Genomic DNA, 121,896 nt, shown 5'->3' with positions numbered 1-121,896 from the left:
CAGCACCCGGCCTATATTCCTCCAAACCCTTCCTACTCATATACCCATCCAGATGTCTTCTAAATGTTGTAATTGTACCAGCCTCCACCACTTTCTCTGGCAGCTCATACACCTACTATCCTCTGTGTGAAAAACGTGCCTCTTAGGTCTCTTTTATATCTTTCCCTTCTCACCCTAAGCCTATGCCTTCTAGTTCTGGACTCCCTGACCCCAGAGAAGAAAACCTTGTCTCTTAACTCTGTCCGTGCCCCTTATGATTTTATGAACCTCTATAAGGTCACTCCGCAGCCTCTGATGCTCCTGGGAAAACAGCCCTAGCCTATTCAACCTTTCCCTATAGCTCAAATCCCCCAAACCTGGCAACATCCTTATATGTGTAATCATTCACGAAAAAAAACAAGCAAAGAACAGTCAGATTAACATAGACATATAGGTCAAAACTCTAGGCTGGAAAAATATATTATGAAGACCAAAAGTCCAGATCACAAGAGGGAGTTAAATTGCTTTTCACAATTCTTTTGATTTTAGCAATGATGACATGCTCTTGTCTCTAAAACAATGGTTGATTTTCAGTTTGATCATTATCAGGTGGACTTAGATCTTTTCATGTATTTGAATTTTCTTCTGTTAAATTTCTTGTTTTTTTAATCTTTCTGCTCAGACAGAGATAAGGGAGAAAGATGTTTCCTGCTTGCTGGTTCCACTGCTCCCACAGGTCTGCAGCAACCTACAGTTGAAACAGGGCTGTCACCAGGCAGTTTTCCTTAACTCAAAATCTTCTGGTGTCACACTGACTTGATAATTTTATAATTTCACTGCTCCAAAAGCAACTTTGTTTTGTACAATTAATCATAACATGACAAACCGATCAATTAAATAATAACTTGACATTATCGAATAGATAGACATAGTTAGTGAGTTCTGAGAAGATTTGTAGCTCAGGTTGAGGTTCTGAGTGTAAGTTTTCTGGCTGAGCTGGAAGGTTTGTTTTCAGATGTTTCGTCTCCATACTAGGTAACATCATTAGTAAGCCTTCGGTGAAGCACTGGTGGTATGGCCCGCTGTTTATTTATGTGTTTAGGTTTCCTTGGGTTGGTGACGTCATTTCCTTTGGTGGTATCATTTCCTGTTGTGATATCATTTCCTGTTCTTTTTCTCAGGGATTGGTAAATGGGATCCAAGTCAATGTGTTTGTTTATAGAGTTCCAGTTGGGACGCTATGTTTCTAGGAATTCGTGTGTATGTCTCTGTTTGGCTTGTCCTAGGATGAATGTGTTGTTCTAGTCAAAATGGTGTCCTTCCTTATCTGTATGTAAGGATACTAGTGAGATTGAGTCATACCTTTTTGTGGCTAGTTGATGTTGATGTATCCTGGTGACGAGTTTTCTACCTGTTTGTCCAATGTAGTGTTTGTTACAATTCTTGCAAGGTATTTTGTAAATGACATTAGTTTTGCTTGTTGTCTGCAGGGTATTTCAAGTTCATTAGCTGCTGTTTTAGTGTGTTGGTGGGTTTGTGGGCTACCATGATGCCAAAAGGTCTGAGTAGCATGTCAGTCATTTCCAAGATGTCTTTGATGTAGGGGAGAATGGCTAGGATTTCTGGATGCATTTTGTCTGCTTGTTTGGGTTTGTTGCTGCAAAATCTGCGGACTGTGTTCATTGGGTAATCGTTCTTTTTGAATACACCGTATAGGTGATTTCCCTCTGCTCTTCGTAGTACCACTGTGCTGCAATGTGTGGTGGCTCGTTGAAATAATGTTCTAATGCGGCTTTGTTTGTGAATGTTGGGATGATTGCTTCTGTAGTTCAGTATGTGTTGTTTTCCTGTAGATGCTAGTTTGAAGGTCCCCATTGGCTGTTCACTCTACTGCGACATCTAGGAATGGCAGTTTGTTATTGTTTTCCTCCTCTTTAGTGAATTTTATGCCTGTAAGAGTATTATTAATGACCTTGAAGGTTGCCTGTAATTTATTTTGTTTAGTGATGTCTAGGTGTCATCCACTTAGCGGACCCAAAGTCTGGGTTGGATGGTTGGCAGAGCTGTTTGTTCGAGTCTCTGCATTACTGCCTTTGCTAAGAACCCTGATATCAGAGATCCCATGGACATTCTGTTGGTTTGCCTGTAGGTTTTGTTGCTGAAGGTGAAGTGGGTGGTAAGGCATAGGTCCACTAGCTTGACGACATTGTCCCTGCTGATGAAGTTGGTGGTGTTTGGTGTAAGTGTAAGATAAACACAGTTTTTTTACCGCAGATACTGTTAGGTCTGCTTAGATTTTGGCGGCATACATTAAAAAGGAAGTGAGTTTATATTAAAGGTAAAGTTGGCATTGTCCTGCCAAACCATAGGGCTGCTCTCTTATTAGAAAGAAACAACTGGTGGTAAGGTAACCTAAGGATGACCACTCCTCAGGTGGTGAGAGCTGGACAGTCCATCCAGCTAACTACTTCCCTTTCAGTAATTGAATTCACACTGTTGGTATCATTCTGCATTGCAAAACAGCTGTTCAATCAACTGAACTAACCAACTCCATCTAGATTAAAGGATAGATCAGAAGGGATACAGACGAAGACTTTAACGAGCTCTTTTTTAACACTTTCTACTGACAAAAAGTACTCCAGGGAAAAGACAAACCATCTAGAGGTTACAAAGAAAATTAAAGCTCGTAACAAGTTAAAAGAAACTGCATACAATTCTTGAAGATTTTGGACAGGTTAGAAGATTGGACAGAATATTAAAACAACGAATGGTTAATACAGAAATAAGGAGGGAGAGAATGAGTATGAGAGGAAGCTAGCTATAGCTATAAACATAAACAGAGCGAAGCAATCTCACAACCAACAGATCAGATCGAAGTTCTGTAGTCCTGCCGTGAATGGTAGCAAATAATAAAATAATTCATGGGAGGAGAAGGTTCGACAAATGTCCCAATCCTCAATGATGGAGCATCAGAACACATCAATGCAAAAGACAACGATGAAATATTTGAACCAATCTTCAGCTCGAAGTATAAAATAGCTGTTCCACTGCAGCATCCTCTATGGATCAGCATTATCACAGATGCCGGTCAATTAGATTAACTTTTTATGATAGTAAGAAACACCTAAAGGAACTGGATACTGCAAGGACAGTAACATCTCACCAAGAGTCCTTTGGCAGTACCTTCAAACCTGCATCCTTCCCATCTCGAAGGCTAAGGGCAATAAAGGATGTGAAAGCACCACCACCTGCTAATTTCCCTCCTACAGCGTACAATCTTGATGTGGAACTAATCTGCCATTCCTTCACTGCTGCTGGGTTCAAATTCTGGAATTTCCTTTCAGCAGCACTGGAGTGTGCACTGACCCTCCATGGACAGCAGCATTTTTAGAAGGAGCTCACTACCAACTTCTCAAGGGATGTTAGGGATTAGCAATAAACACTGGCCTACCCAATAGTGCTGCATGAATATAAAAAAATAAGAGTTTCTAAAAGTGCTTAAAAAGAGAAGTTATTATTAAAGTATGTTTTGGTCCTCTAGGGTGGTAGTTTTTGGAATTAATAATGGAAAATAAGGAAGTGGTAAATGAATGAAACTGATATCTTGCATTTGTCTTCGCTAAAGAAATCATTATAAATAAAAGATGTAAGGAACCATATTTTTTTCCTTTTTGAACTATAGACTGAAATTGAAATGGAACGTTGTTATAATGCTGAAATAGCAAGTTAGATGTGCAACTTGTATGAAAATCAGGTCATGTGTTTTTTAACTGTACAAAACAAAGTTGCTTTTGGAGCAGCAAGATCATAATATTATCAAGTCAGAGTGACACCAGGAAATTTTGCCTGGAGAGGAAAAACTGCCTAGCGACAGCCCTCAGGTTGTTTGAATTGTAAATGTTTCTGATATCAAGAAACAGCTTAAGGAACTGGATACTGTGAGGGCAGTATCAATAGACCAGTGGGAGCAGTGGAGCCTGCACCATACAGAACCAGCAAGCAGAAAACATCTTTCTCCCTTTTCTCTGTCTGAGTAGAAAGACAAAAGAAAACAAGAAACTTAATAGAAATAATTCTGATACAAAAGACCTAAGTCCACCTGATCAACTATCAAATTGAAAACTGACCACTGCTTTAGAGACAGAAGTATGACATCGTTGCTAAAATCAAAAGAATTGTGAAAAGAAATTTAACTCCCTCTTGCGCATCTGGACTTCTGGTCTTCAGAATTTTTTATTTCCAGCCTGTATTTTTCACCCATAATATCTATGTTAATCTAAGTGCTCTTTGCTTACCTTATTTGTGAGTGACTACACATCTATCTCAATGCTACTGAAAGGAAGTTCCAAAATTTGGACTCAGTATCAGGGAATGAATCACAAAATAGTTCCACATCAAGATTTCATGCTGTAGAAGGAGAAGTAGCTGATGGTGGTGCTTTCAGACATCAGCTGCCCTGAGCTTTCCAGGTGGTAAAGATGCAGATTTGAAAGTACTGTCAAAGGAATCTTAGTGAGTCATTACAATGCATCTTGTAGATGGTACAAACTGCTGCATTGTGCATCAGGGGTGAGGGAATAAATTTTGAAGAATGAGGGTTGGGTGCCAAAGCAGTGAATTGCTTTATCCTGGTTGGTATTGTACTCTCAAGTGTTGTTGGAGCTGCACTTATCCAAATAATTAGAGAGTTTTCAATTATGCTCCTAACTTGTGCTTTTAAATGGTGACTTTGGGGAGTTAGGAGATTTGTTTTGTATTGATTTGATTTATTATTGTCACATGTGCTGAGATGCAGTGAAAGGCATTGTTTGCAGTCCAGACAAACTATACCTTACCTAAGGACATCAGGGTAATAGAACAGAATATAGAATATAGTGTTACAGTGATAGAGAAGGTGCAGGGAATGATCAACTCTAATATATGAGAGGTGATTATAAACAAGATATTAGAGAGCAAGGAGCTGTTCTTGAATCTGTTAGTACATGTTTTCAAACTTTTGTGATTTACTTGTCACAAAATTCCTAGTCTCTGACCTGCTCCTGTGGCCACTTTATCCATATAGCTGGTTCCTTTCAGTTTCTGGTCAATAGTAACCCCCTGGATGTTGACATTGGAGAATTCAGTGATGGTGATGCCACAATGAAGTTGGTCAGATTCCCTCTTGTTTGAGATGGGTTTTGTTTTGCACTTGTGTGCTGTGAGGTCAGGAGCTTAGGGGCTCTGTCAGAACCCAAACCGAGCATCAGTGAGCAAACCGCACTGATAATGTTTAAGACAACTTCTTTCATTACTTTCTGATAATTGAGAGTAGACTGATAGTGCTTTCATGAACAGACATTCCTGGGCAATTTTCTACATTATCAGAAAGATGCCAGTGTTGTAAGTGAGCTTGGTTAAGGGCACAGCCTGTTCTGGAAGACATGTCATCGGTAATATTGCTGGAATGTTGTCAGGGCTCATGGCACTTGCAGTGTCCAGTACCTTCAGCTGTTTCTTGATATCAAGGGAAGTTAATCTAATTGAATGATACTGGCATCTGTGATGCTGTGGATTTCGAGAAGAAGCTGCAGTGGATCATCCATTTTATACTGTGAGCTGAAAATCGTTTCAAATGCTTCAGCCTCGTCTTTTGCATTTATGTATTGTAATGTCCCATCATTGAGGATTGGAATATTTGTAGGAACTCCTCCTCCAGTGAATTGTTTTATTGTCTGTTACCATTCACAGCAGAATTGCAGAGCTTATGAGATTGCTGTGAGATTGCTTCACTCTATCAGTCTTTATAGTTGTAGCTAGCTTTCTCTCATATTCTAATTTCTCCCTCCTTATTTCCATGCTTGCTTGATTTATATTTACCCAATTTACTGACCCATCAAAAATCTTCAAGAACTGTATACATTTTCTTTTAATTTGGTACTAACTTTAATTTTCTTTGTTAGCCACAGATGGTTTATCCTTCCCCTAGAGTATTTTTTGTCACTAGAAAGTGTCTTTGCTGGGCGTTAAGAAAGAGGTCCTTAAATGTCTTTGCCTGCATTATGATTGACCTATTCCACACCCTCTCCAACACAGCCCATTCCAATTCCCCGCCTACACCCTCTCTGACATGTCCATCCTTGGCCTCTTTCATTACCACAGTGAATCAGACTGCAAATTGAAGGAACAACACCTTACCTTCTGCCTGAACAGTCTACAGCCCGAAGGACTTCACACTGAATTCTCAAATTTCAAATAAACTTCCCATCCATCCCCTGGCTCCCTTTCCAGCCCCTCCTCCTTCTTTCCATTCCACCTACTGACTCTTCCTTCCAGTTACCAACTGGATTCATCCCTCCCATCAACCAACCAGGTCATACCCACTACCTGTGTCCATCATTCTCCTACTCTCCGAACACCAATTCCCCCCTCTTTATCTGTACCTCCCACTACCCCCACATCTATGCCTGAAGAACGGCTATACCTGAAATGTTGACTTCTCCACCTCCTGATGCTGCCTGATTTGCTGTGTTCTTCCAGCCTCCTGTTTGTCTACTTTGGATTCCAGCATCTGCAGTTTTTTTTGTTTTTATCCTTTAATCTAGCAGGAGTTGGTTAGCTCAGTTGGTTGGACAGCTGTTTTGCAATGCCAAATGACACCAACAGTGTGGGTTCAATTTCTGAACGGGCAGCCGTTACTAGGATGGACTGTCCTTCTTAATTTCTCTCCTCACCTGAGGAGTAGTGACCCTTAGGTTAAACCGTCACCTGTCATCTCTCTCTAATAAGATCAGCCCTATGGTCTAGTAGGACTATGACAACATTACCTTAAATATAAACACACTTTCTTTTTAATGTGAATGTACATTGCCAAAATCTCAGCACACTAAACAGTGCCTGTAGTCAATGACTGTGTCTATCTCTTCTACAATGTCAAGTTATTATTAAATTGATCTGTTTATCATGTCATGATTTAAGTTTATTTGATCTCTTAACAATCAGCAGTAGAAGAATTGAATTAATAAAACATTGCCTATTTAAATGTCAAGTATTATCTGTTTCTCGTGACTGTTTTTGCATTTAGATGATGTAATTGATAAATTTATCTTTACAATGTTATCACATGAGTGCCACCTACTGGACTTTCATGAGTTGGGAATGGGTTTTTCTGTTTAATGATTATTTGAGGGCATTTAATCTTGTGTTAATCAAATCATTTACAATATACCCTCTTTGGTTTCACAATCAAGCTGGTCTCCATTTATTTTCATTTTATCTATCAGTTAATCACTCCAATAATATTAATATTCTAATATAGTAGAAGCAAACACTGCAGAAGCTGGAGATCTGAAATAAAGACAGTAAGTGGTGGAGAAACTCAGTAGGCCAAGCAGCATCTGGGGAGAGAGAATCAGGGTTAACATTTCAAGCCCAATATTTCTCCAGGATGTTTATTCCAGATGTTCCACATTGTCCTAAAAGCTGATATTCACGGAGATATTGTAGTTTCCATATGCAGGGTCAAATCTTTACTTCCCAAAATGTTTGAGAATAAATTATTAAGGTAAATTTCTTATTTAGAAAATACATTATGTGTCCATCACGTTCTTGTATTAATTCAGAAAGTGGAAAAATACTCTGATTTCTCCTACAAGCGAGAAGCTACTCCCACAGAGTGATACAGAGATAAAGTAGCACAACAGTAATAATATAGACAAGACACTGATAACAGTACAATAATCTAACTGATATAAAGTTGGTTGAATATTTAAAACAGATGGATATTTACAACAAAGGAAAAACACCCCAGGAAGTTCTTGTAGACACAAATCTCGATTTTCTCACCCAATACATTGCATGTAATTTATATTGGGGAGGGAGTGAGTGCAGTAACCACATTCCTAATGGATTTCTCTTGGTCCATCACACTTGTTGCCCTTGCCTAGCACTGCCTGGGAAAGTGGTACTTGGCCTCAGGAAAGTAGCCAAAATGACCCTGATGTTTCTTCTTCTGGAAGGTGCTCAGCAGCCTGAAGGAAGAAGATAGCTCGGTAACTTCATCTCAGGCTGACATCATGAGGATCAGCAAATCCTTCTATGCCAGTCTGTATGACTCGAAGCCAACTGACAGCGCGGTTTCTCAGTCGTTCCTGTCCTCTATCATGGAGGTCTTAGACGACAGAACACGCGAGAGGCTGGACCAGCCACTATCTCTGAATGAGCTGAACAAGGCCCTCGAGTCCTTCGAAAAGAATAAAACTCCTGGAAGTGATGGCTTACCAGTCGAGCTCTATTCTGCTGTGTGGGACTTGATTGGTCAGGACCTGCTGGAGGTGTATGTCAGTAGGTTTCTGGCAAGTACCATGAGCGAATCTATGAGGAAAGACATCATTACCCTAATCTACTAGCTGAAGGGGGAAAGGGAGGAAATCAGAAATTGGAGACCACTCTCACTATTAAACATAGACTACAAAATCTTGTCAAAGGTCATCGTCAACCAGGTCAGGTCTGCTCTGGGATCGGTGATTCACCCAGAACAAATCTGTGCTGTACCGGGCAGGAGGATCGCTGAGAGTCTCACACTCCTCAGGGATATGATTGCCTATGTGTAGGACAGGGGGGTGGACACCTGCCTCATCAGCCTGGACTAGGAGAAAGTCTTTGACAGGACATCACATATGTATATGAGAGATGTTCTCTCCAAAATGGGCTTCGGGGAGGGAATCTGCAATTGGATCTGACTGCTCCACACCAACATTGTCAGTGCAGACTCAATCAATGGATGGGAATCAGAAAGCTTCCCAGTCAGATCTCTCCTGGCCTCTCTCTCCTGCCTTGTTTGTGTGTTGCATAGAGCCATTTGCCGAGTCCATCAGGAAGGACGTGAGTCTGAGAGGGGTGACTATTCATGGCAGCGGAGGCCTACAGGTTAAGGCCTCCCTGTACATGGATGGCATCGCCGTTTTCTGCTCGGATCCGCTGTCTGTGCACAGACTCGTGTGCACCTGTGACCAGTTCAAACGAGCCTCGGGGGCTAAAGTAAACCGAGGCAAGAGCGAGGCCATGCTCTTCGGGAACTGGGCCGACCAATCCTCTATCCCCTTCACTGTCAGGACAGACCAGCTGAAGGTGCTGGGTATTTGGTTCGGAGGGGCTGGGACGTGCGCCGAGTCTTGGGAAGAGCATATCAGTAAAGTGAGGCAGAAACTGGGCAGATAGGAGCAACGGTCACTCTCCATCGCAGGTAAAAACCTGGTCATCAGTTGTTATATGTGGCACAGGTCTGGCCTATTCCCAGAACCTGTGCTGCCGTAGTCACCTGGATCATTTTCCACTTTATGTGGAGATCAAAGATGGACCGGGTCCGAATAAAGATCTGGGCAACAGGGAAAAAAACACACCTAATGCCACCCTCACCCTGATGGCCATCTTTGTGTGTGGCTGCATCAAGCTGTGCGTGGATCCTCGGTACGCAAACACCAAGTGTCACTACGTACTGAGGTTCTACCTGTCCCCGGTTTGCGAAGGATGGGCCTGGCCTTGCTGCCGTGAAACGATCCAAGTAGTTGCTCTGTTCCGTATCACCTGTCCTTTGTGGAGAAGTTTATGAAGAAAACAAACCTTTGATCACAAGTCCATCAGGAAGTGGTCAGCACGTAGTGTCCTTGAGACTCTTCGGGAAAAGGAGAGGGCGGATCCTGTTGAGCAGTTCCCTGGGCAGACTGTCAAAGTCATTTGGAAGAATGCCTCATCGCCAGAACTTTCAAACTAGCACCAAGACATGGCTTGGCTGGTGGTGAGAAGAGCTCTGCCGGTGAGATCCTTCATGCACGCCCGGACTCTCTGCCCCACTGCATGCTGCCCTCGAAGCAGCTGTGGAGGGAACGAGACTGTCACACACCTCCTTCTGGAATGTGCCTATGCAAAGGAAGTCTGGAGAGGAATGCAGAGGTGTTTGTCGAGGTTCGTCCTGAGCAGCTCTTGACACAGGACTCCATGCTCTACAGTCTGTTCCCCGGGACGCACACCAAGACGAACATCAACTGTGCCTGGAGGATCATCAATTCAGTAAAAGACGCTCTTTGGTCTACCTGAAACCTGTTGGTCTTCCAGTTGAAGGAGTTGACCCCGACTGAGTGTTGCAGACTGGCACATTCCAAGGTCCAGGACTACATGTTGAGGGACGCGCTGAAGCTTGGGGGAGCTGCTGCCAAGGCACGGTGGAGAAAGACCACCGTTTATGGTCTGCCTGCTTAAGAAGAACAGGGGCCCACTCAATAATCGGGTTCCGCTGATACCTCAGCTAAACATCTGCATGGTTAACATACAGACTTGTATATACAAACAATTAAGTCCGATCTCTATATGTAAAGAAATGCAATGTATACATATGAATGGCATCACCAATTATATAGATATCAAAATATGTTTATGAATAAAGTATATTTTTGAAATTAAAAAAGAATGACCCTGACATTCCTTTCTTGATAGAGAGGATCATGCTGTGACCACTTCCTTAAGCTGCTATTTACCTTCTTTTGTAGTCTTTGACTTCTGTGCTGAGCATTATTGAGCTTTCAATCTCCAAATATTTGAAACATCTCTATTCCCTTCACTGCTCAGCCATCTCCTTTGGTTTTGCACAATTACTGTCGCAAAATGTTGGGATTTTAAAGCTGGGTAAATAACAGGCTTTCTCATGATGTGGACATGCCATTGGATGCTCACCAAGCATCTTTGGTGAATGCCTACTCGGGAAACTAGGTTGTGTTTTCAGTTCATGCCAGACAGTTAAAACAGTGAATACAAAAGTTGGAGATCCAGAGGAAATCCTTTGGTTATAAAGTCAGCTCTTCCATTGAAGATGTTTCTTAATAAATAAAGTTCAAAGAGACATGTGGCTATAAAAGCAGGTCAAAGGTTTGGAATTTTGCGGTTAATAACTCACTCACCTCCAGATTCATGTCCATATCTAATAGAGTACATTTAACTTGCCTGGACCAGAACAGTTCCAGAAACATTCAAGAAGTTTGACACCATCCAGAACAAGAAGAAAGTGAGGACTGCAGAGATCAGAGTTGAAAATGTGCTGCTGGAAAAGCGCAGCAGTCAGGCAATATCCAAGGTGCAGGAGAGGATCCTGAAGAAGGGCTCATGCCCGAAATGTCGATTCTCCTGCTCCTTGGATGCTGCCTGACCTGCTGTGCTTTTCCAGCAACACATTTTCAGCTCACCATCCAGAACAAAGCAGTCCACATGATTGACATACTATCGCGCACCTTAAAACATTCACTTCCTCCACCACTGATGTACCTTGGCACAGTGCAGTGTGTACCATATGGAGGATAAGCACTGCAGCAATACACGAAAATTCCTTTGACAGAAATGTCAAAAGCCTGCAATCTCTACCACTTAGAAACACAAGGGTAGCAGATGAATAGAAACACCACCATCTGCAAGTTCCAAGCAACGCATCATCCTGACTTGGAAATATGTCACTGCTCCTTTGCTGTCATTTGGTCAAAATCCTAGAACTCCCTCACTAACAGCATATTGGGTGTACCTCCTCCATATGGACTGCAACGGTTCAAGAAGGCAGCTAAAGAACAAGTAGCAATGGGCAATAAATGTGGGTCTAGCCTACATTTCATGAACCAATAAGTAAATATATATCACAGTAAACAATGACGTTGTATTGGAAAGTGACTCTTTTTGGTGATATTTCCATTGTTTGACTTGATATTAAAGGAAATCATATTTTGAGCCCACCAGTGCCAAAATGTACTCATACAACATGATGTTACTATGGAATCCTGTTAAGTCAAGCATTCTAGGCAGCTCAACATAGTTTGCAACCCAATAATGAAAATCTAAAGACATCCCCATTGAATTTAATTACAATCGAGCCAACAATGTAAATGAACTATCTGTATATTAACCAAGGCACAGAACAAAACAAAAACAAAGCACTCCTGGAGGTAGCCTCATGCTCACTATTCTCTTGAAAATGTCTTTATGAGCCTAATTTCTAAGTAAATAATAGCTAGGTGTAGAAATTGAGAAAAGAACACATTCCACTATACAGTAGCTTATTGGAATGCATCATCCATGATTAATTCTCTACTGAAAAAGCTTCAAATTATATACAACTTAACTTTGTTTCCATAGAATGAATAAATGAACAACAGAGCAAATTGACAAGCTTTTCTAGTCCTTATGATATAGAAAAGGAATACATATAGTTCTCTGAAACATTTTTCAACATAACTGGATGTATCAGAACAATAAGGAGCTAATTTCTTCCAAGGCAAAAAACTGCTTATGGTGTAGATATGCTTGTGAAGGGTGATTTACTGTATTATTTTGGGTTATAGTTGTATTGTGTTTGTCATTTCTGGATTAGTCTCACTATTTTATCATTGTCTCACAGGCAGCATTTTTTAAACTTGAGAGCAGTTCAACTCCTATGTGAATTTTTTAATATAGTGATATATGTATCCACATTCATGATCAAAGACTGCCACTATAAAAATTACACAAGTACAATTGGATGCAAATCTCTTAATACATAATCTGCATTCAATCTCTTATGACATTGCACAACGTGAATTAATAACATCTTCGGGTGTTGAAAGGGAAGAGTTAGATCGACCACAGCACACAGTTGAAAGTTATTCCAATTTAAAGTCAAACATATTGTAATGTTTATATTCCAATTACAAATTTGAATAAAATAGCCTATGCCTGTTAAGCCCTCTTGCTGAATAGGGTGACATAGAATAGGTTCACTAATGTTGTTCAGGGTGGGAAACTGCCATCCCTAACCAGTCTGGCCTACATGTGACTCTAGACCCACAACAATGTGGTTGACTCTTAACTGACCTCTGGGCAGTTAGGGATGGGTAATAAATGCTCGTTTAGCCAGTGACACCATCATCCCCTGAATGAGTAGTAAAATATACATAGGAGATAGGAGCAGGAGGAGGTCATTCAACCTCTTGATCCTTCTCGGCCATTCAGTAGGATCATATCTGACCTTATACCTCAATGCCATTTTCCCACACTATTCCCATATTCCTTTGCATCTTTAATATCTAGAAATATTTGAACATGTGTCTTGCACGTAATATGAGCCTTCAAAGCTCTCTGGAGTGGAGTTCCAAAGATTCACCACTCACTGAGTAAATAAATTACTCATCATCTTCGTCTTAATTAGGCTATTCCTTTTTTTCTGAAATCATGCCTAGAGCCTTCAGCAAAGTGATATATCCTTCCTGTAACCACCCTGTCAAGGCCTATTTGAATATTGTATGTTCCATTGATATATATCAGCTCTATTGTCTTCTAAACTCGAAGGAATAGATGCTCCTCTTAGGAAAATCCTACCATTTTAAGAATCAGTTTAGTGAGTGTTTATTGCACTCCCTCCGTGACAAACATACCCTGCTTTAGCCTGCATGACCAAAACTGCACACAATGCGCTCTCTGTGTGTTCTCACCAATCCTGGGTACAACTTCAGCAAGACATCTTTACTCCTGCAATATTTCCTCTATGGGAGTCCTTAATTACAAAACGAAAAGATTAATTAGTCAGTTTTCATGATAATTGAAACAATTGCCATCAGTTGATGCAGATGTCAGATTTTTAATACATTAACTGAATTATTAACATCATAGAATAAAGCAGTGCATACTTCTGCAAGTCTGTGCCAATAGATACATTGATGAATCTGTTTATGACAGAATCTTTAGGATGTGTTTGATAAATATTTTGGAGCATATGAAGAGATTGCAATGTAACTGGAGCTGTAGAGGGGCTCTTTGGAGCAGTGGTAGTGTTACCTTCTCTGAGCAAGAAGGCCCAGGGTCACGTCTCAATGCTCCAGAGATTAATCCTAACACAATAATGAAAAATCATAATACAAGATATTACACATAAAAAACATCTATCAGTGGAGTAGTGATCCAGTCAATCAGCAAGCCAGAAAAGAGTTCTGAAGAAGGGTCACCGAACCCGAAATATTAACTCTGAATTCTTTACAGATACTGCCAGACCTGCTGAGATTTTCCAGGGATGGCATGGTGGCTCAGCAGTTAGCACTGCTGCCTCACAACACCAGGATCCCTGGTTCAATTCCCACCTTGGGCAACTGTGTGAGTGGAATTTGCACATTCTCCCCGTGTCTGTGTGGGTTTCCTCCGAGTGCTCCAGTTTCCTCCTACAGTAGGTTGGGTGAATTGGCCATGCTAAGTTGCCTGGAGTGTTAGGTGCATTAGTTAGAGGGAAATGGGTCTGGGTGGGTTACGCTTCGGAGGGTTGGTGTGGACTTGTTGGGCCGAAGGGCCTGTTTCCCCACTGTAGGGAATCTAATCTAAATCAATTTCTGTAAAAGACTATACACACCTCGAGACTGGACTACAATTCCCATAGGGCTTTGCGCGGCGGGTCACTCTCCGAGGGCAGAGGAGAAACTCTCGCGAGATATGTCCGCACTCCCTGCTCTTTAGCCCGGGCGACCCCGTGCGCAGCCTCTTTTTCTAAGATGGCTCCGAAGGTGAAGAAGGAAGGTGAGGGGTTCAGGGGCCTGGCGCTGGAGTGGGTCCCTTCAAGCCTCGGCAAACAGCCTTTGGGGGGGGAAGATAGACTCGCGTTTTCCTCACGGGCCGCCGATTAACTCCGTGTTAATTCTAAATCGCGGAGATGTTTGCCCATGGGCCGCCCGCCAACGTGGTTGCTGCAGGGCCTGAGGCCCCGGGGTTTCAGGCTGGCGAGGGGGGAGGAGGGGGGGAGTCTGAGGGCATCGAGCGAGGGCCGTGGTAGATTGACCTGCCCTGAATAGAGGGGAAATGTCACGGGGATTCCGGCCTAGACTGTCCAAGGGCTCTGTCTCGGCTGGTCCAGATTGATCCCGAGTGTGGTAATTAATCTAACAGTTTGAAAACTCTGATTAGAATATAGCTTTATTTTGGCCCGCATTGTCCGATGGAGACAAAACAAAACCCTTGCGGATGTTAGGCCAGCTGGAAGAACACACAGCAAAGTCAGTCAGGTCGGAACATCGACTTTTCCACCTCCTGGTGCTGGCTTCCTGTGTTCTTACAGCCAGATGCCAATGTTTCTGTGTCGATTACTACTACTCTGCAGTTCAGATGCTTCTAGTTGGTGAGCCATAAATGTAATAATTGATAAAACTGGATCTGTGAGTGTCCTGAGCCTAGTGGATAAGGCACTGGCCTCCTAAGCCAGGGATTGTGGGTTCAAGTCAAATTTTAGGGTGGTACAGCGGCTCAGTGGTTGGCGCTGCTGCCTCACAGCGTCAGGGACCCGGGTTCGATTCCAGTCTCAGGCGACTGTCTGTGTGGAGTTTGCACATTTTCCTTGTGTCTGTGTGGGTTTCCTCTGGGTGCTCCAGTTTTCTCCCACTGTCCAAAGATGTGCAGGTCAGGTGAATTGGTCATGCTCAAGTTGCCCATAGAGTCAGGTGCATTAGTCAGGGGCAAATAGGAGTTCTGGGTGGGTTACTCTTTGGTGGGTCAGTGTGTACTAGTTGGGTTGAAGGGCCTGTTTAGGGAATCTAAATCTCTACATTAATTCATTGCAATGTTGATCTAATAGTAAATGGAAAGCACAATTCGCCTTTAAGCGGAAATTGGATAGGTACATGAATAGGTGCTTAATCCAGGATAAATGTTCGGCACAACATTGTGGGCCGAAGGGCCTATTCTGTGCTGTAATGTTCTGTGTTCAGTCTGGTCATTTTTACCTTGGTGTAAAATTTACAAAAGTTAATGACAACCTGAGATGGACCTTTTTGTTCTCCAAGATCATATCAGATTTTCTATCTCAAAAACGCTTTTTCCCAATTCTGTTTGTTTGTTTCATTGGGGTTTGGTGAGCTTAGTTGGTTCAATTGCTGGTTTGTTATATAGTTTTAACAGCAGTCCGGTTCCAAAGCCTGCACCACCTGATGTTATCATGAAGGACTCTTCTCAGCCTCTTCCTATCATGGTCCACCTATCCTTTAGCTGGGATGGTTAGCTCGGTTGGCTGCAGTGTAGAGTGATGCCAACAGTTTGGGTTCGATTACAGCCCTGGTAGAGGTTACCATGAAGGACACTCCTTCTCAACCTTTTGCTTTGCCTGAGGTGTGGTGACCTCTGGATTAAACCACAGCCAGTTGTCTCTAATGAGAGAGCAGCCGTATGGCCCTATAGGCCAATGATGACTTTAGCTTTGTCTTACATGTGGCTTAATAACAACTATCTAGAAATCCAGTGATCTATCTTCAAAATACTTGTCTCCATTGTCCTCTGGGATGAGGAATTCAAAAGATTCAGCTCACTGAGTGAATCTTCCTAACCTCTGCTTAAATGGTATGCTCCTCATCCCAAGAAACTGTTCCGTGATTGAGGTGTTGAGCTCTGTAATAATTTTGCATACTCCATGTTAACCCAGTCGTATTTCGTGGTGTACAGTGTTCTAAATTTGCTAAGATATTTTAAGTCATGTGTAACAGTTATTAGAAATGAATATTTGTTCTTATTGCAAGTAATAAAGACTGCTTATCATCTTTAGCTGTCCCTGCCAAAACGGAGGCTAAATCCAAGGCCTTGAAAGCAAAGAAGGCCATTTTGAAGGGAGTTCATAGTCACAGGCAGAAGAAAATTAGGACAACACCTACCTTCAGGAGACCAAAGACACTCCGACTGAGAAGGCAACCCAAGTATCCCAGAAAGAGTGCACCCAGGAGGAACAAGTAAGTCTTCAAATCATTCATTTTCTTTTCATTAAACTTTATTTCACTTAATAGTAGTGCGGCCTTGTATTGGAAATCCTCATTCTCTAGAGGGGAGAGGAAACATCTCACTTGCTTTTATTGATGCTGAAAACATTAGGTTAACATTTCATATTAATGAACTTACACTTTTTTTACCAATCCGAGTGCAATTTGGCCTGTACTGTCCAATTGGAATCCAGAGTAGCCAAGCAGTAAGCTGCTTGTCAAAGTATGAGGTCCTCGCAGCCAAATGTTGAGTAGAATTCAATTTTCACTGTGTGCTTGCAGTGGAGGTTTTCACTGATCTACGATCTACCGATATCAATCAATTTTGTTGGTCCAGTTAAGGTTCCCTAATCCAATTCGGATGCTGAGTCAAGAGTTCTTTGTGGATACTTAGTATTCAGAGCAGTAGAATATAGTTAAACCCGATTTATCCACTTGGACGAGTCTTCCGCTTTAGGTTTTGGAATAGGAAGGTGTTTCCACATTTAGATACTTTGCTTTTATACCTTTCCATTTCTATCTGCATATTACATGTAAATTGTTTTTTGACTGGAAGGAAAAACAATAGCTTGAGCTCGGATATTTGTTTGTTCATCTGTGATAAGAATTTACGGGAGCATATCTGGTGCAAATGATGTCTTTTAGCGATCAAAGCATGAGAGAGTATGATTATCACACTTTTATACTGATGCACCTTTTACTCTGCGGATAACAGGCAGTGTAGTTTTAGGTTGATGCTTTGCAATACCTTTTGAAATGTTGCGTTCCGGTTTTCTAATAGAGCTTTTATATAGCTTTACATGATCCAGAGTTTAACAAATCAAATTTTTCTGCATACTATCTTTAGATTGGACCATTATGCTATTGTTAAGTTCCCTCTGACAACTGAGTCCGCTATGAAGAAAATAGAGGACAACAATACTTTGGTTTTCATTGTTGACATCAAGGCCAACAAACACCAGATCAAACAGGCTGTCAAGAAATTATATGATATTGATGTAGCTAAAGTCAACACTCTTATCAGGTGAGCAATAGAATATTAAATGTGAATGCTGAAAATTTAAGTATTGATGTTCTTTTCAAAATAGAATATATTCAAACTGGAGATACATTCAGAGGACCAGTGTCTTGAATTTGGAAGTTTGCTTTAAATTGGATTCCTGAATTAACTAGGTTAACGGATGCTTTAGTATACTCACTGCATTTTGTAGATTTTCTGTTAAATGTTCTCTAGCTTCATTCAGGGCTTGTCTGATCTTTTGTTTTGCAGCATTATCACTAGGATTTTAGTAAAATTGGCTGGTTATTTTTAAGCTTTATTCACTGGACTTTACTTTCATCTGCACCATTTCAGAGAATAGGTTCGGCTGTAATGTTTAGCATCCATCAGTGTGGTGATAATGCTACAGTCAGTATCCTAAAATGCCTCATTTGTATTGGGTATCCTATTAGTTTACAGTAAAATATCTGGTTGTGCATTCACCTTTTGGTGAGATGAGTCACTGGTTGACCATCAGGACTGATATTACAAGTTCTCTGAAGTGGTTTAAGTGGATCTTGATTGTTAGGAAGTTTATATAGCCATTTTAGAGATTGTAACCCAAAAAGTAGTAAAGATTGGAGTCACTGCCTAAGGTTATGTGAAGAGTTTTTTTTAAAAAATGCTTTGTGCAGATTAAGATCAGGTTTAATCTGGATCTTGATATTTATAGATGTAAATTCCATTCTTACTGTGCTGTGGAGATGGTAAATTTTTATGTAAACTTTTTTTGTGGTGCCAAATTTGGAGAGTTCATTTTAACAATTGGAAATACTGACAACTTTTGCTTAGTAAAACTTGTATAGTACAAGTAACAGTAAACTCTCTAGGAACCATACCACCTAGTTTAAACTCTGCATGGTCTCAAATAGCAAAGGCTTATTTTATAATAACCCATGGTAAAGTTATGGCAGCTATGATCATCATAAAGATTGCTTCTGATGATCTCTGGTATGGACTTCTCCTATGCCACATGATTTGTGAATTTGCTACCGAGTTGATGAAATCTCTAGATGTCCGATAGGTTATCAAGCTTGTTCGTTGGCTAATTTTGGTGAAATATTCTCACTCAATAAAAATGCACTGAGTCTTCATACTCTAAATGCTAGTGTGGAATATCAATTGGAGCACAATCATAGTGATATATAGTTTTTAATTTGAGTTTATATTATAAACTACATATTGAAATGCCTTGTTGTCGATTTCTAGCTTATTTAGAAAAATCTAATCTATTAACAAGAGGTGTTGTAAAAGAGAAATTATTCAGTTTTATTATTTCTGAAAAATTGTCATCTGTAGGGTTTATATTTTAGTTATATTGGCTGAGTCATAAATATGGACGAACTCTGCTCTCATTCTCAGTAATGACATGGGCATATTACAGGTCTCCAAGCAGGAAGTTGAAACTCTTAACTGGAAGCATATGCTTTGCAGAAACTTTAACCTGGGGCTCTGAATTGAAGAGACAGGATGATTTTTGCAGATGTTTGCAAAATAAAGAGGCTAGAATTGGTGATCTGAAAGACTGAAATATACTGTGTAACCTTGAGTCTTTATCCAAACCTTACTTATTATTTGTTAGAACCATAAAGTTGTGTAGAATTCCTTGTGCAAAATGATGGAAACTGTTTCACCTGATCAATGTGAAGAATTTGATTCAAAGGAACCACTGATGCACAATGATAAAGTTTGGTTATGTATTTATCTGTTGTTTTTGTCTCTGGTTTGTAATGATTGGTCTCTCGCCAGGCCTGATGGTGAAAAGAAAGCATATGTGCGACTGGCCCCAGACTACGATGCATTGGATGTTGCTAATAAGGTAAAGGTCTCTCTCTGTTTTGCTGTTTTCCTGCATAGAATGCAGAGAAGTCATTTGGCCCATCAGGTCTGCACCTTTTTTCTGAGGAGGATCAGACCCAGTCATGGCCCTCCACCCTCTCCCTGTAACTTTGTATTTACTGCAGTCAATCCAACTAACCTGCACATCTTTGGACTGTGTGAGCGAACCGAAGCACCCGGTGGAAATTCAGACACGGAACAAGCAAACTTTATTCCTGTCTGTCAGCAGCAGCTTCTGTTCAGAGAGATTCTGCAGAATGTCATCTGACCCCTCTGTTTGTTTGTGTTCTTCCCATGGTAGCTTATGATCAGATGACACTTAGAGCTGAGGTGATGCCACTGTTTACTCAACTAATTGAAAATGCCCCTACTAGTTTTATGTACATGATAAAAAGTTGTTGTGTGATTGTACTGTGTATACAAAAGTGCAATGTTTTGGTATGGTAACTAACAATATGTGCAAGAGATTTGGTATATGCACTTTCCCAGTACTGGAAAGGTTATGTTTGTCTTCTATGGCTATTATAGAATGTTATACTGTATACTCTTAGCTTAGATAAGCTCCTGCTCACTGATTTTTTTGTTTTGTTTTTCAGATTGGCATCATCTAAACTGGCTTCACAAAGAACTGTAAAATATTTCAATAAAATTTTTAAAAGTTCTTTTGGCAGTGTACATTGAGTTTTTCCTTGGTCATTTGGAGCAATCTTATTAACTCATATAGACGGCTTATTTTAACATTACTAGTATTAAGAATTTATGTACTGTTGCATGTGTTGATCCTATATCTGCTGATATACTACTGCTTTGTTTGTCTGCTGTGGAACCTTTCGCTTGTGCTGCTGTAGCTTTGAAGATAAACACTTTCTTTCCTCCTATTTTCTGGCCTCTCTGTTTCTGTCTTAACCGAACTAGCGCCTGTATTCTGGTGTTAATGCTGTAATTTAAAGATTACAATTGAATTTTGAAGAGCACCTTTTAGGGGAAAAGTTGGCAAGGTTTAGGGAGGAAATATAATAGATTAGTGGATGGTATTTGGACAGCCAAAAGAATTGCATATTAATTCATGTGTTCCTGCTGAATAGCAGTTTCAGTGGCTATAAAGTCCTAATGCTAGTTTAAATTTTGGGTCATACAAATTCTACAGTTTCCCCTTAATTGCTGAGATTTTCTGCCATTGTACTCCTGTAATTTTCAAGTAAAAGACTTTTGGACTGAGTTCGTGGTAGTTTCCAGGGAAGCTAACTAGCCTACTTGTCATTACCTTGGCAGACTGTTTCACTATAGATGTGCCTCTGGTAGCATTTTAGATTCAGCTCACTTAGCTGAAGAATGTTTGGCATAAGAAATCTGGCTGTAGTCACAAGCTTTTAATGTTCTACCGCATAGCAGTAACAGGATAGGTCAGAGTCAGCATGGATTTATGAAGGGAAATCCTGCTTGACTAATCTTCTGGAATTTTTTGATGTAACTCAGGATGGACAAGGGAGATCCAGTGGATGTAGTGTACCTGGACTTTCAGAAAGACTTTTGATAAAGTCCCACATAGGAGGTTAGTGAGCAACGTTAGGGCAAAATACTGACTTGCATTGAAAATTGGTTGGCTGACAGGAAACAAAGTAGTGATAATGCCTTTCGGAATGGCAGGCGGTGACCAGTGGGATGCCACCGGGATCAGTGCTGGGGCTGCAGCTTTTTACAATGTACACTAATGATATAGATGGTATTAAAAGTAATATTAGCAAATTTGCTGATGATACAAAGCTGGGTGGCAGGGTGAAATGTGAGGAGGATGTTAGGAGATTACAGGGTGACTTGGACATGCTGGGTGAGTGGACAGATGCATGGCAGATAAATGTGTGGTTATCCACTTTGGTGGCAAGAACAGGAAGGCAGATTACTACCTAAATGGGGCAGTACAACGAGATCTGATGTTCTTGTACATCAGGAGAAAGTGAGGTCTGCAGGTGCTGGAGATCAGAGCTGAAAATGTGTTGCTGGAAAAGGGCTTATGCCCGAAACATCGAATCTCCTGTTCCTTGGATGCTGCCTGACCTGCGCTTTTCCAGCAACACATTTTCAGTTCTTGTACATCAGACAATGAAAGCAAGCATGCAGGTACAGCAGGCAGTGAAGAAAGCTAATAGCATGCTGGCCTTCATAACAAGAGGAATTGAGTATAGAAGCAAAGACGTTCTTCTGCAGCTGTATGGGGCCCTGGTGAGACCGCACCTGGAATATCGTGTGCAGTCTTGGTCTCCAAATTTGAGGAAGGACATTCTGCCTATTGAGGGAGTGCAGCATAGATTCACGAGGTCAATTTCTGGAATGGCGGGACTATCTTATGCTGGAAGATTGGAGGAACTGGGCTTGTATACGCTTGAGTTTAGAAGGCTGAGGGGGGATCTGATTGAGATGTACAAGATTATTAAAGGATTGGACACTCTGGAGGCAGGAAGCATGTTTCTGCTGATGGGTGAATCCTGAATCAGAGGACACAGTTTAAAAATAAGGGTAGACCGTTTAGAACAGAGTTGAGGAGAAACTTCTTCACCCAGAGTGGTGTGTGTGTGGAATGCTCTGTCCCAGAAGGCTGTGGAGGCCAAATCTCTGGACTCTTTCTTGAAAGAATTGGATAGAGCTCTTAAGGATAGTGGAATCAAGGATTATGGGGATAAGACAGGAACCGGATATGATTGAGGATGATCAGCCATGATCATGAATGGCCTACTCCTGTACCTATTGTCTGTCTATAGATTAGGTGTCTAGTGTACAATTAAACTCAGGCTCACTTTGGGAGTCTTGGTGGTTGAGAGTCGAGCTTAGCAGCTCTAAACATCCAGATCAATAATTGATCAAATGGACCAGAGCTAGCTCACTGTTGGTCTACCATTCTAGGTTATTAATCACCAGAAACATTCCTCTGAGTGAGCGGGTAATGCATAATATGCAGCATCCTATTTGGCATAAAGAAAATGGGAACCTTGATGGTGTTAATGAAGAAGTAGAGTCTAGAGAAAGCAGATAAAAAACAGCTCACATTAGAGAAGAGGAAATTTGGAAGGTCTTAGATGATATAAAGATAGATCAAGTCGCAGAGATTTATCCAACGTATCCCAGTTGTGGGAAGAGAGAGAGGAAATTACGAGAGCTCCTTGCAGAAATATTTGCATCATCTATAATTGTGCGGTGCCTGATGGCTGGAGGGTGGCTAATGTACCTTTTCTTTAAGAAGGGTTGTAAGGAGAAACCGGGGAATTATAGACTTGTCAGACTTTCTTTGGTTGTGGGTAAATTGTTGGAGGTGATTATAAAAAGATAGGATTTATGGACATTGAGAGGCAAAAAATGATTAAGATAGTCAGTATGGTTTTGTGCAAGGAAAATAGTGTCTCTCAAACTTAACTTTTGTGAGGAAGTTACCAAAAATTGGCCGAGCAGGAGACATTTATTTGGATTTTAGTAGAGCCTTTGACAAGATTCTGCATGGTAGACTAGCTAGAAAAGTTAGGACACATGGGATTTGGGGTGAGCTTGCCAATTGGCTATGTAATTGGTTTAATGGCAGGAGACGAGTAATGGTGAGGGGTTGCTTTTCAGACTGGAAGCTTGTGACCAACACTGTTGCACAGGGATCAGTTCTGGGACCTCTTGTTTGTCATTTATATAAATGATTTTGGATGAATATTGAAAGCGTGGTTAAGTTTATGGAGGACACAAATTGTCACTGTAGACAGTGAAGGGGTTTTCTAAGATTTACAAAGGGATCTTGATCAAGTGGTCACAGGGCTAGAAAATGGCAAATGGAGTTCAAGGTATTGCATTTTGGTATAACGAACAAGGGTGGGGCTTAGCACTACCCAAAGTGTGGTGCTGGAAAAGCACAGCTGGTCAGGCAGCATCCAAGGAGCAGGAGATGAAGAGCTTATGCTAGAAACATTGACTCTCCTGCTCCTCGGACACTGCCTAACAGGCTGTGCTTTTCTAATGCCACATGTTTTGACTGATCTCCAGCATCTGCAGTCCTCACTTTCTCCTTTTGGGTAGTGGTATAGAACACTGTTGGGGCGGCATGGTGGGGCAGTGGTTAGCCTCACAGCACCAGGGTCCCAGGTTCGATTCCAACCTTGGGTGACTGTGTGTGGAGTTTGCACATGCTTCCCATGTCTGCGTGGGATTCCTCCTACAGTCCAAAAATGTGCAGGTCAGGTGAATTGGCAATGCTAAATTGCCCAAAGTGCATTAGTCAGAGAGAAATGGGTCTGGGTGGGTTACTAATCGGAGGGTTGGTGTGGACTAGATGGGCCAAAAGGCCTGTTTCCACATTGTAGGGAATCGAATAAAGCTATCTAATCTAACATAGGGACCTAAGGGTTCAGGTATATAATTCTTTAAAGTTTGTCTCATAGACAGGCTGGTTGAAAAGGTGTTTGGCACACTTGCCTTTGTTGCTTAGTCCTTTTGAGTATAGGAGTAAGGAAATTATGTTTAGGTTGTGCAAGACATTGGCAAGGCCTCCTTTGGATTACTGTCTGGTTCTGGCTATCCAGTTAATAGGAAGGATATTGTCATGCTGGAGAAGGTTCAGAACAGATTTACCAAGATGTTGCTGGGTATGGAAGGTTTGAGTTTTAAAGGCTGGATAGGCCCTAACCTCACCATCAAACCAGTGGATAAAAGGGGTGCAGTGGTAGTTTAGCACACTTACCTCTACACTGCTGAAGTCAGGTGCCAACTCGAAGACACCTCCTCCTCCCACTCCCCATCACCAAACCATCAGCTCCCAGACCATACACAACCTCATTACCTCAGGAGATCTTCCAACCTCGTAGTCCGGGAACCCCGCACCACCCATTCTACCTCCTTCCCAAGATCCACAAGCCTGACCACCCCAGCTGACCCATTGTCTCAGCATGCTCCTGCACCACCAAACTCATCTCCACCTACCTCGATACTGTCCTATTCCCCCCCTAGTCCAGGAACTCCCCACATATGTTCGAGACACCGCCCTTCCAATTACAAGACTTCAGTTTCCCTGACCTCCAACACCTCATCTTCACCCTGGACAATCAATCCCCCTACACCTCCCTCCGCCATGAGCAGGGCCTCCAAGTCCTCAGTTTCTTCCTCTCCCGAACATTCCCACCAGTACCCTTCCACTGACACTCATTTGTTTGGCTGAATTGGTCCTCACCCTCAACAATTTCTCCTTTCGAATCCTCCCACTTCATCCAGACGAACGTGGTAGCCATGGGCCCCAGCTGTGCCTGTCTCTTTGGCTATGTAGAACAGTCAGTCTTGCGTAGTTACACCAGCACCTCTTTCCTCTTCCCCCCCCCCCCACACACACGCTTCCTCACTACACTAATGACTGCATCAATGCCACTTTGTGCTCCTGCAAGGTGGTTGAGCAGTTCATCAACTTCAACACATTCCACCCCAACCTTAACTTCACCTGGACCATCTCTGACACCTGCCTCACCTTCCTGGACCTCTCCATCATTGACGACTGACTCAACACTGACGACTGTTTTTTACAAACCCACTGACTCCCACAGCTACCTGGATTACACCTCTTCCCACTCTACCTCCTGCAAAAATTCTATCCCGTATTCCCAATTCCTCTGCCTCTGTCGTATCTGCTCCCAGGAGGACCAGTTCCACCAGAGAACACACCAGATGGCCTCCTTATTTAAAGACTGTAATTTCCCCTCCCACATGGTTGACGATGCCCTCCAATGCATCTCATCCACATCCCATACCTCTGCCCTCAAACCCCACCTCTGCCCTCAAACCCCACCTCTCCAACGGCAACAAGAACAGAACCCCTTGGTCCTCATCTTTCACCCCACCAACCTTGGCATAAACCGCATCATCCACTGACAATTTTGTCACCTACAAACGGACCCCACCACCAGAGAGATATTTCTCTTCCCACCCCTATCCGCTTTCAGCAAAGACCGTTCCCTCTGTGACTACCTGGTCAGATCCATGACCCCCAACAACCCACCTTCCCCTGCCACTGCAGGAATTGCAACACCTCTCACCGCCCCCCCCCCCCCCCCCCCCACCTCCATCCAAGGCCCCAAAGGAGCCTTCCACATCCACAAAGTTTCACCTGCACATTCACAAATGTAATTTATTGTATCTTGCAGGACACCCGCACCAATTAACCCCACCGAACATTTCAACTCCCCCTCCCACTCTGCTGAGAACATGCAGGTCCTGGGCCTCCTCCACCACCACACTCTCACTGCCTGATGCCTGGAAGAAGAACGCCTCATCTTCCACCTTGGAACACTTCAACCCCAGGGCATCAATGTGGACTTCACCAGTTTCCTCATTTCAACTCCCCCCTCCCCCTCCCCCTCCCCAACCTTACCCCAGTTCCAACCTGCCAGCTCAGCACCATCCTCGTGACTTGTCCTACCGGCCAATCTTCCTTCCCACCTATCCGCTCCACCCTCCTCTCCAACCTATCACCTTCATCCCCACCTCCATCCCACCTATTGTACTCTTAGCTACCTTTCCCCAGCCCCACCCACCTCCCATTTCTCTGCACCCTGGAGGCGCTCAGCTTTGTTCCTGATGAAGGGTTTTTGCCTGAAATGTCGATTTTCCTGCTCCTTGAATGCTGCCTGACCTGCTATGCTTTTCCAGACCCACTCTAATTTTGACTCTGATGTCCAGCATCTGCTGTCCTTACTTTCGCCTGAGATGTTTTTCATTGGAGAATAGGAGGTTGAGAGATGATCTGATAATTTATAAAATGAGATGTAGATATTGGAAGCAGATTTGCTCACTGAGCTGCCAAGGTTCATTTCCAGACGTTTCGTCACCTTACTAGTAACAGCATCAGTGGGTAAAAAATGAGGTCTGCAGATGCTGGAGATCACAGCTGAAAATGTGTTGCTGGTCAAAGCACAGCAGGCCAGGCAGCATCTCAGGAATAGAGAATTCGACGTTTCGAGCATAAGCCCTTCATCAGGAATGAAGGGCTTATGCTCGAAACGTCGAATTCTCTATTCCTGAGATGCTGCCTGGCCTGCTGTGCTTTGACCAGCAACACATTTTCAGCAGACATCATCAGTGGCCCCTGGGCAAAGCTTTGCCTGGAGGCCCACTGAAGATGTTACCTAGTAGGGTGATGAAACGTCTGGAAATGAACCTTCTAGCTCAGCGAGCAAACCTCAACCTGAACCTCCAACCTGAGCTACGAATCTTCTCAAACCTTGTCATGAGGTGTAGGTAGTTAATGGTAGTTGTCTTTTTCGTAGGACGGGGAATTTCAAGACTTAAGGGTCAGATTTCTAAGGTGAGGCGAGAGATTTAAAGACATGAGGCTTTTTTTTAACACAGGATGATTTGTGCGGAATGAACATCCTGAGAAAACAGTGGGTGTGGGTACAATTGCAATGTTTAAAAGACATTTTGGATAGGTAGTGCCAGGAGCAGGCAGGTGGGATTGGTTTAGTTTGGGATCATGTTCGGCATGGACTGGTTGGGCCGAAGGGCCTTTCTCCGTGCTGTATGTCTTTTGATTCTAATGGGTTGAAAAGGGAGTACCATTATAATCCATAATGCCTGGATACAAACTGTGGGGAAAGCACTGAATCCTTTTCTGAGGGGCACTTGGGTCCCAGTTGTCAGAGGATGTCTGAACAGGTCGATTTTTAAAAAAAATCTACCTTTTGGTTTGGTGCAGTGCTTAAACTGGATATAGCTAAGTGGGATGTGTCACTGTAGGGACGTATATGCAGGGCCAACATTTCAGTACCTTCAATGAGGAAAATATCAAATCAAAAGATTTGGAGATGCTGGTGTTGGATTGGGGTGTACAAAGTTAAAAATCACATACAATACCAGGTTAATTGGAAACACTAGCATTTGGAGTGCTGCTTCTTCATCAGGTGGTTGTGGGAGGACACAATTGTAAGACAGACTTTATAGCAAAAGTTTACAGTGTGATGTAACTGAAATTATACATTGAAAAATACCTTGTTTGTTACGTTTTTCATCCGTTGGAATACCATGATAGTTTCACTTTCATGTGTAAATCACAAAACTTTTTTTTAAAAAAGTTTTTTTTTCCTCGGGTAAACTAACAAGTGGTGTTAGCTAAGAAGTGAAAGTATCATGGTATTTGAACAGATGAAAGATTCAACAGACAATCAAGGTATAATTTCAATGTATAATTTCAGTTACATTACACTAAACTTCTGCTATAAATTCTGAGTCTTAGAATTGTGTCCTCCACAACCACCTGATGAAGGAGCGGCACTCCGAAAGCTAGTGCTTCCAATTAAACTTGTTGGACTATAACCTGCTGTTGTGATTTTTAATTTTGTACAAACCAAAAAAAGTGTAGAAAATTTCAAATCTTCAGCGATGGGCCCAGCTCAACATCTGAACCGAACCGAAGTGGAGTGGGGAACATTCCAGCCACATGGAAGGCGCTGAGAGTAGCAGGGTGTTAAGAAGGTGATTTCCGGGTTGCGCGGTGTCAGTAGCGGAATTTCCGGTTCCGGTCGCGGTCCGGGATGGTTGCTAGGTAACTAGGGCCGAGGGGAGTAATGGTGGAGAATGTCACGTGGCTGCAGAGAGTGAGGGCCGTGTGCATCCCCGGAGCTGGCTCTAAGTTATGGCGCTGGAGGGCGGGCGGTTTCTCCGAGAGAGCGGGAGTCGGCCAACGGCCGGAGGAGCAGCTTGATCAATCCTCGTGGACTGGGTGGCGGAACTAAAGTGTTCCCTAACCCCCACAAACATTTAAATAGTAAGTTCAGGCCTTTGCATTTTACTGCAGCTGCTGACTTCACCGGATGTATAATTTATTAATTAATTAATGTCTTTATCGCCTACGAACACCGTTACCTTGCTGTCCTGTTCTGGATAATTAACCAGATTTTCAATAGTCAACATTGAGGGATGTTGCAGCGCAGTGGTAGTGTACCTGCCTCTGAGCCAGGAATCCTAGGTTCAAGCCCCACCTGTTCCTGGGTTCATGAGAAAATATCTCCAAGGTCAGAGTCTGGGTTGATTAACGTGTTATGATTTGGAGATGCCAGTCTTGGACTAGGGTGCACAAAGCTTAAACATCACACAACACCAGGTTATAGTCCAACAGGTTTATTTGGAAGCACTAGTTTTCGGAGCGACGCTCCTTTATCAGGTGCCGAACATCCGGTGAAGGAGCAGCACTCCGAAAACTAGTGCTTCCAAATAAACCTGTTGGACTGTAACCTGATGTTGTGTGATTTTTAACGATCAACATGTTGTTTGAGTAATAGCAGGAGTCTGTGGGACAGGCAGTGGAAAGCCATGTGTTGACATCGCTAGGATTTACCCAGCAAAAGTTGGCACTCCTATTACAGTGAATGTTTTAAGAGGCATCGTCCACAATCAAACTGTGGGCAACGAAAAACTTGCGGTGGCTCCTCTTGAAAAGCTCAGGAGGTTGATAAAGGTCTGCCACACACAATGTGATCAGTGGTTATGGGAAGAAGGACAGAGTTTGACATAGATTTCTGTCTCCCATGCCCAGTTTATATTGAGAAAAAGGCGGAAAGCCAGGACATGTGATCTATTTTGACAAAGTTATCGGGATGCCTCACGAAAAACCAGTGTTGCCCTGGTTCTTTGGGTTTTCTGCAGTTGGCAGATGCTGTCTTCATGTCATGTGTAAACAAGATGATATGTAAAGTATCCCATTTCCCAACTTCTCCAATCTCCTGTTTCTTTCGAGATCAGTAATTTTGCAGATGATGCAAAAACTGGTGGGTTGCTTAATAATGAGGTTATAGGAAAATATAGGCTAATCAGTGGAAAACGGGGTAAATGTGAGGTAATGCACTTGGACAGAACAACCAAAGCAAAGGGATACACAATGAATGTTTGAACTCTAGGAAGTACCAATGATTAAGTGACTTTGGGGTTTGTGTGTATACACCGGTCCCTTTAATGTGTTAAGATAGGTGGATAAAGTGGTTAAGAAGGCAGTTAGTATACTTGCCTTTATTAGCCAAGGCATAAGAGTTTAAGAGCTGGGAGGTTATGCTGGAATTCTAGAAAACTAGAGCTAGAGTGTTATGTGCAGTTCTGGAATGAACATTATTGGAGGAACGTGAGGAGAGGAAGGCACTGGACTAAAGGAGATTTAACAAAATGTTGGGCTGGAGAGTTTCAGTTATGAAGAGATTGGACAGACTGGGGTTGGTTTCTTTGCAGAGGTGATTGAGGAGGATATCATTGAAATGTGTAAAATTTTGAAGGATTTAGATAGGATATACAGAAAGAAACTTTTCTCTTTGGTGGAGGAGTCATTAACCAGGGTGTAGTTTAAAGGTAAGGGAATCAAGGGAGAAAGTAGGAGTGTGGGGTTGAGAAACATATCAACCATGATTGAATAGTGGAGCAGACTCGATGGGCTGAATGGCCTAACTTCTGTTCCTGTTTGTTATCGTCTTAAAAGGTTTAGAGGAGATGTGAGGAATTTTTTTTCACCTAGTGGGTGGTGGGAATCTGGAATTTACAGCCTGTAAGTATGATAGAGGCAAAACCGTCAATGTTTAATAAGTACTTAGATGTGCGTTTGTGATGCCAAAGCATACAAGGCTTTGGGTCGAGTGCTGGAAAATGGGATAGAATTGTTCGGTAGTTGTTTTTGACTGGCACGGACACAAAGGATTAAAGGGCCTTTTTCTGAGCTGTAGATCATTATGACTTAAGGATGCAGTTTTTAGCACCTCCCAAACCTGCACCTGCCTTTCTTTACAGCACTAAAATGACCCCGAACAAAATCAAAAGTTATCATCTGGTTGTTACTGTGCTACGTGCACTGTCTCCTCCTATTCTTCTTCACCTCTGTTCAGCCTTTGAAATGGTTGAGAGCACAGTGCATCATCTATTGGACAGCTCAGTTCCACTGCCTTTCCTTTCTTTACCGTTTTGGCCATCTAATTATATGTGGAGAATTTCCTGTGTTAGCTCCTTTTCCCACACCCACACTTTCTCTGGAGTTTGCCATGAATCTAGCTCTCCCTTTTCCTCCTCTACATTCCTACATTATGCAAATACATCAGGTTAATTTACAACTATATACTGGTGACACACAATTAGGGGCGGCACGGTGGCACAGTGGTTAGCACTGCTGCCTCACAGCGCCAGAGACCCGGGTTCAATTCCCGACTCAGGTGACTGACTGTGTGGAGTTTGCACATTCTCCCCGTGTCTGCGTGGGTTTCCGCCGGGTGCTCCGGTTTCCTCCCACAGTCCAAAGATGTGTGGGTCAGGTGAATTGGCCATGCTAAATTGCCTGTAGTGTTAGGTAAGGGGTAAATGTAGGGGTATGGGTGGGTTGCGCTTTGGCGGGTCGATGTGGACTTGTTAGGCCGAAGGGCCTGTTTCCACACTGTAAGTAATCTAATCTAAAAAAAATTCTACCTAACCTCCACCAAGTGCAAACCCCCTCCACTCCCTCTTTGTTTTCAGACTGGTTATCCACTGCCAAGACTTGAATAGGCCAGAATTTTCTCCAACACCTGAAAAAAATCAAAACCATTGTTTTAAACTTCCCTCTTTTCCTGAATGACATTCTGTCAATGCTAATTCAATCATTCTTTGAGCCTTTTTGGGCTAAGCCAGACTGTTCCATTTCTGATGTGCATGGCCCCAGATCTGCACATCAGGTGAATTGGCCATGCTAAATTGCCCGTAGTGTTAGGTAAGGGGTAATGTAGGGGTCTGGGTGGGTTTCGCTTCGGCGGGTCGGTGTGGACTTGTTGGGCCGAAGGGCCTGTTTCCACACTGTAAGTCTAATCTAATCTAATCTCCTCCATTGTCAAGGAAACTTTTGTCAAATTTCAGGATCATCACCAGCCACTGTCACCACTGCCTCTGCCAACCCATTTTGCAGTTGACAGCAAAACCTCCTTAGAGTTTGTCTCATTTTAACTGCATCTGTTCTTGAGCCACCAATCAGTTGTTTGAATTCTCAGCCCTTTTAAAATATAAAATAAAAACAGTCTGCCCATGTCAGTAACCAAAATACTAATTAAATTAATTTTTAAAAAGCCTTGGCATCTAAATAAAAACAAATGCTGCCTGTATCAATGAGAGTTGGAAAAACAAGTTGTTCTAGCTGTTTGTTGACCGTACTCTTGAAGGTATCATTCTTCCATTATTGATCCTATATTGTGGAAAGCAATCATTATCTGAAATAGAATGGGGTGCAAAATGGCCTGGTGTTGGTTAGAATATTAAATTGACAGATTATCAGGTTAGGATGGGAAATGGGTGGAGGGATTAATGAGAGCTAAAGGACTTAATATTTAAGAGAAACACACTTTCAGACTTAGTTGTCTTTGTGACCACCTGGGTCAGGGGGCTTAAATCTGTTGCATTCTTGCACTACCCCTCAATCCCTAGACTTAAAATCAGATCTGTCAGGAAAATTGCCCTACTTGACCAGCCTTGGGAATGACAGTCCTACACAAAGTGTTTGAAAGGGCTTATGGACAGATATTGTGTATGGGCAAGAGGTAGTAAGTGGAGATGAATGTGGGCAATGTGAGATTATTGACTTTGGTATGATGAATGAGCCAACATTCTCAGTTTGGAAGATTGTGAGGTGACCTCAGTCAAATATACAAAGAATCGAGAGCTGTTTTTGATGTTAAAGTGTCTGGAAACAGAGTGCATAGTTTCAGAATAAAGAGTTTCCTATTTAGGGTTAGCCATTATTTACTCAGATGGTTGTGAATTTTCGAAATGTCCTATCCCAATGGTCTATGAATGCTCACTTATTGAGTATATTTATTGTTGAAAGCAATAGATTTTTGGATACAAGCGAACAGATGGATATGTGGATCAGGTGGGAAAGTAGCATTGTGATAGAAGATCAACAGTGATTTTATTGAATGGCAGGACAGACTCAAGTGGCTGATGGTTGCTCTTGGTCCTGTTTTGTATTTTCTTATGGTATATTGTCATTCTTATTTGGAATCTAAACTCTCTTCTTTCTTTCTCTGCTTCCCCCTGAGAAAAACAACTCTGTTGCAATGTTAATCTGCCCTGATTGACATTGGAGGGCAATCCCTGAGTACCAATTGCTTTCTTGGTTGCTACTTTATGTGGCAGACTAGTAACTATTTTGAGGGTATTTTACTTTTTTAGGCATTGTATGCAAAGCAAGACTTCATTCCCACCTAAAATTCTCTCTCTGTGTACTTTGGGTAGCACCAAGCACTAAATTGTCATTGGAATGGTAACTAGCCACTTTACCCTTCCCAGCTAATAGCATGAGTCAGCTTGCTACATCCAAATTACTGGTTGAAATGAATTGTCTGCACAGACAAGAAATCAAACCTTGGGCCTTCTAGATAATATGATTTGGGTACTACATTTAGTGATGCATTTACTTACTGGGCTGTCACTGTTCTTTCAGCAAAGAGTATCTGTATATATAGTGGCTTGACAGAAACAATTTGCTTTTGACAGGTGGAGTTTTTAAAACAGGCAGCAATGTTATCTGTTATGTCAAACGAAGCTGCCAGGCGCCTGAGGAGGAGTCTCAGGCAGTTTTCATGGTTACGGTTTGTTCGTCGTCGTAGCTGCAAAAGGGAAATAACCAACGACAGTACATCAGTCAAACAGAAGCCCACAGTTAAATCTGAGAAGGCATTAAAGTCAAGTAAGAGTCATGAACACGACTTCAATAAGGCAGACTTGGATGTTAAAGGTAATGCAGAGAGATTAACTGAGTTCCCAAAGAACTTCCACAGGTCTGCTACATTGAAAATGATAAAAAGACCAGCAATGAATCTTTCCACTGGAACTTCAAGAAAACGAAATAATGCTAGTTTTATTTTGCCACCTCAAAACCCTTCTAAAGTCATACGTACACAATTGAACTTGAAACCTAGTCATGTCCGCAACTTGGAATTTCTCAACCTTAGAAATGATGATTTTACAAAAAGAAAAATGTCAAAGATTTCTCCATTCATTGAAAGAGAGCCAAATTCAGAGATATTGTTTGGCATTGCACCTTGTAACTTGGCCCTTGCCCAATTGCGTAGAAAGATTTTCAGACTGTTTGTGAAAGAAAATCGAAGTCAGCGAGCTGAAATGCAGCAAATCTATCAGCGAGTAAGGGAAATCGGAGTGCCAGTACATCAGGTGATGAGAAAGGTTCTTGACAGGTTATGTGAGAACCATGTTCACCAAGGTATTTGTCTTGAGGTGACACCTCTGGACTATGTGAAATATGATCAATGCTCTTCAACAGATAATGATGGTTCTGAGTTTGAACACAGTGACAAACCGATTTTGTGGCTGGCATTGGAAGGAATCCAGGATCCCATGAACTTGGGAGCTGTGCTTCGTTCAGCTTACTTTCTTGGAGTGGATCTTGTTCTTGTAAGTCAGCACAACAGGTAACTATGAGCCCTTGTATTTGAAGTTAACCATTGATTAGCCTTGGGTGTATTACGTTTTAAATCGCTGTTTAACACAATCTGTGAAATGTAATTGGCATTTAAAGATTGTCACAAAATAAATGATACCAAGCATTAATAAATCAAATTCTTGTTTAATTGGGCGACCGAAGATGGAAGCATAAAGCTTTAGTGCCAGGAGGAATGATGATCTTTTAAATGGATCCTTCGGTTTTGACATCTCTGCGATTCATTCAACTGTTGTGAATAAATGTTAAATCAAGAGTAATCTTGGGATAGGGTATTTTAAATTAGTTATTTACTCAGAGTATCTATAGTACTTTTATCACAAGAATAGCTTTTTGAAAGAAAACAGATGTTTAGATCTTTTATAAATTATACCAATAAGCATCTCATTAGTTTTTGATGTATATGTTGTAAATGCTGTGTCTGCTTTCACAAAAATTGTCCAGCAGGTGGCACTCAAACCCTGTTTATTAAGTAAAAAAGGCTTCTTCTCCAACCTCCTTTGCCGACTAGACTGGTTCAAAAGTTATTTAAGGAATATAGATCATAAAACAGAACAATACAGTGCAGAACAGGCCCTTCGGCCCTCGATGTTGTACCGACCTGTGAACTATTCTCAGCTCGTCCCCCTACACTATCCCATTATCATCCATGTGCTTATCTAAGGATTGTTTACATCTCCCTAATATGGCTGAGTTGACCACATTAGCAGGTAGCACATTCCATGCCCTTACCACTCTCTGCGTAGATAACCTGCCTCTGACATCTGTCTTAAATCTATCACCCCTCAATTTGTAGTTACGCTCCCTCGTACAAGCTGACGTCGTCATCCTAGGAAAAAGACTTTTGCTGTCCACCCTATCTAATCCACTGATCATCTTGTATGTCTCTATCAAATCCCCTCTGAGTGTTCTTATTTCCAATGAGAACAGACCCAGTTTCTCAGCCTTTCCTCGTAAGACCTTCCCTTCAGACCAGGCAACATCCTAGTAAATCTCCTCTGCACCTTTTCCAATGCTTCCACATCCTTCCCGAAATATGGAGACCAGAACTGTACACAATATTCCAAGTGTGGCCGCACTGGCGTTTTGTTCCACCAATTCCTTTACGGATATAAATTTGTAATAACAATGGACTATAACTGGGAAGACTTGTTGTCAAGGTGGCATTGTCCCATTTTGGGGGTGTCCATGTATACTTTGTAACAGTGAGGTCAGGTAAACAATTTTCTTTGTCATTGAAAATCTACAAATGAATTAGGAGCAAAATTGTTTTTGAATTTGAGTTCTCAGGGCTGGTCTGGTATCCATCTGCATGAATGTCATTTTTTTGTGTTGAGTGAGTGTTAGTGAAAAAAATTAAATTGGTGGAGATATTTTGAAATGATTGACCTGCGATGAATCACAGTGATGTCAGCAACTGATACCGTTTTATTTAAACCATGTCCACGTGTTATTGGTATTATAGAAGTCATTAATTGAAAATATTTTCAGGAAATTATTATACTCATTCTAAAACATATTTATTTTGGTATGTTGCATTGTTATAATATAATTTGCATTGTGATATGACCAGGACTGGTCTCAACAGGAGACGGATTTATGGCCATAAACTGAATAAAATCTGTTCCCCTGAAGTGTTTGGCTGGTAATTTTGAACATGTTGTATTGATCCATTTACTGCTAACAAAGTGGCAACTATTCTCACTGAAAATACTCTTGCCTCTAGATTTGAAAGATGTAGACTCAAGTCCCATTGCAGGACTTAACCATGTCATCTGGAAAACCACTTGAGTGTAATATGGAGGGAATACCACAGTATCAGAAATGTTATATCTGCGATGAAGTGTAAAACTGAGGCATCACAGATATGGAAAATGTCATACAGCCTTTTAAGGAATAGAATCACACAGTACGCAAAGAGACCCTTCGGTCCAACTCGTCCGTGCTGACCAGACCTTATCCCATTTGCCAGCATTTGGCCAGCATTCCCTGTAAACCCTTCCTGTTCGTATACCCATCCAGGTGCCTTTTAAATGTTGTAATTGTACCCGTCTCAACATGAAACAGTTACCCTTCTGGTCCTTTTTAAATCTTCCCCCTCTCACCTCAAACCTATGCCCTCTAGTATTGGACTCCCCCACCATAGGAAAAAGACCTTGGCTAGTCACCCTACCCATGCACCTCATGATTTTATAAAGCTCTGTGGTCACATCTCTGACTCTCCAGGGAAAAAAAGCCCCAGCCAATTGAGCCTCTCCCAATAATTCAAATCCTTCGGTCCTGGCAATATCCTTGTAAATGTTTTCAGCACCCTCTCAAGCTTAACAACATTTTTCCTATAGAAGGGTGACCAGAATTGTATGCAGAATTCCAAAAGTGGCCTTACCAATGTCCTGTACAGCTGTAACATGACATCCCAACTCCTATACTCAGTGTTCTAACCAATGAAGGCAAGTGTGCCAAACACTTTCTTCACTATCCTGTCTACCTATGACTCCACTTTCAGGGAACTATGCACCTGCATCCCTAGGTCTTTTTGTTCAGCAACACTGCCCAGGGCCCGACCATTAACTGTATAAGTCCTGCCCTGGTTTGCCTTGCCAAAACGCATCTCCTCACATTGATCAAAATTAAACTCGAACTTCCATTCTTCGATCTACTGGCCCATCTGGTCAAGGTCTCATTGTACTTTGACTTAATGTTCTTCACTGTCCACTATACCAGCTATTTTGGTGTCATCTGCAAACTTACTAACCATATCTCCTGCATTCACATCCAAATCATTTATATAAATAATGAAAAGCAGTGGACCCAGAATGATCTGTACAGCACGCTGCTAGTCACAAGCCTCTAGTCAGAAAAGCAATCCTCTATCACTACTCTCTGTTTCTTACCTTCAAGCCAATTTTATATCCAACTAGCTAGGTCCCCCAGATCCCATGTGATCTATCATTACTAACCAGTCTACTGTGTGGAACCTTGACAGACACTTTGCTGAAGAATGTATAGACAATGTTGACTGCACTGCCTTCATCGATAATCTTTGTCACTTCTTCAAAAAATTCAACCAAGTTAGTGAGACACAGTTTCCCATGTGTAAAGCCATGTTGAGTATCCCTAATTAGTCCTTGCTTTTCCAAATCTCCCAGATTTCCAAATAATATAATGTCCCACAACTGTTGTCATGAAAACAGATTAACTCATAATTTCATCCATCTCAATGTGGTTTGTGGGATCTTGCTGTGCACACATACCAACTTCAGTATACACGAGCACGAATTAGAAACAGAGGTAAGCCATTCAGCCTCTCTTGCTTGCTCCAACATTCAGTCAGTTGAAGGCTGGTCTGATTGTGAATTCAAATCAACATTCCTGCCTAAAGCCAATAACCTTTGACTCCCATGTTCAGGAAGAACCTGTTCACCTCTGCCTTAAAGGTATTAAGTCGCATTGCATCCAGCGCTCTCTGGGGAAGAGAATTCCAAACAGTCACATCCCTCAGAGAAAGAAATCTCCCTTAACTATACCTGAAATGGTAGACCATTTGCTTTTAAAGTATGTCTTTTATTTCTTATCTTTCTCACAATGGGAAGCATCTTTTCTGCATTGACCCTGTCAAGTCCCTACCCGATCCTGTGTGTTTCGATAAGATCACCACTTGATCTTCAAAACTGTAATGGATGCAGGCACAGCTTGAAAATGTGTTGCTGGTTAAAGCACAGCAGGTTAGGCAGCATCTCAGGAATAGGGAATTCGACGTTTCGAGCATAAGCCCTTCATCAGGAATGAGAGAGAGTAGCCAAGCAGGCTAAGATAAAAGGTAGGGAGGAGGGACTTGGGGGAGGGGCGATGGAGGTGGGATAGGTAGAAGGAGGTCAAGGTGAGGGTGATAGGCCGGAGTGGGGTGGGGGCGGAGAGGTCAGTAAGGAGATTGCAGGTTAGGAGGGCGGTGCTGAGTTGAGGGAACCGACTGAGACAAGGTGGGGGGAGGGGAAATGAGGAAACTGGAGAAATCTGAATTCATACCTTGTGGTTGGAGGGTTCCCAGGCGGAAGATGAGGCGCTCCTCCTCCAGTCGTCGTGTTGTTATGTTCTGCCGGTGGAGGAATCCAAGGACCTGCATGTCCTCGGTGGAGTGGGAGGGAGAGTTAAAGTGTTGAGCCACGGGGTGGTTGGGTTGGTTGGTCCGGGCGGCCCAGAGGTGTTCTCTGAAGCGTTCCGCAAGTAAGCGGCCTGTCTCCCCAATATAGAGGAGGCCACATCGGGTGCAGCGGATGCAATAGATGATGTGTGTGGAGGTACAGGTGAACTTGTGGCGGATATGGAAGGATCCCTTGGGGCCTTGGAGGGAAGTGAGTGTGGAGGTGTGGGCGCAAGTTTTACATTTCCTGCGGTTGCAGGGGAAGGTACCGGGGGTGGAGGTTGGTTGGTGGGGGGTGTGGGAGGGAGTCACAAAGGGAGTGGTCCTTGCGGAACGCTGATAGGGGAGGGGAGGGAAATATATCCTTGGTGGTGGGGTCCGTTTGGAGGTGGCGGAAATGATGGCGGATGATACGTTGTATGCGGAGGTTGGTGGGGTGGTAGGTGAGAACCAGTGGGGTTCTGTCTTGGTGGCGGGCGGAGGAGCGGGAAGTGGAGGAGATGCGGTGGAGGGCATCATCGATCACGTCTGGGGGGAATCTGCGGTCCTTGAAGAAGGAGGCCATCTGGGCTGTGTGGTGTTGGAACTGGTCCTCCTGGGAGCAGATGCGGCGGAGACGAAGGAATTGGGAATATGGGATGGAGTTTTTGCAGGGGGCAGGGTGGGAGGAGGTGTAGTCCAGGTAGCTGTGGGAGTCAGTCGGTTTATAGTCGATATCTGTGTTGAGTCGGTCGCCCGAGATAGAGATGGAAAGGTCTAGGAAGGGGAGGGAGGAGTCTGAGACAGTCCAGGTGAATTTCAGGTCGGGATGGAAGGTGTTAGTAAAGTTGATGAACTGTTCAACCTCCTCGTGGGAGCACGAGGCAGCGCCGATACAGTCATCGATGTAGCGGAGGAAAAGGTGGGGGGTGGTGCCAGTGTAGTTGCGGAAGATGGACTGTTCCACATATCCTACGAAGAGGCAGGCATAGCTGGGGCCCATGCGGGTGCCCATGGCAACTCCTTTAGTTTGGAGGAAGTGGGAGGATTGAAAAGAGAAGTTATTCAGGGTGTGGACCAGTTCAGTCAGTCGAAGGAGGGTGTCAGTGGTAGGGTCCTTCCCTCATAAGGCAACCCAACCACACCTCTGCTTCCAATTTCAAGAATCAGTGAACTAGCTGGATGAAGCTTCTCTGAACTGCTTTTAATGCATTTACTGACCTCCATAAATAAGGAAATCAAAACTCTGCAAATATTGCCGATGTCTCACCAATGCCATAGACAACTGTAGTAAAACTTTGAGATTACTTTCCCCTTGCAATAAATAACAATGTGCCATTTGCTTTCTGGATCACTTGCATAGCAACTTTGTTATGATTAATTTACCTAGACACACACAGTTCTTTGTACCTCAGAGTACTGCAATCTCTCTATGTATATAATTTGTTGCTTCTAAATTTCCTGACAGAATGGACCTTTTCCCACATTATAAACCACCTTCAGAGTTTTGCTTAGTCACTAACTATATCCCTTAGCAATGTACTCGTCCCAACTCTCTCTCCTATCCTTGTTTATGTCATTAGCAAGTTTAGTTATTGTACATTTGCTCCCTTCATCCAACTCTTAAGAATAGCGGCACGGTGGCACAGTGGTTAGCACTGCTACCTCACAGCACTTGAGAGCCGGGTTCAATTCCCGACTCAGACGACAGAGTGTGTGGAGTTTGCACGTTCTCCCCGTGTCTGCGTGGGTTTCCTCCCACAGTCCAAAGATGCCTGTAGTGTTAGGTTAGGGGTGTGGGTGGCGGGTCGGTGTGGACTTGTTGGGCCGAAGTGCCTGTTGTGGGCGGCACGGTGGCACAGTGGTTAGCACTGCTGCCTCACAGTGCCTGAGACCCGGGTTCATATCCTGACTCAGGCGACAGACTGTGTGGAGTTTGCACGTTCTCCCCGTGTCTGCGTGGGTTTCCTCCCACAGTCCAAAGATGCCTGTAGTGTTAGGTTAGGGGTGTGGGTGGCGGGTCGGTGTGGACTTGTTGGGCCGAAGTGCCTGTTGTGGGCGGCACGGTGGCACAGTGGTTAGCACTGCTGCCTCACAGTGCCTGAGACCCGGGTTCATATCCCGACTCAGGCGACAGACTGTGTGGAGTTTGCACGTTCTCCCCGTGTCTGCGTGGGTTTCCTCCGGGTGCTCCGGTTTCCTCCCACAGTCCAAAGATGTGCGGGTCAGGTGAATTGGCCATGCTAAATTGCCCATAGTGTTAGGTAAGGAGTAAAGGTAGGGGTATGGGTGGGTTTCGCTTCGGCGGGTCGGTGTGGACTTGTTGGGCCGAAGGGCCTGTTTCCACACTGTAAGTCTAATCTAATCTAATTTAAATCTAATCTTTGATAAAGACTGTAAATAGTTGAGACCCCAGCAATGATCATTGTGGCATTCCATTCGTTGCATCTTGCCAACTTGAAAATGACCCATTTTTGCCCATACGCTGCTTTCTATTAGCCAAGCATTCCTCTATTCTTGCCAATACTTTACTCCATACACAATGAGCGCTTAGTTTGTGTAGGAACCTTTGATGTTGCACCTTGTCACATACTTCATAGAAAGCTAAGCACAGTTGATTCACTTTTATCTGTATTGCTTGTAGCTTTCTCAAAAAACTCAAAAAGAATTAGTGAAGCGGGATTTCCCTTTCACAGCATTGTGTTAACTCTACCTGACTGCATTAAGATTTTCTAAGTATGCTGCTATCACCTTTTTTTAACCGATTCCAACATTTTCTCTGTCAGATGTTAAGTTAGCGAGCCTACAGTTTCTTGATTTCTGTCACCCTTCTTTCTTGAACAGTTGAGTCACATTTGCTCTTTTCCAATCTGACGGGACATTTTCTAGAATTCAGAAAAATTAAAACTAACGCATCTACTACCTCAGCAGCCTTGTCTGATAAAACCCTAAGATGAAATCTATCAGGGCCAGGGCACATGTCAGATTTTAGCTGTAAGAATTTTTTCAGCACCCTTTCTCTACTAATTGTAATTGTTTAAGTTCCTCATTCCCTTTTACATTTTGAGTCACAATCATTTTTGGAATGTCATTCATATGGTCCACAGTGAAGACAGGCAGAAGGTAAAGGTTCAGTTCAACTGCTCGTTCTATATTTTCCATTGTTCTTGAGAGGACCAGTTCTCACGTTCCTTCCTATTTCGCCTCTCGAATCTCTGACTACCCATTGTTATATTTGTAGCTAGTTTCCTTCTATGCTCTAATTTCTCTTTCCTTATTAAGCTTATAGTCATGCTTTGTCTGCTGTGTTCTGTTCAATATTCTGAACTGCCACACCTCTGCAGAATTTATTTTCAATTTGTTATTACCTTTAACTTCCTTAGTTCACCAAAGCTAGTGCACTCTTCCTTTAGAATCCTTTTTTTTTGAAAAACTGTATATTTTCTCCATATTCTGAAATAGCTTATTGAGTGTCCACCACTAAATCTTTTTCCTGATGAAGGGCTTATGCCCAAAACATCAACACTCCTGCTCCTCGGATGCTGCCTGACCTGCTGTGCTTTTTCCAGGGCCACTTTTTTTTTTGACACTATATCTCTTCTGGCCTATAACTTAATTTAGTTTCCATTTACTTTAGACACTTTTGTCTTCATTTCCTCAATTCCCCTGTATAAGTAACTAATCTTGGATCTAATCTGGGTCTGGTTACTGATCTCTAGTTGGCTCTAAAACATGTTGCTGTCAGAAACTGTCCCAAAAGCACTGTGCATGACATTCAGGCTGCTAATGGCAATTTGTTTAACCCATCTAGATGTGAATTAAAATTTCCCATAATTGGTGCTATACCTTTCTCACAATCCCCTAATATTTCTTCCTATGTCCTGTCCCATAGGGCGATGGGTGGGCAGGATGGAGGCATGTACCATTCGTTCAAGAGTGATTTCTTAAAGTTATTATTTCTCACCTTTACGCAAACTGACTTTACATCCTGATCTGTTCAAACAAGGTAATCTCTCTCAAATGTTCCAATGGCATCTGTAATGAACAGATCCCTTCACATTTACATAGCTTCCTGTCATTTCTACATGTCATGTGCCGTTGAATATTTGGGTCCCAGTCTTTGTGATAGTAATAGATAAAGCTCAAACACACATTATTGTGTATTTACTATACATTTATGATATAAATAATACTATTTATTATACCTACCTCAGCAGAATCTCTTTCCTCCAATTATGCCATCGGCATCAGTGTCCAGTCCCAATCAGATATCCCAAACCCTGACAGTGAGCAGGGAACACAACTGCCTGGACTCTCACTTACAGCTACAGGAAACATAACCTTTCTCCATAACTATGCTGTTGCCTACTACCACTACACTCCTTTCTGACTACCCCTGCTAGAAAGGCTTCCCGTGCCATCATCCATTTGCTCATTCAGACAAGCTGCAAGGTCGTTAAACCCACTAGACAACTTCAAAAACTCCTTACTCCCAACAGACATTAGTAATTTTAGGGCTTTAGCAGTATTAGCCAAATTATTGTTGAGCCTTACATATGCAACATATTCACGCATCAATAACGTAGTTGTTATCTGTGATGTCATGCTTTAACTCGTATCGCCCCCCCCTCCCCTCCTCAAAGTGAGGTAGTTATCAGACTGAGACTCAGTTAGAGAGCCCCCAGCCTCTGCCCATCAGCTCAGCCTCAAAGATGCTGCCCCATCCCCCAGCTCAAGCATAATTAATGGACACTCTCCTGCTCTCATGCTGCTTTTCAAAAAGCAAATCATTAGCTCTGAAGCACATTTTTTTTGGTATTCTGAAGTTGTGAACAACACCGTTTCTTAATGTCACCTTTAACACAGCATTCAAGAAGGTGTTGAGCTTATATGAACATTATTCATTGAGTTCAGGCAAGATATTGTGCAGACTATACACAGGGCTATCAACTCTTGCAAATCAAAAGAAAAGAAAGGTTTTTTTAGATAGAGCCCTTCATGACCACAGGAAATCCCCAAGCATTTTATGGATAATGAAATAGTTTAGAAACGTAGTCACTGCTGTAGCAAAGGAAATGCAGCAGCCAATTTGCGCACAGCAAGCTCTCCGACAAACAGCATGTTGTTCATGACTAAACCTATTGCTTTGATGTCAGTGGGAGGATAAAAATTACCAGAATTACTTGGATAACCACACTTTTTTCAAAAATAGTGCCATGAAATCTTATTTGCCCTTCAGAATTTGGCATGAATTTAATGTCTCATCTGAACTGTAGACTGTAAGACAATAGGATGTAGGAGCAGATCTAGGCCATTCAGCCCATTGAGTCTGCTGTGCCATTCAAAGAGATCGTGGCTGATTTGAAAATCTTCAACTCCATTTCCCTGCCTTTTCCCTATAACCCTTGATTCCCTTACTGTTTGAGAAGCTGTGTGGCCCAGCATTGATCTACTTAATGATCCAGTCTCGTTAGCCCTCTGCAGTAAAGAATTCTACAAAGTCACTACTCTCAGAGAAGAAATTTCTCCTCATTCCTATCTCAAATGCCCAGCCCAGTACTAGACTGATATATCAGTTTTGATTTTTGTACTCCAGTCCTGGAGTGGGACTTGAATTCACAACCTTCTGAATCAGCGGTAAGAGTACAACCAGTAGCACCACAGCTGACAATAGCTGTATATTTTAAGTGTGAATCATATATCTGGTAAATGAAAAAATGTACAAAATGGAGATTCATTGTCCAGAGAAACTTTGCATATTTTTTGCTTATTTTGCTAATGTTTACTTTGTGTTATCTTCCAGTTGTTCTCTAACACCAACTGTGAGCAAAGCTAGTGCTGGAGTTCTTGAAGTTATGACGATATATTGCACTTCTTGTTTACCTCGAGTACTAACGGTAACAGAAATCTACACTTTGAACATTATGACGTTACCTTCAGAGTGTTTCTAAATAATTTTACAATAGCACTGTTGTCTTCTTTAACTTATACACAGGCAAAAGCAGCCCAAGGCTGGCAAATAGTGGGAACCATTGGAAAGTCTACAGAGGCTACCTTTGCACCAGTCATTCCTTGTACAGAATTCCAGTGGAGGCAACGGACTATCCTGGTTCTGGGTAGCGTAAAATGGCTGCTTAATTTGCAAGTGTTGGACAGAAATTGTAGTTAAAATTGTATGGCAATAAATTGAATGTTTAGACTTTACATTCAAACCTGATGAAATGATACCTACTGCGGAGGATTACTCTGTGTGAAAATGTGTACATAAAATATTTCTTTGTTCAATTTTTATGAACAATTTATGTCTTTTTAAAAGTGATGCAACTACAAAAAAATGCCATTTGTGAGTGACAAAGGATGTGGCGGACACGCAGGGAAGTGGAGTTAATACAATAGTCAGAAACCCATGATCTTGTGAAGGGTGGTGCAGGCTGGTGGAGTCAAGTGGATTACTCCTATACCTAAGTCTCATGTTCCCATTTGCTTTCTGTGTACACTGATTCGATGTACAGTTTTATGAAACTGACTTGTCACAGCTGTATGTACTTTGATATAATTGTTTTCCTCAAACCACTTGAGCACAAAATCTAGGCTGACAGGATTGAAGGAGTGTTAAATACTTAGAGCTGCTGTATTTTGGATTAGATGTTAAACCAAGTAATTATTTGCTTCGTCAGGTAAACTTATAAGATCCCATTATACTATTCGGGGAAAAGCAGGGGAGTTCTCCATATGGCTTGGCCAATTTCTATACTTTAACCAACACCACCAGGAAAGAGTACCTGGATCTTTTTCTCCAACTTTTCTGGGATCTTAGTTTACAGTGTAACTGCTGCTGTTGTCTGCATTACAACTGTTAGTATATTACAAATGTAATTAAGTGACTTATGAGGTGTTTTGAATTATTGCGGATATGGAAAGCAATGTGGAAATGTAAATAATTTTGGATTTCTTTTATGTTTGTCCTTGTGCTGATATGAAATATTACAGGGAAAAGATCGGAGCTGACTGCAGCAATTTGCTTCTGATGTATAAACAAATGGAGATGAGTAAAGGGAGCCTTACTCTGCAGCTGGCTGTGGTATTCCTGACCTGAGTTGTTTGATGTGCGCAAATTGTTCTGCTCTTCAGCTGTCTGAGCACAATACTCCCTAGAATGTTTGAGCCAACATTATGATAATTGCACATCAACCAAAAAGCAGCATTTTAGGTTGTGATTTGGGTTCCAATTTGATATCCAAATGCATGGATGTAACACTGGTTGCAGCAAAACTACAGTTAAAATGTCAAAGCCATTTACTGGCCCTTGTTGAAGCCTTCAAAATTGTACACACACTCTTGCCTACACTCACTTAACATTTTGAAATGAGCTGCAAGAGAACAGAGTGCATGTCAAAGCACAGAGTGCTTTTGTCACTGGACGTCAGTGTTGACCAGATTAAATTCAGTTTTCAATATGATTGGGATTTGCAAACTGCTTTACACATTGCAGACAATGATTTCAGAAAGGCAGGAGCAGTAAGCAACCACATTGTTTTTACATGTCCAAATCACTAGCTTTTGCTTTGCGTTTAACATTGAGTTTGTTGCAGTTAATTTTACACATGGAAACCGTTTTTATCTCCTGAACTACAGGAAATGAAGGTTTTGGCCTTTCTGATGATGTAAGCAGCTTGTGTCATGCGATGCTGACGATACCAGCAGGAAGAGGCTTGCAACCTGGGATTGAATCTTTGAATGTGTCTGTCGCTGCAGGTAATTGTTAGCGAAAGAATTCCACACCAGTTTAGACAGTTGATGTTTTTTTCCTAATCAGAAACAATAATTGTGCACAATAAGGACCAAATATTATAAAGAATAAATAGAAAGCCTTTGAGCATAACCTTTGCATTGAATAATTTTTGGGAGGATTCTGAACGTTGCCAAATGTACATTGTGAAAGGTGTAAATTGCAGTTCAATTCAGAGTTGATACGAAACACTTTTTGCCGATGTGCATTTTATATCAGAGACACACACATTAGTTAATTAACGTGAATGTTTGCCTAGTAACTTACGTCCTATGTTAATGTAGGCATTACAATTTATTTGCAGCATTCCTGGAATTAAATATTTTATGTATGGACTTTTGTAGTTTGAGTGGTGGAAATTAATTAACAACTTCTGTTCACAAAAATTGCCACAGCTAGTATTTATGAATGATATAGAACAGGTTAGTGTAAGTAGAGATGTATAGCTTGCTTGTGTAACCTCATGCTCAGGATTAGAGCTAGCAGCTATCTCAATGGTTGTACAAGTGGGCCTCTAGGTCACTGATTCACTAGATCCAATCCAATTTGACACCACTTTGAAACTCAGTATTTTTCAATAAAGGTAATTGGGTTCTTGTTCTCCCAGTTATGTTTTGTTGTCCTGACTTGATTTTCCTTAATTTTTTCTTTCAGGAATTCTCTTACATGGTATAGCCAGCAAGAGAATGAAAACATGACAAAGGCATGTCTCCTTATGCTGGTCTCCCTACACTGTTGTACACTTGCTTTAAATCTGGAAATAGTTTGGTGGCTGTCTGTAATATAGCTTCCTGACTGGACAAATTGAAGTGCTGTGAACATTGGTGCTGTGTAATTTGTAGTTCACTCTTATCATGTGAACCCAACAGTTACAGAATAAATAATGCTGCTTTATAGACTGACCTTTGTCGAAATGGTGTTTGAATGTAAATGATTATTTGTATAATTGTGACCATCTGCTTGGTTTAAGTTTTGACTTCTATCTTCCCTACTCTGTGGGGAATTTACCTGCAAATTCCTTTGTGTGATATTGTATATTGCAATCAGTTGGGCATTAACTGTGGGAATAATGCTAATAATCTGGAACTTGCAAAGATCGCAATGAACGTGGAACCTATTTCTTAAAAGGAATGTATGCATTATAATAAAATCTATGGCACAGAAATGGCCATTCAGCTCAATGGATTTGAGCCCCACACAAGCCTCATTTCGCTGTACTCCATCAAACTCCATCAACGTACTCTTTTATTCCTTTTCCCATCATGTTTGACTACCTTCCCGTTAGACAAACCTGTCAACATACTTTGTATATTTAATATTTGATAACTTCAGAATACTTCTTAAGTTACATTTTCAGTAACAGTCTGGATCATTCCAAAGGCATGTCAGCAGCAATTTGCATATTGTTAGAACTTAAATATTGCTATGGTGTTCGTTGTTTCACTGCAGGAAACCTGCATGGAATAATGGTTATTTTACATATTGTGCACAGATGTAAGTGTATTTTCTATACTTGGGCAAGGTTAAATAACCTATGAAATAGGTTAAGAAAATAATTCTATTTTGGCTAGATTATATGTACTTTTTACTGTCTTGTCTTGCCAATTTTTGCCTATCCACTGAAGATGATATTTCTTTGCCTCTGTTCAGTTCCACTGGCACAGGTTCAAATGTACAGGTATGCAAAGTGACAAACTGAGAAAGATTAGTTGATGCATGACTCCTTTCCCATTCAGCCTTGTTACAACAAATTGACAAAGCTTGCAGCGCTGCAGCCCTCCAGCCCTCCAAAATGTTGTGTAACCATGTGGGAAAGGGGGAAGTCATATTTAAAGAAACTGTAGCCTAATGATGACCATGAGGTACATTCCACATAACATTTAAGTACAACATTGATAACATCCAGGATTCTGTCCACCTAATTTGCAACTACTGGGTAAGGTAATTACCTATTCCAAAGGGCAACAATCATTCAGGCATCTAACCAATTCTAAGCTAACAAAGCTTGTATCCATATTCTCTCATTTTCCCTAGTTTAGGTTAGATTTAGATTAGATTAGTTTCCCTACAGTGTGGAAACAGGCCCTTCGGTCCAAAAGGTCCACACCGACCCTCTGAAGAGTAACCCACCCAAACCCCTTTTCCCTCTGAATGATTTAATCTTTCCTCAGCCTACTCTGTTCCTTGGAAAACCTACACAAATATATCTTTGAGCTAAAATATTTCCAAATTGGCAGCATCTGCATAAAGTGAATCACAGAATCTCTACAGTGTGGAAACAGGCCATTTAGCCCACCAAGTCCAAACTGACCCTCTGAACAGTGTCCTACCCTATCTAATACATTGAGGCATCCCACTACAAGCAAGGGCCCTGCAGAAGCCTATGAGAAATAATTTGTTAATGTGTGCATAATCTTTAATTCCTTTATTATTTTAAATAATTCTGCCAAGCCTCCCTAGAGTTTTCTAAAGTAAAGAGATCCAGTAACAGTTATGGACTTTTAGATTTGATTTTAATATAAGTTCTCTACCCTAAATGCTTCTATATCATCCATCATGGGGATAAACTAAGCTTAACTGAGGTCTGATTTTGGGACATTATAGTAGGGTCTTACAGAAGAGAAGTCAGAAAGAGAGCACCAGCATGAACCAGCTTCTTTGGATCCAGCAGCTTCAAAACTGCCTATCTGCTTCCAGAGAGACGCTAGACTGCCAAAACCAAATCAAGCCAGTGAAAAGCCGAGCTGGGAAACAGAGCATTCCCTTTCATTGTACAAACTTTTATCATATTTGAAAGCCTTTTCCCTGAGGTAGTAATGGTTAGTTGTCAAGAAACTGTCCCTAAAACACTTCAACATAGACTTTTTGGAGTCTGTGTCTTTTACGACCTCTCTGAAAAAAACCAAAGACAGCATAACCTTGCTAAAGGAGTAGCATCATCACAAGCTGCAAGAAGCAAATATTGTCATTTGTTGTATTCTGATTGACTGGGGAAAGAAAAATTAAACACAATTGTATCTTCATATTGTGTTGTAGTGGTGCATATCACTGATTTTTTTTTTACCCTTTGTAATTGCGGAACTGGCAGAGATTAACTGCTTCAGGTCAGAATAGGAATCGAGTATGGGATCCTGCTGCATTGGGCTGCATCTTTACCTGCTGGGCTATGAAGGAAATGTCAACTCGTTAATTTATTTAATAAGACTATAAGAGATTTCAAGACTAGGGGGCACATTTTTAAGGTAAGAGGAGAGAGATTTAAAAAAGACATGGGGGCAATTTTTTTAATACAGAGGGTGGTACCCGTGTGGAATGAACCTCCTGAGGATCCAAGTATAATTGCAACATTTAACAGACTTTTCGATAAGTACATGAATAGGAAAGGTTTGGAGGGATATAGCCCAGGAGTATGCAAGTGGGACTAGTTTAGTTTGGGATTATAGTTGGCATGGACTGGTTGGGTCGAGGGGTCTGTTTCTGTGCTGTATGACTATGACTCTGGAAGTAGGAACATTCAGCACATCAAGCCTGCTCTTCCATCCAATAAGATCATGGCTGATCTGATATTCCTCCATATCTTCTTTCCTGCATTTCCCTTAACGCTTGATTCCTCTACTGATCACAAATTTATCTATCTCAGCCTTAAATATACACAAAGATTCTGTGCTCACAGTTCTCTGTGGCAAGGAATTCCAAAGACTCATTGACCGTCTTACAGAAGAAATTCCTCTTCATCTCCGTCTTAAATTAGCACCACTTTATTCAGAGACTGTGCCCTCTGGCCCTGACTCCTATGTTTCAATAAGATCATCTCGCATTTGTCTAAATTCTGGTGAGACGAGTCCCAACCTGCTTAGGCTTTGTTCATAAGACAATCTTTCCGTTGTAAGGATCATCCCAGTGAACTGCCCCCAATGAAATATCTTTCCTTAAATAAGGGGACCAAAACTGCTCACAATACACAGTGATGTACATAGATGTGGTCTCACTAGCACTTTGGACAATTGCAGTAAGATCCCCACTGTTATACTGCAACCTTCTTGAAATAAGGGCTAACATTCTTTTTGCCTTCCTGATTCCCTGGTATACCTGAGTAGTGGCTTTCTATGTTTCATGCATGAGTAACCACAATTCTGTTTGTATTGCAGCTTTCTGCTGTTTATCTCCATTTAAATAATTATCTGTCCTTTTGTTCTCCCATCCTATATGAACAACTTCACAGTTTTTCACATTATTTGCCAATTTATTGCCTACTAAGTAATCTATCATTATCTCTCTGTATACTGCTTCTCTCTCGCATTCTGCTGTTCCACCTATTTTTGTGTTGTTTAGATTAGACTTACAGTGTGGAAACAGGCCCTTCGGCCCAACAAGTCCACACCGACCCGCCGAAGCGAAACCCACCCATACCCCTACATTACCCCTTACCTAACACTACGGGCAATTTAGCATGGCCAATTCACCTGACCCACACATCTTTGGACTGTGGGAGGAAACCGGAGCACCCGGAGGAAACCCACGCAGACACGGGGAGAACGTGCAAACTCCACACAGTCAGTCGCCTGAGTCGGGAATTGAACCCGGGTCTTCAGGCGCTGTGAGGCAGCAGTGCTAACCACTGTGCCACCGTGTGTGCAATAGAATGTAACCTTTTGGAAATGGAAATGTTAGCTAAAACTTTTAATGTCTGAAATATTTATGTCTGACCCGACAACTCCTACCACAATGAGAATAGTGGCCTAAAACTCGAGCTGTATGGCAATTGCGTTTCAAAACTTGAGACAGAACATAGAATCACTGAATGCTGGAATGATTATATACAGGAGACCATTCAACCCATCACTGCACTGCCACTCTAAAAGACGTTTAGTAGAATCAAAAATACACCAGTAATTCACATGGAATTTTTGTCCTTTCCATTCGCTTAATTGTCTCATACTAGCAGACACAGTTTCTAATAATCGGTTGGCTAAACCAGTGCATTAGTAAGGCTGCACCTAAATAGAGCAGGAAAAGGAGAGAAATAAAGAAAGATCCAAGCACGAAAAGATACTAAGTGAAATGTTGTTTTGTCATATTTATATGTGGATGTGCTTGAAGACTATGGTAATTCAGTAATAAAAATCAGATTGGCTGAGGCTGATATTAAATTTAGTTGCAACTGAGCAGTGAAGGAAGGATTCTGACTGTTTAAAAATTCTGGGTTACAATGTTTGCTCTTCCAGATCGTGCTCATTAATGTGATTGTCATGCCTGTAAAGCAACAAGGGTTGTTTTTTTTTGTTACTACAGTCCGTCTTAGTGTCTGTAAAAGAGTCTACTCACTTTGAAAGGATAAAGTGGGATTGAAGCAGCATATGATTCAGTAGCTTGGGAAATCGGCTAGGTTTGCTAAGCGTGTAACATTTCTGTTGTGTAACTGTAAGTTTCCTCATTAATGTCCACAAAACATTATCACTCTTCTTCTTGTCACACATAGGCCACATGCTGCACCTGTGAAAATTAAATTGAACCTGCTTCCTGAAATTTTATTTAAATTTGTTCCTGATATATGTGGGTACGGCTGACAACATTTTTTTTTGTCCATTCTTTGCTGTCCGAAAATTGTTTGCAAGCCACACTGCGTAAGGGTGTGTGCATACAGCACTGAAGGACAATAGTGAATCAGTTTTTTTAATGACAATAGCCATTTATCTAAAGCAAACCCACAAATTACCAGATTTATTGATTTCCATTTTGGAATTTACCAAAATGGGTTTTTAGCTCATGACCTTGGAATTGTTAGTCCATAACTGCTAACCTCTCATACCCTATGACACCCTTGTGACCAGTGTCTATATACAGAGAGTTTTTGAAATTGCATTTTTCATTGCTCTGCAGAGCCCTGTATAACTAAACTTTAATACAAACAAAGACAACATTCAATCCATAGATTGATTATCCAATGAACACAAAGTCATGCTATCGTTGTACTGAGTGAATACACTGACAGTTCGCATTTTCAGTCTGCTTTTAGCAGGTGAATGCAAATCCATTGTAACTTCATTTATTTCAATCAATGATGGTCCTTCTGGAACAAATGATCTTAAATATCTTCGAGTGTCACACGCTGGGAAGGTCTTTATATCTCATGTGTTCAGCTTTCAAGGCTGGTTGCAATTCTGATTATTTACTGTCTCAGAAATGCAAGATGCCTGGATCCTCTTCATACATGGTAATTAGGTATTACATTATTAATAATGCTGTGGTGGTCACTTAGTTCAGTAGCTGGATGGTTGGTTTGCAATGCAAAGTGATGCCAAAAGCATGGTTTTAGTGCCTGTACCAGCTGAGATGAAGCAATCTCCTCAGCCTCTTGCTGTTGTGACTGTCAGGATAAACCACCTCCAGTCGTCTCCCCCTCTCTCTCATGAGAGTGCAGTACCTTTACTAATGTCATAATCATTAGCTAGTTTACTAAATCTCAAGCAATAGTTAGCAGAACAATTAAGGGCGTGTTCAAAAGCATGATTGCAAACGCTGGAATTCTGAAATATAAACAGGCCACACTGGAAGTCAGGAAGCATCTGTGGAGAGAGAAAAGGGTTGAAAGGGCACAAGATTTTGGTTCAGCAACTATTTGTGAGGGTAGGGTGGGTGTGTTCAGTTACATATCTTCACCACCAGTCTCTTATGCATCAAACTACTTGTGCAAACCTGACAGGCAGAACTTAGGCAAGTTTCTCAGCATATTGCAGACCCTAAAATTGGAATCATTTGTCACCAGAAGCTGCCAGCTAATTGGGGGCCAGTAGCTTTTGGTTGGTTTAGGCCTACTCTTCAGAGAATCTAGCAACAAGGAGGCAAGTGCTACTTCTTTCTTTGTAGGGTTAAGTGTTATGGAAAGTTGGAGGCAAGGGAAATGGTTGGCTTTCAGAGATCACCCCCTTGGTCTCCATCCAAGCCTCCAAATGCTTCTAGAATGGGGCAAATGATGTCTGTGAAATGATGGCAGGTAGATTACTCTGGTTTCCCAGTCCAGCCAATTTTCTCACCTGAGATGATCAGGATGGTGGTGAGTTGAACCTCTTTATGAATCATTGGTTACTATTAATTGCTAAATGTTTCCTTCAGTGCTGTTTTGTCTTGGGATTAAAAATTGGCCATGTCCTGCAGAGAACTCCTGCTCTTGTTCAAAACACGTACTGAATGTAACAAGGGGTCACCCAGGTGGACCTCATAGAATATGAGTTTCCTGACTGAGGCTGTTAACCTGGTCTAATCAGGGAGTCCTGACTGACAGATAGAAACAGAAGTATCAGAGATTCTGTTCACTCTGAGAGCTGGCTCTGAGGGAGCCGGACCTGTATCAAGTCCTATGAACATGTAACTAAAGGGTGAGTAGGTGACAGAATACCAGCCTCGTTGGAGTTATTTCAACAGATGTGAATTAAACGTACCTAAACAATCTTTTTGAATGAGGCATTAAAGTAATAGAATGTTTACATTGGTTTAACATTATCTTCAGATTAAATTAAATTCCCTCAAGTTTGGAAGTAGGTCCAACAAGTCCATACCTGCCCTCCAAAGAGTAACCCACCCAGACCCATTTCCCCTACATTTATCCCTGATTAACACACCTAACACTATGGAAAATTTACCATGGCCAATTCACCTGACCTGCATATCTTTGGATTGTGGGAGGAAACCCACACAGACACAGGGAGAATGTGCAAACTCCACACACACAGTCGCCCAAGGTGGGAATCGAATCCGGGTCCCTGGTACTGTGAGGCAGCAGTGCTAACCACTGAGATGCAACACTGCCTCAGATTCTGAAGTGTCAGACTACATCATTTGTTCATGTACTGAAATGGGGATTTAAATCCGCATGGCTGGATTTTTAACTATTACTGGAGCTGGGGTAGGTGGGCTTGAAACCAAACCTTGGCTAGCTGGAATGTTGCTTCCTTGGCTCCATCCTGGCTGAGATCCATGTTTGCTGCAGTGAGATTGAGACATGCAGGGTTATCCACATACACGTGTCAGTCAGGCTGATTAAAAGCCTAACTGAGGCCAATTAAAGGAGGCTTTCAGAGACCAGTTGCAGAGGTGAATGTCTGGCAGTGTTCCACACCGGCCCCAAGTCCTGTCTGCCTGCGTGGGCACAGAAGCCTGCCATCAGGTAGTGAATCGGCTGTTAAATTTGTTTTTTCAAACGCTCTGTCTTCTTTGGTTCTCTGCTTAAAGGCAGTTCCGACCCATATCACACGACCTCCACGACTCGTAAGGGAGGGAGGCAGCTGCTGAATCCACCCCAACTGGAACATGGACGAAAGCCTGTGCTGTTGGCATCAATCAGATTGACCATGACACACATCCTCCCAAAAGGATCAAGTTGCTGTGGCAACACTGACTTTTACATGCAAGTTGTCATCTGCAGCTAATGATGGTAGAGGCTATGATTTTTTTTCCATTGTTTAGTTGACCAGGAATCTCTCCCATTTTTAACTCCTTTTCTTAGCATATGTTGACAGGATTTGCTGGTTGCAAGTTCGGCTATGATATGAACAGACCTTTCCTGGCCATCAGGTCTGGGGCTGTGACTTGAACACGGTTTCTGACTCAGACATGCTGCTCTACAACACCTCCTATTACAAACTTAAAGAATAAGAGCTTGGACAGAGGCCACCTCCATCTTGAAGTGTCTTCTCTCTCACTTAACCCTACATTGTAGCCTGCTGCTCCCTCTGGTCCTCCAGCTTCAAGAACCTGCACATCATCTTTAATTCGGTGAAGAGTCAATTAAGTTGGATGTGGGGTTGAGGTAGGGAGCAGGAATGGACCACTGTGCAAATCCCAGCCATGAACCATTCCCTCAGGGAATTAGGAATCAGACCTCATATTTGGAAGAAAACCCTACCTATTGATTTGGAGGCAAGAATGTTTCTATCCTATCCCACCTGCAAAGAATGAACTTGTCACAAGTGAAGTTTTGAACTGCGAACCAGGGGTTTGTATAGTCACATTGCACAAGCAACTCTGTTACCCTGAAGCCAGAGCAAGACTTTGACAGCCATGTGACAGTTGATGCTGTAATACATTTGTTAAATAATCAAAATATGGAAATAGCCTTAAGTAGGTTTTGGCTCCATCAGGGTATCATTATATGAGGAGGTAATGCTTATGTTATCCCTCAAAACAAGAAATTAGATGACTAATGTATATGTATATTACACAAAGAGGCACATCACTTTCTGGGTTCACATTAAGCTTTCCAATTCAAAGAGCAATGTTTCCATTAGCATCTCAGGCTTCAAGTGACCCAAGTTAAGACAGTGTATATGACCTTTATAGCTTTATCCACATGTTAGGATACAGTGATGATAATAATGAGCGTGTCTCCTAGGGGCTTGCTGTCACACTGCTGAGCCTAATGTGGAAAGTGCAAATTCCATTTGGACTGGACTGGAGGTGTGTATGACAGTGTATGTGGGTGGGAGTGGTACATGAATTGAGAGTATGAGGACAATGGCAGGAACATATGTGTGGAATCTTTCACTCGGGTCAGCTGTTGCACTGAGAATCCTGTATTGTAGGCAATTTTTTGCCAAAAATTACACATTGATAAAATTTGTCAAGATACATTACAAAACATTAACTTGAATATTGTGGAATATGCAAGAGAATTTGGTTTGTCCGAATAAAGTATGTTCCACTCATTATGATTATAATAGTCTTAACATTTTAACATGCATTCTGTGTGCAATGCACAGTCTGAGAGTATAACTTTTCAAACTGGAATGTTGAGAAACTTTGATAGATATTCTTCCAACACGCCTTTGAGGTGTCCAAATACATTTCAAATGCTTTTAATTCACAATGTACATACATTACAATTTCCCCACGTGCAGATACTGAGAGAAAGATGCAATCCGTTGTTAGGGCAGTGTACAGGAAGCTCAATCCTGCATCCCAGCACCTGACAGGGAAGTATTTGATGATGACACTGGATGAAAAAATGTTCTATTTCTCCTCAACTCAATAAGCACAAAATAAGTTAAATAATGAAACTGATTCTGCTTGTGCTACAAGATTCATTTGTACAAACCATCTAATACTGATCTAAAGGTTGAGAAATACAGAGTCACTGCAAATTAGATTACTCATGCAGATAATTCTTATCTTTCTGGTTCCCCCTTCTTTCTGCAGTTTCTCTCCCACAGTGAAGATACTGATCCTGGACAGATTTACAAGAGTAATAAAAACAAAACCATTTCAAAGCAAGATTATACTTATACACTTAATTATAATTTTCTCATAACAAATCATATTTTCACTGGCTTGATGCATTACTTCAAGCCATCACCCTCAGAAATATTTCTGCTGCAATATCATTTAATCTGCCACTGAGAATGGTTGATTAGCAGCAGACTGGTTGGCTTTCAAAACATTAATCTTAGCACAAGATTTTCAAAGCGATGCTGCTGCCTAAAAGGGAATGGAGGAAGTATTTTTGTTTCCTGAGGGGATGATTTTGTCTTGTCTCCATGTACAATGACAGTGTAAATGAGAGTGGGATGATTTACTCTGGCAGGTATTGCTGGCAATAATGGGTATGTTCAAAAATTAAAACACATTAACGATTCCAATCAAAATACTGAATTCAAGAAACTTTCATTTACTTGCATATGATCCTTGCGCAGAAAATGATGACAATAAGTCATCTTCACTGGTGCCTATATGGGTTATTCTTTCTTAGTTATAAAGGTACCTCCACTTACCTACTTCCTGTGATCCTAAAAACTGCTGAATTCCTTATCATGCCTTCATTAGAATAGAATAGAAGCTCTTTACTTGACTGTTCCAATGTTTTCCTAGTTAACTTCCTATTTTTCCAACTCCTGGTAATGAGCTAATGTGTAATTCAACTACCCATGGTCTAAATCGCACTGAGGTTCAATTCAACGAACCCCCTTGTGTTTGTGGATCTACCTGAGCTCCTGGTGCACAACTCTTCAATTATAACAGTTTTACCCTGGTTTCCACATCCCTGCAGCGATTCCCACCACCCTATTTCCATAACCTCCTTCAGTCCGTCAATTCTGATACCTTGCCTCACGGATTTTTATGGCCCCGCCAGTGGTACTTTCAACTCCCCCAAGCATGGGAATTTCCCCATCAAACATTTCCACCTCGCTCTCCTATTTTAGACATAGCACTTTAACCAAACTTTCTGTCACCCACTGTAATATTTCCTTGCGTGGTGTAGTGTCACATATTCGATAACTTTTATGAGGGGCTTTAGGATGTTTTATTAGATGAAAGGTGAAATTTCAATGTAAGTTGTTATTATCAAAACAAAGTTGAATTTCATTATTACTATTTTGACAGCACACTCACTGCTATGCAAAATGGGATTCCTTGGAGATGTACACTCGAGAACATTTTCACAAGTACCAGTGACTGGTGTGTATATGTTAGTATGTGTGTGTGTGTGTATGTGTATATATGTTTGTCTGTGTGTTTGTGTTTGTGTATATGTGTGCACACATGAGCCTTGACAACTGGTTTTTAATTATTATTGAGAGATGTCACAGCCGAAGCAGATCCTTATCTGGTGCACTAATATGCCCATCTTCCCGCAGACATAGTTGTGTTCAGGAGGAGGAATCTGGGCTGATTACCATCCCCCTCCTTTAGAATCATAGAATGCTCACAGTCTGGAAGCATTCAACCCATCCAGTCCACACCGACCATCAGAAGAATATCCTACCCAGACCCATCCCCTTATCCCTGTAACCCTGCATTTCCCACGCTAATCCACTTATTCTACACATCCCTGGATACTTTAGACAATTTAGCATGGTGAATCCTTCTAAGCGACACATCTTTGAACTTTGGGATGAAACTGGAGCACCCAGAGGAAACCCACATAGGCGCAGGGAGAATATACAGAGTTCATCTGAGGATAGACTTGCACCCGAATCCCTCGTGCTGTGAGGCAGCAGTGCTAACCACTGAGCCACTGCGCCACCTTCTTATCCTTATATATGGAGATTAATTTTATGATACAGCTGCTGCTTTGGGACCAGTCAATTGGGTTAGTCTGTCACACACAGTCTCATCAAACAACAGCCTGATAATCATGCTTATGGTAACATCCCTTATAGACAATATCCCAGATACTGCCATCGCCCTTATGGCTATGTCCAGTACCCTCCATTGAGACAGATCCATCACAGGTCTGGCCCAATGGTTTTCAGTCATTCAGCACAGCAGTGCAAAAGGCAAGGCTGAAGTATTTGTTGGTATCCTCAGCTAAATGTCAAGTAGACTATCCACCTTGGCCTTCTTCTCAGGTTCTAGCATCAAAGATATCAATATTTAGCCAATTCAGTTCACTTTACATGATATTAAGAAACAGCTGAAAGAATTGGATAGTGCAAAGTCTATGGAGTCTGACAACATTCTAGTAATAATATTGAAGATGAGTGCTCTAGCAGTAGCTGAGCCCCTAGCTAGCTATCCCAGTATTAAAAACTGGCATCTCTCGACAATGTGGAAATTTGCCAGGTATGTTCTGACTGTAAAAAGCAAGATAGATCTGACCTGGCCAACTACTGCCCCATCAATCTACTTTCAGTTATTTGCAAAGTCATGGAAGATATCTTCAATAATGTTATCAAATGGTTTGTACCCAAAATAACCAGCTCAGTTTCGGTTCCACCATGTCCACTTACCTCCTTACCTTATTACAGCTTTGATTCAAATATGGACAAAAGAATTGAAATCCAGAGGGGGAAGAGTGTGTCTACCCTTGACATCAGGGAAGCGTTTGATAAACATGACATCAAAGAACCCTAACAAAACTGGAGTCAATGGGAATCTGGCACATAAGAAGATGGTTGTTGCAGGTCAATCATCTCAGTCCATCGACATCATTGCAGGAGTTCCATAGGGTAGTGTTCTAGGCCCAACCATCTTCCAGCTTCTCCATCAATGACCTTCCCTTCATCTTGAAACGAGGATGTTCGCAGATGACTGCATAATGCTCAACACCATTTACAACCCCTCATACTGAAGCAGTCTAAGTATGAACGCAGCATGTAGAATATTCAAGTTTGGGTTGATAAGTGGCAAATAATTTTTGGGAAGTGCAAATGCCAGGAATGTTTATCTCTAACTAGATACAACCTAATCAGCATGCCTTCCTATTCAGTTGCATTACCATTGCTGAATCCCTGACTATCAATATTCTGGGTTGGGGCAGGTGGTTTTCGATGGACCAGAAACTGAACTGAATCAGGCATATCAATATTTGGCTACAAGAGCAGGTCAGAGGCCAGGAATTCTGTAGAAAATTACTCTCCTCCTGACTCCTCAAAGTGGGTCCACCATCTATAAAAGGTACAAGTTGGGAATGTAATGGAACACTCACCACTTGTCTGGATGAATGCAACTCAAACACCACAAGAAGCTCAACAGCATCCAGAACAATACAGCCCAGTAGATTGGCACCCCATTTAACACATTCAACATTTACTCCCTTCACTAGTGACGCACAGTGACAATAGTATGAATCACTTACACTATTTGTTGCAACAATTCATCAAATCCCCCAGACTGCTCTTTCAAAACCTGTGACATCTACCACCTAAACTGACTAGGACAGTAAATATGAGAACACAGTCACATGCAATTCCCCTCTAACTCACACACCATCATGGCTTGAAACAATATCACTTTTCCTTCACAGTTGCTAGATCAAAATCTTGGAACTCCCTCTCTTACAGCACTTTGGATATACCTAGACCTAGACTGACTGGAGTTCAAGATGGCTGCTCCCCAAGACCTTCTCAGGGGCAATTAGAGTAAGGCAATAAATGCCTAGCTAGTGATTCCCATGTTGAATTTAAAACAAGAACTATTTTCTTCTCCTGTATCTGGAACCTTCCACTGTGCTGTACATATTATACTGATATGAAGGCAAATGTGGATGTCAATGTTTTTCCCAGAGTTGATATGAAAGACTATGTACATCATTGCATCAATATATTTCTTGGCCTTCCACAGATGATTGATACGAATGTTACCAAAAAATACTCATATAGTGCTTATAATTTACCACAATTTTGGATTTAATTTAAAGTGATGTCTATTAATATTATAATATGCTGGTTTGGAAGAGCCGGTGTTGTTAGTGATGCAGCAAAAAGTACATTTCTAGACATATTGAAATGAAGGAAATGTGTAATCAATGAAGCAGCACACCATTATGTGTAATATAGTTTGCTTTTTCTTTTCATGTTCTGCCATTATTTGCTTTGTAAATGATTGTATTTATTTCTAAGTTTCTACTTACCCATTATATTTTGTGGTGTTAATGGTTAAAACATACATACGCTGGAACGTAGCAATGTCTTGGGCAGGGGAAAACCATTCATGCAATTCACCTACCAAACATCCCATCAGTTTCTTTATCATGCTTCTCAAACAAATGGACAGGAAATCAAACTAATTTTTAAATCACACCATGGCTTTCTGTTCCATTACCACTGACTAGACCCTTTCTCTCCAATTCTACCCTTTTCAGACAAAGAAAATGTCTATTTATATGAGATACTCTCCACTCCTATAAGAATTCTGTACATGTAACTTTTCAGTATCCAAATGCTTCATATAAATCTCACAAGACTTTTGTCAAGCATCTTATTGATCTGCATCCTCCTTCTTCTCTACCTTTCCAAGGTAGACAATCTTTATTTCTAAATCTGGCCTCTGATTACACGAATCTGCCTTGAGTTCCCACCTCCAGCCCGCCCAAACCCCAGCCCCAACCTCTCACAGCAAATATACTCACTCTTGTCATTCCACATCATATCTTTGACACATTAACCAAAACTGAACAGAGTTGTAAATGCTGTCTCAAGGTAAAATACACCTCCAATGTTGCATACTCAAATTACAAATCACAGTAAATGCCCACATCTTAGTTGCATTCTTTACTGCAAGTGAAAACAGAACCAGTGGCTCAAGCTACTTATATTTTAAACAGTTAAATATGACTTCACTACTCTTTCCATTTGAAAAGTGTTGTATCTGTTCAAGTTAACTTGTAATTGACAGACCTGAGTTGTAATATTAGGTAAGATGCTGTGTCCAGGAAATTAAACTTATGAAGCTCCAAAACAAATTGCTTGCCTAAATTTAATTCAAATGGCTTAACATTGCATTGTACCTGCATAGTTTGGATCAATGCAGACAAAATCACATTATATTGATGCAACGTGGTATGGTATAATAACAGGCTTTGTGTATCCCTGGTTGATTCAGTGGCAGCAAGTTACTTTAGACAATTGCTTTTCCAGAACACTGGCAGTCTTATACATTGGAATTACTCACTACTTTGTGACTTACTAGCGCAAAAATGACCAAATCATTTAAGGTACAGCCAGAGTATCTCCTTCAAGACGTTCACATTTTCAGTACCTAATTCCAAGTGAAATTGTTATGTGATATAATGGCAAGGCTGGGAGCTCAAAAATTCATAGCAACTCAAAGTTGCAGGCTGAAATGGTTTTTCCACTGTTCTTGAAAAGATAAGTTCAATTCATCATGTGTTAAAATAACTTAATCAATAGCTTTCTTTTGTTCTACTCTCTTCTTGAGAAGCTTGTCTTTGGGCCACTGTCAGTGTGAAGAAGTAACTGACTAGTTGTTTTTAACATTCACTTATAATCGCACAATAGTGATTTTTACTGCATTGGGGCACCTCACCGTTCTGTGGAACATGACTGTCTTGAAAAAAGGCAGGATCTTCTTCCTCCTTAAACAAAGGATTGTCCAAATTGTATTTTGATTAGGACAGTTTCCCTTTAATGATGAACTTATGTTAGGTAAGTGCTCCAGGTTATCATTCCCTAATGCTTATATCTAATATATGGGCTGAAGATCTCATTTCATGAGAATTCTTACTAAAACCTTGAAATTACTGGAGACAGCTCTCTCTGCCCGTCTGTCTCTGACAATCTTGACTCAGTGGTTGCCCTCTCAGCGCTGAGTTAAAAAAACTGTGGATTTGAAGTTTGAGTCAAAAGGCTGAGGATAGAAATCTCACTCTAAAGACATGATTTTTAGGCTGGCACTTCAGAATATACCAATAGTGTGCAGAAATATCCGAGGTGCTGCCTTTCACCCGAAACTTTAAACCTTTCTGCCTTCCCAAGTGATCAGTAGAGATTCCCACTGCACTTTTTCGAAGAACAGCGGAATTGTTCTCACAGTGACCTGACCAATGCTTATCCCTTAACAGCTATTACAGATTCTGATTATCTGAATATTGTTACACTGCTCTTTGTAAGTCCTTACTGTAGGTCAAAGGGGAAATAAAAGAGGCTATGGTTTACTGCACCTCCCAGTGCCACCCACAAAGCTGGGGAAACAAAAAGGTCTCAGAAGCTATCATAAGATACAGAGCTAAGGATCGAGTGCCCTCAGTGTGAGAGCACTGCTTCTTCTGATGACATCTTTTCAACATAAAAGTGCCTTAAAGCAACATACAGCTGTTTTGGAGCACTTTGCAATTACGTTCTTCTGCTGGTCCCTTCCAGGGCAAGGTGCTTATATACCACTGGGAGCAAAAAAAGCACTTCACTTGCTTGTAGTGGATAATTGGGTGTTAGCCCCATGGCTTGATTTGCCAACAGCCACCTTTTTCCAAAAGCAAAATGCCACAGATGCTGGAAATCCAAAAAATAATTATTTTTGAAAGAAGTGTAAATGCTGTAATCCTTAACAGAAGCAAACTGCATCGTGGTGATATAGTTTTCCATCGCCTCTTCCTCTGAAGCCTATTCATTAGGTGTAAATAGGATGGTGATAGTACAGGCTGGTTGTTTATTTTATTGAGGTAAAGCAAAACTGTGTGTGGGCATAGTGAAAATATGGGAAACAGAGTGGGTCTCTATGAATCTAAAAAGAACATTATTTCAAATAGATGCACCATATCGGAACAGACAAGCAAACATTGCAACAGCAAGAAAACTCCCAATATAAATACTTTGCCAATTTCCTTTATAACGTCTGATCTGAAAATCCTTTCAGTCTATTGAATTAATGAGATGCTGTGCAGGTTATTCACATACTTGTTTCGTCGACTTCTTGTGAATTATTTGGACTGTTTCTTTTTGCCTGTCCTTTAATCACTTTTGTTTTCAAAGCACTAATTTCTCTGGACCATTGTCCGCTTCCCTGGGAAAACCATTATTTTTGGTTCTCCTCTTTATTGATCGAGCCAGCTACCTCTTGAGCTATTAATTAAAGTTGTAAATGCGGTGCCACCGCTGGTACAGTCCTTTATTGGATTTGAGAGACTTAATGCATTTAAAACTAAAATAGCTTTGGGCAGGAAAAGGTGGCCTTGATTGCAACCAAGTCCAACAGTAACGAGTTGAGTTTATATTTGAGCCTGACAAACAGAGAGAGAGAGAGAAAGCAAACTGCGATGTAAACAATAGCTGTTCATTCATTACAATCTGTCTCTTACCTGAATAAACGACACCACTGGGTAAAGTTTGCAATTCTCCGGTTGTAATGTGGTGATAATAGCACTTTGTAAATGTAATCAACCTTGGGTCTTGTTAGTTCCACAGGTGCAATTAACATTACCATCTGCTAAGCTGTGATTAATGGTGTTTACAAATAGGCTACAACATGTTAAATATTGTTGTACTCTCCTCTCTCACTTTCTAGTAAAAAAAGGGCAGAAGAGTTTAACATTTTCCCTGTGGAGGGTACGCTATGGGCTTCTGTTAATTAGCAGAATATTTCTTTGTTGTAATTATGAAAACTATCATTAAACTCTGTACCAGCTGTAGTGCTGACAAGGTCAATGCAGAAGTCAAAGCAACTAATAGCGATTTGATATAACCTGTGTCTCATCACTAATTGATGAATATGGATAAAGCTCTTTTGTGAAATATAACATATGGCACGTTTAAGAAAACACACATCTTTTATTTTTCGAAATTCCCCTTGCATTTTGATCATCTGCGCAGTATTAATGCTCTCGCCTATAATTTGGCTTTCGATAAATGTCTGCTACTATCCGTATAATTCTGTTGACACAAATGTCAGGATTGACAACACTGATCTTTTAACAAAAGTCTTAAAAATTTATTTTTGATCGAGTGCAAATAGCTCAGAATAATTGAACATTATTAAGAATAAACAAGTTAAAGGGTAACATTGGAAAGAGTATATCCCAGCTGATTGGTCGCCTTTGTACTAAACAGCATTGTTGAAGCAAAATGGGAAATATTGGGAAGATTGTTTGATGAAACTTTAATTTGCCAATACACTTATCAAATATGTTTGAAACAAATTTCTTATCAAAAGGACTAGACAGGATTAGTCATTATTTGCTCTGAGAGGACATCACAAATAAAGCATGGAGACAGACCCTTTGGCCCAACCTGATCTAGTATCGTTTGCCAAAGATCTTGTGACATTGCAATGTGACATTCCACCAAAACTGCATCAATTGTTTGCCAACATCTGATCCATTGTTAGGATGTGAAATATTTTATTTGAATCAATTCTTTTTATACCTGCCTGAATCTGAAAAGAAACAGGCCCAAGAAAAGAAAGAAATGTTGGGCATTATTCTGCTTCGCAACCATTGAATAGGAGTGTTTGATCTGTATCATCTGTATATGTAGGATGGGTGTTAAAGCAACAACAATCCATTCCATGTCCTTTCAGACTGTGGAGGTTGAGAGGAGATTTGCTAGTGCTGTTCAAAATAATGGAAATAGATAAAATGGACAAATTATTTTGACTGTTAGGTAATTGAGGACAAGAAATGACAATCTCAGGATAAACACCAGATACATAAGTGGAGAGATTTGAAGAAACTTTTCACAAAGATTTATTGGAATGTGGAATGCTTTCTCACAAGTGATGATTGGTGTTGCATCGATTGAAGCATTTGAAATGATACTGGATAATTACATAAAGTAAAATATAAAGGTGTAGGGACTGAGCAGTGAAATGAAATTCATTTGTAGGAAAACAAGAACTGGAAGATCAACCCTCAAATTTATATTAGGACAAGTTAAAAAAAATGTCTTTGCTAACATTTTTATATTGATATGGTGATCAATGGAAAATTTCAAGTACTTTATATTTACGCGATCGGCTTCAACTTGTAATTAGCAAGAAGGAACTATAAGAAGGCTATATTTAAATCTAGTATTTACTCAACTGCTGGTTGACAGTTTTCATTTTACATTGCAATTCATGTGAGGACTGATCTGAAAATCGTGCTGTACCATTGTTTTATTTGATCATTGGGTAAGTAGCAAAAGTGGTTTCTAATTGGAATCTCCTGATGGCTTAATGTAGCATGAGACCATACAGATCAGACGGTCACAATTGGATCCTTGCTTTGTGCTTTGTATTCTCAGGCTAGGCAGCTTTTGGGGTGTAACAATTGGTCTTAGTAAGAATCTAGAACAAGAATGTACTATTTCAAAATAAGGGGTCGCCGATTTAAAACAGACATAAGGAGACCTCTTTATCCAACAGAAGGCTGAGAGTCTTTGGAATGCATTTCCTCAAAAAGTGGTAGCAGAGTCCTTGAATATTTTGAAGGCAGGGTTATCTGGATTCTTAATAAGCAAGGGAGGTGGTGGGGGTGAGGGGTGAAAGGTTTACCAGGTTACACAGGAATGTCAAGAAATCAGATCAGGCATGATGTTATTGAATTGCGGAGCAAACTCAAGGTGTTGAGTGGTTATTCCTGATTCTAATTTGGCAACTTGGTAACAAGCTTGGAGGTAGTTAGTATTCTCATTCAAAAAGAATGGTCACCAAGTTACAATTCAAGTCAGTACCTTTAGAACAGGTGAGAAAATTGAATGGGGACGTAAAAATGAACCCTCCTTCCCTGTTATTAATTATGAGGTGTTTCTGCACCAGAGTGCAGCAGTGCGATTCTTCTGCCATTTGCTGTCTTCCATCGGGCAGCAATGTCATCACGGTGTCATGAAAATGTGGCTCCATACGTGTGTCCTTTGGTCAAGCACACCGGTTCAATTAAAGTCAATCTGAGAGGTTGGTGCCCTGAGCTTGGATGCATGGTCTTGAAATCGTGAAGCCCAGCAACATTGTAATGGAGTATTGCCACCCCATCTCCCAACTACAACACAGTGTATAAAAAAGGACGAGTGACACATCAAAGTGCTTTTCCCACAATGTGATCAAAAATTCTGTCAAATGCAAAGGCGCCTTAGAGTAAACATAAGGTCTCATTTACAGTCTGAAGATGCAGCAGAGGTGGTAATTAGCTTGGGTAAAACTGTGAACATGTTGACAGACAATGCAGCTTGGTGTTTGTAATGTGTGTATCTTCTAATTTATTCGACTGGATAATGCTGTCCTTATGTTCCAAAAAAAGCAGACTGCCTATTTTCTCCATATGTTGCACTTCGGTGTTGCACTGCATGTTAATATAAATTTGCATTGCTGTGTGGCAGTCTCAGAACTAAACATGTTGTGTCAGAACAAGTCATCATTAACAATTTACTTTGGTGCATTGGAAGTGCTTTCCATATGTATCAGGAAAAATAGTGAAAAGTAAATATAGAGACACATTCGATGTACAGTGAGTCTCTGTAGTCAATGTGGAATCTCAATATATGGGAATATAGTGCTTCAATGTTGTAGCCTGTCTAATAGGTTCAATCTGCTTTCGAATCAGGCAGTTCACCAGAACCTTCTCAGTAGTAATAAGGGATAACAGGCAATAACTTCTGACTTTGTCAGCAACGCCCATATCCCTTCAACAAATAAATAAGTGTAGAATTATACAAGTCAGCATGAACTGGGAGTGCTATGTCCAATTCTCGGCTCTGCACTTTAGAATGGCTTTAGAAAGGCACAGAAAAGATTTAAAAAACAGGCTCCTGCAGGGAGGAACTTTAGTTACAATAGTACATGGGAGAAGACAGAAAATGTTGACAGGAGATTTGTTGAGATGTTCAAAACCATGAAATTTCTAGACAGAGTAGATAGAAAAAAATTATTGACATTGGTGGAACAGTCAATAATTAAAGGGTCCAAACTTAAAATGATTGTTAAAAGCAGCAAAGGTTAAAAGAGGAAAATCTTTTGTATGCTGCAAATATTTACAGCATCGATTCTAACTGCCTGAGAATGTGATGGAGGAGAAAGAATTGATAGGACGGCAGAAAAGGGCGAGGAGTGAGACTATCCAAATTGCTCTTGTGTAGAGCCAGCATGTTCTGGAAGGGCCAAATGGTCTTCTCTTAAAATTGACAGCTATTCATCACTGTCCAGAGTTGAGCAGGTGAGGTCATGACCGTATGAGTTTTTTTGGGTCGAACTGGTTGGCAGTGAATGAAGTGAGGACTGAATTGCTGCTTAGAAATGCCTGTTGAGGCATGTCATGACCATAGCTTATCAGAACCTTGATGTACTATGGACATTTTTACCTTGTAACATCAAAATGTATTTTTATAAGAAAGCTGTTAGAATCAGAAATTGAGAGAATTGAGTCCATTGAGAGAGAACAACAAAATGTCACACCTATGAATGTGAAGGGACCTTCAGTCAAACAGCCCTAGAAAGGGGAGGAAAGAGCAAGTCAAAACAGACTGGACTGTGATCGCTGATGATTACAAAGACAATGAGGAGCTGACGACCCCCAGCCTAACAGCCAACACCCCACTATGTGTTATGTCCCAAGTGCAGATGCATCTTTGTTTTTACCTTTGAAGTATGCACAATGTTAGGGATTTAAACGCCAGTTACAACTTGACTGAAATGTGCTGTGGGACTGAATGTTTTCATCTTTATTAACCTGGATTTGACTGTTAGCAGCTGGGAGAACATTTTGGGAACAGTGAATATCATTCCGTAGGTTTTGGATATTTATGGCTAAGGACAAGACTGGTCCTCAGGTGAAAATGCTAAATCATGGAAAGTTTAATTATAACAATGTTACATAGGATCTGGAGAAATGAGATTGGGGTGGCTGTTTAAAGGGAAACCCATATTTGACATGTGGAGTCTCTGAAAGGCCAATTGATCAGAGTTCAGATCCAGCATGTTTCTGTCAGGATGACAGCTAGGATTCAGGAACCTTGTAAGAGTACAACCCTATTGTAAGTGCAGTCAAAAAGAAAAATAAAATAAACAGAAGTGTGGCTTAGGAAACTGAAATCAGACAAGACCTTTGAGGAATACAATCCTCAAGAAAGAATTTAAATAAGAAATTAGGAAAGCTAAAAGGAGCCATGAAATGTTCTCAGCAAGTGGGATTAAGGTGAATCCTAAGATATCTTATACCTATATTAGGAGCAAGAGGGTAACCAGTGAAAGGGAAGGTTCACTCAAGGACAAAAATGGGAATTTATGCATGGAGCCAGAGGAAATACATGATGTCTTAATGATTACTTTGCATCTGTATTCACCAAGGAGAAGGGCGTGGATGTTGGTAAGATTAGGAATTGTGTTGATATTTTGGGGCAAATCAATATTAAGAAGGAGGAGGTTAGTTGTCTTGAAAAGCAGTAAAATGGAGAAGTTCCCAGGGCCTGATGGGATCCATCCCAGAATACTGAGAGAGTTAAGGGAGGGGACTGCCAGGCTCTTGTCAGAGATCTTAGTTTAGGCACAGGTAAGGTCCCAGAAGACTGGAGAACAGCCAATGGTGTTTCTTTAAAAGGGGCAACAGGGATAAACCAGGAAATTTTAGGCGAGTCAACCTTGCATCAGTCATAGGGAAATTATTAGAGAAGCTTCTTAAGGACAGGATTTACTTGCATTTGGAAATGAATAGACTAATTGAAGATAGTCAGCATGGCTTTGTGCGGGGTAGGTCTGGTCTCTAAAATTTGAGCATCTTGAAGTGACAAAGCTGATTGATGAGGGTATGGCATTAGATGTTGTCTCCATGGGCTTCACTAAAGCATGTCCCTCATGGATCCAGCAGATTACATCACATGGGATCCACCATGAGTTGGTAATTTGGGTATAAAATTGGCTTTGACATAGAAGACAGAGATTAGTTGTCGAGGGGTGTTTTTCTGACTGGAGGCCTGTGACCAATGATGTTCTGCAAGGATCAGGCTCCGTTATTTGTAGTATATAGAAATGACTTGGATTAAATACAGGTATTCTGATTCGTAAATTTGCAGATGACATGAAAATTGGTGGAGTTGTAGATAGTCAGGAAGGTTGCCAAAGGATACAGCAGATTATAGATCAGTTGGAAAGTTGGGCAGGAAAATGATTACAGAGTTTAATCCAGAAAAGTGTGAGCTGTTGCATTTTGGAAGGTCAAATGCAAGAGAAGAGTATACAGTAAATGGCAGGACCCTTAGGAACTTGGGGTACAAATCCATAGCTCCCTAAAAGTGGCAACATATAGATAAGATGGTAAAGAAGGCATACGGCATGCTTGCTTTCATCGGTAGGAGCATTGATTATAAAAGTTGATAAGTCATATTCCTTTAGTTTGGCCACATTTGGAGTATTGTGGCAAGGGTGCAGTTGGAGAGCATGCAGAAGAGGTTTACCAGGGTATTGACAGGATTGTAATTGCAATAACGAGGTTGGACAAACTTGGTTTAGAAAATTGTGAAAGGATGGACAGCATGGAGAGTCAGCATCATTTTCCCAGGGTGGAAATGTCAGATACTAGGAGGCACTGGTTTAAGGTGAGAGGAGACATTTTAAAGGTCATGCACAAGGCAGGTTTTGTTATACAGAGAGTGGTAAGTGCCTGGAACGTGTTGCCAGGAAAAGTGATAGAAACAGATACAATAGCAATATTTAGGAGACATTTATGATGTAGAGTTGGACTGGGGTGGACAAAGTTAAAATCACACAACACTAGGTTATAGTCCAACACTGAAGTTGGGATAAGGTGAGATGAGCAGATGTTAGCTTCCACTGGTTCATACAGATAGCAGTGCTTGTGAGGTGCACACTGTCCAGAAATACAGTTCCCTTTTAGATTTGTAAACATATCCAGTGTATTTCTAGTTATGAACTAGTGGAAGCTATCATCTGCTCATCACACCTTATCCCAGCTTCAGTTAATTATCTCTACAGTGTAAATACTTTCTTCTGTGCACACTGATTATGAAAATAAGCCATTTAGAATATTAGCCATGGACAATGACTATATAAAAAAAATTAGGACATCTGCCAACCTTTGATCACTTCCTGCTCTGCCAAACTTAGACCCTATTGTTTTCCTGACAAATATATTTAGAGAAACCTTTCACATATACTGCAATCTTAATCTTGTTTTCCATTTTATTTCACCTGAATAGTTGCTTAATCTCCAAAACCTTGTTCTATATTCATCTCTGTTTTCACATTACCTGAAAAGTTAGCTAAGTTATTGTTCTCCCTTATCTTCCAAATTGGATTACTTGTCAACATTTTCTTTCCTTCTGAGCTGCAATGCTTAATGTTCTAGGCTTACTTTGCATTCTGAATAACGTAATCTGAAAATACTCCATTTATATTCTGTACTTCTCACCCACCTTGTAACAGTATATTTCAGTCTAACTCTCTTGAGGTGTATTGATGTTACAATTCCAGGTTCTTGGAGCTGTGTACAGTTTTCATCTCCATCTTATAAGAGGATGTAGAGACGCGGCAGTTGGTGAAAAAGAGATTTACAAGGATGTTAACAAAACTGAGAGGTTATATCCATCAGGAAAGATTGAACAGGCTGGGACTCTTTATTTTCGAGAAAAGAGAACATTGAGTTGTGATCTGATAAAGATATTTGAGAGTATGGATGGGTTTGTTTCAGTAGAATTGCAGAAAATACTTTCACTTGCAGATGAGACTTGATCCTGGGGTTATAAAGTATGATGAAGGGCTTATGCCCGAAACGTCGAATTTCCTATTCCTTGGATGCTGCCTAACCTGCTGTGCTTTAACCAGCAACACATTTTCAGCTGTGATTGCCAGCATCTGCAGACCTCATTTTTTACCCGTTATAAAGTATTGGCTAATGAATCAGTGAATTCAGCAATGTCTTCATCTTGATTGGAGGAAGCAGTGGCATAGTGGTGATGTTATTGGCCTAATAATCTAGAATCCATGGGCTCCCACCATGACAGATGGTGAAATTTGAACTTGAATAAAATTCTGGAGTTAAGAGCTAGTCTCATGGTGACCATAATAACCATTCTATTGTTATAAAGATTTATTTGGTTGATAAATGGCCTTCAGGGAAGGAAATCTACTTTCACATCTGGATTGGTTTTCATGTAACTCCAGAGCCACTACAACAATGTGGTGGACCTTTAGCTGTCCTCCAGGCAATGAGAGATTAGGAATTAAATAATGGCACAGCCAACATTACCACAGCCCATAAATGAGTAAAAACAAAAGCTAAAAAAAATCTAGAGAGCGATTAAATTGCAGAACCCCTTATGAAAAGGAGATGGCTGTCATCAAAGCATTTGAGGGATCTTAATAAACGCATGCAGAAAAAAGGAATAAAGGTTTATGCTGACAAGAATGCATGAAAAAGCCTAGGAGGATATTCACATGAAGCATATAACCTGGAACTGTACAACATTGGTCAAATAAAACTATAGGATAAGGGAGCAGAATTAGGCCATCTCATCCTTAATAATGGACTTTTAAAATCTTACCAACAATCAAGGTCAAGCTAACTAGACTATAATTTTTCATCTCTGCCTCGCTCCCTTCTTAAACAAGGCTTTTACATTAGTTATTTTCCAGTCCTCTGGACTCTACCTGACTCCAGTGACACATGAAAGATCACCATCAATGCCTACACATTTTCCTCAGCTAACTTCAAAACCCTGGGGATTAGTCTGTCTGGTGCAGGCGATTTATCTACCATCAAACCTTTCAGCTTCTGCAGCACCTTCTCCTTAGTGATGGCCAGTACACTTTCCTCTGCCCCCTGATTCTCTTGAAGTTCTGGTTTGCTGATGGTGTTTTCCACTAGTAAGACTGATGCAGAGTAGGTATTCAGTTCCTCCACTATTTCTTTGTTCCTCAATACTACTGTTCCAGACTCATTTTTCAGTAGTTCAATATCACTCTTGCCTCTCTCTTACCTTTTGTATATCTAAAAAAAACCTCTAGCAATCTACTTTTATATAACTAGCTAGCTTCCTCTCATACTTCATCTTCTTATTTGGTTGTCCACAGCTGATTCTTAAAGGACTCAAATTTCCTTTGGCTTTCTACTAATCTTCACCATATTGCATGCTTTTTCTTTTGCTTTTATGCTGTCTCTAACTTCTCTGGTCAGCCATGGTTGTCTCGTCCACTGCTTAGAATGTTTCTTCTTCCTTGGGATGAACTTCTTCTGTACCTCCTGAATTACTCCCAGAAATTCCTGCCATTGGTGCTCTGCTGTGTTTCCTGCTATGCTCCCCTTCCAATCAGCTCTGGCCAGCTCCTCCCTCATGTCTTTGTTCTTACTTTTACTCAACTGTAATACTGATGCATCTGATTCCAAATTCTCAAACTGCAGAGTGAATTCTATCATATTATGGTTACTGCCCCCTAGGGGTTACTTCACCTTAAACTCTCTCATCAAGTCTGTCTCATTACACATCACCAAATCCAGAGTTGCCTGTTCCCTGGTGGGTTCTACCATAAGCTGTCTAAAAAAAGCCCATCTCATAGATATTCCATAAATTCCTTTACTTGAGATTCAATATGAACATGATTTTCCCAATCCTCCTGTATGTTGAAGCTCCCTCCTGCCCCATGCCATGATTATTGTAACAGTGCCTTTCTTACATGCCTTTCCAATCTCCCGATTTATTTTTGCCGAACAATCTGGAAGTCTGCACACAACTCCCATCAGGGTCTTTTCTCCTTTGTAGTTCTTCAGCTCTACCCATAGATGCTATGCTTCTGATCCTACAACACTTCTAGCCTGTTTCATTCCATACTTTCTATGTAATTTTATGAAACATGCTCTACTTTGCAGTGATAATGCTATAAGTCCTGAATCCGATAATATAGTAACTTTCATGGGGGACCCAAAGCACTTGGCTGCCAAGGAAGAACTTTGAAATGTAGCTACATTTGGTGTATTGGGTGAACACAGTGGCATAGTAGTAATGTCACTGGACTAGTAATCCAGAACAGCGGGCTAATGTTCTGGGAATATGGGTTTGAATTCTACCGTGGAAAGTGGTAAAATTTGAATTCAATCAAATTTGATAGTAAAAATAATGTCAACCATGTAACTATTGTCAATTGTCATAAAATCCATCTGGTTCACTAATGCTATTCAGCTAAGGAAATCTGTTGTCCTTCCCTTGTCAGGCCTACATGTGACTTCAGATGCAGCAATTTCATTGACATTAACTTCCCTCTGCATGATTAGGGGTGGGCAATAATTGTTGGCCTAGCCTGTAATGCCCACATCCCAAACACAAATTGAAAAAAGTACAGATGTAGTAGTACATTTCCATACAGAAATAAATAACCAGTTAATCTTTTTTGTTCAATAATGTTGACTGAGGGGTGAATGACACTATTAGAACTCCTACTGCTTTTCATCAAATTGCACCATTGAATCGGAAACTTGGACATTTTCTATAATGGACTGGTGTCCTGCAATATGAATCTTAGGTTGAAAATTACTCCCTTGGTTTTTGTGGTGTTACTGGCAATTTGTGAGTAGTGAAGGGTTCTCTGTAGTTTAAAAGCATAATCTACATGTGTTAAATTGTTGGAAATAGTTTATTCCATGTGCCTTACACTTCTAGTCAGATAAGGGTTTATATTCCATCATGTGAGTGAGCATTAATTATGCTCAATTCCACTTTGCCAGCCTTTGTGGTACAGGCAGAAGCTGACAGCTTGTTGTGTTGGGATGCACTGAACAGCCAATGGTTTGGACATGTCACGCCTACAGAATGTGGCATGAGGTTACACAGCAAACTCATTGCCTGTGTTTCAACTGAATGGCCATGTCTGAAAGCCAATGATGAGCAATCTTTATTCTTAATCAGTAGGACTGTGATGCAACTGTCAGTTAAAGGTTCATCTGTCTATAGGTTTGGCCACAGTCAGTCAGCCTTTTGGCCCTACCAGAGTCTGTGGATCTCTGTCCTCACTGTCTGGGATTTGGGCCATTGGTTAATCCTGAAAATTAAGTACAATCAGTTCAGGGATTTCAGATAGATTATTTCAGATACTGTTGTGGTTTGGTTCGCCGAGCTGGGAGTTTTTGTTGCAAATGTTTTGTCCCCTTTCTGGGTGACATCCTCAGTGCTTGGGAGCCTCCTGTGAAGTGCTTGTGTGCTGATTCCTCCGGCATTTATAGTGGTTTGAATCTGCTGCTTCCGGTTGTCAGTTGCTGTCCGCTGCAGTGGCCGGTATATAGGGACTAGGTCAATGTGTCTGTTGATAGAATTTGTGGATGAGTGCCATGCCTCTAGGAATTCCCTGGCTGTTCTCCATTTGGCTTGCCCTATGATAGTGGTGTTGTCCCAATCAAATTCATGTTGTTTGTCATCTGCGTGTGTGGCTACTAAGGATAGCTGGTCGTGTCGTTTCGTGGCTAGTTGGTGTTCATGGATGCGGGTCGTTAGCTGTCTTCCTGTTTGTCCTATGTAGTGTTTTGTGCAGTCCTTGCATGGGATTTTGTACACTACACTGCTTTTGCTCATGCTGGGTATCGGGTCCTTTGTCCTGGCGAGTTGTTGTCTGAGAGTGGCTGTTGGTTTGTGTGCTGTTATGAGTCCTAGTGGTCGCAGCAGTCTTGCTGTCAGTTCAGAAATGCTCCTGATGTATGGTAGTGTGGCTAGTCCTTTGGGTTGTGGCATGTCCTCATTTCGTTGTCTTTCCCTTAGGCATCTGTTGATGAAATTGCGCGGGTATCCGTTTTTGGTGAATACCTTGTATAGGTGTTCTTCTTCCTCTTTTTGTAGTTCTGGTGTGCTGCAGTGTGTTGTGGCCCTTTTAAGTAATGTCTTGATGCAACTTTGTTTGTGTGTGTTGGGGTAGTTGCTTTCATAGTTCAGGAACTACGACCACACTACCATACATCAGGCACACAGACTGCCATGGTTCAGAGTGACTATTCACTGTCACCTCATTGGTTATGCGACTGGCTCATGGGTATGTTTCTCAGATAATTACACAGCTGGGAAGATGGAAATTCCTGATGAAGGGCTCTGGCCCGAAACGTCGAATTTCCTGTTCCTTGGATGCTGCCTAACCTGCTGTGCTTTAACCAGCAACACATTTTCAGCCAAGATGGAAAGACTGGCTACTGGTGGAACCTTCCGAAAGCTTGTGATTTTAAATAAACTTGTTGGGTGGTGTCAAGTGACTTCTGCTTTTGAATTTTTTATGCCAGTGTATTGATTGGCAATTATGGTTTCTTCATTCCCACATAAGTGGTCGTGCTCATCTCCAGCCAATATGAATATTTTCTCCTTGCGAGGAGCCTGATTTCTACCACTCCACCATTGGTCTTGAATGGCATTGGGCCAAGCAGTGGGTCATTTATTCCAGAGATGACACAAAGGGAGGGTTTAAGTAAAATGGAAGTGCAGTCAGTGATGATGCAGCAGCAGAAAGAGATGGTGCTATCTCCTGAGTAAGTGGGTAGGAAATGCAGACAAATGATAGTTTTAATAGGTTAAGAGATTGAGGTGGGTAATAGTGGTTAAGTGGACATGACACAGGCAATACTAAGAGAGTTGTAGTCCATGAGTCTTGATGAGATGTATGTGCAGTGACAGAGTAAGAATGTTGGCTTTGTGAATATGAGACGTGGGAAGATGATGGCACTGACACTTGTAGAGTATAGAAGATCCTTTGCCTTCTTCCTGCACTGCTGGGTGTGTTGCTTCATTCAAGCCACTGCACTAACTCGGTCCATGCTGGCTTGGTCGGGTGGTGCAACCTTCTGTGGTGGTCACCTGGGAAAAAAATGCCTTCTTGTCCATCCACCAACACGCTGCAGATCCCAGTCCAAAAAGTAGTGAATGAACTTCCCTTTTCTCTGGGCCATGTCCTGAGTGTAGAGAATCAAGCTTGACCATGTGAGAGGTCAGTACTAGCTTGCAACATTTGAAGTGATGTGCAACTCAGCTTTAAATATAGCTCCAACAGCATGAGTACCGGAAGGTTCCACCAGTAGCCAGCATTTCCATCTCTCCAGCTGCGTAATTATCTGAGAAACATGCCCAAGAGCCAGTTGTATAACCAATGAGGTGACAGTGAATAGTCACTCTGAACCATGGCAATCTGCATGCCATGAATCTCGCTTGATGGAATACTTCAAATGAAAGTGGAAAAACTCTGTCCTACTTCTCAGATTGGCCTCATCCAGACAATAAATGAATGCTTTGATTATGTATTGGAAAATTGCTCCACTGAATTGCGCTTAAAGCAATGGAAAAGCTTGGAATGGTGACCTTGCTTTATCTTTGGCTGGAAGTCATGTGCTTGGCATGTGGTGAATTATTTGATATAAACTAGCACAACGTTGTCCTCAGTATTCCTAGATTTACATAGAGGAACCTGGGTTATGTTTCTTATATATTTGTATTGGGCTTGACAGGGTAAAACTCACCCTTGTTGGAGAGTCCAGGACCAAAGCGTATGAGCTAGGTAAAGGGTGATTAACTTAAGACAGAGATATGAAGGAATTTCTTCTCTCAGACAGCAATGAGGAATTCATTACCACTGTGTCAAGGCCCAGTCATTTCTGTATATTGAAGACTGAAACAGACAGATTTTAACCATTGAGGGTATCAAGAGTTATGGGGATAAGGCAGAAAAGTGGAGGTGAGAATGATCAGATCAGCCATGATCTCATTGAATGGTGAAGTAGACTCTACAGTCCAATGGCTCATTTCTGCTCCTACATTGTATGGTTTATGGGCTGCCTGGACCTATATGGGTGTTACATCTTAGGAAAGAAAGAGGAGAAAATACAATTTATTCAAATCCATCTCACAGTGCAGGTAAAGAGAATCAGTTCTTGTCATCACTTACAAATTGAATTGTACAATAACTCCTTTGGCCGGGGAAGACAGGCTTATTACTACTTATAATTGGAATATTGTGTTTATTGCTGCAATATTTCTGCAGCAATCAACTTCCTCACCTTTAAACACATTCACTCGGTTTTCTTTGGATTGATAAACAGTAAAACTGGTGCAACGGAGGGCGCTGTGCTCACTTCTGTTAAGACAGTTCATTTCAGGTCAACAATTCATGAGCTGGGGAGCAGGAGGAGGAACTTTGGAACAAAAACTATATTCCCCCTGAGAAAAAGCAAATCATTTCAAATGAGGGAAACGTGGGATTTTATTCATTCAGATCATTTTAAATCCAACTTTAAAAAAGAAGTTTGATGAAGTGAAAGCTGTGGATTTTTGTAAAGCACTGAGCTGAGACATTAATAATTTTCTTTTGGATGGTAACATGAAATCTATTTCTCAGTGAATGTAAAGTTATACATTCCAAACATGGTAACTTTTTGCAAACACAATAGTTTATACATTATCTCTGTGAGAATTTGACATTTAAAATGTTAAAAAGAGATGGTGTAAATTAAAAACTCAGTGCAGGATTTTGGGTTAACATTTAAAGCTTTGAAAAGTATATATATTGGTACATGTTTATGGGAATTTTGGTTGAGTGTATCTTTATAAACTAACAGATGTCATCAGTTGATTTCTGTGACTCCCAGTGATGCCTACGTTTCTCTGTTTGTTTTAAAAATTGAACAGTGAAGTGTGGGTTTAGGGCTAGTCAACAAGTGACACTATCCATGTGGCCTGACTTGGATCTGAAAGAAATTAGGTGTCCGACAGGATCATCAATAGCAACTGCTACCTATTGATCGAAGCATTGATTAGGATGGGAGCTGAAACAGCAATGCTCAGGGAGGGCTTCAGTAGTACATCACAATGATTCATCAGACTATTGACAGATTGGATTTTCTATCAGGAACCAATGATGAGAACAGACAGCAACTCACTATGTATGGGATTCAGCTAGGAGCAGCTGTCCATCAGAATTAAACTTCCTGTGGACAAATTATTTCCTAACACTGTCTTTATTAAGCCCCTGTCACCTGTAGACTGAATCATACTACAAGAGGAGCAACAATTCAAGCATAATTAATCCATTGTTTTCTGTCCTTGCTAACCCATAATCTGGAAAACCTTCTCATACTTTACACAGCACGTGCTGTAATGATCTTTTTAAGAGATTCAAGTATGTTTCATATAGAATTTAGCGTTTTCTCATTCAGGCATCTTTTGTTCTGCACTCCATGGTTTTTGAACCAGGTTTTGCACTCATTTTCAGTTTACATCACATCTGAATAAGTCTTTCCAAAATGGCTGACGTTAGTGGCACCCTGGGGGAGATGACTATCCAGTTGGGTAATCTGTGGAACAATGAAGACCAACAAAAGTTATAATGTATCAAACTGTAGGCATTGATGTCAATGGCAGCAATGACTTGCTAATGAGTATTATTGTCCACCTAGTGAGAAGGTCACAGGTCTGGGTTCTGTGGGTCCTTGTGTGACCGATGAGCCCAATCCCATATCTCCCAGAACAAATCTGGCAGGTGCTTCCAGGAGGTGGACTTGGTCCTTGGACCTGAGCTCACTGGCGTTCCTTTCTCCAGTTCCTTTTCTGTAGTTCCTGCTGCTGGCAGGTGTTCTTGAAGAATTGGTACCCTTTCATACAGAACATTCCTCCAAGTCATTTTTTTTCTGAATGAGGCTGTCTCGTGCATTGACATTCATGCTGCATTTCTTGAGAGAAGCCTTCAACAAATCTTTGAAACACTCCATTTGTTCTCCTCTGGTCTAAATGGTTCATTTACATATCTGATAACCTTAAGATGATATGCAATTGACATATACTGGTGCACATTATAATGGTAGGAGATGCTACATTGGCTTTTTTTTTCATCTTTAAATCAAACTTCAACACTGCTGATAATGTGCCCAAGCATATTGTGATTTAACTTCTCTCCAAGGGTTAACAAGATCATATTTCAAGATGTAGAATTTTCCCCTCTTCTTCAATCCTGAAAGTGCAGATTCTTATGTCAGATCATTTCACAAGTGTTCTTCTTGTGTTAGATATAGATAATGAATATTCTCACCTCATATTCACACACAGACAGTTTACACAGGGATTTCTGGGCAGCAGCCAGTAAGGGATTCATCTCCCTCCTGTCTGTGGCCAGACGATGATAAGTAACACCAACTTGTGGACTTCCTAATACTCTTGTGACGGAAGTCAAGCCTAGACTGGGAATCAAACTTTGGACCTCATGTTTGCGTTGTACTTGATAACAACAGAATCATTAGGAGATTGGAAAATACTTGATGCTTAAATTATTTTACACTTTTGCTTGTAGTTTTGTGAAATTATAATCTTTTGAGCCTTCTATTGGAAACAGGATGTAAATACTTTGCAGAAGCTGAAAGAATACTCATTTTTAATGGTTGTGTGGCTAAACTGCATACAAGCCAGTAGCCAAAATATCCCAAGAGGAGGGAAATAAAAACTGCATTATAAACTTCACAGAGAGAGGATTTGTCAGAGTAAGCAGAACAGTTGAGTAATTGGGCAGATAATACAGTCACCAAAAGGCAATGAAACCTGAATGTCATTAGAAAGTGCTCTCTAATAAAGATTATTCAGCAATACAGTGCTTGTAATGCTGCTTTCTGTCAGTTTTTACTGCTGTCACATATCAACAGATGTCAGTCTGAGGAGACAGTGGGTGAAGTCCCCAGACTCACTAAAAATGGCAAGGAGCATGTAAATAATATAGGACTGCAAGAAAGATGTCTGATACAGATAGAGAACATCATGAGTTGGGAATATTCAAAATCTATTCAGCTCCTCTCTTCATTTACACATCCAACTTTATGATGCCAGAAAAACTGACCTAATTCACTTTGTCACATCATTGTGATTTGCTGGGGGAAAAAAATCTCTATCTTAAAAGTGTCACAAGGCGCCGAGCTGCAATAAATTTGCAAAGAGGCTCCCATTGAGGTTTGAAAGTACCATTATGGGGTTTCCCTTGCATTTTTTAAGATGGAAAATACATCATAAATGCAAATCTGTTACATCTCACTGTTGTATTAAAATGCACATTGCAAATATTTTAAAAGTCTGTTCCTTTGTCTTATCCAACAACTTGCATTTTTATAGCACCCTTGTGGAGAAGTATGCATTAGGGACCTTGCAACAATGCTGAGAAGGGTTAAGGGGGACGCTTGATTGGAAAGTTGAAAAGATTGATTTACAAGAGACTTTTGAAGGAGCAAAGAAATGGATCAGAGAGAAGTGGTTCCAGCAGAGCTCCAGAGAACAGAGGTATACAGCGAATGAAATACTGGCTACTAAAGATGGAGAGGATGAGGTATGGAATCAGCAATGATCTAGAGTCAAAGTAATAAAGGTAAAATGAGATGTATGTATGCATCATCATTATACATATATTAAATTATGGATATTTTGAATTCTCAGAAATATTGGCAACAATGGAGATTATTCACTAAAATCTGTCACTTTTAATCCAATTCAATTTTTCCATTCAGATTACAGAAAATGTCAAAGAAAACTTGATACAGCATAACTAGAACAAAGCCAGTCATTGAGGAAATCTAGTCAAGGCAATCACTTATTCGGATACACCTCTCATTTTGCAACTTAAATTGACTGTTTCTAGAGATGAAGATTAATATACATTATAAATTCCAATCAGTAGTGTGAAATGTTAAAATCCCTTCTGATAGAAAGTTTGAAACAGAAGTAGCCTTTAACCTCTAGAATGTTCCACCAGTCAATGCACAGAATCTCTGTAGCCTACCTCCATATATTTCCCTTTGCCCCGTATATCTTAATACCTCTGTTAACAAAAATCTACCAAGCTCAGTTTTAAAATTAATAATTGATCTAGAAACAATTGCTGCTTAAAGAAGAGAGTTCCAAGTTGTTACCAAGCATCCACATTGACAACAGCTTAGATTAAGCCAAGACAATACCAAAGCATTTTACATTCTTGTTGCACAGAGAAATTCGATTTCTAAGCAGAACTACAATCATTGACTTTGTAGCACTAAGCCAGATTTTATCTCCCCAAAACACAGCACACCCCAATTGCACTTTCAAACTTGTTTTTATGTCCTATAAATATTAAAGAGCCACTTACATTTAATTTTATAACAAAACTGAAATCCAAAGTCTGGGATAGGATGTTTCAGATGGTCAGAAGGAAACTTAGAGGCCATACAAAGATTTTTGAGATACTGTTCAATCAGGATTAGGACAGGATTTTGAATTTTAGTCAAATCTCTGACCTGACACTGTGTCAGGAAACTTACTCGGCCTCGACTTTGCAGCCCATCATGAAAGCCAGCTGTGTCCACAACTGGATTCAGAAACCTCATTTCATCCATTTTTTAAAAATTGTAATGTTTAAAGTTGAAGTAGAACAGCAGTCAAGCTTTTGCTTAAATGTTACAGGTTAATTTAGCACAAGCAATAACCAGGTGGTATTATCCACAGACTATTCATCCAGAGACTCAGCTGGTGTTCTGGGGACCTGAGTTCAAATTCTGCTATGGCAGATGGTGGAATTTGAATTCAATAAAATAATCTACAGTTAGGAATCTAATGGTAACCATTAAACCATTGTTGGTTGAAAATGTGTTGCTGGAAAAGCGCAGCAGGTCAGGCAGCATCCAAAGAGTAGGAGAATCGATGTTTCGGGCATGAGCCCTTCTTCAGCCCTTCCTGAAGAAGGGCTCATGCCCGAAACGTCGATTCTCCTGCTCTTTGGATGCTGCCTGACCTGCTGCGCTTTTCTAGCAACACATTTTCAGCTCTGATCTCCAGCATCTGCAGTCCTCACTTTAACCACTGTTGGTTGTCAGGAAAACCCACCTAATTCACTAATGTCCTTTCGGGAAGGAAATCTGCCATATTGCCTGGTCTGGCCTTCAGGTGACTCCAGACCTACAGCAATGTGGTTGACTCTTAAATGCCCTCTGAGCAATTAGGGATGGGCACTAAATGCTGGCTTAGCCAATGATGCCTACATCCCATGACTGAATAAAAAGAAAGGTATTACTGAAGGTTCATAAATAATAGAGAGATAAAGTTATTAACTAAAAAATAAAAAATGTCAAGAATAAAATGAGTACAGATATGTCAAAAGATCAATTACTCTCAACATGATATTGTTTGGGCCCATTGTATTATTACTGAAATTAAGAGGTTAGAACTTGAAGTCAAATCTAGTAGTTATCATGGCATCTACAGTTGAATATTTGGTGTTTTCCTGTATCTGAACAAGACAGCAGATTGTGGGAAGGAGAGCAAGTTCCTTATTGATAATTATTTCTGCATTTCTGGTACTTTCAAACTGCTTGACTTTCCTTTAACAGAATGGGTGTTGTTTTTGTATACTCTTTATCTTCTCCTTCAAACAAGACCTCCCATCTCTTCCACCCCCTAAACCCATCTCAGAGAACTCTTGGTTAAGAGTTCTGCAAACTGCTATCCTCACCAAATTTTCTGTTCATAAAAGACTAGAATAGATTAAAGAATTGCAGATACTGGAGGTTTCAAACAAACAAAATCTGACAAAAAAAACCCCAGAAACTTAGCAGGTCTGGCAGCATCTGCGGATCATAGGACTCAAAAGGTTAACTCTGTTTCTTCCTCTACAGGCATGCCACTGGAAACTGGGACCAAGGAGAGTCCCCAAGCCAAATAATCCAAAACCCTGAACTGATTAGATTTCCTACAGTGTGGAAATAGGCCCTTCGGCCCAACCAGTCCACAGCGACCTCCCGAAACGTAATCCACCCAGACCCATTTCCGTCTGACTAATGCATCTAACACTATGGACAATTTAGAATGGCCAACTCACCTGACCTGCACATCTTTGGACAGTGGGAGGAAACCCACGAAGACACAGGAAGAATGTACAAACTCCACATAGACAGTCACCCGAGGCTGGAATCGAACCTGGGACCCTGGTGCTGTGAGGCAGCAGTGCTAACCACTGACCTGATATTGAGATAAATCAGCTACTCATCACTTGCAAATAGATAGCTGTTCTACTCCACTCTTGGCCTTTTGCAAATTAGCTCAGTGTGGGATGATACCTGCAAACCAGTCTTATATAATATCATGTGCCTGCCCACTTATAATTTCACCCTACTGACCAATAGCAGTCCTGCTGTACATCTCTCACAAGCTTGTGTGTGTGAAAATCCTAGTACATATTTGGGAAGGTTAAAATATCTGTTGTCATTTTACCCTGGCTGTATTAATGGCATTCCTAAGATAACTTTCATGAAATCTTGGAAGATCCATGCACAACATTGTAGTTGGACATGTTATGATTCACCCCTGTGCAGGTGGGATTTGCGCCCAGGCCCTCTGGTCCAGACATGCGACATGGCCAAATTGACACAAGACCTCAGATGAGAATATTTAACTTAGGTAATGATGTCAGGAATGTTTTCAAAAATGGCACAACTGAGATTCCTCAATGGTCAGGTAATAGAAATTATATTACCATTATATTTACAATTCATGCCCAAACACATGTTCCCCAAACATTCTTAATGCAGAAGCTGTAGGTAATACAGAAGGATGGTTTTTGCTAGTGTAAACTTATACATCATGAAGAATAATAGTTCTTTATTATTAAATAATAAAAAAACACACCGTCTATTAAGAAATATTTGCACCAGGTGTTAGAGATTGATGACGAATTGTATCATTATTTTTTGATGCAAAGAGATTAACCCTTTGCTGTCTCTAAGCATAATAAATTCTAAGTGATGCCGATATGGAGATATTTTGTCTTGATTTATTAATGTAGTTCAGATCAGTAGCTTGATTAATGTTCTCTGTAGGTTATCTATTTTCTCTTTATTCATTCACAGAATAAGGGCCTTGCTGGCTGGGCCAGCATTTATTACCCATCCCTAATTGCCCAGAGGGCAGTTAAGAATCAACCACATTGCTGTGGGTCTGGAGTCACATGTAGACCAGGGAAGGTAAGGCTGACATTTTCCTTCCCTAAAAGGACATTAGTGACCCAAATGGGGTTTTCCAACAATCAATTCATAAATTCTTAATTCCAGATATTCATTGAATTCAAATTCCACCATCTGTTGTGGCAGGATTCAAACTCAGGTCCCCAGAACATTATCTGGATCTCTAGTGCAGGCGACAATACACTTGCTCATCGCCTCCCCAGTATATATATTTATGTTTATATATATGTATATATATTTTCTAAATACATATATTAATTTCATATTAATAAATACCTTTAAACCAGAAGAATAACAAAACCTTGAATAAATCTCATTGTGATATATGTGACTTGGCAGTGTGCAGAATATTTTATTTCAATGATTTTTAGTGTGACGTTCTGTGCCATATAAATATCTGCTTTCTGCAGGTTGATTTATTAAAATATTGGGAGAGTGTTCACTTTGCTTAAGCAATAAAAATGTCAAAAATGTGTAAAATTCCCCAGGTATTGACTAGATGCTTTTAAAATGCAGCTGTTCTGCATTCTGTGAACTCTCACTTGTTCTGAAACTACCTGTTGGAGATAATATCACATCTCTCATTTCTTTGAGCACGGGAATCAGATGGCTGGCCAACTCCGAACCTATAATATCCCTCTTACATTGGCGTACACCCAAAGCTGCTCTGCATCAATGTGGAAGTGACTGTGTGACTGAAGTGATACCTTTGCCAAGCTGAACAAGATGTAGGATTATGAAAATATTAGAATTTTGCAATTTAAGAGAGACATACCATAATATTGCACCATTTAAAAATAAATTCACTGTTCAGTATTAAAGTAGCTTGTTTGTTTAACCAGAGCATCTCATTAATCAGAGCTAACACAATATTTGTCCTGTTGGATTGACTTCCCTACTGTTAAAAGCTGTAGGGGACAAAAGTTATACTTTATAAAATCATGCAAGTGCTTTATTAATCTGAGCAGTGGAAGAGAACATTTAAATGGCATATTCAGATATTGTTGGGTTTGATTCAAACTTGCCCCGAGGCCTTTTGTTAACTAATTATAGAAAACAGAAGCCACACATCTTGTCTTGCAATCTTGATAGCACCGCAGTCATCAACCACTCTATATTTAATTAGTGTTGATTGTTGTTAGTATGTTCAATAATTATTAATTAGGTTTGGGAAGGGCCTTGAAATTCCAGCTGCATGCCTGGAGCAGTGCTGCATAGTTCATGTTTGTTGTGAGGACACTGACTTTATGCTGGTGAGTGAATTACAAATAGGCAGCTTAAGCACTTGAAGCAATAGATTTGTGCTTGTAACCTGGACAAGCCAAGCAGGATTCACCTGAACACCTTTAGTTAAGAACTAAATTCACAGGGGGATAAGTATTGGAGAACTGTAATAAATATAATCAGAAAAGGCTGGTTGGCTGTTGGAAGAGATTTATATGGAAATTAATAGAGTCTCTGCTTACATTTACAAGTCAACTACCTACAATTAAGGCAATTTTGAGCTTCCTCTGCCCTGATCTCCCATCCCCCATTGACACTAAACTCTCTTCTTTCATAAAATGCTTCTGGAATTCCCTTCCTCACGTCTTTCTGCTGTTGGATGGTAAAGGATTCGATTGTTCCAGGCAGAAAGCGAACCAGTGGTAGTTGAGATGGTTTGATCTTTATTTCAACATCAGTGGGAGAGTTTTCAATTAATCTCTCCACCATTTCATCAGAGCAAAATGGAGATTTATTATGGTCTTTTTAAAATAAATTAGCTTGTGGGCAGGGTAAACATTCAGAACCATAGAATCCCTACAGTGTGTAAACAGGCCATTAAGTTGACACCAACCTTCCAAAGGACATTCCATGCAGACTCACCCCTTACCCATATCTGTAACCCTGAATTTCCCTAATCCACCTAGCCTGCACATTCCAAGACACTATTGTCAATTTAACATGGTCAATCCACTAAGCCTGCAAATCTTGGGACTGTGGCAGGAAACCAGAGCACATGAAAGAAACCCATGCAGCAATGGGAAGAACGTGCAAACTCACACAGACAGTCACCTAGGGGCAGAGTCGAACCTGGGTCTCTGACACCATGAGACAGCAGTGCTAACCACTGAGCCACCATGCTGCCCCATAATGGCCACATGAATCATATTTTTGTTTTATACAATGTGTCTTTTGCTTCAGAGCCAATGACTCAAAATTAACTCTACTTCTTTGGAAGTCGCAAAGCCTTCATTTCAGCTTAAAGTTACAGTGATTTTGAATGACCTTAGAGTCACATTTGCAGTAAATCTCCATTCATATTGTACCTTTAGACACTAGAATGCCTCGAATAGTTTACACAGTGGATGGTTTCTGAAGTGCTGTGATCGTGTGAAACCAAAATGGTAGAGATATTCTGTGATGACAAACGGGCAAATGACATGAATGACCTTTGAAGCCATTTCAATTTAATAGGCAGTGTTTAAAACATAATTCATTTAAAGAATACCAAGGTATGGACAGACAGTGAATCAAACTATGCTGCAACTACAAATTCTTGGTTCCACTTTGGCTCTCTGTTATACAGGCATTGCCAGATTTTCTACCTTTATTGACTCCAAGTGGATTTATAATAGCTAGTTGATCTGTTTCTGTTGGTTTTGCACCCCTATTGATGTTGAATTTTATACCAATGGAATTGTTCCTCGTAAGGATGCACATACTATGTATTCTGCATTAGTCAACATCTGCTGTGGTAATTGTTGTCATGAAGTCAACTGGGATAGGTATTCCTATATGCTGTAAGAGACTGCTGATACAAAACATATATTCTGGAGAGTAGGTGAGGACAAAATCTGGCCCCATACACTGCAAGTACCTGCTGTCAGAGCTGATACTGGAAGAATGATGTCTTGTGCAAGACCCTACTTACAAGCATTGAAGTGTGCTGCCACAGGCGGACTTGATCTTGAGAGTGAGAAGGTAAAGGAGGAACGTTAATAAAATTTGAAGGTTTTGGAATGTCCCACTGCGTAAAGGATAACACTGCATTAAATGTTAAGTTATATAGAGTAGAAGTTGAATGATGAAAAAATCCTCAAATAATAAAATTGCTCATGATGTTAGAACATAGAACATAGAAAGATACAGCACAGAACAGGCTCTTTGGCCTACGACGTTGTGCCAAGGTTTAATCCTAATGTAAGATAAAATAACCTTACCTACGCACCCCTCAATTCACTGCTGTCCATGTACATATTCAGCAGACGCTTAAATATCCCTAATGACTCTGCTTCCACCGCCACCGCTGGCAACGCATTTCATGCAATCACAACTCTCTGCCTAAAGAACCTACTTCTGATGTCTCCTCTATACCTTGCTCCTAATACCTTAAAACTTATGACCCCTCATACCAGTCAATCCTGCCCTGAGGAAATGTCTCTGGTTATTGACTATCCACACCTCTCATTACCTTGTATACCTCGATCAGGTCACCTCTCTTCCTCCTTCTCTCCAGACAGAAAAATCTAAGCTTAGTCAACCTCTCTTCATAAGACAAGCCCTCCAGTCCAGGCAGCATCCTGGCAAACTTTCTTTGCACCCTCTCCAAAGGCTCTGTATCTTTCCTATAGTAGGCTGACCGGAACTGGACACAATATTCCAAGTGTGGTCTCACCAGGGACTTGTAGAGCTGTAGCAAAACCTCGCAGCTTTCAAACTCGATCCCCCTATTAATGAAAGCCAAAACACCATATGCTTTCTTAATAACCCTGTCAACTTGGGTGGCAACTTCGAGGGATCTATGTACTTGAACAACAAGATCCTCTGTTCCTCCACACTGCCAAGAATCCTGTTGTAATTCCTATATTCAGCATTCAGGTTTGACCTTCCAAAATCCATCACTTCGCATTTATCCATGTTGACCTCCATCTGCCATTTCTCAGTCCAGCTCTGCATCCTGTCTATGTCACGCTGCAGCTTGCAATAGCCCTCAGTACTATCAATGACACCTCCAACCTTTGTGTCATCTGCAAACTTACTAACCCATTCCTTAATCTCCTCATCCAAGTCATTTATAAAAACTACTAAGAGCAGAAGTCCAAGAACAGAACCCTGCGGGACACCACTCAACACTGACCTCTAGGCAAAATACTTTCCATCTACAAATACTCTCTGCCTTCTGTCAGCCAACCAATTCTGAATCCAGATAGCCAAATCTCCCTGTATCCCATTCTTCCTGACTTTATGAATGAGCCTACCATGGGGAACCTTATCAAATGCTGGTTAGAGTCGGCTCGACCTGCTTGAAGTGAATTGAATCTCCAGAGGTTGAACGACTAGATATTCATCAACTACCACTACTGTGTATTCTTCAAATATTGTATCACCAGTCCTGTTGGAGCTACCTTTGATTCTTGGCTGCATTTGGACTTTTAAAGCCACTTCAATCCCTCTCTGAGTCAATTGTTGCAGACCTCACCTGATGTAGAGGGGCTACATGGTATTTGAGTGCTGTCTCATTAATTTTAAGTTTGGTATAGTGAAGATATAGCCACTCCAACTTGAGCACATCGTTTCTATCTGCAGGACTCTATCCTTAGTTTGCAAGTTTATGATAGTATTCATGTCAAACAAATTGGAAAAGGTATAACTGAAAGATGCTGTTACCTGTTGACTAAATGATCACATTTGCAGCTCCTATAAAATGAACCTTTCACCAATCCTTATGGGGAGGGCTGTATAAGTTACCTCCCAGGTGATTTTGCTGGTTCCGGCTGACAGCTCACAAACTGAAGTAGAGGCTGAGTAAGCTTTACACTTTTGGGAAAAGGATATTACGCTCATTCAAGGTGTTTCCTGCAGCTGCTTTGCCAACCACCTCAGTACACATTAGAAGTCCAATACGACAGAAATAATAAACTTTTCTCTCTGCTATACCATGCCAGTTTGCCTTTTGTTGTGCCTAATGACAGAAATGATGGAATTGTCATGGTTAGGTGCCCACAGTCTCATAACCAAGCTGCTGCTCAGTGAATCCAATCTCACACTCCATTGTATGGATATTCTATATATAACCTGCAGCCAAATGAAATGTGAAGGAAAAAAAAATCAAATCTAATTACACGGCATTGATTTCTCTCCAATTTTGCTTCTAATACACTTTTTGTCTCCTTGATTCTTTTTTCTCCTTGATTCTCCCCCACCCCATCTGCTTCTTTGAAAATGACTTGTGATACCGCTATACCTAGATTAAACCACAGTAAGAGACAATAAGGTGCAGAATTATTTTTAACATAGAGGGGTACAGTACAAAGTACAAAGAAAATGTGGTTTCCATCAGAGAAACAGGTAGGAGCTGGCTTTATATTTCCCTTAGTTTAACTTGTATCTGCAAGCAGTGATGGTGTTGATTTTTTTGGGAGGGTTTGACCAAAACAAAAAACAAAAATAGCATTAAGCAGGCCTTATCCTCATTTGTTGAGGTTTGTAATTGATCAATGGAAAGGGTTTAGAGGAAATAATTTGTTTTCATATGTTGACTGCTGTTATATAGACTGCCAAATCTTTCTGAGCCAGGTACAGGAGAATTGAGAACAGCCTTGTTCTAGCTTAAATGAAGGCAGAATCCTGGCAACTAAAATTGATACATTAATAGTGTGAAGGTCAGTATATTGTTGTTTTTAAAGTGCTTGTGTGGATGTGTGTGTGCAAGATATGTCTTCATAATGCTGCTATAGACTTAATGGTAAATGTGTTTCTTTAATGATCTGGCTATAATGTCTTTGTTTCTTGCAATATAAGTAAAGTTAGTTTTTATTTTATGCATTTAAGAAGTGGAAGTTTTAATTAAGGAAATGGAAGCTACAATCACAATATCGTTACCTTATTTGTGCTTGGTTAGAAAACTGTGACCCATTGAAATCCAAAAAATGCTTCAGAGTGAAAAGATTTAAATTGCTGAATATGAAAATTGTTTATGGTGTTCAAAATGAAGTTAGAGTGCGCATAGATGTTACCCATCAGAAAATATGAGAGTTCAGAAATATAAAGTCAAAGAGTCACTTGAATTACAGTGATGATGAATTGGTTTGTGTAGATCCCGAGTGTGAATATGAACCATTAAAAGTTGGATGAATGCATTTTATAGACAGTTACAGAAACTAGTGCCATGCATTGGAATCCTGTTAGAATCCTGCAGGCAACATCAGTGGAATTTTATAGTTTATTGTAATACACACAACAAACTAGTCCTTATAACAGAATTATTATAAGGATATATACCGCAGCATAGGGTTTAAAATGTGAGTAAGCATTTGCATGGGGTATAATATTGCTTGATAATACATTCTATTGTATTTTAAGTCACTGTGTTTAAATAGTAGACTGATTTTGGCTTTCCCCACCCACCTCCCCCCCACCTTGTATTGCCGCTGTTTCAGTTCAGAAATGACTGCATTCTGCTGGATTATTCATTATTCATTCTTGGACTTCTCTGCTGATTTGAAAAGCAGTGTACTGTGACCAAAAATCTTTCTTTTTATCTTCCTTCCACTACTGTGATTAGTACTCCAGGTCATGTGCTCAGGGGCCTTGCACAGTAATTTCCAACTGGGTATGAATATCAGACTGAATTCCGCAAAATGCTTGAAAATAAAAGATTATTTTGTATGTATGTGTGTGTGTTTGGGTTGGGAGTGGGGAATGCATGGGGAGGGCAACTGCCTCGATTGTGAGCTCCACTGCTTAAAAATCAAGTGACTTGTGGTGTAAATCATGGCCTGAGCCAAAGTATTACAGTTTAGAGTGTTCTGACTACAAAGTTGTTGTTTGCAATGGATCTCAGATCAATAATTAATCCCCCCCCCGACATCCCTTTCACTTTTACAAGCTACTCTGTATAAAAGATTCAATCTCAGTGACCAGTGAAAGAAACTAAAATTCAACAGTGATGATCAGAGAGGAACAGTGAATTCTTCAGGGGCAGCTGTTAGGACCAATAGATTTAGTTAGCTCTCTGTTGTCCCTTGCGCGAACTGCTTGTAACCTGGGAAAGTCCACCAGTATGTTCTTTCCACATTAAAAAAATCCATTTCATTTTAAGGACATACCACTATCCGTTGGTCTGACTGACAAACTTCAAATTCATTCTTGAGATTCATTTTTCTGTTTTGCTAATCGACAGAGTGATAGATAATCAAGGAAGGTGGCTGGTTCTTCAAATTAAGTGTTAAGCAGGTAATTGTCACAGGTGTGAGAGTTATTGTTTGCATTCAAATTTTTCAAAATGACTTACTGTACCAAATAAGATGCTGTCTCTCTACTGTACACAAAATGGCACATTTAGCTTTCACAAATGGCATGTCATGTGGTGAATAATCTGATTGAGATATTTTAGTTTGAGAGCCTTCCAACTTGTCGTCCCAAACTCCTTTATTTTTATGCTGCTTTCTGTCTAATGAGATACCATGGTAAAATAATGAGCTGCCACTTGTCATTTACTAGTTAACCTCCTGTGGTGTTCCTCACAGTGAGCTGAATGATACATTTTATCAGGAAAGTTGACTGTACTTTGTAAGGACAGGAATTTAATACTGCACAATTTAAAGTGTATTATTCTGACGCTAATGTGACAGTTTGCTTCATAACATCTCAAAGTTTATTTAGGATGCGGTCAGTAAGTGTGCTGAATGAAGCCATAGGTCTTCTGGGTTTTGTAACTTTTCAAACCCGGGATGAAATGCCTATCTTTCCTTCTTGTGGTAAAATTATTTTGCATCTATAACGTTGTGTCTGATGTTATCTAGATGTGCTATCATTAATGCTATACACAGCTGGTGGATTAATACACATTGCTTAATTAGTATTCAACGTAAATCCAGGATTCTTCCCAGCTCTTTACTCCTGAGGATGCAGATTTTTATTCTATGAGCATTATCTTCCCATTTTGGACTAAACCTGAAAACAGAAGGATTGGAGGAAGGGAACACATGCTCTGCCAAGGATAGAAAAGCCAACCAGATCTTCCGGCAACTGATTAGTTGCTGGTGGGTTTTATTTTACTGGCATTTGGACAAGAGCCAAGAAGGTCCTGATTGCTATGAGTTCTGGCCAATCAGAGACCTGGCAGCACCAGAAAAGAGGCCTCAGCTGTGTTGGTATAACACCTCTTGGAATCCCTAGATGATGGATCACCCACTGGAAAGCAAAGCAGAAGATAATGGGGAGAGAGTGTCATGGGAAATGGGTGTTGGTGTCAGAAGTAAGAACAGCGGGTTGGCTCCCAGGGTCTACCACTCTGCCCTTTGTCCAGTACCTCAGTTGTGCATAGATTAATGCAGATCTTGACCCATCTGCCCCATCCTGCTGTATAAAGGCCCCTGCTTTCAAACAGAATCAGATGTCTATAAGGAGAAGCACTTGCCAACCAGAGAGACTGGACCACAACCGGAACAGGACTGCCAGCCATAATGTGTTTACCCCCTCTCCCCCTACTGAGGTGGAAATTATAAACTGGTGGAAATTTGTTGCCCTATTTTGAGATTGGCTAATTCAACACTGACTGGATACCATCACTGACACTTTCTGGAGATGACAAGGACATTTAGTGAGCTTTTTAAGCCAGCTCGAGCACTGTTCTGCAAAGTCTTGTTAATATAGACTTCCACATTGCCTCAGTAGGCCAATAAAATTATTAGTCACCTACAATTTTGAACAGATTTTTAAACATGAGTAAGAATAATAAATAAGACGTTAATTGTCCCTCTATCAGTTTTGATATTGCTTATCTATTGATATCATTGAATGTCATGGAAACATGTTAATTTGCAAAAGGTAAATTGACTGTAATTGACTCTTAACAAATGCCATTTAGTATGGATTCAATAGAAGGATCATTAATTCAATAAATCCCTGCTACGACCACAGTTAGGTGGTAGTGTGGGGGTAAAAGGAAAGAAGAAAAAAAGGATAAACAGGAGTGTCAGAGGTTCTGTTTACCCTGAGAACTGCCTCTGAGGGAGCTGGATCCGTGTGAGTCAAAGATTCTTCACTTTTCTCTATAGAGAAGAGGAGAGGCACTCCTGAACAGCCTGGAACCACCCAGTCAGTCTACCTTATTTACTGCTGTTGGTGTCTTCTGCTGAGGAGAAGTTTATTTTGAATTTGTGTTTTTTTTTCTTTATTGGTTATTGTGACTGTAAAAAAAGTAAATTCCTGCTACTTAACCATTCAAAATTGTGTATTTGTTTTGGAAAATTTCTTACTCTTCCTGTGGATTCAGGATATATCTTTGGTTTATTGGAATTTCTGCCTGATATACCAATGCACCATATCCTGATTGATCAGTTTAACAGTCTTCGTTTGCTTTTTTAAAAAAAATCCTACAAGGTAAAACAGCTCTGTCTTCAGCTAGCAATGCCTGCTAATGTTACAAATGTCAAGTTACATAAATGTGTACATGTGCCTGATCTAGTTACAATTAAATATAACTGATACTAACTTGGAAAATATCAGGTCACATATAATAGTTGTGTTGGTGGTTCAGTGGGAAAATCTTACTTGCCGTGTGAAAGGCCCAGTTTCAATTGCTGGCCAAATGATGCCAACCCTCCAGGTTTCTTGTGGCACCCCAGTATTGTCCCTATCTCTGAGTCAGAAAATTTAGGTTCAAGTCCCAATTTAGGTTCAAGTTCAAAGTCCTAGAGATCTGTCCAAATAGGCAGACTACAAAAAAAAGTGATAAGAGCAGATTTCCCACTGGGAGTGACTGGTATGTGAAAGTAGGCAGTAGCCTGCAAATGCTGTACTGGGTCTTGCAAATAAACTGTTGTGAAAGACAGAGGAGCCTCTGCTTTTTTCTTTGCCAGATACATATTTATCAGATTAATAGTATTGACTACTTCTGCCATTGCTGCTCTGGAGGCAGGAAACAGGCTATTCTGAAGAATATTTTCTCTTTGTCCTATCAATGAGTTGGCTAGCTTTCACTTGGTGCTCTGGAAGACCCAGCTGGTTTGGATTGTCTGGGTGCAGCCCAACTACGGAATGGACCTTAAAGCCACAGTGATCTAAAGCATTCAAAAAGTGGAGCTGGCTATAATTAATGTATGTTGTCAAATGCCTAAATAATATAATCTTTTCTGTTTTGGAATAGTTAGCAAACAATGAACAGTTTGTCTTGAGTTGACGTGAGGTACTCATCTGCCAATCATCTTAATTGTACACTGATGTAAAATTTAGGGTAAATTTTGAAAGTCGTCAGATGTTTGACATTACCAAATTAGTCACTTCTCCAGAATAGCTACTTGTTCTTGAAATCAAGGTATCTTTGCAGGCCTTGAATATTTCTATGATCATTACATTGTATTATAATTAGCTGTATGCAGAAATGATCATAATTCCTTTCATTATTTTATATTTTGTTTTTGTTTTCATACTTGCCTATAACTATATCATGAATTATGATTGTTTTACTTGTCCTGTTATCACAATTCAGCATCTGCTGTCATGGCAATTTTTCATTAAAACAGCCAATTTAAGTAAAAATGAGTAAAACCATTGCCTCTGGAAGTTTTATACCACATGATTACTTTCATCAAATATAACCCCCATAAATTTAGCAAAGCCATGAAAGAGCATGGGATGAATATCAGGCCTTAGAGATTGCATGAGGGGCAAGACACTAAACTGACATTTGAGCATGGCCCCTTAAACTTGTTTCATCATTCAATAAGATCACAGTTGATCTGATTATTCCATATCCTACCTAATCCTGATAATCTTTCATCCCCTTTCTTATCAAGAACTTATCTACTCCTGTGTTAAAGATATTCCAAGGCTCTGCTTCCATTGTCTTTTGAGCAAGAGAGATTTCCAACGACTTGAGTTGTGGACCCAAAATTCCCAATCTCACCAAATAATATTCCGAAGGTACCAGATGCTCCTAAGGTGTCGCTGAAGGCACAAGTAATGATTCTAAAAAGAGAAATCTCCGTGTTTGGGTTTGATTTTGTGGTTATGTCTGTGATTGAGTTCAGTATCATTGCTTTCCCAACTAAGTGGTCCCTGATTTACTAGAAATTAATCCTTGGGCCATGAATATATCTTCAGGGAAAGCAGCTAGCACCCATTGTATTCCACAGATAGCAATAAAAAGTTACAATATAGTCATGAATACTCAATTTTAAAAGACAATTATATTTTGAAATGTATCTTTAATTTAAAGAAAAACAGAATTCCAGACACTTTCACTCAGAAACACCTCCATATGATTTAGTCACCACAGGAAGAGAAACTCAAACAGAAACTCATTGACATGTTGGGTGCCAGTTTTATAAGGTTTTCACAGTGTCTCACAGAGACACAGAGCAAGACAAAAAAGCTACAGCTGTGGGGAAGTCGGACTGTTTTGTGTTACTCAGCAAGGAAGATACTGGTGAGAGTTTGTATTCTTGTTCTAAAGGAGAAAAGTACATGAAGTTTTAGGGATCAGAAACTTCACTTCTGATGTTAATCATATCTGGGAACACATAGGCTGTAAAGAATGATTATTGAATATTGCTCTCTGCCCAAGATATCCATTACTCTGTTGAAACAGCTGTGCCCCCAGGAATAATATTATTTGATTAACATCTTTCTCTGTGATCCTGTCAATTTACAATGTTTATCTGTACAAGTGAGGAGGTTTAAATACTCTGGATAATTGGTACTTATACGGTTGTAGTAAAATTCATTTTTAATGAATTACAGAAAGTATATTGTGTAAATGGGCATGGGAGTACCATGAAGAGTATAAGTAACCATAGAAAGTGAGTGGACAACTTAGTTGGGAGTTGAAATAGATGGGGCCTGTGAGGTATCAGTCAGTGAAGGCTGGAGGGTTATTTTTGTTTCATTGGTTTTTTGTGACTGAGGCTATGTACTAGAGCACTAAACCTTTTAATCAGCCTCCCTTGGCACCCATTACCTGTGCCATCCTCCAAACACTTTCCAGAGGAGAGTGGGCCCAATTCCAATGGCCTCCCATCTCTGGAACTAAAATCCTGCTCTTGCAGGCCCTCTCTCTGTAAGGGGCAGGCCGTGCTCAGAAACTTCCTGACTTTCCATTACCTACCTTGAAGAGGTAAATCCAGCCCCATGTTACAGGCTGATGAAGTTTCATCCAAACTGATATGCTGAGTATGTCTCACTCTTTTTGTTTGTGTTTGTGATTTTGCTGCTATGATCTGCAATATTAACACTTTCACCATCGTAATATCTTTATATATTGAAGTATCTCATTTATGTAATTAATTACAGCAGAAGTACACTGCAAACATGAAAATATTCTATGTCAGCATCATTCCCAAACTATGATGAGAGAATTACTTGTTAATCTGTTTATTTGGTGCTATTGATTGAGAAAGGAATTTTGGCAAGAATACTGATAGAAACATATTACTCTATGTTAAAGGACCGATATGAGAAGAGAATAGTTATTTCTGTGTCAATCTATCCACTTTCTGGGGACATTATGAAATATGGACTGCAGATCCAGAAATGTGGGTTATCATATTTAGAAGCCAATAACAGTGAAACAAAGAACAAGAGCTAATTTACTACATTATTAATAAAATTGTAGTTGAGTCTCCACAATCTGCAACAGAGCTTCATATGACCTGAGCAGAAATGTAAAATCAAAAAGGAAAATGTCATAAACAAGCAGTCCTAAATACTTCCTCAAATCCTTCAAAAAGGTTTTTTTTTGCCAATTTTTCTCCCTCTCATGACTGGCTACTGTTTGAGTAGGGCAGCACGGGTGTCAGTCACGCCATTGTACCTCATCCCAGTGGCCATCCTTTGAACTGGACTCAGTGAGTCAGGGCAGGGAGAACTGATAGACCATTCCATATGAAAGAGCATGCCAGCTGAACCTTAACATCCATTTCCCAGCACTTTCCTTCCAGGGTTATAAAAGGCCTGATTCTAAAATCTTGACTCTGTTTTTCTCCACAGATTCATAGCTCATAGAATCCCTACAGTGTGGAAACAGGCCATTCGGCCCAACAAGTCCACACCGATTCTCCAAAGAGCATACCCAGACTCACCCCTTTACCCTATCCCTGTAACTTTACATTTCCCACTGTCAATCCACCTAACCTGCATATTTTTGGATTATGGAAGGAAACTCACACAGACACTGGGAGAATGTACAAACTCCACACAGGCAGTTGCCCGAGGCTGGAATCAAACTTGGCTCCCTGGTGCTGTGAGGCTAATCACTGAGCCATCATGCCTCCCCTAATTTGTTTCCTGACTTGCTGAATATCTCCAGATTTCTACCATCTGTACTATTGTGTTTTTGTACAAGAGGGACACCGAGAACACTTGTACCACCTTACCATCCACCAGATTGTAGTTGGCTAACTTAACACAAATCAGGATCTGCCTGACTCCATTACTAATTTTCACAGCTTATTATTGCAGTCATTGAGATCTTATTAATTACATTTACGTGATTGGGCAAGCAGCAGCCCACACATAAGACCATAAGACATAGGAGTGGAAGTAAGGCCATTCGGCCCATCAAGTCCACTCCGCCATTCAATCATGGCTGATGGGAATTTCAACTTCACTTACCTGCATTCTCCCCGTAACCCTTAATTCCTCGAGACATCAAGAATCTATCAATCTTTGCCTTGAAGACATTTAGCGTCCCGGCCTCCACTGCACTCTGCGGCAATGAATTCCACAGGCCCACCACTCTCTGGCTGAAGAAATGTCTCCGCATTTCTGTTCTGAATTGACCCCCTCTAATTTTAAGGCTGTGTCCATGGGTCCTAGTCTCGACTAACGGAAAAAATTTCCTAGCGTCCACCCTTTCCATGCCAAATATTATGTTGAAAGTTTCTATTAAGTCTCCCCTTAATCTTCTAAACTCCAATGAATACAATCCCAGGATCCTCAGCTGTTCCTCGTATGTTAGACCAACCATTCCAGGGATCATCCGTGTGAATCTCCGCTGGACACGTTCCAGTGCCAGTATGTCCTTCCTGAGGTGTGGGGACCAAAACTGGACACAGTACTCCAAATGGGGCCTAACCAGAGCTTTATAAAGTCTCAGTAGCACAACGGTGCTTTTATATTCCAACCCTCTTGAGATAAGTGACAACATTGCATCCGCTTTCTTAATCACAGACTCAACCTGCATGTTCACCTTTAGAGAATCCTCGACTAGCACTCCCAGATCCCGTTGTACTTTGGCTTTACGAAGTTTCTCACCATTTAAGACCATAAGACATAGGAGTGGAAGTAAGGCCATTTGGCCCATTGAGTCCACTCCGCCATTCAATCATGGCTGATTGGCATTTCAACTCCACATTTAGAAAGTAGTCTATGCTTTTATTCTTTTTTCCAAAGTGCATGACCTCGCATTTGTTCACGTTGAATTCCATAGAGGTGAACAACTCATATTTATGGAGTTCCATGAGCATAGCAACTATTGCTTTCCCTTAAGCATCAAGCATACTCTTACGTTACCTCAGAAAGTATTACTGATCAACTGCATTATATTAGATACTGGATGCAATGCACTAGGAGCACACACACACAGAAGTTAAACTGAGAACTATAAAAGAAGCCTGCAGTGAATCACTGCTGTTTGCATACATATTGATTATGGTCCCAAAACTGCAACAAATCTTGATTTGTTTGCCTGGAAATTGCTTAGGTTTCCTGGCCATCCGCAAGGTTGGTAGCGATAAGTTGTCATTTAGCCTTTTCCTCAGACTGGTTTGAACAGCTGCTTTAAGGACAAAGAGCATTAGGATAGTTAATCTTCAAGAACATTAATAAATCCCTCCCCAAACAATGAGAATGCCAACTCGGCAGTTCAAAGAATCAGAAATTTTCAAACGTTCCTCAAGACAAATGATAGGTCTTTACATAAATCGGTGAAAAACATTTTTTTTATTTATGCAGGAAGTGTGCTACTCTTTACAGACTAAAGTCAGAGTTATTTTGATTGTAGCACTTGGTTTAATACTGGTTGGTGAAATACCTGGGGGAACTTTACATTTTTTAAGGCAGTGCACAGGATGAGTCGTGGACAAGTGGGTCAAAGAGCAACTGGATAAGAATAGGGGAGGTGGGGGAAGGAGAGAAGAGTCAGTGTGGAGTAGGAATGAGGTGCGAGGCAGGAAGACAGCAGAAATATAGGGAAGTGAGGAGGAGCAGTGGTGGGGACAGTGGTGCCAGGTAAATAGAGAGGAAGGAGAAGGAATAGTAAAAGAGGGAACTAAGAAAGGACAGAAGAGGAGGAAGAGAGAAGGTAAGTGGGAGAAAAGAGGAGAAGTGATGGGGAAGTAAGAATGTGATGGAGAGGACGGGTTAGTGTGAGGACATGGATAGTGTTAGGTGCCTTATTAGTGGAACTGGAACTGAATGACTTCTTAGATAAAAGATTTTCTGGTGAGAGTAAACATGTAACTGATAAATGCGATGGGGTGAGGTTTGAAATAACTCTTGCTTGGAAGGAGATAAAGGTGCACATTTCTATATCTCAGAACTGAGTAAGCAGTATATATTATGGAAAAAGGGATCTGTTTGGGAGCTATATAGAGACTCGATATAAAATATCAATAAAAATCTCTGTAATTACAGAAGTGTTTAGCCAGAGCTGTCAACCCTCATTGAAACACAAAAGGAATCCAAAATGAAGTTTGTTGTTGTATGTTCAATGTTTTGGTTTACATAGTTTGGACAGATACGGAGTAAGAAATACAAGGCTGTGTTGAGCTAGAAATTAGTCTCATCATTGTGCCCTGTATCTGGATTTTACATCGGTCTTCTAGATTATGCTGTCAACACATTCCCTCATTCATTGAGTTTATGATTAAATGAAACGCAAGTTGAGTCATGTTAATATATTTTTAACATATTCTTCACAGATATTGGACCGCATTTAATGACTTGTAGCTCTTTCAATATGAGTAGTTATTGCTAAATTAGCTTCTCTTATATCAGTCTTAGGCAGTGTTTCCTCTCAACTATAGTCCACAGGATCCTTAGCTGGTCTCGTGCTTCTGGTCTTGGCAATATTCCCTTCTTCCACCAGCATTGTCCTTCAACAACACATTCCAAACTCTATCACTTTTGAGGACAAGGGCAGCAAATACATAGGAGCAGCAACACCTACAAGTTCCCCAGAACCACTTGCCATCCCGACCGAGAATTACATTGCTGTTCTTCCAGCAATATTGGGTTAAAATCCAGACATTCCTTCCCTAACAGCAACCTACCCATATAATGAACTGCAGTTGTTCAAGAAGGTGGCAGTAACTTCTCAAAGGCAATTAGGGATGAGCAATCAATGCTGGCCCAGCCAGCAACAACCCCATCCCGTGAGTGAATAATAAAAAAAAGTTCATTGTCTCCTCACTTCACAATAAAATGTGGCAATTTCTGCCACTTCCAGCACCATACACACACAGATGCCTCTTTCCCCTCTCTTCTCTTTTATTTGACAAGGCCATCACTATCAGGTTATTTGTTTTCCATTTCCGGCTGCTTCTTTCGTGTGTAACCAGAGCTGAAACAAGTTCATCCCATCCCAAGCCAATATCTTGAATTTTGATAGATCAAATGCAGGATGGGTGATCAATTTGCCAAGCACCTTTACATTACCTGTTCATATACCCCTTTCATTCTCATTTAGGCCTCTTACTTCTAACCATGTAGAATGTAATCTTAAGTGTTATCTCATCTGATTCCTGAATTCTCTGTTTGAAACATTCTGAAGTTTCTAAAGTTCTTATTGACAATAAAAGCTTAAAATGCAATGGTGGGTCTGTTAACATATTGGGAAGAGAGGAGATTGATTAAACTTGTTGATGTTGACTTTTCATCGGAACATAATGTGATTACATTTTACAAACAGTTTAAGGGAGAGAACTGTGGGTCCAGGCTTACTATTTTGAATTTAAACAAGGATAATTATGAGGACGTGAAAGCCAATGTGAACTGACAATTTACCTTAAGGGATAGATCAATAGATGTGCTGTGGCAAACATTTAAGGAGAGTTTTATTCCAGAAAATGGAATATTCTAACAAATAAGCAAAATTCTAATGGAGCTGCCTCCGTGGCTAAGCAAAAAAGGCAAAGATAGTATCAAATTCAAAGATAAAACATTAATTGTGTCAAGATAGGTAGTAGGTCAGAAAACTAAACAGAGTTTTAAAACAGCAAAAGATTCCTCAAAGATTAATCAAGATGGAAAAATTATGATACCAAAGAAAGCTGAAAGAAATATAAAAATGTGTTGGAAAAGTTTCTTTGTTTAAAAAAGAAAAATTAACAAATTAAATGTTGGTCCTATAGAACATTATTTAATGGAGGATAGAGGATGGAGATGACATCCCAGAAATAGCTGTAAATCAGGAATTTGCAGGGAGAAACTCAAGAAAATAACAATTACCAGGGAAGCAGTACAGTGTAAATTGTTGGAACTGTGAGCTGACAAGTCCCAGGTCCTTGTGGATTTCATCCTAGGGTCTTAAAAAAAGTAGCAAGTGGCATAGTTGATGCATTGGTTTTAATTTTCCAAAACTCATTCCCTTTAAGAGGATTCCTTTAGATTGGAAAATAGCTAATGTAACCCCTTTAATTAAGAGGATGTGGGGAGGCAGAAAGCAGTAAACTACAGGCCAGTTAGCTTAACATCCACCATAGGGAAAATGTTAGAAACTATTATTAAAGACATTAAGGGCACTTGAAATAAGTTCAAGGTAATCAGGCACAGCAAACATGATCTTGTCAAAAGGAAATCTTATTTAACTAATTTATTGCAGTTCTCAGAAGATGTAAAGTGTATTATGGGTAAAAGGGGAACCAGTGGATGTACTGCACTTAGATTTTCAGAAGACATTTGATAAGGGCCACAGTGAAGACTATTGTGGTGTTGGAGATAACATATCGGCATAGACAGATTAGCTTGTTAACAGGAAGCAGAAAATAGGAATAAATTGTTTTTTTCCCAGACTGGCAGGATGAGTGATGCACCACAAGGGTCAGTGCCTGGCCTTAATACTTTACAATTTATATCAATGATCTGGATGAAGCGACTGAAAGTATGGTAGCTAAGTTTGCTGATAACACAAAGATTGTTAGGAAAGTGAGTTATGAAGAGAACACAAGGAGCCTACAAAGGGATATCGATGGGTTAAGTGTGCAAACAGCTGGCAATTGGAGTATAATGTGGAAAAATGGGAAACTGTCCATTTTTACAGAAAGAATAAAATGGTTTATGATCTAAATGGTGAAAGGTTTTAGAGTTCTGAGATGCAGAGATCTGGTGTGTCCTCATTTTTGAAACATAAGAGGTTAATATGCAGGCAAAACAAGTAATTAGGAAAGCTAACAATGCTATGTTTTGTGGGGGGAATTGAATGCAAGAGTAGGGAGGGTATGTTTCATTTATACAGGGCATTGGTAAAACAGCATTAGGAATACTATGCACAATGCTGGTCAATGTGCATAGTAGAAGGATGTTAATAATTTGCAAGCAGTTCAGAGAAGGCTTGCTGATCAAGATCTGGAATGAGCAGATTGCCTTATAAAGGAAAGACCAGACATGCTAAACCTGTATCCTCTTCAGCTTAGAGCAGTCAGAGGTGAGTTAATTGAAGCATATAAGATCCTGAGATGACTTGACCTGGTGGATACTGAGCTGATATTTCCTGTTATGGGAGAATTTAAAACTAGGGGGTCATAGTTTAAAAATAGTTTAAGACAGAGATGATGAAAAGAAAAATTCTCTTAGAGGATTGAGAGTCCTTGAAATTCCCTAACACAAAGGCAGTGAATGCAGAATCTTCAAGTATTTTTGAGGCAGAGGTAGCTAGGTTCTTGATGACCAAGGGGACTGAAGATTATCAGGGAATTAATGAATGTAGGGCTGAGGTGAAAGTCAGATCAGCCATAATCTTATTGAATGGTGGAGCAGCTCAGTAGTAACCCTGGACTTCATTTTGGCAAATTTAGCCAACAGGAAGCATTTTTTAAAAAATTGGATCTTCTCAAAAATTGAATTTCACAGGTTCTCCATGCTTAAAATGGGATTGTTATGGACCTAGGTATCATTAGCATGGGCATTCTCTAGCAGCAATACCAACATGCACAAATGACGCTGTATTAGAACATTATTTCAAAGAGTCACCACACACTGCAGCACAGAGGAACTACGAAGAGCAGAGGAAAATCATCTATACAGTGTATTCAAAAAGAACGGTTACCCAACGAACACAGTCTGCTGTTTTCTCAGCAACAAACCCAAACAAAGCAGACAAAACACATCCAGAAACCCTAGCCACTCTCCCCTACATCAAAGACATCTCGGAAATGACTGCCAGACCACTCAGACCTCTTGGCATCATGGTAGCCCACAAACCCACCAAAACATTAAAACAGCAGCTAAGGAACTTGAAGGACCCTATACAGACAAGCAAAACAAATGTCATTTACAAAATACCTTGCAAGAACTGTAACAAACACTACATTGGACAAACAGACAGAAAACAAGCCACCAGGATACATGAACATCAAGTTGCCACAAAAAGACATGTCCCACTCTCACTAGTATGTTTACAAACAGATGAGGAAGGACACCATTTCGACTGGCACAACACATCCATCCTAGGACAAGCCAAACAGAGACATGCACAAGAATTCCTAGAAGCAAGACATTCCAACTGGGACTCTACCATCAAACACATTGAATTGGATCGCATTTACTACCACACGAGAAAAAGAACAGGAAATGACATCACCAACCCAAGGAAACCTAAACACATAAATAAAAAGCAGGCCATACCACCAGTACTTCATTCAGAGGCTCACTGATATGTTACCTAGTATGATGATGAAACATCTGAAAGTGAACCTTGTAGCTCAGCAAGCAAACCTACATCCAGAGTAATACCAAATCTTAATTTCCATCTTCCTCACACCTATTTCAATCAACTATTTAACTATTTTCACACCATTCCTATTATTTTGGAACACTTTCACCACTTCATTGAAATGGCCAGCCCCCACCCTGGTCCTGTTTCAATTTCTTTGGTAGAGACAGATGGCAAGAAACGCATACCGTCCAATGGAGAGAACTGCAGGTCCCACACTGACCAGAGAGTGAAACAAAGTCTGAATGAATCAGAAATCCTTAAAATACTGTACCAGTTTCTATTTTCCATTGACTTGAAAATTGGTCAAGAATTTTCAAATTTCACATCAGATAAAAATAATAGTAAGACTAGGAAGTTAGTCTCCAAAACTGTTAGCAGCAGGAAGATTGGGGTAAGGTGAAATATTGGCTGCTGGTAGACCACGTTCACCCCAGGATATTTGGGATGCAAATCCATCCTCAGTATATGTTTTCCCCACAGATCTGACTTGAACTGAAGGTTTTTTTTGCTGTGTTCAACTTCTTTTGCATCATCAGTTATTAATGTCAGACCATTATTTACAGGAGTCCATCCCTTTGTCTTGAATCCTCCTATTAGTTATTCAAATCCCAACACACTTTCAACTCCATTTTCTTTTATGCTATCCCATTTAAAGATTTATCTTCCATTCTCAGTAGAAGGATGTGTTTTGCCTTTTCCCTATGTTACGGATGCTGAGAGAATTCCTATGTATTTCCATTTCTCTTTGGGCTTGCTTCAGCTTAACACTTGGATAAGTTGTGGCATCCTCAGCTGACAAACGAGTCAGCTTTTGTTTCACGAGGGCATGGCAGGCGGTGTTGCTTTAGAGTGGAGATGGTGGAAAAATGGATAATTTTTCACCCCAGATCAGGAATTTCTGCGGTTTCTCCGCAAATCTTTCGACACCCCTGCATTCTGGCAGGGAAGAAGTGCACATGTCAGTTCTAATGCCATTTTCTAAAGGAATGATTTGAACTTGTGCTGGGGAACAAACCTGTCACCATCTGGAGAATGAACACTGCTCAATTGCCATGGCAACCCTGGCCAGACACCAAAGCCGCTCTCCAGTGTTGCGGTCTCGCTGACCTCGAGTGTTTGAATTATTAGCTTTAGCCAAATAATATAATTTGTGTTAATATACACGGTTTCCTCTCTGCTCTTAAGCAAAGCTCTCCCCAGAAGGTGGAGTGGTGCCTTAATTACACTTTCAACATAAATTGATTAATGTGCAGTATATTATGCACTTTTGTTTAAATACCCCATTTATTAACACCCTAAATGTATTTTAATTTTCTTTAGCTATCAAATTAGCATACTGCTTCACAGTCTTAAAGCTTGATTTTCACAGCGAGGGCTGAACAAGTTATGCTATATTTTAGCAAAACCACGAGATGGAGCTCACGTGTAACTATTCCAGACACTGGCTTTCCGGACAATGAATAGGTTTGATTACTTTCTTTATATTGTATATTTAAGGACCAGCACTGACCGCCATACCCTTATGAATCCACCAAAACTGCTGTCCGCTGCTGAAATATAATATTTCTTCTCGTGATGAATCTCTTTAAAAAATTCAGGCAGGGAGCAATCAGATTTTCATTTCCCTGTACCGCAAAGGTCCCTAACATTTCGAACTAGGGGTGCGTGATTAACCAGTGCCCTTTTTGTGTGTTTGGTTTGGCAACTGAATATACATTAACTCAGAAAACGTGTGGCAGAGATCTGTCCTAATAAGATCTGACAGCGTGTTTAAGAAAGGATAAATAACACTTTTTTTTAAAGAATAAGGAAGCACCCGAGTTAACATTTCCAGGTGCTTGCTAATTTCTGTCCTTGAATCACATTAATTTGCAATGAATTTCCCCGTTGTCAGTGCCGGGTAATTTATGTCTGACCTAATAGCTACTTTTTAACCCTACATTTAGGCCAAATAAGACAGCCTAACCAGCAAGTAAACAACGATTCCTTATTTATCCTGTCAATTTCAGTTGATAGAGGCCAGTTGAAATTAACTCTCTAGTTGTCTAATGCACAGCGAAGGGGAGATGGAGACAGTAGCTGACTGTTACTGCCACCTAGCCCCACATTGCTGTATGAGCAGAAAAGGCTGCGTTCACCTTAACGTAATTTTCCACTGCACCCATGATGCTGCTTGGCTGCAACCCAGCAGCTTTTTATCAATCGCCTGTTCTCTAGGTGGAGGAGGTGTCACTGAACTGCCTGAAAGGTGCTGTGTTTGTTAAAAAGGACTGGCCGGTCACCTGCCTTGACTAACACCCAGCATCTCCAACCCCTCCTCAGGAAATAAACTGTCCGCTCTGAAGGCGGCGGGTTGCACTTGGCTGACGTGAGCGCTCAGACACCCAAACAAGAGAGGGGCTACAGAGATTTGAAGAAACGAAGGGTTCCCATCACCAGAAACGAGCCGGCAGATCATTGCAGACTCCTGTTGGCTATCAATAGACAATTAGACACCAGTCATATATCCAGCCCCCAACCAAAAGCTTAAAAAAATCCTGGGGTAGCCCGCTTCCTTTCTCTTCAAACCACCCAATTCCAAATCTTGCAAGCTGATTTTTTAAGGCAAAAAAAACGCTCAAATTTTTAAGGGGTCACTAGCAGTGGATCTCACGGTTGCAGCTCAGTTCCTCTGACTTCATTCCCTCCACTGACGCCTCCAGTGGCCTCCTTGTGATTGACATTTACAAATTACCCAGCAGAAAGTGTTCAATCTTTGACCCCTGTGTTTCTATTCAGGAATGAGTGAGATTTGCAAGCATTTTGTCATATAATTACTGCAAATCCCTTGAAAATTTCCTCAACATCGCTTATATGAATTGTAATTTTTGCAGACAACGACTGACGGAATTGCATTAAGATGCAAAAAAAATTTAAATGATCAATTCAGTTTAACAAGATTCTTTACACATCGGATTATGCAACGTACTGGCTGGAAAATATCTACATTCGAACGCTTTTTGAAAAAAAATCTCATTTTATTTTACTTGGTCGCTTTTTTTTGTCTGATTCTGTCTCTAGGCAGTCTGAGTTGTATGAAACGTAATACTTCAAAAAGCGAGTTACTTTGAATGTATCAGTGGTCATTTCTTAATTTGTATTTTTGGCAAATGAATTAGCTGGGATGTGCCTGTTAAAGTCATGGAGTAAAAGAGTTGGAGAAGGATGGGTTTGGGAGAGTAGAATAGAAATTGAAGATGAAAAGGTGGTGAATCTTGGGCTGAAAATAACCAAAAGTGTCTTCTGCAAAAGGACAAGGTGTGTATTAATTATTAAACACTTGAAGGAAATAAGTTACAATGATTACGAAAAGTGGGACGAGCCAAATGTTGTTGAAATGCCCAGAATGGAAGGGTTGACTGGCTGTAATGGATTGATCTATAATCCCAACAAGTAAAGAAGGACTGGCATGTGAGGTGGTGTGTGTGTGTAGGTGTTTGACTGGGTCAGGGAAAGAGCTGGCAAAGACAATTTAGGAAAAAGTGTGGGTAACAGAGATTAAGGAAGCCAGCGGCAAGAGAGCGAGGTGGCGAAAATGGGTTGGTATGAGGGGAGTAGTACAGCAAGGAAACATGTCTCAATGTATTCCATGCATTATACATTCTTCAGCCCAAACAGTTCCCTTGTGGATTTGTAGGAAAGCAGGATGGGAAAAATAGTGCAATTCCCTTTTTGGCTTAATCTCTGTTAAATTAGTCCATAATGCAGATATGTAACAAAATCTGAAAAATATAGAACATACCGTATTGTTTTACAAAGTATTAATGTTAAGCGTATTTTGGATTTAATGTAAAGTAGGTTTTTAATTGACATTTGGTCTATTTGCCTGTAGTTTGTTGAATCAAAATACTTTTTCATGCATTGATACTTATTGTTCTGAAATACGATGCACCTGTTTCATGATGGAATTATCTCGCCTGGTGTGGCAATGATTTTATAATATTGAACAGCTTCAGAGCTGATGGAGTCTTATTTTAACATCTCCTCCTTCAAAAAATGGCACCTTTTTTTTTTGTAGATATTTTTATTGAAATTTAACATTTTTGCAAATTTACAAAAATAAACAAAACTCTCAAATACAAACATTGATGTACAATTAAATCATATATACAATAGTCATAATTTAACAAAGAAAAGAGAAAGAAAGAAAACAAGAAAAGAAACGAAAAAAGAAAGAAAAAAAAACTCAACTTTCTACTAATCTAACCTATAACTAACCAGAGTGTATACCTAAGTCTCTTACATGCTCGGAATGTATAAACATCAAATATAATAAAACCCGTATTCGCGCAGGATTCCTCTCCCAAGGGGCCCCGGAGCAGCCCGGTCTGAAATCTTCACTAAATAAAACCCCTTGTTAGGATAGCCGAAATATCTGCATTTATATAATTCAAAAAGGGCTGCCATATTTTATAAAATAATTCAGTCTTTCGGTGCACCATATTTGTGAGGAAGTCAAGGGGGATATATTCCATAATTAATCTGTGCCAATTTGAAAGTCCAGGGGGGCCCTCAGCCACCCAGTTCACCAAAATATTTTTCCTTGCACAGAAAGAGAGAATAGAAAATAGTCTCTTCCCATGCATATCCAGAGATGAGAGGTTCGAAAAGCCCAAAAGGAGAGATACAGGGTCCACCCTAATTTCCGTTCCTAAAATTTCTGTCAGGGTATTTGCCACTTTAGTCCAGTATCTGCGGATTTTCTGACAAGTCCACAGACAATGTGCAAGAGTACCCACCTCTATTTTGCATTTAGGACACATTGGAGATGCTCCTGCCTTAAATTTTGCCAGTCGAGCCGGAGCTATATGGGCCCTATGAAGTATCTTTAGTTGGATAGCCTGAGTTCTGTTACAGATAGCAATTCTTCTAGCATTTTCCCAAATGTCATTCCACATATCCTCAGAGATTTCTAGCCCCAAGTCCTGCTCCCATGTTTTAAGCAGGTCATCCATGTCTCCTGAGACTCCATCATGTAGCAAATGGTATATAGTACTAACGGAGGATGCCCCCGCTGGTCGTAAGAAATTACGTTCTCTGTCTGATTTATAAAGACTATCTATTAATGTAGTCTTCCTTTGTATATAATCTCGAACTTGGAAGTATCGAAAGAGATCCCCATTAGGTATTCCGAATTTCAGACGCAGCTGCTCAAAGGACATCAGGATCCCATCTTTAAATAGGTCCCCTAAGCATAAGATGCCCCTGGATCTCCAGAGTTTAAAGGTGGCATCTGTAATCCCCGGTTGGAATCCCCATGCGCCTACTATTGGTGCATGGGGGGATGTTTTATGTGAGTTACCCTCATTTTGCCGCATTATATTCCAGGCCTTAATTGTGTTTAATATTATGGGATTTTTACAGTGGTCTGTAATGATTTTCCTCTTATCTGAAAATAAAAGGTTAATAAGTGGGTATTTTACTTGGGAGGCTTCGATATCCAGCCAAATTGATTGTGGATCAGATGAAACCCAATCAGCTATGTAACTTAGTAGGGAGCTTAACTGATATTTCCTAAAGTCTGGGAAGTCCAGTCCTCCCCTTGCCTGTGGAAGCTGTAGCTTCTTCAGCTTAATAAGGGGCCGTCTATGGTTCCAAATAAAGGAGCCCAACCAGCCATATAATTTACATAGGGCTAGCCTTGGCAGCATCAGCGGGAGCATTCTCATAGGATATAAGAGACGGGGCAGAACATTCATTTTAATTAATGCTATTCTCCCTAGCCAGGAAATCGGAAGGTCTCTCCATCGCTGGAGGTCCTGCCTTATCCTTTCCATTAATTGTACAAAATTAGCCCTATACAGCTGATCAAATACTGGCGTGATAAAAATACCTAAATATAAGAAGCCCTCCAGGGACCAACGGAAGGGAAAAGGGGATCCGTCCATTAAGTGGGGTATCATAGCCAGACCACCCATTGGCATGGCTTCCGATTTTGAAAAATTAATTTTATAACCTGAGAATGCACTAAATGTATTAATAACTTGAATTAGACGAGGCACTGACATTAAAGGATTACTGAGGAATAAGAGAACGTCATCTGCATAGAGGGTAATTTTGTGTTTACCTGTACCAATCCTCGGGGCCATTATATTAGGATCAGTCCGGATGGCTTCTGCTAATGGTTCAATTATCAGTGTAAACAACAATGGTGAGAGAGGACATCCTTGACGGCAGCCCCTACCCACACTGAAGCCATCCGATCTTAACCCATTAGTAATAAAAAAAAATGGCACCTTTTTGATAATGGAACACTTCCTTAGTGCTATAGGGAAGATACTAATCTATCTCTGGAGTATCGTCTAGCTCTGTAATACTTCAAACTATGCACACTCAGTCATTTTTGGCTTCTAGTACATCTCAACTTTAATTGGTCCATCATTAACAATTGAATCCATGTCTGCCAAGGATCTCTGCTCTGAAATTCTCCCCCTTTCACTCTATTACACCTCTACGTCCCTTTCCGCCTTTAACATTCTCATATTGGAATGTCTATCTGAAAACATTTTAGTCATATTGCTTAATTTTTCATGTGGCTTGTCAAATTTTGGTAATATTCCTGGGAAATGCCTTGTGACACTTTATTATGTTAAAAGCACTGTATAAGTGCATGTGTTTGTTGTTGGTTTACATTGTCAGTCTAAATATTGTTCTCCACTGTCTGCTGGGAAAACCCAAAACACTCAAATTTTTGAGTCGGGTTAGAGCTCATGGCTGAAAGCACCACAACAATTAAGGGTTACCTCGATTGATATTGTGTGGCAGTGTTTCTGAAGCATGTCTGATGTGCAAGAAGTACCTTGTATTGGTTACCTATGTGTCTACCCCTGCAGTGATAAAGCATCCACTTTGAGCAGACTGTTACAAAAAGCTTCTCTATGATCATAAACACATGTGGACTTCAATGTAACACCAATTGATCTGCTGTATATATACATACTAATTGTGAATTATGGCATGGAGTTCAATACAATTACTTTATGCCACAGTATAATAAAGCAAAATGTAATTTTGCTCATAGTTTAATAAAAAGTACTAAAATATCACCATAAGGGTTACAGAGGTGATCAATAGGTGTTTTCTGTTTTAGGGATTATTACAGACAAGAGGTCACTTTGTAACCCAAGATCAAAATATACAATGCAATTGCCTTAGTTTCTGTCCGCTGTTTGTTTTATTGTGCCCTAGGGTTACAGTGATTTACCTGTCCATAGTCAAGGGTCAGGAAACATAATGAGAATATCAGCAATCAATAATCTTTTCTATGTGCCATCATGGGGCAATAAGCTTTTGTATTATTATCCTGTAATGTTGGTTGTAGTTAAGCACAGCTCACTAAAGGGGACTTGTCAAAGAATAGAACTGGCCATTTGCCACATGATTCCTTTAACATTAATTTTATTCAGTCTAGCGACTAACCCAAGGATCTATTAATGAGGAATGGTTAAATGCACATGATTGCATTTCCAAACAATGTATTAATAACATAGGATGTAGCTGAGAGGAGTTATGCAAGGACATTGGAAGTGATCAAATTCTGTGCGTATGTTACATTTGTGAGATAAAACAATAGCGACAGCATGTGCACATCTCAATTCATAATATAAAGAAAGGAGTGACATTTGTGCTTTCTGCTTTTCACCATGCAGCTTTAAGTTGTATCATATTATATGATTTTTCCATGTAAAAGCAAGAATTAAATGGAAAATAATATTTAATACAGAAAAATAAAACAAGAGAATCTGTCATTTTTTTGCAGCTGAACTAATCTTCAGCCATTGCATCTGTGATATCATCTGTAACAGAAGCCGTATTCTGGGTTCCTTTGAAATGCATAATACTGCTTGCTGTAAATTGGAGCTTATGTGATGAAACTGTGGGATGACATGTTGTGGCATGACCCTCTTCACTGATTGCAGGTGAAATCTGCAAAGGTAAATCTGCCAGTGTGTGCACATCAGACAATTTAATTTTCATCACTGAATGAAACTGTGAGCAATAGAACCTTTTCAAATGATAATGTGCACTTTGAGCAGCATAATTTTGCTGGTAGGTTTGTACCTTTAGGCTGCACAATGAGGCTGAAGAGGAGCAGAGAGAGAGATTCTTGCAAATGTACCACTTCCCCTTCTCTGGTTATCTCTCACATTCCCCTAACATGTATGAGTTTGTCAGTTCTGCCTAGTGTGATTGTCATTTTCTCTGTGCAAAACAGAGGATTGAAATTAATGGAGAAAAGGTCAGTGAAGGCTGGGCACCTTCCTCACTCCCCTAAATTACTTTCCTCTCCAAAACGAAATCGGAAAGGACAGATCCACTTGCTGTAATGGATACCCATAGAGTCAACAAAGTCACTTAAGTTGGATAAAATGCAAATCGAAGTAAACCCAACAGATTTATTTAAGGGGGGAAGAAAAGAGATGTCTTACAGTTTTCGTACTCTGTGACATCCCCTCTACAATATCTACACCAGCATCGTTAAATGACAGGACTTGGTACATTGTGGTTTTCAACTGCAAGTCATCTTCGATAGCTGAAATCACTGGATGGCTCATTACATTGAGCTATTTTTCATACTAGCTTCTCTAATATCCTGTAATCCTATGCGTTTCAAATGACCTCAGGCTAGGGAAAAAAGTTGAGACATAAAACATATTAGTGGGTTAATTGCCCTGTTGTAGCCTCTAGTAGATTCTTGTAGAATTTTACTGCATTAATTGTAAATTGCTTTGTACTTAATATGGGCATGTGTTCAGATTAATTTTTCTAAATTGTCACCTGCTGGCCTGAATTTTTCTTTGGGTGGAGGAAATCTTATATTTTTCATGTTCCGTTGATGATTTTTTTTTTGGCAAAATCAAACATTTTATCAATGGGAACTGCTTTTCCTATACTTCAAATTTTTTTTTAAGAGGAATCTAGGTTTACTTTGGAAGTGTTCCATTGAAGGTAAGCCCTTTCAGGTGTGTATAACTATACTTGCTCTTGCCATTAACAAAATGTGGAACGTTTTATTGTGAAGAAAATCTCCATTGATGTCATTCTTGAGTCACTCTTTATTTGAAAGAACTTCTCACTATATAAATGAAAAGTACATTCTCTTTTGCGAGTGTCAAAGAAACTGCTGGTGAAATAATGATGTAAAAATGTGGAAATAAATTTAAACAAGAAAATAAACACAATTTCAATTTTCTTTTGTTGTATACAAATAGAATAAGAAATGTTCCATTTTCCATGCCATGTAAAGTGCTGTCCGGCCTTGTGGAACAACAGATTTGTGTTTTCGCTTTTGTAACAATATCAAGAAACCAATAAGTATGATATGAAGATATAAAGTCTCTAATGTTGGAAAGATTGTTATAAATTATTGGGCCAGATTTTCCTGTCACAATAATGGTGCGGCTGATGGGTTTGCTTTCATTTATGCACAAGTGGAATAGTCACTTCAGGCAACAGGCAGACGTGTGTTTAAACTGAAACTTGCGAAAATTGCCCTCCGAGCTGCTGTTGTTGGCTTTTGTGAAAATGGCTGGTTCAATCGCCAATCATTGAGTGTATTGGCTGTATGAAGTTACTCTATTTAGGCAATAGCTACAAAGTAACTTGCCACAACCAGTTAAGTCTTGCCCATTTCCAATTTAAATGCCCTTTTAATGATGTGATGAGTATTAATTATAGCCGAATAGTCCACTCATGCACGTAGAGGTAATTAGTATAAATGTGTACTTCTTTCCTTACGGTTTTAATTTTTTAACCACTTTTCTAATCTGCCTGTTCAGAAGTGTTATTATACACCTTTGGAGCTGGGTGGGACTTGAACCAGTGCCTCTTGGTCCAGGGGTAGGGACAATACCACTGCACCACAAGAAGGCCGTAAAAACCTGATAGGCAAAATTTGACTTGAACACACTACCCCTGGCTTCAGAGGCCTGTGTCCTATCCATTAGGCCACTGAGGACTAATTGGTGCTGGAGATTTTAAAAATGTTAAATTTAAAATTCAAATGCTTTGTAAAAAGTTTTTTTGTCTTTTATTTGGTTTATTTCTCTTTCTGAATATATGTGACATTGAATTCATCCACTCTACACTTCCTTCTCAGTTCTTGCGCTTTTAATTTTCTAATCATTCGAGCTGACTGGTTAAGGCAATAAGCAGTGACTTGCTCTGTTCACTAAATCCCAAGTGTTTTGTTTCCTCTGCTGTATCGTTATCCATTTGCATTTTCGGTAGCGTGCCACACAAAAACATCTAAACGAAACAAGATGGACAAGTCGAACTAAAGTCGGAAGTTATTGAAAATCCAGCCCACTGTCATTATCAGCCCAAATACTAATAAGGCCACAGAGGGTTTGTCTAATGATTTGTGCATTGTGGGTGCGACTGGGACACTTGCTGCTTGAACAAATTTGCTTAAAGTCCATTATTTATGGATGGAGAAATGAAAGCTAACTATTTTCGATCATGCCATTAAACCTGTACTTTATATATTTTATAGGCTTTTCAATACTTTTTTTGAGCACAACTCGATACCACTCATCATACTCATTGAGCAAAGCATGATTTACGGAGTAACTAAATGTCAATCTACACTTCGGAGCTTCACGCCCTCACTCCCTGGAGGTTCACTATCAATAGAAAATTGAGCACCACTTATTAGCTTTATGTTGTCAAACAAATATCACCAGTTTTGTCCTATTTTTCTTTATTTAGTGACTGAAGAGAGTAATATCCTGCTCATTTGGCAAGTTTTAGGGCACTTAGTCTGTTACTTAATTTATAGAGGTGATCTTGCTCAGTTATTTGCAGCTTTGTTTGTGTCTTTCCATAACTGTTCAAAGGCTTTGTATGAAGGCTCTATTGATGGAGGTTGGCTACAAAAGATTATGGCTCATCCTGAATCTACTTAACAAGAACAAGTATTGGGTGGTTAAAGGTTGCCATTTGACAATGGCATTTGTGACAAGATCTGTTAATGACTTCCTATGTTTCCCATTACTTGATCCAAAGGATATTTGCTGGTAGAAGGAAGGTTGGCACTGGAAGCTTGCTTCACCTGGGCTGCCAAGCAGAATGTACGAGTGTTGAACAGGTCATCATGGAGTTGGTGAGTGAGGCGCAGCACAAATGGTTCCAACAAGTTTGTAGTTTTTGTCAGTCAGCAGATGTGCGGGATAGTGATGTTTGAGGATTAAACACCAGAGGAGGGGTGTTTACCGGATCTCTTAATGATGATTTAATTGATCATATTATGACCATTACCAAACACGTACACATTAATCTGCTGCAGTGTATGATAGCAAAAGTGCTGAGGTATGGAGTATTGTGAACATCATTTCCCAAGTAGATCCAGCATATTTGGTTAATAGATTGCTTCTGGTTTTGGTCTTTGCTACTGTTTTCTTTCTAAAGGACAAGGTCCTATCTAGAGTCAGTCCAAGAGTATTGGATTAGGATCATGATTTTGCTTCAGGCTATCCACGTAGATGGATACACTTACTTACAAACTCATGCTTATTAAGTGATCCCAGTAAAATTTTGTGAACTGAATTCATTGCTGTTTGTTTTCATTGTTACATGACTCGTTACTCATTATCTTACTATGTGCACAATGACTTCTACATACGCCTAACCAGCCCAAGTAACTGGGTTTCAAAGTAACTCAATGTGTGTGAAAGGCCTTGGGACATCCTGAGAGACTTGGTAAGGCACTACGAAAATGCAAAGTTGATTACTAATTATGTTGACTGTACCAACTGGGTTTAATTTTCTGTAGGGAATATCTGAGAATTTATCTTCACAGTCTTAGCACTATGTCTGGTGAGGATTGATTCAGAAAAGTAAATAATGTTCGTTATTTTAAGCGCATCTACGAATATATTTGTATCAATTCCAATATATGCAAAAAATTGGATTTTAACATTAATATAATTGGAGCAGTCAGTAGATGTTATGTCCAAAAAATGGTGTCTCTTGACATCAATTTCAAAGAGACCAGTTTCTTTCTATTAAGCATAGTTGGTGAATAGGAGCTAGTTGTTCTTTTTATGATACTTGGAAAATTCTTGAAACTACCTAATCTGCTCTTAAAGTTTAACTGTACAGCATAGTTCACCACAAATGTACCATCCATATACTGGAGCTGGAGTTGAAGCCTTAGAAGTATACTTGAAGGGTATTCTCCTAATAGACTTCCTTAACAATGTTGGCTGAAAGGAGAGGTAAAACTACTTCCCACCTTCAATTAGTTTAAAGATCTCATCCTTCTGAAATGCAATAGCTGTTATCCAAGTTCAGTATAGTGGAATCTCCTTCTCCTATCCAGATATAGATAGTCATGACAAATATATTCTTCAGCTTGATTTTACCTGCTTAGTCAACTTTATATCTTCCCCTTCTGACTCAATGTGTTGACAGTTCTGCAGCTAAGTGGTCATTCCTCACATCTCAGCCCAGGCAGTGCATGTCAGTCAGCTCTTTCTACCTTGAGGACAGCACAGTCAAACAGATTCTTAACCTTGACTGATGTTGCACAACACAGACTTCCCACTGAGATTATTGGATTTACCGAACGTAGGAGTTGGGAAGTCATGTTGAGAATGTACAGGACGTTGAGAAGGCTTTTTCTGGAATACTGTGTCCAGTTCTGTTACAGGAAAGATATTATCAAGCTGGAGAGGGTTCAGAAAAGATTTACCAAGATGTTGCTGGAAATGGAAGGTTTGAGTTACAAGAGGAGGCTGGATAGGTTGGGGCATTTTTCGCTGAAGTATAAGAGGTTGAAGGGTGACCTTACAGAAGTTTTTTAAATCATGAGGGCTACAGATAGGCAGGTGAATGGCAAGTGTCTTTTTCCCAAGGTGGAGGATTTCAAGACTAAGGGGCATATTTTTTTAGGTGAGAGGAGAGCAATTTAAAAAAGACTCAAGGGGCAACTTTTTTCAACAGCATAGTTCATGTGTGAAACAAATGTCCAAAGGAAGTGGTGGATGTAGGTACAGTTACAACTTTTTAAAGATATTTGGGTATGTTCATGAATAGGAAAGTTTTGGAGGGAAATGGGCCAACACAGGCAGGTAAGACTGGTTAAGTTGGGATTATGATCAGTATGGACTGTTTCAACCAAACTGTCTGCTTTTGTGCTGGATGATTTCATGACTCTTACTGTAATGAGGTAATATTGTTACTGATAACCCCAACAAAGATCAGCTAACCCAGAATAAGTTGGGAGCTGAGATTCTCTTGATGTGACTACATGTGCACTCAAATTTGCAAAATATCTGGGAACTGTGATAACTTCTTTTCTGGGTATCCCTGTACACATAGAAAGTTATGATTTCTAGGAAAGCAAATGATATGTTAACCCTTATAAAAAAAAATTGTAGTTTGTTTTGAAGACTTTTCACAATTGTATTGGACCTTGGTGAGATCACACTTGGAATTCTTTAAGCAGTTTGGCCTCCTGATCTAAGGAAGTGTCATGAATAATATTTGTGTTCTTTCTTAATGCCACTGATCAATATATTAGTATGCAAGAGATGGCTTTTTTTAACCTCTGAGTGATTGTTCCTCTTAAACATTTCTAGCAGAAAAACATAAAAAGTGTCATTTATTATTACTCACTTACCCTGGATACTTAAATGCAACGTCTTTCTCACCTGTCTTACATGCACAAAGATTATTTACAGATAATGTTAAACAATTCAGTTAAAACTTATGATTAGCTCAGTTTCTTTCAGGGAAGACCTGTAGTTTCTTAGATGAGATGATGCTTTAGTTAAAGTGAAGATCTTGTAAAAATGCGGATTCTCAGTAAGTTGCAAGAGTTCTTGAGACCAATATCTTGGAGGTAGATGAACTCAAAGTTGGAACAGGTTCAGGCAATCCTTGGGATTTCTCATTTTCAAGTTTATGCTGTTTATAATCTTGGCAGATAGTTGGATGCCTTTCTAATGTTACTCCTCCTATACAACAGCTTCTTAATATTTTAAAAGAGACACCAAAATAGCTTCCTCAATATTTGACTTCTACAAGTTCAAAATCTTTTCCCAAATAAATTGGATAATTTGGTCAATTAAAATATCATTTATTGTAGATTGCATACCTTGAAAGTTTGATTTTTGGGAGGTTCCTTTTATTCCCTCCTGCATCAGTGGTGTGGTTTCAATTTACAAAAGAAGTCAATGCACCACAGGAGATCATCTTTTTGCATCCAACATAGTCTGTTTTAAAGTAAACAAATTACTTTAAGGTTCAGAATATACTGGGACGTCATAGAAGGCAACATTTGCCCTGAAATGAGTGGAACAAAACTGATGCTGAAGACAAGATAATCCTCTGATGCTGCATGTGAAAAGCATAACAGCTGCTCCTAACATCAAAAATTTTGTACAACTCTGTCACAAATCTTGCCATAGCCCATGCGGCCCGGACTCCCATAAGAATCTAGCAATGGTTGCTTTTAGACTAGTTTTTAATTTTGGAATTACTTGAACCTTCTGTGATGGGTTTTGAACCAGAATATGAGCCTGGAACTGCAGATTATCAGGGTAATAATGTTTAGTACCAGACCACTGCCACCCCCATTATGTGCTCAGGTAGGTGAAGAATGTTGCTGGAAAGATGGGAGTTAAAGTAGAGACCATGATCTTATCGAATGTAGAACAGGCTTGAAGAATTGATTGAATTATATATGCCCAAATTCTTTATGTAGTTATGTTTTTATCACACATTTTCTTAATGCATGAACAACTTAATTTTTTTTTGCTTATATTGTGATGTGTTTTGTAAATGGTTATATTTTGCCCCAATTTTTCTCTTTCAGTCCAATTCACGCTCTGTATCATAAGCTCCAGGTTGAAAAAGGGCTCCAGATCTCCTCAGAAGCATGTACCAATGACAACTTTCTGCAAGGAGCTGGTATAAGTGCTGGAGTGCAAATCAAAGTAAATATTCTGCCAGCCAAGCTGCTTTCCTCTTGCTAGACACCTGACCTCCAGTCATGCTGTGCCTGCACCAGAAGCCTGCCATCTGGGGAAGGCCAGAGGGTCAGCATCATTTGGAATCCCAGCCAGTTTCCAGTGTGATCTTTGGTGGGAATCACAGGACACAATCTTTAAAATGGCATGTCCCCACTTCAGACTTACTGCTAGTCTATTAAAATGCTCAACGTATTTGTTCTGAAAATCACTTAGTTCAGGTTGGACATTTGGAATTTGTCTAGTGGTGATAAAAGTCTGTGTGCTGATACCTTGAGTCCATAACGTGGCATTTAGAGTACAACAGTAGAGATAATTCATTGTGACTTTTACTTCACAACAGTGATACAGCTATAATGTCAATGCAGTCTGAATCCAGAGTAAATGCTGAGCCTGATAGTCAAGGAAGCAATGTGATCCTTCCCGGAGGAGGCCATTCAATTCACTGTATTCTGAGCTTTGACAGCCTTTGTGCTGCAATGATACTGTTTAGTGACCTGTACTTTAAATGTCTAACCTACTTCCAAAGAGGAGTTATATCAGACTTATGACATTAATTCTATCTCTGTACAGATGTTGCCAGACCTGCTGAGTTTGTCCAGCACTTTAGTTTTATTTCAGATCTCCAGCAGCTATCGTGATTTGCTTTTGTTTTATTGCAGACCGAGTCAGACCAGATCAATGCAAAATGTTAGATCAAATCTGGTCTGTGTAGGCTCCGATAATAGCAGGCAGTGTGTTTGCTCAATAAGAGCCATTAGATATTGCTATTGGTGTGTTGAATGTGCTGTATTGATCTTCTACATTTGGTATGTATCTGTGAATTTACAATATCTAAGGCCTTTTGAAGTTGTGGATGAACGTAGAAAATTCCTGAGTCAATTGTTATAAATTTGACTTGGTGTATTTTATAAAGAATGGAAATGATTCAACTTTAATTTAACTTAAATTTATAAAGCAGTAACAATGGAAATTATACACATCAAATATGATATAATGACGGATATTGCCAGCAAAATAAACCTCTGTTTATTTTGGAAAGCTTCGAACTAGGATAATCCCAACAGTTGATTGAGGATATACACTCTTTGGCAGCACACATCCAGTAAGAAGAGGAAGTCCCTGTAACGCATTAAATTTGTTTATACTGGAAGTTTGGCATTAAAACCACTCCTGTATAAGGGCAAAAGGGTTGGAATTTGATTCAGCAGTTCCACCTCCGCTGAGATCCACTCAAGAAAAGATGCAGAGGTGAAGAATAAAAATGACTCCACATATTATGATTTAGAGGAGCCGGTGTTGGACTGGGGTGGACAAACTTAAAAATCCTCTAGATGAACCTGTTGCACTATAACCTGGTGTTGTGTGATTTTTAACTTTCTTCGTATGTTAATGAGACTCACCATGAGGAAAGGTTAGAGTGGCTTAAACTCTTCTAAATAAAACATTTGTGTTGCAATCTGTTTGATGTCCATTCCAAAATATAGTGCAGCCAATTAGTTTTGAAGTAAAATCACTATTCTTCTTAGGCAAATAGATCACCTAATTTTCAAACAGCAAATTCCCACAACTAGCAAGTGAAGAAATGACAAGTGAACTAGATATTGGTGGTGTTTGAACAGGGAGGAATGTTGACAAAGAGACTAGAGATACTCCTTGACTCTTCAAATAAATCTATCTTCTGTCCAGTTGAACAGAAAGGCTGGGTCTTGTTTAAAGATCTCAAACAGAAAGAAAGGACTTCAAACAACGTAGCACTCTCTGAGTTCTGAAATATCTGGCAAGGCTATATTGCAGCATCACAGAGGAGGCCATTTCACCCATCAAACCTGCACTGGCTCGTCAAGTGAGTTTCATTACCCATCAGCAATCATTTGCTTTACCCCATGCTCTTGATCATTTTCCAAATACTTGACCAATGCCCTCTTGAATACCTCAAATTGTGCCCCAAATCCAAAATGCTAAGGATGCTGGAAATCTGACATGAGACTGGAAGAATGCTGGAAATACTCAGCAGGTCTGGTAACACCTAGGAGTGAAATGGAATTGATGTTTCCGGTCTGTTTAAAAATTCATTGCAATCTGAAATGTCAATTTTGTTCCTGTCCACAGATGTTGCCTGATTTGCTGAATATTTCCAGCGCTTCTTTTCATCTTTCTATATGCTTTTAAGTGCTGGCAATTGGCTCAATCTGCAACCTTCTGTCTTGGAGCTGGGATTGCCACTAACTGAACTGAGATGAATTGCTTAAAGGGACACCTCAGTAATGTATATAAAATAATAAATGCGATAGAGAAGTGTACGCAGAATATTAATTTAATATGAGGCTAATAGAAGACATGACAAACATTTTATGAATAAAGATGTACTATTGCTTTGAGGACAAAGCATTTACCAGAGAGTTCCAGATGTTTGGATTGATCAAATAATGGAATCAAATGTATTATGGAATTTCAGTATGCAGCTGGATGTTTGCCTAAATTAGTTTGCTTAGGAGTGGAATGTGTTCAATGAATCACATGGATCTTTCTTGAGTCTTATTTTTACAATCATACATTAAATAGTGATGTGCAAACCCCTATGTAGCAGAAGCAATGCACTGCATTAGAAACCAGTTACTTGTCTGATATCATAACAAGAATGGAATCAGCACTGTTTTTCACTAAACCCAATTGCACCTTCTGAAAAGTAGATTCCATTTGAAGCCAGGTAGGCACTGGACTGCTTCCTCTGAAACAGCGAATATCCCTGCTCCGACAGTATCTTTATATGATTCAGGACACAGCATGCAGTAGCCTTTTGGATGTAATAGGGAATGAAATAACACTATTTAATTGCCTCTTTGGCAGCAGCATCTAAC

General features: G+C 40.4%; 2 protein-coding genes and 2 non-coding genes across 4 annotated transcripts; all 4 read left to right on the top strand.

Moving 5' to 3' along the window:
• Positions 1-14,430: 14,430 nt before the first annotated feature.
• Positions 14,431-20,278, top strand: rpl23a (ribosomal protein L23a). The gene is made up of 5 exons (XM_060848061.1): positions 14,431-14,523; positions 16,532-16,712; positions 17,587-17,763; positions 19,528-19,597; positions 20,214-20,278. Exons 1-5 carry the CDS (start codon positions 14,499-14,501, stop codon positions 20,226-20,228), a joined length of 468 nt encoding a protein of 155 aa, XP_060704044.1. The 5' UTR covers positions 14,431-14,498; the 3' UTR covers positions 20,229-20,278.
• Positions 17,364-17,434, top strand: LOC132830625 (small nucleolar RNA Z17). Its single transcript, XR_009646405.1, has one exon. It is a non-coding gene; the product is annotated as a small nucleolar RNA Z17 (small nucleolar RNA).
• Positions 19,387-19,456, top strand: LOC132830624 (small nucleolar RNA SNORD42). Its single transcript, XR_009646404.1, has one exon. It is a non-coding gene; the product is annotated as a small nucleolar RNA SNORD42 (small nucleolar RNA).
• A 7,899-nt stretch (positions 20,279-28,177) lies between the features above and the next one.
• Positions 28,178-46,880, top strand: mrm1 (mitochondrial rRNA methyltransferase 1 homolog (S. cerevisiae)). The gene is made up of 6 exons (XM_060848037.1): positions 28,178-28,390; positions 33,112-34,046; positions 43,999-44,092; positions 44,191-44,311; positions 45,831-45,950; positions 46,639-46,880. Exons 2-6 carry the CDS (start codon positions 33,136-33,138, stop codon positions 46,680-46,682), a joined length of 1,290 nt encoding a protein of 429 aa, XP_060704020.1. The 5' UTR covers positions 28,178-28,390; positions 33,112-33,135; the 3' UTR covers positions 46,683-46,880.
• Positions 46,881-121,896: the final 75,016 nt, after the last annotated feature.

The sequence above is a fragment of the Hemiscyllium ocellatum genome, chromosome 31 (genome assembly GCF_020745735.1).
Source record: "Hemiscyllium ocellatum isolate sHemOce1 chromosome 31, sHemOce1.pat.X.cur, whole genome shotgun sequence".
NCBI lineage: Eukaryota > Metazoa > Chordata > Chondrichthyes > Orectolobiformes > Hemiscylliidae > Hemiscyllium > Hemiscyllium ocellatum.
Note: the sequence above shows the minus strand (reverse complement) of the source record. Positions and strands in the feature narration are given on the sequence as shown.

Coding starts and splice junctions, on each gene's coding strand:
- mrm1 (XM_060848037.1), top strand. CDS start 33,136: ATGTTATCTGTTATGTCAAACGAAGCTGCCAGGCGCCTGAGGAGGAGT. Junction 44,312..45,830: donor ACGGACTATCCTGGTTCTGG/GTAGCGTAAAAT, acceptor CCTGAACTACAG/GAAATGAAGGTTTTGGCCTT. Junction 45,951..46,638: donor GAATGTGTCTGTCGCTGCAG/GTAATTGTTAGC, acceptor TTTTTCTTTCAG/GAATTCTCTTACATGGTATA.
- rpl23a (XM_060848061.1), top strand. CDS start 14,499: ATGGCTCCGAAGGTGAAGAAGGAAG. Junction 16,713..17,586: donor AGTGCACCCAGGAGGAACAA/GTAAGTCTTCAA, acceptor TACTATCTTTAG/ATTGGACCATTATGCTATTG. Junction 17,764..19,527: donor AAAGTCAACACTCTTATCAG/GTGAGCAATAGA, acceptor GTCTCTCGCCAG/GCCTGATGGTGAAAAGAAAG.